Raw genomic sequence first — 144,179 nt, forward strand, 5'->3', positions numbered from 1 at the left:
CGGTTTCCTCCCACGTTCCAAAGACGTACGGGTTAGGAAGTTGTGGGCATGCTATGTTGGCGCCAGAAGCATGACGACACTTGTGGGCTGCCCGCAGAACACCCTACGCAAAAGATGCATTTCACTGTGTGTTTCGATGTACATGTGACTAATAAAGAAATCTCATCTCATCTCATCTCATCTCATCTCATGTTGGACTTTGCGTGTCCAGGGTCCCTAGTTCAATGGTGCTCCAGCCACCTGGAGGACTCAGCATGAAAACTGCAGAGTTTGTGAAGCTCACACAAGGTCGCCAGTCTCTAAGGACATCTCACTTTTCATTCCAGTTGGATCACGTAGCACGACAATTCATGGCACTGCGCGGGCCAATGTCTGGGCAGGAATTTTTCGTTAGAAGTAGTTTTGAGATTTTAATCCATACATTGCCAAAGGGAATCTGCTCCGCATGTGTTAACAATCAAACTCTGCAGTGAGGCAGCTTGAACTTGTAATCCATCATCAAAGCAGTCCCCAGGGATTACACTGTACTGAGTTTAAAAGTGGTACATTAGACCAAGAGCCAAAATAATGCTTAATTACAAGCCCTGATTTTTTTTGGTAGTTAGCAATGGGTTGTAGCTATGTTAACCACGTAAATCGCTCTGCCTGATGCATGTTAGTGGTGCTCTCTGGTGGTAGTTTTACCCCAATTGATATAGTTTTAAAGATCATCACAAAAACGTACTTAGTGAATGATGTTGAATTCCTCTCTGACCAATAGTTATATTACAGTGACCTTACTGCCAATGCACTCTTGATGGTTGCCTAGTTCATTTCACAGTGAGGTTAATAGTTGAACCTGTGTTTAAGAACTGTCTCAGTGACTGTTTCACCTTCTGCTTTTGGCCTTTGCTGGTGAGCATTCACTAACTCAGGTGTAACTGAGCCTTTTATATCATTGATATAGTTCCCCTTTTTCCCGTTACACGGTGTTTAATTTACAGTTGAGATTACAGTGGTTTTAAATATCAACAACTTGAAATTACCTCACAGATTTTCCAGCCTGTAACAACATATGGAGACAAAAGAGACCGCAGATGCTGGAAATCTGTAGCAACAAGCAAAATGCTGGAGGAACTCAGCAGGTCAGGCAGCATCTATGGAGAGAAATGGACAGTAATGGACAGTCGACATTTCGGGTTGAGACCCTTCAGCAGGACTGGAAGGAAACAAGGAAGATAGCCAATATACAGGGGTGGGGGGTGGAGCAAGAGCTGGCAGGTGATAGGTGGGTCCAGGTAAGGGTGTCCCTCACTCGCCTATCACCCCTCCTTACCTGAATCCACCTATCACTTGCCAGCTCTTACTTCACCCCTTCCCCTTCCCTCCCCCCGCCCTTTATACTGGCTATATTCCCTCTTTCTTTCCAGTCCAGATGAAGGGTCTCGACCTGAAACGTCGACTGTCCATTTCCCTCCATAGATGCTGCCTGGCCCGCTGAGTTCCTCCACTCCTCTGTGCATTGGTCTGTAAATCTTCACTTTCCTGCTGTTTCAGAACCACCTTAAAAGTGCTGGTAACAAGGAGGAAAGTAAAGTGGAGCAGTTTAAACTGGGAGTGAATACTTTCTTGAAGTAAATTCTTTGATGTTCTCCTTCAGGTGAAATTCAAATCAAATCAATCTCATTCAACATTGTTATTTACGTAGCATGTCCACTAATGACATGGAACAATCACTGTTAAGTAATCATACTAATCTATAGGTGATATGCAGTTAATTTATAGGTGATGTGCAATGTATCCATGGCAGTCAAAACATTATTTTTAATTGCAAGCATTCTTTGAACTAATTGCTACTTGATTAAAATTATTCCTTCAAGTATGTCAATAATAGTTATTGCAGATTATGGAACAGTTGTCTGATGGTGATGGTTTTATGAATGCAGAACATCATCCAGTCATAGACTTGATTGGGCAGGCACGGTAATGTAGCGGTTAGCGTAACGCTATTACAGCACCAGAGACCTGGGTTCAATTCCCCTGCTGTCTGTAAGGAGTTTGTACATTCTCCCCGTGTCTGCGTGGGTTTCCTCCGGGTGCTCCGGTTTCCTCCCACATTCCAAAGATGTACGGGTTAGGAAGTTGTGGGCATGTTTTGTTGGCGCCGGAAGCGTGGCGACACTTGTGGGCTGCCCCCAGAACACTCTACGCAAAAGATGTATTTCACTGTGTGTTTTGATGTACATGTGACTAATAAAGATATCTTATCTTATCTTCTTAACCAACTGCTTGCAAACTACTGGGTTCTACAGGTGTCAATACAGGGGGGCAGAGATCTAATCCCAGCAATTTATATACACAATTCCTGATCTCAATCATTTACAAGTCACAAATAGTCCTTCAGTTATGCTGAGCTTTTAAAGATGCAGAACTGTAAATGGTTGACTTTTCTCCCCCTGTTGAAATGGCACAAAAGATGTGTCTCTGATTTTACCTGGGATTTATGACTCTAGTATTAAGGCCATCCTGCTGTTGAATGGACCTCTCATACGCTAATAGATGAACACTTTTCAACTCTTGATCTCCCCATCTACCTTGTCATGGCTCTTGCACTTTATTTGTCTGCCTGCACTGCACTTTCTCTGTAACTGTAACAATATATTCTGCATTCTGTTTTTGTTTTTACTACCTTGATGTACCTACATATGGCATAATCTATCTGGATGGCACGCAAAACAAAAGCTTTTCACTGCATCTCAATACATTTGACAATAATAGACTAATACCAATACCAAGGCCTCTCTAAAGTTGGAAAAGATGATTGTGAATCTCTGGAATTCCCTCTCCAGAGGCTGTGAATGCTTGTTTGTTGAGGACGTTCAAAGTTGAGATAAATAAATAATTGGTCTTCAATGAAGGTAGAGTTGAAAACTCAAGTTTGTTTTATACTTCTGTTGGATCCGGTTATTTTCGAATCCGCGGGTTCTTTCAGGAATCCAAGAATGAGTTGAAAACAATTTGGTGCTTCACAAAGTTTTATTGGGAAAGTTTAAAGCAAAGAAACAGTCACAGATCACATGGCACTGGCTTTACTACTGGGAGATGAGCCAAGACAAAAGGAATTTAAGAGAGTAAGAGATAGATTAACAAAAAACGACACCTTTTCTGCCCAAGATAAGAGATACTCCTTAACTAACAATAGTCCAATCAGAAAATCTATTAGATTCCTGTGGCAAAACCAACCAATGAGAAAACACATATTCCCTGATGGATGAACCAATAAGCTAGGAAGCGGCCATTCCTTGTACAGCCACTTGAGGTGTATTAAACACTATACATGTTTAAAAAAAAACTACTTAAAACAGTTGAATCCAGCACATCCTTTATTCCTATGACCTCCTTAAAATGTTGGACCCCTGCACAACTCTGAGTTCCATGGCTTTACAATAATGGACATTCCTTCAGCAGTCTTGGCCTTGTGGTCTTGTACTTCCGTCCTAGATGTCTCAGCGACTTTAGATTGTTCCTTGAACATCACACCCTTGTCAAAGATTCATCTCACCTTATTATCTCCATTTCTGGCCCAGTGTTGAAAAGGCTTCCATGAAGGTACTCGAGATGCCTTAAAATGTTTTAGTGAACAAAACTTGACAATAAATCACATGATATATTAGTGCAGAAAGAGTTAAATGTTAAACAGTATGTTGAAGGAGGAGAGGACTGTAGAAACGCCAGAGGTCGATGACATAATATTGCTCTGTTTCTACCGAGAAATTTTAGCCCAGTTTTTTTTCTTTTTTTTTGTTGTTTGTTTTTCTTTTAAAAAAGTTTTTTTTGTTTAGTTTATATTGTTTATAATTTTTTTTATTGATTTGGGTTTCCTTTTAAATTTATATAATAAATCTTTTTCTTTCCTTTCTTTTATACTATATTCATTTACTAAGAGATCGTTGGATCTACAGATTTTTTAAATATTTTATTGTTCTTTATGATTATATGCTATGATTGTTATCCTGATCTCTTTGTATTACATGTATAAATATTGATGCTATATATCAATCTGTATTAATTTGAAAACTAATAAAAAGATTGAAAAGAAGAAACACCAGAGATTTAGTGACGAACTTCCAGGGTTGGGTCTCCAGCAGCTACTGAAATTGGAAGTGTGTATGATGTGAATGGAAGGGGTGCAGATGTCTTGGAGATTTGCAAACCTGGAGCACATTACAGAGATAGTGAATGTGAGGGCTCTGGAAGGATTTGAAAACCGTGTGCAGTGAGGCAACTGCTTTGCCGAGCACCTGCGCTCCATCCACCATGGTTCCCTGGAGCTTCCAGTTGCTAGCCGTTTTAATTCCCCATTCCCACACCGATCCGTCTGTCCTCAGACACTTCTACTGCCAAGGTGAGGCTAAATGAAAATTAGAGGAACAGCACCTCATATTCCGCCTGGGTAGTCTGCAACCCGACGGTATGAACATTGCCTGAAGACCCACACTCGACAATTCAGGAACAGCTTCTTCCCCTCCGCCATCAGATTTCTGAACGGTCCATGAATCCCTGAACACTACCTCGTCATTCCTTTTTCTGCACTATTTATTGATTTTTGTAATTTATAGTTTTTAATGCCTTTGCACTGTACTGCTGCCGCAAAACAACGAATTTCACGTCATATGTCAGTGATAATAGATCTGATTCTGATTCTGAATCTGCTCCCCCTCAGTCCCTTTTCTCCCTCCTCCTGGTCCACCCAGTTCCTCCTACACCCACCCCAACCCCTCCATCACCCTGTTTCTTTCCCCTCCTCCACCCACTCTATCTGCCCATCACCCACAAACCCCTCCCACTGGGTCACCTCCCCCCACCCCCCACTGTTCCCATCTCCCTTTCCCACCTCCATCACTTGGTTCCTTGCTCCCCCTTCCTCCCCTCTCAGATTCCATCATCAGCAGCCCTCTGTCACCTCCACCTATCACCTCCCAGCCTCTGTCGCTATTCCCACTCTCCCATCCTTCCTCTGCCCATCGCCCGGATCCACCTATCACTCACCAGCTCTTGCTCCACCCCTTCCCCTCACCTCTTTCTACTGACTATCTTCCCTCTATCTTTCAGTCCAGATGAAGGGTCTCGACCCAAAACGTCGACTGTCCATTTCCCTCCACGGATGCTGCCTGACCCGCTCTTAAACCAGGATTTGGGTTGTTGCTTTATGAACAGCCAATGTAGGCTGGTAAGCATGGGGGGGGATTGGGTGAGGGGGGCTTGGCAATGAACAGCAGAGAAGCTGAGGCAGGAAACGATGCGTGGCTCAATAAATGGACATCTAGTGAAGGTACAGCTAGGTTCAACCATGTACTCAAGGTGAAATACAACAACAAGGTTGTGAACAGGCTATTCTTTTCAAACATCGTCTACTCTTTTTCTTGTAGATGACCATTGTGTGATTGTTGAATCAGCTGAGCATGTGATGGACGTCACTCAGTGTCTTACACCACCTGGGAGATTTGCTGATGTTGTGACATGGAAACAACTCCTGGATAAGGTAGGAATTAAAATTTGAGCTTTGAGGCACTGATTGGACAACCCAGGAAGCAACCTACCCCAAACGTAGTTTCAGGATTTTGATGATAAAGTGGAGGTGAAATGTGTCAGACTTCAGAGAGGAGCTGACATCTTCCCAAGCATCTGCTTATTTTGTCTTTAAGTTCCTTGACAACTTCAATCTATCCTTTGGGGTTATCCTGCAATGACAGAGGGTCCTGTTATGCAGGCATATTCTCCTAGAATTCTGGACTCACTGTGATTAGCATGGTGTGGAATCTCTGATCACTATAAGCACCAGTGTATGCAGGATGTGTGTCCATGGTAGCATTGTTGTCACACATTTGACAAGGAGTCATGCTGCCTATTATGTGAAGTTGCTACTATTTCTCATCTAGTGAGACACCAACACTATACCTGACAATCGCTTAATGGTCAACTAGTGATTGTCCTTATTGGAAGTGAAGCAGCCTGGATCTCTCGAAAGTTTCTTCCAAGTTATGCCACTTGTGATGGAGGCTTAGAATCAAAGTTGTCAAAGTTGTCCTCAGTGACTGAGTGGGTCTCGGACAATGCTTCGGTCAGTGCTGGAAGTAAAGGAGTATATCTGTCACTGGGGACCTGCTGGATCCTCGACTTCCTTATCGGGAGACCACAGTCAGTACAGATTGGTAGTAACATCTCCTCCTCACTGACAATCAACACAGGCGCACCTCAAGGATGCGTGCTTAGTCCACTGCTCTACTCTCTCTACACTCATGACTGTGTGGTTAGGCACAGCTCAAATGCCATCTATAAATTCGCCGATGACAGCACTGTTGTTGGCAGAATCTCAGACAGTGATGAGCAGGCGTACAGGAGTGAGGTAGATTGGCTGGTTGAGTGGTGTCACAACAACAACCTCGCACTCAATGTCAGCAAGATCAAGGAATTGATTGTGGACTTCAGGAAGGGGAAGTCGGGAGAACACACACCAGTCCTCATTGAGGGGTCAGCAGTGGAAAGGGTGAGCAGCTTCAAGTTCCTGAGCGTCAACATCTCAAAGGATCTCTCTTGGGCCCAACATATTGATGCAATCACAAAAAAGGCAGACCAGTGGCTACACTTCATTAGGAGTTTGAGGAGATTCGGTATGTCTCCAAAAACTCTGCAAATTTCTACAGATGTACGGTGGAGAGCATTCTGACTGGTTGCATCACCACCTGGTATGGAGGCTCCAATGTGCTGGATCAAAAGTGGCTTCAGAGGGTTGTAGACTCAGCCAGTTCCATCATGGGCACAACCCTCCCCGCCATCGAAGACATCTTCAAGTGGTGGTGCCTCCAGAAAGTGTCATCCATCACTAAGGACCCTCACCATCTGGGACATGCCCTCTTCACATTACTACCATCGGGGAGGAGGTACAGGAGCCTGAAGACCCACACTCAACGTTTCAGGAACAGCTTCTTCCCCTCCACCATCAGATTGCTGGACGGTCCATGAACCCAAGAACACTACCTCATTATTCCTCTTTTGCACTATTTATTTATTTCTGTAACTTATCGTAATTTTTATGTCTTTACTGCTGCCACAAAACAACAAATTTCATGACATATGTCTGTGATAATAAACCTGATTCTGATTCATTGTTCACATTTATAGGATTCTAAGTATGGATACCAGATCGGTCCTGATGCAGGGTTCCGATCTGAAACGTTGACTGTTTATTTCCCTCCATTGATGCTGCCTGACCTGCTGAGATCCTCCAGTACTTTTTGTGTAAATTAAGAGAACACCCCTTCTCCCTGAATGGTTCCATGGGTTGTTTTGTCTACAAGTGAGCAAGTGGGATGAGTATATCCTAAATTGCCAAGGAATTAGATGGTTTGATTATCTGTTCAAACCTAGAGCCAACCTTTAACTCATTCATAACATGCCTGCATGAATCTTCCAAAGTGACAGGAGATGTTGTGAGAGAGGGCTTTAAGTGTATGGAATTGTGGGATTCACAAATAGAGTACGGAGGGAGGGAAGATGTATTGAACCAGCACAAACCACCAATTAGGTCACAACTGGAGTCTTGCATCTAATTCTGGTCACACTTTGGGAAGGAAATGAAGATTCTGTGATGGATGTAGGAAAGATTTATAGAATGGTCCTGGGGACAAGACTCAACTGGAGAAATTGTATTTGTTCTCCTTGTAAATTGAGAGGAGATTTAACAGAGGCAGACAAGATTACGGCGGGTCTTAGATGGGGTAAATAGAATTCAGCTGTTGCCATTGGTAGATGGTTCAAGGATCAGGGAGTACACATTTAAAAGTTGGGGCAACAGATGTTGGAGCAAGGGAGATGTCTTTTATGCAGAGACTGGTTATGATCTGAAACTCACTGCCCGTGGAAGGAGAATCTATCAGGGCTTTCAAAAGAGAATTGGATGAGCACATAATAGGGAATAATGGCCCCCTTGACGCTCACCAATTTTTATCGATACGCCATAGAAAGCATCCAGATAGGACGCATCATGACTTGGTGTGACAACTGCTCTACCTGTGACCACAAGAAACTGCAGACAGTCGTGGACACAGTTCAGTACATCACGGAAACCAGCCTCCCCTCCATGGACTCTGTCTACACTTCCTGCTGCCTCGGTAAAGCAGCCAACGTAGTCAAAGACCCCACCCACACCGGACATACTCTCTTTCCCATCGGGCAGAGGATACAAAAGCCTGAAAGCACGTACCACCAGACTCAAGGACAGTTTCTATCCCGCTGTTATAAGACTATTGAACAGTTCCCTACTACTATAAGATGGACTCTTGACCTCACAATCTACCTCGTTATGACTTGCACCTTATTGTCTGCCTGCACTGCACTTTCTCTGTAACTGTAACACTTTATTCTGCATTCTGTTATTGTTTTACCTTGTACTACTTCAATGCACTGTGTAATGAATTGACCTGTATGAACAGTATGTAAGACAAGTTTTTGACTGTACCTTGGTACATGTGACAATAATAAGCCAATTCCAATTTACACAGCTGTGGGAAAAAGCAGGAAAATGGGACTGTTGGGATTGCTCCTCTATTTACTCGATGGATCACATTGCTTCCTTCTGCGTTGTAACGATTTTATGACTATTCTGTGAATCAAACACTTCAAGGTTTAGGCTCCAAGACGGCCTATCCTAGTGACCAGAGACTGGAGTGCTATCACGGAATTCCAAGTTGATTATCCATGGCGATACACACACTAGGATGTGTGGGGGCCCAGGAAACATTCCTGCTGCTTAGCACTGTGCTGTCCATGAACTAGAATAATGAATGTCACGTGTTCACTGCAATCCTGCATATTCACCTACAGCTTCATACTGAGGAAGAGTGTGAAGATATAAGTAAGCATTTCACACCATGGGTATTCTACCTGATCCTGATCTGAACTTGGATTAGGTTGCTGGAACACATAGCGCGCAAGCAGGAACATGTTCATCTTTGCATCAAGCACAGATTTCAGACAGGTTTCTCTTTGATGAAGAAAAGTAGAGATTCCCTCCAGATCTCACCTTTTATTTTGCGTATTTTATCTCAAAAGAGCCACAGAATTAATTCTGAGAGGGTGCTCCGGTTTCCTCCCACATTCCAAAGACGTACGGGTTAGGAAATTGTGGGCATGCTATGTTGGCGCCGGAAGTGTGGCAACACTTGCGGGCTGCCCCCAGAACACTCTACGCAAAAGATACATTTCACTGTGTGTTTCGATGTACATGTGACGAATAAAGATATCTTATCAGTGGGAAAATAAAGCTTCCAATTCTCTGGCCAAGAGATATGTTACGTCTAGGACATGCCAGAGGAAATGACTTTGCGGGAAACAAATGCCTCCAGTATTAATCTTTCCCTTTTCCCAACACACAGGGGGTCATTATGAGAGAACTTCAGAGGGCACAGTGTGTGTGGTTTTGCTGAAGGTTTATTTGCCATGGTGTTGAACCGGGAAAGAGGTCCCATTTCTTCAGACTGTTGAGATTATCCAATGGATAATCCAATGGATAATCTCAGTAAAGAAAAACAAAATGAGGGGCATCACCAATTTGACTCCACCCTTGGCAATATCAACGTACGCTTGTCAAAAGATTACTGAACAGTTGCAGGAGTACATGTTTCTCCAGAAACAAGGATTCAAAACCAGGTTCCCTCGACTGAGAACACTTGTTCCAATTTTGGTCGAAGGACGGCAGATATAATTCGCGTTCGTGTTTATTTCTCCATTTCTAGACTTTGCATCACTGTTGAATTGTGAATGTTTTATAGGTAGTGCCCCATACACTGAAACCTCATAAGTGGTTGAAACAGTAATAAATAATGCACAAAATGATCATGTCCAATTCCTACTTTGAGGATCAGAGGGAAGTTGTGTATTTTTTATCTTGAGTGTAGCATGCCCATTGGGGCATGTATCCTTCTGACTTTCTTTCAGGAAGTGTGTAATAGGTTATGGAAGTGCAGGTCCAACACACATTAGTAAGGATGGGTGTGTCTGTGCATGTAAAAGACAACAAACTTGAACTCCTGAACACTTAACTGCATCTGAATTGGCTGAAGCACCGCAAAGATGGTGAAGGCAGGAATCCTAGGCAGTTTTAAAGACGACTCAATGTGCTGAAACTCACAAGACTTCAGGCCAAGAACTGAGTTGTGGGATTAGGCGCCATGAACCCAATAGGATGACTTCACTCTCTGTGCTTTAAGTTTCTACAATTGGGTGTTGGCACCAACTTGCTTGAGTTGTCAATGCAGGGTAGAATTTCCTAACTACTAAAACACCACTGCCCTCTTCACGTTACTACCATCAGGGAGGAGGTACAGGAGCCTGAAGACTCACACTCAGGAACAGCTTCTTCCCCTCCGCCATCTGAACGGTCCATGAACCCGTGAACACTACCTCGTTATTCCTCTTTTGCACTATTTATTTATTTTTGTAGTTATAGTAATTTTTATGCCTTGCACTGTCCTGCTGCCACAACACAACACATTTCACGACATATGTCAGTGATAATAAACCTGATTCTGATTCTGTCAGAGAGAATAAAGTTGCTATAAGTTGCCTTAAAGAATGTAAAAGGTGGATTGAGAAAAGACCACTTAGCAGTGATCCCACTTCCGTCTAAATGTGTATTGTTCCATCATCTGTTTCCCTCAGTCACTTCAAACCTTCGAGCTGTGCTCTTGGTATCCCTGTCTTCAGTGATTTCCCTTTCTCAAACAGATGCAAGTCCATCTTTTTATGGGATTCTATTGACTGAATGCATCTCTGAATTTTACCCCTAGCCTGCAAAGAAAAATCTTGTAGGCATGGTGAATTTGTGACCTAGTCCTAACTTCATCCAAGTTAGGTACATTCATGGGAAAGGCTGGGAAGAGGCGAGTGTGGATCACAAACATCGTTGGGTTAAAGACCCTGTACCTATATGTAAATTCTATGTGGACAGGTAGCTTGCTTCAATCTCATCTATTCCTTTGATGCTTGTAAAGATCTGTTTAAAGTCCCCTCTTGAACTTCTTCTGTGAACTATAGCTCCTTGAGGCTTCTTTCATAATGTAGCTTGAGTTTCCTCTGCCTCAAATTAATCAATTGAGACAGAATTTGAAGGGAAAATTCTTTCTTTTGTCTCTATAAAAGTCTGGTTAGGCTGCATTTAGAGTATTGCGTGCTATTCTGGTCACCTCGCTACAGGAAGGATGTCAAGGCTTTAGAGAGGGTAGAGAGGAGGTTTACTAGGATGCTGCCTGGATTAGAGGGCATGTGCTATCAGGAGAGGCTGGACAAACTAGGGCTCTTTTCTCTGGAGCGGCGGAGGCTGAAGGGTGATCTGTTGGAAGTGTATAAAATTATGAGGGGCATAGATAGGGTGGACAAGCAATATCTTTTTCCCATTATTGAGCGATCCAATACCAGAGGGCATGCATTTAAGGTGAGAGGGGGTAGGTTCAGAAGAGATGTGAGGGGTAAGTTTTTTACGCAGAGAGTAGTAGATGCTTGGAATGCGTTGCCTGATAGGGTGGTGGAGGCAAATTCACTGGGAGCTTTTAAGAGGGGCTTGGATGGGCACGTGAATGAGAAGAAAGTGGAGGGAGATGGGCATTCTGTAGGTAGGAGGGATTAGCTCTGTCGGCACAACATTGTGGGCCGAAGGGCCTGTTCTGTGCTGTTCTCTGTTCTATGGAAATCATGTTGCAATGCAGATTCCTACAGCCCTGTCAGTATCTCATCCTCTCTCGCTGTCCTTCTGTTACTGGGGACAGATGGAGAGAGAAGGTAAAATGACCTTGCCATTGGCAGGAAGCTTAATGTCGTCCTTGGTGGTTGGAGGTGTTGTTTAATCCAAGACTTGTGCCAGCAGAAGTGGCTTTGGATCAATCGCCCCTTAAGAGGTACCAGAGTAAAATTTTAACTATTCTACCCCTCCGTGACAAGTGGGAGAGGGTCATGTGAAGAATTGTAAGAGTACGAATCTAAAACCTGATCGCAACACGTCTTAAACTTACCTGCTGTAACCATGGGTTTGTAGTTAGCTGCGTAACTCTCCCCAAAGTGGGTTAAAGTGGATCTCCCTCTTGTAATATATAAAGTGGGTCAGCCTTTCAGATACCGGGAGGCTGTTGTATTTAACAGCAGGAAGCACAACAGCTAAAGTGAAGAGAGAGTGTGCAGGTCCCACAGGTGAGTGTTCCTCCAGCTCTACCTAGGGGCTGGGATCTCTGACTCGATCTTAGCCTTAACCTGCTATATACCCCACCAACACCCTCCCCACTACCCAACAACTATGCCCCAGGATCTCTCTCCTGCTTCACAATCTCTTCGGCCATCACCTCTTCTCAAGCAGCAAACAAGATGCTGGAGGAACTCAGCAGGTCAGGCAGCAGCTGTTGGGGGGAAAATGGGCAATCAGCATTTCAGGTTGAGACCCTTCATCTGGACCTGTGCGGGACTCAACTTCGTTACCAACTTCCACCCTGCCTTCAAATTCACTGGGACCATTTCAGACAACTCCCTCCCCTTTCTTAAATCTCTCTGTCTCTGTCTCAGGAGACAGACTGAAAGAAAAAGTGATGAAGGGTCTCAACCCGAAACGTGGACTGTCCATTTCCCTCCTCAGATGCTGCCTGACCTGCTGAGTTCCTCTAGCATTTTGTTTGCTGCTCCAGATTCCAGCATCTGCAGTCTCTTGTGACCTCATCTCTCATCGATCTCCCTTTCCACTGCAATCTCTCTCCTTTTCATCCTCTCCACAGACTTACCCCTGGATAGAACAGTACTGACCTCACAATTTAACTCATTGTGACCGTGCACCTTACTGTCTACCTGCACTGCACTTTCTCTGTACTGTAACACTTTATTCCGCATTCTGTTGTTTTACCTTGTACTACTACCTCAATGCACTGTTGTAATGAATTGATCTGTATGAACAGTATGCAAGAGAAGTTTTTCACTGTACCTCGGTAGAGGAACAGGCCACAATGTCTGCACTGAACATGATGCCAAGTTAAACTAAATCTATTCTGCCTGTACATGATCCATATCCCTCCCTTCCCGGCAGATTCATGTATTTATCTAACTCCCTCTTAAAAACCACTATCATATCTGCTTCCATCACTACCCCTGGCAGCTTGATTCAGGCACCCACCATCCTCTGTGCAAAAAAACTTGCCCCGCATATCTCCTTTAAACTTTTCCCCTCTCACCTTAAATGCATGTCCTCTAATATTTGACATTTCTACCCTGGGAAAAAGATTCTGTCTGTCTACCCTACCTACGCCTCTCATAATTCCATCAGATCTCCCCTCAGCCTCTGACACTCCAGAGAAAACAACCTTAGCTTGTCCAAACTCTCCTTATAGCTTATACCCTCTAATCCAGGCAGTATCCTGGTGAACTTCTTCTGCACCCTTTCCAAAGCCTCCACATCCTTTCTGTAATGCGGTGACCTACTACAGCCTCTCCTTCACCGTCACCAGTGTCTCCCTTCCTTCTCCTCACCATGCCCCAAGGTTATCTGAGCCCTCATCTCCCCATGATCTTTTCCAGTTGGTGAAAGTCATCTGCAACCATCTCTGCCGGAGGCTTTTCCAGCTATGACCTCTCCAGCCTCTCACCGTGACCCAAACCAAGTGTGAATTTGAATGAAAACAATTTCTGAGGAGGTCCTGTGGTTTAATGAATCTTCGACGCTGTTGGTTTTTCCAGTGTTCTTGGCCGCAGATACACTCACCCCAAATTGTAAATACCAAGGCCAACATTTTGTTATAGTGGTTGCAAATGTTACGTACTTGGCTGTGATTTGATATATTTATTTGTGATTTTAAAACTCTACTGTGACAAAATGTTTGGGAAGGTGCATTCTGGATGCTCACTGTAAGACTATAAGATATAGGAGCAGAATTAGGCCATTTGGCCTATTGAGTCTGCTCTGCCAGTCAATCATGGCTGAGATTTTTTTTTCAACCCCATTTTCCTTGGAGGATTCTGAAGAGTTTTGGTATGTCACCAAAGACCCTTACAAATTTCTACAGTGGTAGGGTGGAGAGCATTCTGACTGGTTGCATCACCGCCTGGTGTGGAGGCTCCAGTGCGCAGGATCGCAAGAGGCTACAGAGGGTTGTAGACTCAGCCAGCTCCATCATGGGCACAACCCTCCCCACCATCAAGGACATCTTCATGAGGTGGTGCCTCAAGAAGGCAGCATCCATCATCAAGGATCCTCACCATCCAGGACATGCCGTCTTCTCATTACTACCATCGGAGGAGGTACAGGAGCCTGAAGACCCACACTCAGTGATTCAGGAACAGTTTCTTCCCCTCTGCCGTCAGATTTCTGAACGGTCCATGAACACAACCTCATTATTCCTTTCTCTTTGCACTATTTATTTATTTTTTGTAATTTTATATCCTTGCACTGTACTGCTGACGCAAAACAACAAATTTCACATCATATCTATGTCAGTTTTAATAAATCTGATCCTGATTCTGCAACCCTATCCCTCTTGCCAATCAAGAACCTATCAATCTCTGCCTTAAAGGCACCCAATGACTTGGCCTCCACTGCCTTCTGTGGCAATGAATCCCACAGATTCGCCACCCTGAAGAAATTCCTCTTCACCTCAGTTTTAAAGGGACTGAGGCTCACTCTCGCACTGCTCTGTTCTGAGGATCACTCTCACACTTGTCTGCAACTCCTGCAAATACACAGGTGGAAAATGAGTTTACGAGGGGTTAAAGCAAGACCACGTTCCTTGTCGTTAAGGCAACGGGGCACTGCACCTGTCTGCACAATGTGAAAGGAATTAAAAACGAGCTGCCGATTAAGAATCCATCTTAAAAATAAATGAACAAAACAGCTTGGAGCTTACAATATATTTAGTCTTGGTATCACTTTGGATGCACAAGCACCAACATGCTGTTTATGATACATAGAGTTTACAAAAAAATTGACAGTCAAAACCCTTGCTCCCCTCCCCATTCCAGCACATGCAAAGGCTTTCACTGTGAAACAAGGACAAAAGGACTTCTAAAGGGTTCTGTTACAAATTTGCTGCTCTTGCTGCTTCAAAGGGTGATGAAATCTGACAACAAATGGTTCACTGCCTTGGGACGGCAAAGAGGAACTGTGAGGTACAGAGTGTGGCTGTCAGACCATCACAACAGTGGACAATAAATTATCAGCTGGTGGCGGGCTGCAGTCGGACTGCATGACAGACATGTGCCTGTCCACGGGAGAGTACACTGACAGGTAAGAGTGCGAGGCGCAAGGGTATGCAAGTTTCTATACCTATCTGGGAATAATGGAGGTATTTTAGTAGCGTCTGTCTTTTGGAATTAAGCCATGGCTGAACCTAGTGATAGTTCTTGGGACTTTAGTTTTCAAAGGAGATACTCAGCACTTCCTACGACATTTCCTTCTCGGGGTGACGGGGTTGGGGGGGGGGGGGGGGGGGGTGGGGTGGGGAGGTTTTACTTGAAGTTGCCAAGCTGGATGGCTGCTCGATTCATGGCACAGCGGAACGTAATTGGCTGGATCTCCCAATAGGGGACGGGGTTGTTAAAGAGGCTTATCCCCGAGTACAGGTTCTTCTTGGCGTAGTAATCCTGGCCGCAGAAGTCGTTAACGCTCACAGTCGTAATTAAGTTGTTGTGGAGGTAAACTACCTGTGGGTAAAAGTGGAAGGAGAACGTAATCAGTGAAAGGCTGTACATTGATATCAGGCAATACACTACCTCTGAATGTCCTAAACATATTCTTACAGCCAGTGAGGTACTTTTGAAGTAGGAAATATGGCAGCCAATTTGCATGGAGCAAGCTCCCACAGAAAGCAATGCAGAAAATATTTAGTGATGTTGATGAGGGAGAACTATTGGCCAGGGTAGCAGCTATTCTTTGCAATAATGCCAAGTTCATGTCCCCAAGTCAGTAGATGGGGCCTCAGTTTAATAACTCATTAAAAAGACAGCACCTTTGTGAACTCTGCCTTGTTTACTGCACTGGCAGAGTCAACCCGTGCTTAAGTCATTGGACTGAGATTTGAGTATGAAACCTACTCAAAACTAGTCAGGGCTGACACCTTGTATGTGGAAAATTATCAATTGGAACGTCACGGGTGAACATTTTTTCAAGAGGGGGTGCAGAGGAGGTTTACTAGGATGCTTGCCTGGATTAGAGGGCATGAGCTATCAGGAGAGGCTGGATAAACTTGGGCTCTTTCCTCTGGAGCGGCGGAGGCTGAGGGGTGATCTATTGGAAGTGTATAAAATTATGAGGGGCATAGACAGGGTGGACAAGCAATATCTTTTTCCCATTATTGAGTGATCCAATACCAGAGGGCATGCATTTAAGGTGAGAGGGGGTAGGTTCAGAAGAGATGTGAGGGGTAAGCTTTTCACTCAAGAGTGGTGGATGCCTGGAATGCGTTGCCTGATAAGGTGGTGGAGGCAAATTCATTGGGGGCTTTTAAGAGGGGCTTGGATGGGCACATGAATGAGAGGAAAATAGAGGGATATGGGCATTCTGTAGGTAGGAGGGAATAGCTATGTCGGCACAACATTGTGCGCTGAAGGCCCTGTTCTGTGCTGTACTGTTCTATGCTCTATGTTCTATGTTCATGTGAAGTCCCAACACGACATTTTGAGAATCTGAATTCATTCAAGACAGAGCTTGGTAAAGCGGATGGATATAAAAGTGAGGGCAAAAGTGCCATGTTATGAAGAACCCAACTGGTTCACTAACATCCTGCTGGGAAGGAAACTCTTGGTCTGGCCCCAGCATAGCTGGCTCTGGCCTGCCACCTGAAGTGGTCAATCTATGTGATCTGTTGTATCAGAGGACTAGCATGGAACAGGCAATAAAGACCAATAATTTCTCGCAGAGCCCACCCTCACTCAAGAAGGGGTCCAAGGAAGAATTTGTTTAACCCTGAGTGTAGTTGGATTCTGGAACTCAACTGCCTGAATGAGTGGTGGAGGCAGGCATTTAAGGTGAGAGGGGGTAAGAGACTCTCACAACATTTACAAAACATCTGAATGAACATTTGGATAGCCAAAGCGACAGACCAAGTGCTGATAAATAGGGTTAGGATAAACATAGAACATAGAACAGTACAGCACAGGAACAGGCCCTTTGAACCACAATGTTGTGCCCAACTAATTAAACTAGTAATTAAATGCCTAACTAAACTAATCCCTTCTGCCTACACAATGTCCACATCCCTCCATTCCCTGCACATCCGCATGCCTATTTAAGAGTCTCTTAAACGTCTCTATCGTATCTACCTCTACCATCAGCCCTCGCAGTGCATTCCAGGCACCCACCACTCTCTGTGCAAAAAGTTGCCCCACAAATCTTCTTTGAAATTACCCCCTCTCATCTTAAATGCATGCCCTCTAGTTTTAGACATTTCGACCCTGGGAAAAAGCTACCGGCTGTCTACTCTAACTATGCCTCTCATAATCTTATAAACTTCCATCAGGTCTCCCCTCAACCTCCGATGCTCCCGACAAAACAACCCCAGTTTGTTCAACTTCTCCTTATAGCTCATACCCTCTAATCCAGGCAGCATCCTGGTGAACCTCTTCTGCAACTTCTCCAAAGCCTCAACATCTTTCCTATAATGGGGCAACCAGAACTGGATGCAGTACTCCAGATGCGGCCTAACTAGAGTTTTATAAAGATGCAACATAACTTCCTGACTCTTGGGTGCCAACTCCCGATCCATTTATAGATGGGTTCTTAATGTTTAGCATTAACACGGTGGAGCAAAGGGCCTGTTTCTGTGCTGTGTGACTCTGAAGATGTATAATTTAAAACAAATCTTAAAATAATCAGTGCATAATGTTGTACAAGACATTGGTGAGACCATACTTGAAGTATTGTGTACAGATTTGTTTGCCCTGTTATAGGAAAGACATCATTAAACTAGAAAGAGCGTAGAGAACATTTACAAGGATGCGCCAGGACTCGAGGGCCTGAGCTACAGGAAGATGCTGGCCAGGCTAGGTCTTTAATCCTTGGAACATAGGAGAATGAGGGGTGACCTTATAGAGGTCTATAAAATCCTGAGGGGTATAGATAAGGTGAACACACACAGTTTTTTTTCCCCAGGGAGAGGAAATCAAAAACTAGAGGGCATATGTTTAAGATGAGAGGTGAAAGATTTGAAAGGACCTGAGGGGCAATTTCTTCACACAGAGGGTGGTCAGTATATGGAACGAGCTGCCAGAGGAAGTGGTTGAGGCAAGTATATTAAAAACATTTAAAACAAACTTGGACAGGTAAATGGATAGGAAAGGTGGAGGGGGATATGGGCCTAACACGGAGAAATGGGACAAGCTTGGTGGGCACCACGGTCGGCATGGATGAGTTGGGCCGAAGGACCTGTTTCCGTGCTGTATTGTTCTGTGACTCTATGAGATAGCAAGATCCAACATGTATGACAATTAACTTAATTATCTCTCCAATTGAGAGGTGCCTCGTCCGTGTACCTGTATGTATCGATGGTCAGCCAGGCCGGCAGGCACCTTGATGAGGGCATTGTTGTCCATGTGGAGTTCTCGCAGGTACGGCGCATTATCGAGGGACCCGTTGTCCACAGTGACAATCTCATTGAAACTCAGGCCCAGTCTGCAGTGGTGGGAGTAAATTAGATCAATGCTGTACACACCACAAAAGGCTTACAGGTTGATAACTGAGAGGTAATGTTTCTGCATCGGTAAAGCAGCCAACATAATCAAGGACCCCATCCACCCCAGATGTTCCCTCTTCTCCCCCCTCCCATCGGGCAGAAGATACAAAAGCCTGAAAGCACGAACCACCAGGCTCAAGGACAGCTTCTAACCCACTGTTATGAGATGATTGAACGGTCCCCTAGTACGATAAGATGGACTCTTGACCTCACACTCTACCTTGTTATGACCTTGCACCTTATTGTCTGCCTGCACTGCACTTTCTCTGCAACTGTAACGCTTTATTCTCCAGTCTGTTGCTACTTTTCCCTTGTTCTACCTCGATGTACCGATGTTGTGAAATGATCTGTCTGGTTGCCATACACCACTGCATCTGGGTACATGTGACAATAATAAACCAATTACCAATTTTCATTGCAGCAGTTCAAGAAGGCAGCTCACCACCACCTTCTCAAGGGGAACTAGATATTCCTGATATATATACTTAGTAAATAGATTTTCCCCTTCGGGAGGATGAATTGGCATAGTGGACCCTGGGCACACATTGTGGGGTTTCTGGCGTAAACTGCTCCTCATGTATTACAGTAGTGATTCCTCAACAGTTGTTTGGAAATGTACTTATTATTTTCCTTAGACCGGCTATCCATTAAAATCAAGTCCCAGCTCAAGCTAACTGATCACACTTTATTGAATCAATGGCCCAATAAGATAACAAACTTCCACGTACGGACATGTCAAAGTGGTGACATAATCAGAGGGCATTAGGATTCGTAAATGGCGGTAGAACTAACAGGTGAAATCCATCCTGGCCATAATATCGGAGACTAGATTGCCAAGCAGGTTGATAGGGTTGTTAAGAAGGCGTATGGTGTGTTGGCCTTCATTAGTTGGGGTATTGAGTTCAAGAGCCGCGAGGTAACGTTGCAGCTCTATAGAACTCTGGTTAGACCACACTTGGAGTATTGTGTTCAGTTCTGGTCACTTCATTATAGGAAGGATGTGGAAGCTTTAGAGAGGGTGCAGAGGAGATTTACCAGGATGCTGTCTGGATTGGAGAGCATGTCTTATGAGGATAGGTTGAGTGATCTAGGGCTTTTCTCTTTGGAGAGAAGGAGGATGAGAGGTGATTTGATAGAAGTGTACAAGATGATAAGAGGCATAGATCGAGTGGACAGTCAGAGACTTTTTCCCAGGGTGACAATGGTTAACATGAGGGGGCATAATTTTAAGGTGATTGGAGGAAGATATAAGGGGGAATGTCAGGGGTAAGTTTTTTTTTACACAGAGAGTGGTGGGTGCGTGGAACACACTGCTGGCAGAGGTTGTGGGGGCAGATACATTAGGGACATTTAAGAGACTCTTAGATAGACACATGAATGATAGCGAAATGGGGGCTATGTGGGAGGGAAGGGTTAGATAGATCTTAGAGCAGGATAAAATGTTGGAACAACATTTTGGGCCGAAGGGCCTGTACTGTGCTGTAATGTTCTATGTTCTAGATCTACAGTGATATGGTTGGCTCCTAACTGCCCTGTGAAATGACCCAACAAGCCTACCTGTTCAAGAGGACCTTGCAAGGGATACCAGATACAGTGAATGAACAACATAAAAACGGTCAAAGAAAGGTCAAGAACCTTCAAGCCATCAACAGAGTTGACGTTTCTCTTGGGACTAGGGGACACATGAAGTAGTGGGGCTTGGTGGATTGGAAGGGGTAATGGAAGCAAATTCCACGAAGCATTATTGACTATATTAGGTTCTGGAGAGGATTGAGGCTCAGCGATGGAGAAATCTCAAACTGGAAGATCTCAGCCCCTCACCAACTTCACCACCAAACCTCCAGTGTTCAGTGGGTAGGGGAGGAGTAACCATGCGTGGGTTTTCCGTTAGTTGGGTTTGCATCAGCGGCGAGTGATATGTGGTAGTGCAGTGCTGCTGGAAGGCTGGTGGGAGTTCAAACTACAACAACTTTTGACTTTATGCAGCACCTTCATCATGGTAAAATGTCCAAAGCATAATCAAACCAAATAACACATATACTTGGACAGGTGCCCAAAGCCTTGGTCAGATATGTCAGCTTCAGGGAGTAAGGAAGAAAGCACAGTTGTAGGAGATCCCAGAGCAGTGAGAGACCTAGATGTGCGTGGGTTTCCTCTGGGTGCTCCGGTTTCCTCCCACATCCCGAAGGCATGCAGGTTGGTAGGTTGATTGGCTGCTATAAAGTGACCTGAGGGGTAGAATTTTGGGGGGAGGGGGTGGGTGTGGGTCGATGGGAGCACTGCATAGGATTAGTTCAGATGGGTGCTTGAAGGTTGGCAGAGACTTGGTGGGCCGAAGGGCCTGTTTCTGTGCTGTACGACTCTATAAGTTCCAAGATGCTCCAATTCAACTTTGTTTGCCTTTTGCATTTGGAATTGAATGGCAATAAACATTCAGATTTGTTCTAACGCTTCCCAGGGCTATAATAGTGCTTCTATTCTCTCTGTTCTATGCACGAAGGAATCGATCAACAGGTAATCGTGATGAAAAGGAACAGGCTGTCTTAATAAGGTGAAACTTTACACCAGGATGGACCAGCTCTCCAGGCACACGCCAATGAAATTGAGTGTGTCCCGAGAGGCCAGGAGTGGAGGATCTCTCTGTGATCTAAGGGTTCAGGAGTAGGATGTTACAGAGGTAGGGAGGGTTGAGGCTGTGGAGGGCTTTGAAGGCACCTGAGTGCAGATCCCCTTTCCTTGCCTTTTGGCATTCCTGATCATCCCATGTGTCTTATACAGTGGTAACTACAGGATGTGGTAACCATGGTGATTATGTTACTGGACCAATGACACACCGGATACACATCAGTTCCAATTCCATCTTGGCATTTAGGCTTAGTTACTTCAATAAAATCTGTAATAAAAAAAGTATCTGTAATAGTAACCATGAACCTACCGATTATAAAAACTCATCTGCTTCATAAATGTCTTCCAGGGAGATACAAAGCTTTGCCTTACCCAGTCTGACTCTCAAGATGAACTGTTACCTGCTCGCTAAAGTGGCTGGAGAAGACACTCAGCTCAAGGGAGAAAATGAGGATGGACGATAAACGTTGACCTTGACAGCAATGTTCATAACCCATGAACAAATTGAAAAATTAAGCAAAGACCCCAGGGACAGCCACCTCTTTGGTTTCCTGAGTAGTGAATGATATCGAGGATGAGCCCTCAATTATTCCGAAACACATCCACTCCTTTTCTTTATACTTTCATAAACATTGCTAACTGGGTGGAGACACGCTACAGGGGAAAATAGACTTGAAACAAAGAAGCCATGCCAACATGAATGGAGTTTGGAAGAACACGCTTTGTACAGTACATCAGCAAATGCACATAGACAACGTGCTTGAGTTCCAGTTTACCTGACCAAGTTGTGGAGACCCTTCAGCGAATCAGCTTTCACCCGAGTGATTTTATTACCATCGAGATGAATTTCAGACAGAGAGCTTGGGAGATCTAGTAGGGTGGTTGGGGAAAGAAATCAGCCAAAATGAATGAAGTGTGACTATAAAACTGGAAGCACAAAATATTCAGCCATAAATTTTGTCTCCGAAAATATTCCAGGGATGGGTGATTCCACACTCGTGCACTCCCTCAGTTAGGAGTGTTGCAATCTCACCTGGTGGAGTCATAGGGCAAAAACCTCCAGTTCCCCTTAACGTGCTCCCTCCCTTCTTCCCCGAAAACATTGGGATTGTCTAATCACCCGTCATACATTTAAGGAGTGTTGTTAACAACCCGATCATTTGTGAGCTGCCCAACAGGAGTTTGGATGTCATGTTGCAACTGTACAAGTCGTTGGTGAGACCTGGTCACCCAGCTGCAGGAAAGATGTCATTAAGCTGGAAAGGTTGCAGGAAAGATTCCCAAGGATATTACTGGGATTGGAGGGCTTGAACTATAAGGAGAGATGAGTCAGGTTGGGACTATTTTCCCTGGAGCAAAGGAGGCTGAGGGGTGATCTTATAAAGGAATACAAAATCAGAAGGGGTGTAGATAAGGTGGATGATCACAGTCTTTTTCCCAGGGTAGGGGAGCCTAAAACTGGAGGACACAGGTTTAAGGTAAGAGGGGAAAGATTTAAAAGGGACTTGAAGGAAACTCTTTCACACAGAGAGTGGTGGGTATATGGAACGAGCTGCCGGAGGAAGTGGTAGAGGCAGGTACAATTACAATGTTTAAAAGACATTTGGACAGGTACATGGATGGAAGAGGTTTAGTGGGATATGGTCCAAACACAGATGGGACTAGCTTGAATCGAAATCTTGGGTCGGCATAGACAAGTTGGGTGGAAGGGCCTGCTACCATGCTGTATAACCCTATGACAAATTACGGACCCATTTGTTCGACAGTCAATATACACACCAGATCAATCTGAAAGAAAAAAGATCTCAATGATTTTGCGTCTCCAGTGAATCGTAATTAAAGAGGAAACATTCAAAACATAATCCCTGTTGAAATGCAGCATTCAATTTTCACACAGCAAGCTTGGCCAAACAATTTAACAATGACCACATCTTCTGTATCTTGGTAGTATTGAACCAGGAATAAATATTGGACCAGAAATCCAAGGCAAACTCACCGACCCATCTTTACACTAACAGTGAAGGATGAATTATATTCACTGATTGGGCAGGAAGAGGATTGAGATTCATGCACAGCCACCAATGGTGGGGCAATGAATAAGAGGCCAGAAGAGGAGGAACACATCAATTTGTGCTGGAGGCAGAGAGGTGGGTGGGGATGAGGCTACAGAGGGATTTGAAAGCAAGGATGATGATTTTAAAAATTGGTTGCTGGACCCTGAGCTGGTGAAAATAAGCGAGGACAAGTATGGTGGGTGAACAGGTCTCAGTACAAGATGGAGTTGACTGTGTGTTGGAATAGTCAAATCTGGAGGAGGCAAAGGCATTGATGAAGGGTTTAACAACAGAGGATCAGTGATGGGATGGAATTGTTACAGAGTGGAAATGGCCAATCTCAGTGAAGATGGTGTCATGGACTTTAAAGCTCAATCCACACTCAGACAGGGCATCAAGTTACCATAAACTAGATGGCGCCAATCAAATGCCAAACCCACGACATGTTCCATCTTACATGTATGTCAGACATGGATGGTTTGAAGACTTATGCTCAGTAAGATTTTCAACCTGTCTTGTACTGCTGACAGGAAAATTCATTCAACTAAACACACAAAACAGAGTGGCTTCCATTTAGGATAAATTCCTTTAAAATGCTCGAAAACTGCAAAGGGCCAGTAAAGTAACTTCCATTCCTGTCTCATCTGGAAATCCGACCTGTGGTGAATGATCACTCTTCCTGAAGAAATGCTATTAGAAGGTTCCCAAGTGAAGTTTCGACCGTGTAAAAGATCAAGAAGCCCAAGTGGAATCGGCTTCCTGTTAAATCTGCTTCCAGCACCCGTCCAGGCAACACGGTCCAGATCCCTTTCTCCGGTTCTTTTGCCAATTACCCTAAACCAGTGACCTCTGGTTGACTGGTCCAACATCAATGAAGCACTCCTTGCACATGCCCTCTCAAAAAGCCCTGATGATTTTGAATTTGGCTATGAATTGTTCTTAACCTTCCCAATTGTTCCCAACAATTGTTCTTGTTGCTGTGGTGAGTTGATAGGCCTGTTGATTTGCTAATTGGATAATTAGGCAGCAGCTGCCAATAAGAAGAAGTTAGGGCCAAGCAGAGCACTCATTGTTAGAGTGGTGAGGGGAGGCTGTGGGGGTGAAGAGGACTTCTGGTAGGCTCTCTTTCTTTCTCTGTTATTTGTAATTTTCTCTGTACAGAACAGTGGGAATGGCAGTCAGGGCAGAAGTCTGCTCCTCCTGTAGGATGTGGGAAATCAGGGAGTCCTCCAGTCTTCCTGATAACTACACCTACATGAAGTGTGTCCAGCTGTAGCTCCTTACAGATTGTGTTAGGGAGCTGGATGAGCTCTGGATCATTTGGGGAGCTGAAGAGATGATAGATAAGAGGTGGTTACATCTAGGGTGTGGGATGTGGGTAGTTGGGTGACTGTTAGTGGAGGGAAAAGGAATAGACAGTCAGTACAGGATAACCAGGTGACCATTTTCCTTGATAACGTATATTGTTTTGTATGCTGTTTGGTGGGGGGTGGTGGTGAATCATATGTGGAGACCCACAGCAGCTGGGTCTCTGGTGTGGAGTCTGGTTCTGTGGCTTGGGAAGGAGAGAAGTGTGATAGGGGATTTATTGATTAGGGGGATAAACAGGAGATTTTATGGACAAGTATGTGACTCCTGGATGGTATGTTGCCTCCCATGTGCCAAGGTCAGGGATGTCTCAGATTGAGTGCTCAGCATTCTTAAAGGGGAGGGTGAGGAGCCAGAAGTTGTGGTGCACATCAGCACCAATGACATGGGTAAGATAAAGGATGAGGTCCTGGAGAGTGAGCATTGGGAGTCAGGAAAGAAGTTAAAAATCAGGACCTCAAGGGTAGTAATCTCTGGATTGCTGCCTGTGCCATGCACTGGGGAGGGAAAGAATAGGAAGATATGGCAAACTAATGAGTAGCTGAAGAGTTGGGGCAGGGGTTGGGATCTCTTTTGGGGTAGGTATGACCTGTATAAAAGGGATGGGTTACACCTGAACTGGAGAGGGATCAACATCCTTGTGGGTGGGTTTGCTAGGGCTGTTGGGGAGGGTTTAAATGAGGGAGTTAGGGGAATAGGAACTAAAGTGTTAGATTAAAAGGTGGATCAGTCGGTGTAGAAATAGATGCAATCTTTACAGAGAAGGTGAGGAAGGATAGGTGGGGGGTGGGGGCATAAATGCAACATTAGATGGGTTGAACTGTTTACCTTTAATGTGAGGAGTGTTATGAATAAGGGTGATGAATTTAGAGCATGGTTCAGTACGTGGAATTATGGGGTTGTGGCCATTAGAGACTTGGCTGTCACAAGGGTGGGAGTGGCTGTTTGAGGTTCTGGCGTTTAGATGTTTTGAAAGGGATGGGGAAGGGGGTGGGGGTGGCATTACTAATCAGGGATAATATCACAGCTGTCGGAAGGAGGACATCATAAAAGGATCATCTATTGAGTCAATGTGGGTGGAAGACAAACAAGAAGGAGCACTTGGGAGTACTCTATAGGCCCCCAAATAGCTATTGGGACACTGAGGAGCAGATAAGTCGGCAGGATTTGGAAAGGAGCAAAAATAACAGTTGTCTTGGGTGACTTCAACTTCCCTAATATTGATTGGTACCTCCTTAGAGCATAGGGTTTAGATGGGGCAGAATTTGTTAGGTGTGCACAGGAAGGATTCTTGACACAGTATGTAGAGAGGCTGACTAGAGGTGAGGCCATGCTGGATCTGGTATTAGGCAATGAACCTGGTCAGGTGAAACAGCTCTCAGTGGGTGAGCATTTCAGGGATAGTGACCACAACTCTGACCTTTAGCATAGGCAAAGATAGAAGACATTATGGGAAAGTATTTAAATGGGGCATGGCAAATTACAATATTAGGCAAGAACTTGGGAGCATAAACTGGGAACACTGTTCTCTAACAAAGGCACTGCAGAAATGTGGAGGTTCAGGGAAAACTTGCATGGGATTTTAGATGGGGTTGTCCCACTGAGACAAGGAAAGGATGGTAGGGTAAAGAAACAATCCTTAAGAAGGAAGCATATTTAAGGTTTAAGAAGCAAAAATCAGATAGGGCTCTTGAGAGTTAAAAGGTAGCCAGGAAGGAGCTCAAGAAGGAGAAGTAAGTGCCAGATGATTGGAGGGTAGCAAATGTTCTTCCTTTTAAGAAAGGGAGTAGGGATAACCCTGGGAATTACAGACCAGTGTGTCTTCAGTGGTGGGCAAATTGCTGAAGATTCTTAGACAGGATTTATGGGCATTTGGAGAAGCATAGGCTGATTAGGGACAGTCAGCATAGCTTTGAGGGGCAGGTTGTGCCTCATGAGCCTGATTGAATTCTTTGAGGATGTGACAAAGCAGATTGAAGGTAGAGCAGTGGATGTGGTGTACATGGATTTTAGTAAGGTGTTTAAGGTTCCTCATAAAGGCTCATTCAAAAAGTCAGGAGGCATGGGATCCAGGGAAACTTGACTGTGTGGATTCAGAATTGGCTCGCTCAGAAGACACAGGGTGGTAGTAGATGGAGTGTATTCTGCCTGGAGGTCAGTGACCAATAGTGTTCTGTAGGGATCTGTTCTGGGACCCCTACTCTGTGATTTTTATAAATGGCTTGGATGTAGAAGGGTGGGTTAGTAGGTTTGCTGATGATAAAATGTTGGTTGTGTTGTGGATAGTGTAGAAAGTTGCAGTAGATTACAACAGGATATTAATAGAATGCAGACCTAGGCTGAAAAGTGGCAGATGGAGTTCAACCTAGGAAAGTGAAGTGATACACTTCGGGAGATCAAATTTGAAGGCAGAATACAAGGCTAATGGCAGCACTCCTGGCAGTGTGGAGGAGCAGAGGGATCTTGGGGTCCATGTCCATAGATCCCTCAAAGTTGCCATGCAGGTCAATAGGGTTAAGAAGGTGTATGAAATGTTGGCCTTCATTATTGAGTTCAAGAGCTGAGGTAATGTTGCAGCTATGTAGAACTCTGGTTAGACCACACTGGGTCTTGTTCAGTTGTTCAGTATTGTTCAGTTTTGGTCACATTATAGGAAGGATGTGGAAGCTTTAGAGGATGCAGAGATTTACCAGGATGCTACCTGGATTGGAGAGCATGTCTTATGAGGATGGGTTGAGTGAGCTAGAGCTTTTCTCTTTGGAGAGGAGGATGAGAGGTGACTTGATAGAGGTGAACAAGATAAGAGGCATAGATCAAGTGGACAGTCAAACTTTTTCCCAGGGTGAAAATGGCTAACATGAGTGGGCATAATTTTAAGGTGATTGGAGGTATATTTTAGGGGGATGTCAGGGGTAACCTTTTAGTAGTGGATGCATGGAATACACTGACAGCAGAGGTTATGGGGGCAGATACATTTAAGACTCTTGGATAGCCCTCTATCGTTCATGTGGCTATGTGGGAGGGAAGGGTTATAGATTTTAGAGCAGGATAAAATGTCAGCACAACATTGTGGGCTGAAGGGCATGTACTGTAATGTTCTGTTGAAGGGGACATGAGAAACCCTAAGGTGTAGAACATGTATGTGAATAACATGAGGATGACTAGCATGTGGGTAGGATTGCTCAGGGATAAGGGGGAAAATGTGTCTGGAGGTAGGGGAGGTCCTAAATGAATACTTTGCTTCAGTGCTCATCAGTGAGTGGGACTATGACAAATGTGAGGTTAGTGTAGAACAGGTGAATGTGTTGGAGCAAGTTGAGGTTAGTGTTGGAGCTACTAAAAGCATTAGGATAAGTCCCTGGGGCTGGACAAGATATGCCCCAGGTTACTATGGGAAGCAAGAAGAGATTGCTGGAGTGTTAACAATGTTCTTTGAGTCCTTCCTGGCCACTGGAGTGTTATTGGAGGATGGCAAACATTGTGCCATTGTTCAAGAAAGGTAAAATGGATAATCCCAGGAATTATAGAGCAGTGAGTCTTGCATCAGTGGTGGGCAAACTATTGGAGAGGACTCTGAGGGACAGGATTTATGAGCATTTGGAGAAGCATAGTCTTATTAGGGATAGTCAACATGGCTTTGAAGGGCAGGTTGTGCCTTATGAGCCTAAGTTTTCTTTGAGGAAGTGACAAGAGAAATTGATGAAGGTAGTGTGGTGGATATGGTATATGAATTTTAGCAAGGTGTTTGATAAGGTTCCCCATGGTAGGCTCATTTAGAATGTTATGAGGTATGGGATCCATGGAAAATTGGCTGTGTGGATTTGAAATTGGCTTGCCCATAGAAGGCAGAGGGTGGTTGTAGAAGGGAAGTATCTGACCTGGAGGTCAGTGACCAGTGGTGTTCTGCAGGGATCTGTTCTGGAACCCCTGCTCTTTGTGATTTTTATAAATGACTTGGATGAGGAAGTGGAAAGATGGGTTGGTAAATTTGCAGATAACAAAGGTTAATGGTGTAGTGCAGAAGGTTGTTGTAAGTTACAACAGGATGCAGAGAAGTGGCAGATGGAGTTCAATCTGGAGAAGTGTGAAGTGATCACTTTACAAGAACTAATTTGAAGGTGGAGTATGTGGTTAATGGCAGGATTCTTAGCAGTGTGGAGGAACAGATCTTGGGGTCCAAGTACATAGATTCCTCAAAGTTGCTGCACAAGTAGATAGGGTGGTTAAGGTGTATGGTGTGCTGGCCTTCATTAGCCAGACGATTGAATTCAAGAGCTGGGAGGTAATGTTGCTGCTCTGTAAGACTCTGGTTAGACCACACTCGGAATATTGTATTCAGTTCTGGTCACCACATTATAGGAAGGATGTGGAAGCTTTGGAGAGGGTGCAGAGGAGACTTAAAAGGATGTTACCTGGGTTGGAGAGCATATCTTGTGAGGAGAGGTCGAGCAAGTTGGGGCTTTCCTCCTTGGACTGATGGAGGATGAGAGGAGACTTGACAGGTATATAAGATTGAGAGAGACAGACAGAATGGACCTTTCCCCAGGGTGCAATGGCCATTACTAGAGATCACCTGATTAAGGTGTGTGGGGGAAAGTTCAGGGGAGATGTCAGAGGTAGGTTTTTAAAGTGGTGGGTGCCTGGAATGCACTGCTGGGGGTAGGGGCTGATATGATAGGGTCATTTAAGAGACTTGGATAGGCACATAGATGAGAAAAATAGAGGATTGAGAGGTGAAGTAAAGAGGGAGATAGATTGAATGGGATAAGATTTATATAGATCAGCACAACATTGTGGGCTGAGGGGCCCATACTGTACTGTTCTGTCCCCCATTCCAAATCCTTAATCTTCCCTGTTCCAACTCTGTAGGTAGATCAGCAAACTATTTAGCAGCCAATGAACAGATGAAGAACACATGAGTAAGAACATGCTGTGGTTCTGACAGGATGCACAGATTCCATTGAGCTAACTTGCTGGTTCACCCGTTACCTTTGGGGATAGCTGTGAGGGCTGCATCTGAAAGTCGAATAAAGGAGAGCTTCTTCAGACCTTGAAAAGCCCTGCTGTCAATACCAGAGTTCTTCAGGGGGTTGCTGCCCATTTCTGTGCAGTGAGGGGAAAAAAATTGAAAAGAAACATTATTAGAATTATGGAACATCACAGAACCAGGCAGTTTGGCCCATCATACCCCTGCCTGCTCTGACTACCCATTTACTCCCACACTTCTGCTTTTTCCCCATTGACCTATAAACTTCTTCCTCTAATTCCATTTCAAGCAGCATGTTCCAGTTGCACACTTTGTTCAAATATCTAAAGATATTGGTTTTTAATGGAGGATTAATAACTAAATGTATTTTTTCCTATAATTATCAAATGACAAAGACATCACAAATGGTGAAATGGGAGGGTAAATCACTGATCTAGGAAAATTGGAGTGAGATTAGGCCATTCAGCCCCTCAATCCCACCCTACCAGTTGATTAGATCATGGAGGGTGTGGTGGGAGATCTCCACTGCCCTTTATGTCCAGATATATCCCTGAATGACACTTTTAATATTCTTCCACCAGAGGAAGCCATCTACAGGGAGAGAATCCAACTTGTTCAGCTGCTACTTTCATTTTTAATACTCTAGAAAATTTTATACTTGAAATATTACTCGAGTGTGCAGTGGGCTTCCTGACCTGTGCCACACAGAGAGGATGAGTGGTTGGTTGGTTGGGGGGGGGGGGGGCAGAGGAGAAGGTGGTGGTGAGGAATGGGGGTTATGAGTGGTGGGGAGGAAAGGAATGGGAGGGGTGGTACAGAAGGAAACAAGATGGAAAGAATACTCCCAACCGTCATGAGTAGGGAGGAATATGAGAGAGTGAAAGAGTTGGGGGGAGGGGAAGAGAGAGACAAGATGCTTGGGGGGGGGGGGAAGAGGGGTGAGAGAAAGAAAAATGAGGGGAGAAGAGAGAAAACAAGAGAGAAATGTGATATGGTAGCAAACCTCATACATCTGAATACACAACAGCTCTTCAAAATCTATTCAACTACTAGAAGTACCTTAAGTGCCAGTGTGCCACAGAAGATCTGGTTCCTTTGTAATGTGTAATTCATACTTATAGTTTGATTCTGCTTTTCCCACAGCACAAAACTTATTAGGTAGGTAGGTGGGTGGGTGAGGGCCCTCTGAGTAAAACTCCTACCCCACCTAGTTTCTAGTACCCAGACTTCTTGCTGAGGAAAACTCGAGAACCTGACACCAACAGCTATAACTGTCCTCCCCACAAACTCTCATGAACAGCTGCATGGCCGTTTTCAGTACCTGCAATGGTTCCTAGATCTGAGAAGCACGGGGCCTCACCAGCATGTTTAAACACTGGACTGAAATTTAAGAACAAGTCACTTTATGACGGCAGTTTGAAGCTGCAAACTCAGACTTTAGTGGGCTCAGTCAATCAATTTTCATCACCAGTGCAGAGCCTCAAATCCCTAGAAGGGTCCATTTTGCAAATGCAACACTGCTTCTTCCATGATTTTCAATCTGCAGGTGCACAGGGGAGCAATGTTTGCCGGGGCTAGTGCAGCTCGAAGAACTGCTACCCCACAGCTCCTGCAACGCCAGTTCAATCCTGAGCTTGGGTGTTACATGGGATGTGTGTGTTCTCCCTGTACCATGTGGGATTCCTCCAACAACCCCCCCCCCCCTCACCGGCACTCTGCTTACCAAAGACTTGTGGGTTAATTGGCCACTGTAATTTGCCCCTGGAGTGTAGGTGAGGGGTAGAATCTGGGGGAGTTGATGGGAATGTGGGAGGAATGTAAATGGGTTCTGGATGGCCATCTTGGACTAGGTGGACTGAAGGACCTGTTTCCATTGCTGTATGATGATGAATTCCTGATTAGCAGTCCCAGGAGGGTGGCAATTTGAGGCAGAAACTCTGGGATCACTTCCTTCCCCCATTTAAACAACATCCCAGGAAGTATCATGAGTTAAGAGCAGTGCCAATCATTGGTGCGAAGTTCCAAGAGCTTGCCAGCATCAGGAGAGCTTGGTGCCTGACTGCAGCGAGTGTGAAAGCTGTGTGGCATACCCAAGGCATACACCTGCGACAGGTTGTCAAAAGCATTCTTCTTCACTTTGGTGATCTCGTTCTCGTGGATCCGCAGCTCTTGGAGTGAGGGAGGCATGTTGGCTGGGATTTCTTTCAGTAGGTTTTTGGACAGGTAAAGTCTCTGTAACTTCAGCAGAGGGGCAAAGGCTTTGGGATGAACGGTGCTGATCTTGTTGTTAACCAGGATCAAGGCCTAGGAGAGAAGGAGAGCCACCAAAATAACTCTTAGCATACCAACCTATCATTTTACATGGCTTGTGTACAACTTGTTCCACAAAAGTAATATTACCACCTTAGTGGTCAGACTTGAGCGTCAAGTAAATTATAGCCATACCTTCACATTCACTTTTCTTTTCTATGTTGGGCTCGTACCTCAAACCCAACCCCTAATCATCAACTTCTAAACTTGTATCAAAGCTTGGTTAGACCACACATGGATAACTGCACACAGTTCTGGTATCCATCCTCTGAAGAGGATACGTAGGCAATGGAGAAGGTACAATTGAGACCTACAAGAACAGTGACAGAACTGGGAGGTTAGGATTGTCAGAAAAGACAGTACAAGATGGGTCTCTTTTCTACAGAATAGAGTGCAGCCTGGATAGGGTGGACGTGGAGAGGATGTTTCCATTAGTAGGAGAGTCTAGGGTCTGAGGGCACAGCCTCGGAATAAAGGGACGACCCTTTAAAACTGAGTCGAGAAGGAATTTCTTCAGCCAGAGGGTGGTGAATCTGTGGAGGACAAGTCTTTGGGTGTACCACACATTGATGGGTTCTTGATTGGTAAGGGGGTTAAGGATTACAGGGAGAAAACAGGAGAATGGGGTTGAAGAAAAAAATCAACCGTGATTGAATGGTGGAACAAACTCGATGGGCTGAATGGCCTAATTCTGCTCCTGTACCCTATGGTCTGGATAGGTCCCTTCATGATTAAAGGCTTTGACAGCGTGGCTATCAATGATATTACCATGGCTGGCAGACACCAGAAGACAATTATTAATCCAATAGATTATTTAACTAGAGAGCATTTGCATGTGTTTTGGAACTCTGTATCAGGTGATTTAATGGAGGAAGATTTGGCTGCATCTCAGGAAAAGCAAGAGGGGGGAAAATGATAGGAAGGTTAAACTAATGGAGTTATCCGAGGAAGGTGGGAGATGGTTGACCATTTGGCCTGTTTCCAGATTGTACATTTCCATGAAAATCCATTTTCCCTGCCTTTCAATTGAGTAGTGGAGATGGTCCACAAGCAATGCATCCTGCTCCCCCCCCCACAAGGAGGTGTCTTGCCTATAATATCTTGCTTTATATCTGACTCCCCAAAACATTTCCACCAGTCAGTTCTGTGATGGGTGAATGCCCCAAATCCAATAATACTCAACACTCTCCAGAAAAATGTAGTCCACTTAATTGACAGTCCATCCGCCATCCTAAATGTTCGCTCCCTTCACCGCCAGTGCATCGTGGCTGCAGCATGGACTGTCTACAAAATGCACTCGTGTAACTTCTTCCACAAGACTACCCAAGCTCTCAGTCTCTACCATAAAGGACAAAGGCAGCAGGTGATCAGGAACACCACCACTGGCAAGTTTTTCACTAAGCCACCTATCATCCTGACATGGAGATGTATCAGTAATTGGTTTATTATTGTCACATGTACTGAGATGCAGTGGAAAAACTTGTTTGCGTGCCACCAAGACATCATTCCAAGCATAAGTACATCGAGGTAGTACAAACGGAAAACAGAATGCAGAATAAAGTGTTACAGTTATTGAGAAAGGACAGTGCAGGTAAATAAATAAGGTGCAAGGGTCACTAATGAGGTAGATTGAGAGATCAAGAGTTCAGCTTTATTTTATGAGCAGTCCTTTCAAGAGTCTTATAACAGTGGGATAGAAGCAGTTTTTGATCTTGGTGGTATGTGTTCTCAAGCTTTTGTACCCCATGGAAGGGGGGAGAAGAGAGAATGTCCAGGGTGGGTAGGGTCCTTGATTATGTTGGTTCCTTTCCTGAGGCAGCGGGAAGTATAGACAGAGTCAACAGAGGGGAGGCTGGTTTGTGTGATGGACTGGGATGTGTTCACAACTCTGCAATTTCTTGCAGTCTTGGGCAGAGCAGTTGCCATACCAAGCTGTAACATGTCTGGATAGGATGCTTTCTATGGTGCATCTGTAAAAATTGGTGAGGGTCATCAGGGACATGCTGAATCTCCTCAGCCTTCTGAGGAAGTAGAGGTGCTGGTGTGCATTCTTGGCCTTGGTGTCTACATGGCTGGACCAGGACAAGTTGTTGGTGATATTTACCCCTTGGAATATAAGGCTGTCAACCATCTCCACCTCTGCACCATTAATGCAGATGAACATACACTCTGCCCCATATCCTGAAGTCAATTACCATTCCTTCTTCATTGCTGGGTCTAGATCCTGGAACTCATTACCTAACACTCTGGGAGCAATTTCAAAGAACTGCTTTGATTCAAAGCAGTGACTCACCACCACCCTCCAAGGACAATTCAGGATGGGAATAAATTCTGGCCTTGTCAGTGATGCCTATATCCTAAGAGGGCGTTGAACCATAAAGTAACTGGTTGCTTTTCTGCAGCCCTAACCATGGGATGGAGAATCTCCAATTGGATTGCAATCTCTACCAACCCACTTTCCTTAAATTACTCAAGACTAATAGCAACAGAAAAAGACTTTGAAATGGTGCAATTTGACAAAATAGTTTTTTGTTCCACAAACACTAGCATCACAATTGAATTGCTCTTGGAAAGAGCTGCACTGCTCGTCAAGTGTTTATCATGGTAGGACTCCAGATAAATCAGAGGGATGTGGTTTAAGTAAGATCCAAGCATGTAACCTAGGTTAACCTGTCAGCTGAATACTTCTCGGCTTCTCGGTTGAGCTGTTAAAATGAGTCCATGTCTATTCTCTCACCAAAGGCTCTTGCAAATTTCTATGGATATACGGTGGAGAGCATCCTGACTGGTTGGATCACAGCTTGGTACGGAGGCTCCAATGCACAGGATCGCAAGAGGCTGCAGAGGGTTGTAGACTCAGCCAGCTCCATCACGGGCACAACCCTCCCCACCATCGAGGGCATCTTCAAGAAGCATTGCCTCAAGAAGGTGGCATCCATCATTAAGGACCTTCACCATCCAGGACATGCCCTCTTCTCGTTACTGCCATCGAAGAGGATGTACAGGAGCCTGAAGACTCAAACTCAATGATTTATGAACAGCTTCTGCCGTCGGATTTCTGAACAATCCATGAAAACTACCTCTTCCGTTTTTGTACTATTAAACTTTGTAATTTATAGATTTTGTCTTTGCACTGTACTGCTGCTGTAAAACAACAAATTTCACAACATATGTCAGTGGTAATAAGTGGGATTCTGATTCAGATGGAACTAGAGAGAAAATTTACCGGAATGTTGCCAGGATTTGGAGGCCTGAGTTATAGGGAGAGGCTGGGCAGGCTCAGTCTTCATTCCTTGGAATGTACAAGAATGAGGGGCAACCTTATAGAGGTGTACAAAATCATGAGAGGCATAGATAGGGTGAATGCACACAGTCTGTTTCCCAGGGAAAGGGAATCAAAAACTAGAGGGCATAGGTTTACGGTGAGAGGGGAAAAATTTAAAAGAAACCTGAGGAGCAACTTCACAAAGAGAGTGGTGTGTATGTGGAATGAGCTGCTGGAGAAAGTAGTTGAGGAAGGTACAATATCAATGCACCATAGAAAGCATCCTATCTGGATGCATCACTGCTTGGTATGGCAACTGCTCTGTCCAGGACTGCAAGAAACTGCAGAGAGTTGTAGACACAGCCCAGCACATCACGGAAACCAACCTCCACTCCTTGGACTCTGTCTATACCTCTCGCTGCCTTGGTGAAGCAGCCAACATAATCAAAGACCCCACCCACCTGGGTCATTCTCTCTCCTCTTCCATCAGGCAGAGGATACAGGAGCCTGAGAGCATGTACCACTAGGCTCAAGGACAGTTCTATCTCACTGTAATAAGACTATTGAACATTTCCCTTATATGATGAGATGGACTCTGACCTCACGATCTACCTTGTTGTGACCTTGCACCTTATTGTCCACCTGCACTGCACTTTCTCTGTAGCTGTGACACTTTGCTCTGTACTGTTATTGTTTTTACCTGCACTACCTCAATGCGCTCTGTACTAACTCAATGTAACGAATTGACCTGTACAATCAGTATGCAAGACAAGTTTTTCACTGTACCTCAGTACAAGTGACAATAATAAACCAATACATGCATTTAAGGTGAGGGGGGAGTTTAAATGAGATGTGCAGGGCAAGTTTTTTTTACACAGAGAGTGGTGGGTGCCTGGAACAGGCTGCCAGGTGTAGGGGTGGAAGCAGATATGATAGTGGTTTTTAAGAGGCTGTTAGATAGACACAGGGACTGGAGGGATATGGATAATGTACAGGCAGAAGAGATTTAGTTAAATTTGGCATTGTGTTCAGGACAGACATCATCGGCCACAGGGTCTTTTCCCTGTGCTGTACTGTTTCATGTTCTGTTATCGGCTTCACCAAAGTGCAAGCATTCAGACACTGTACTCGTACAATACTACTCCTTGGAGAATTCCTCAGTAACCTCCTATCAGGCATTGCCAGACTGTAACCTTTGAAGGTTTCTGAAGCCTCTTGCACAAAGTACATGCTACCTCTGGAAGCTGTTCCTCACCAGCCTGTCCAGGATTCCCCCCACAGCCCTTCCATCATTACTGCATACAGTGCTCATGCAGCAACACTCCCCAGTAGCTAGAAGAGTGCTACAATGTATGCATGTCTAATTAAGGGCTGGCTAGGGTTTGCTGCTGTGAGATTAATGCTAAAACCTTGCATTAGATCAGGACAGTAGCACTCACCAAAACTGGCATGCGTGTGTTATACAGGGAACCTGGTGACCTTGTAAATTAAGACCATGATGTGTACAGGACTTCTAAAAACAGCCTTTGGGGGCTTCAATGCTCTTTTAACACTATCAAAGTATGGTAAAGTAGTTTTTAGGGAATAGGGTTAACTCATTGTCTAAATCTTCTTCCCTCCCCATCCCTCTCTTTCTCAGGGGCCATTCTCATATCTGCTAAATCTGCCCCAACACAAGCTGAGAAACACAAGCTACGTAAAGTTATGAGGGGCAGAGATAGGGTGAATGCATTCAGTCTTTTTCCCAGGGTTGGTGAATCGAGGACTAGAGGGAGGTGAGAGGGGAGAGACTTAATAGGAAGTTGAGGGGCAATTTTTTTTTACACAAAGGGTGCGTATGTGTGTGTGGAATGAGCTGACAGAGGGAGTGGTTGAGGCAGGTACAATAACTTTTAAAAGACAGTTGGACAGGTACATGGATAGGAAAGGTTTAGAAGGTTATGGGCTCAATGCTGGCATATGGGACTAGCTTGAATGGGACACCTTGGTTGACATAGACCAGTGGGGCTGAAGGTCCTGTTTCTGTCCTGTAAATCACCACATCTGTAACCAGAAATGAGCATAGGACCAAGATCTGTCTTATTTACTATTTGTCCTTCAGAGATACATTCTGGGGTCTAATAAGGGCAGGATATACACCATGAATGGTCAGGCCCTAGAGAGTATTGAGGGGTAAAGGGGCTTCGATGCACAAGTCCATAAATCCCTAGTAGTGGCAGATAAGGTGGTGAAAAGGGCATGTGGGACGCTGGCCTTCATTAGCCCAGATATAGAATACAAGAGCGTGGAGTTTGTGGTACAACTATAACATTTTGGAGATGCAAGTTTTTAACCCTATCAGAGATATCCCCTCCTCTACCACCATCCCTGCAGCTTAACGAGCTTCCTTAGTCTCCTTCCCGGTTCTGACGGAGGGTCTTCGAACTGAAACATTAGCTCTTGTTGTCTTCCCACGGATGCCACCTTACTTGCTGAGTGTTTCCAGCATTTTCTGATTTTATTTTAGATTTCCAGCATCTGCAGTTTTTGTTTGATTTTCAAATATTTTAATGGGTTTGTCAAACATGATTTTGCTTTCATAAATCATGTCTGATACTGCCCAATTCTATTATTTATTTTCAAATGCTCTGTTATTATCTTCTTGGTAATAGCTTCCAGCATTTTGTCTACCATTGATGTTAGGCTGAGTGGTCTGTAGTTCTAGAGAAACAAAGGACTGCAGATGCTGGAATCTAGATGAAAAACACGATGATGCTGAAGGAACTCAGCAGGCCAGGCAGCATCCGTGGAGAAAAGCAGGCGGTCAACGTTTCGGGTCAGGACCCTTCTTCAGGACTGAAGATAGGAAAAGGGGAAGCCACAAGGGGACACACAAGAGACTGCAGGTGCTGGAATATGGAGCAAAAAACAAAGTTCCGACACAGGGTTTTGACCAGAAACGTTGACAATTCCTTTCCCCCCCACAGATGCTGCTCGACCCGCTGAGTTCCTCCAGCAGATTGTTTGTTGCAAAAAAATAAATTCCTGAAAGAACTCAGCAGGTCAGGCAGCATCTGTGGAGGCAAAGGGATGGTCGATGTTTCAGGTTGAGATCCTGCATCAAAATATCCTGTATCAAAATATCCTGTTACAGGGTCTTGAGCCGAAATATTGACCATCCCTTTGCCTTTGCAGATGCTGCCTGACTCGCTGAGTCCCTCCAGCAACTCATAAGGCTTTGGTGTTGTATTTTGTGTCATTGTGGTCGCCACACTATAGGATGTGACTGCACTGGAGTGGGTGCAAGAGGAGATTCACCAAGATGTTGCCTGGGATGGAGCAGATGAGGAGAGACAGAGGTTGGGTTTGTTTTCCTTGGAGCAAGGAGGCTGAGGGGGAATGTGATAGAGGTTTACAAAATTATGAAGGGCACAGATAGAGTGAGAAACTTTTTCCCAGTAATGGAAATGACTAAAACCACAGGGCATAGGTGTAAGGTGAGGAGCAAAAGGGTTGGATAATATAAGATACCTTTATTAGTCACATGTACATCGAAACACACAGTGAAATGCACCTTTTGCATAGAGTGTTCTGGGGGCAGTCTGTAAGTGTCGCCACGCTTCCAGCGCTGACATAGCATGCCCGCAACTTCCTAACCCATACGTCTTTTGGAATGTGGGAAGAAACCGGAGCACCCGGAGGAAACCCACGCAGACATGGGGAGAACGTACAAGCTCCTTACAGACAGTGGCTGGATTTGAACCTGGGTCGCTGGCACTGTAATAGCGTTACGCTAACCGCTACACTACCATGCCTAGAGGGGATACGAGGAGAAAGTTTTTCAGCCAGAAGTAATCTGGAACGAACAGCCTTAGAAGGTGGAGAGAGGCACTCTCACCACATTTAAGTAGTATCTGGATGAGCATAAGTTAAGAGGCTGTAGAGCAAGTTCCTGTAAATAAGATTAATATGGATAGATAATTGATAGTCATCATTGCCATGATGGGCTGAAGGGCCTGTTTCTGTGCTGAATGGTTCTATGGCTATGATTCTATCATTCGATGAATGATTCTATTCATAAAATCATGAGGCATGTACCTAAGGTGGATGTCACAGTCTTTTCCCCAGGGTAGGGGAGTCTAAAACTGAAGGAGAGGGTATAGATTTAAGGTGAAAGGGGAAAGATTTAAAAGGGACCTGAAGGGAAATTTGTTCACACAGAGGGTGGTGTGTGTACAGAAGGAGCTGCCAGAGGAAGCTGTAGAGGTGGGTACAATTACAAGGTTTAAAAGACATTTAGTCAGGTACATGGACTTATGTATGTTGTAATTGTTTGACACTAGCAAAGGTTTAGAGGGTTATGGACCAAATGCAGGCAAAGGGGACTAGCTCAGATAGACATCTTGGTCAGCATGGACGAGTTGGGCCAAACGGCCTGCTTCTGTGATGTATAACTCGATGGCTATAACCAATAGAAAAGTGAACACAGTGAAAATCAGTCTGTGCTCCCTCAAATTTCATGGGATTTTTAAAAACAAGGTAAATAAATCACAAAGCTAATGGAATCGTTCAATTTTTTCCATTCTGCAGTGTTATGGTTTCTTTCTCATTGCAAACTAAATCTTTGGTTCATCGTGGACGCTGCGATAGGGAAGCTTCCACATCAGAGATTACCTGCCAGCTAAAAGTTCTGAACTTTGCACACCAGCTGTTGCTACGGTCTTTATAACGAAACCACAGAGAGAACTAGTTAGCCTGGCCTCACCTGAATTTTATTGGTGCTGAGACTAAGTTAGAAAAATTAAAGGCACAAAGTTAGTGGTTTATGACCGTCCTGGTTAGTGGTTTTGATCAGGTGTGTTCTGTAATCTCCTTGGGTTCCCTTAGGACTCATAGCAGTTAAATGTTATGCAGGTCTGAATTTCACTCGAATGACATTGAAGAGGATTTACGAAGGTTGATTCATGAGAAGATCAATTTTATTTTTAAGCAAATGTGAATGACTTTTGAGGAATGGCTAAAATGGTCATTATAAATGTCTTCTGGCACAATTCTTTTAATGTTCTCACTACTCGTTTCATAGAACAGTACAGCACAGGAACAGGCCCTTCGGCCCACGATGTCTGCACTGATCCTGATGCCAATTTAAACTAGTCCAGTCCACCCGCACAAGGTCCATGCCCCTCAGTCCCCTGCCTGTTCATATGTCTATCCAACTGCCTCTGAAACATTACCATCGTATCTGCTTCCACCACTTCTCTTTGCAATGTTCTCCAGGCACCTACCACTCTGTGTAAAAAACCATGCCCCACACATATCCTTTCAACTTTCCCCCTCTCACCTTAAATGCTTGCCTTCTATGATTTGACATTTCCACCCTGGAAACAAGACTTTGACTATCTACCCTATCCATGCTTCAAAATTTTATATACTCCTATCAGGTCGTCCCTCAGTCAAATAAAACAATCCAGGTTTATTCAAACTCTCCTTGCAGCTAATAATAAATTAATTAGAACCAACTGGGTATCAAGTAGGTTTTGAAATGGGGGCAGTGACTATTGAAAGCATGAAGCTATTATTCAAGAACTTGCCTTACTAAATGAAGCTCTTGCATCTGGCATCTCACGTAACCTCACAACTGAAGAAACAACTGAACTACAGACCTCCCGCACACCTGCCTACCACTATCTCTTACCTGCATCTACCTATCACCACCTTGTGCCCACCCCGCCTCCCCTCTTTTGTCCGCCTATCACTGCTCTGCTTTTCCCTCCAATATATTGGGCTTCCCCTTTTCCTATCTTCAGTCCTGAAGAAGGGTCCTGACCCAAAACGTTGACAGCCTACTTTTCTCCGCGGATGCTGCCTGGCCTGCTGAGTTCCTCCAGCATCATCTAGATTCCAGCATCTGCAGTCCTTTGTTTCTCTAGAACTACAGACCACTTAGCCTAACATCAATGGTAGACAAAATGCTGGAAGCTATTACCAAGAAGATAATAACAGAGCATTTGAAAATAAATAATAGAATTGGGCAGTATCAGACATGATTTATGAAAGCAAAATCGCGTTTGACAAACCCGTTAAAATATTTGAAAATCAAACAAAAACTGCAGATGCTGGAAATCTAAAATAAAATCAGAAAATGCTGGAAACACTCAGCAGGTCAGGTGGCATCTGTGCGAAGAGAACCAGAGCTAATGTTTCAGTTCGAAGACCATCCGTCAGAACTGGGAAAGAGACTAAAGAAGCTCCTTAAGCTGCAGGGAGGGTGGTAGAGGAGGGGATGTCTCTGATAGGGTAAAACCAGGGTGACCATGGTGATAAGCTGTACACAAGGTCATCTGGTCAGTGAGTGAATGGCAGCAGTTAGAGGGTGAGAACATAGACAAAAGAACCAAGAAAAAAAGTACGTGGGAGTCATGAAATGCAGAGCAGGTCAACATACCTGGCAGGTAAGGTGGACATGTCCTCCACTCCCAGAGAGATAAAAAGAAAAATAATTGGCAAAACAAAAAGCTAAGCAACAAAATCAAGCTGAACCAGTATCACGGATGGACAACTGATACAGACATAGAAATCAAGTTAATTTTGAATTCCACAACTTCAAGTAAGTCCAGAAGGCTGCAATGTGCCCAGACAGGAGAGGTGCTTTTCCTCAAGCTTACGTTGGTTCTTAATGGATCAGTGGAGGAGGCCGCAGACCAATAGGTCAGAGCGGGAATGGGAGAAAGAATTGAAGTGAGAGGGAGAATTGAAGTGTTCAAATATTTTGAGGCTGTAACAAGCAGAAGAGAGAAAGCCAACCAGTTGACATGCTGCATTTGGACCTTCAGAAGGCCTTAAGTGGAGAAACAAGAGACTGAAGATGCTGTACTCTGGAGCAAAAACCAAACTGCCGGAGTAACTCAGTGGGTCGTAGAGGCACAAGGATGGTCTACACTTTGGGTCTAGGACCTGCTTAAAAAAGGTACAGCATATGAAACAAAATTAGAGCGCACTGTTTTGGAGGTAATATACTGGCATGGATTGATGATTAGTTAATGGAGAGAAATCAAAGAGTTGGAATAAACCAGTTATTTTCAAGTTTGTATGTTATGACCTGTGGGTGTTATAGAATTTGGTGCTGGGGCCCGAGCTACATCAATGATTAGGATGAGATGATCAACTGTAATGTATCCAGGTTTGCTAAGGCTATAAAGTTAGGTAGTGATGTGGGCAGGGAGAAGGATGCAGAGAGGCTTCAGTGAATGGGCACAGACATGGCAGATGGATAAATGTGTGTCGTCACTTTAGTTGAAAAAATAGGTGGGTAAATGTTTAAAAGGTGAAGAGTTGAAGGGTGTTTGTGTTTAGAGGAACTTGAGTGTCTTTGCTCACAAGTTATGGAACATTATCAGCAAGCAGTGAGGAAGGAAAATGGTATCTTGGTCTTAAATAAAACCCAATGCTAGAAATACTCAGCAGGTTGGGCTGTATCTGTGGGAAGAGAAACAGAGTTGACGTCTCAGGCCTAAGACCCTTCTTCATCAGACCGGGGAAGGAGACAAAGGAAGTTTGTTAAGCTGCAGGGAGGGTGGGGAAAGGGGATGTGTCTGATAGGGTAAAACCAGGGTGACCATGGGGATAAGTTGCAAACAAGGTTATCTGGTTGCTGAGTAAATGGGAGCAGTTGGAGAGTAAGAACATAGACAAAAGACTGTGGAAGTTGTGAAATGCAGGGCATTTTTGAGCAAGATCTAGCAATATTGGTCTTTATTGCCGGATGATTTGAGTATAAGAGTAGAGAAGCCTTGCTCCCATTGTAAAGAACCCTACTGAGACAGCATCTGGAATATATTGTGCAGGTCTTATCTCCTTACCCAAGGAAAGGTAGATTTGCGATAGAGAGAGTGCACCCAATGGATGGATTCTGGGATGGTGGGACTGTTTTATGAGGAAATTAAGCAGACTAGACCTACACTCATGGGCTTTGAAGAATGAAAGGTGATCTCGTTGAAACTGAAAATTCTCAAGGGGCTTGGCAGGTGGATATGGAATTGATCTTTCCTTTGATAGGGCCTTCCAGAACTTGGGGTCGTCATCGCAGACTAAGGGGTCAGCCATTCAGGACAGAGATGAGAAAAGATTTCTTCAGCTAAAGGGTGGTGAATCTTTGGAAGTTCTCCTCCCTGGGATTATGGAGACTCAGCCACACATATTCAAGACAGATTTTCTTTGATATTAGAGAGATACAGGGTTAGTGCAGGAAGGTATAACGTGAGCTCAGCACCAGTCTTGTCAGAAGGGACCAAAATGGTCTAATCCCACTTCTATTTCTTATGGCTTTAGGACTTCAGGGTTACTAGTTCTCCAAAACCACCTGAATTTTTCAGGAATTAAAGATTAATCCTGTGGCCATAGGTGTAGGCAACAACTGGGGGAAAGACCATAGGTGTAAGCAACATCTGGGAGAATGGCCATGGACTTAAGCAGCATCTGGAAAAAAAGGCCACTAAAAAAGGGTTAGAAATTCATCCTGTGTTAGTGGAATATAACCCACAACATATCCACTTCCAACATTCAATTTTCAGAACCAGAATTAAACACAAATCCAATCCTACATCACAATACACTAGAGGGCATATCCTAGCCCAGAGTGCTTTTATATTTCCTTTCAATACTTTGGTTTAATACCAATAAAAGCATTGGAGATAAGGGAAGGGCCTGTTTGACTAGGCACAGTAGTTGGAGGCAAGGAACCATGTGATTAAACCTCTCCAAATGCATCCAGACTTGGCAGCCTAATGTAATTCTGCACTTGGAGACAGTTACCTCACTCATGGTTTGGTACCTGTAGCTGAAAGAATGGAGACAGACTTCTCCTTTTGGAAATCATGTGTATTTTGGCTTCAGTAACCTTTGACTAGGAGACAGATAATTAAAAAATAAGTTGAAGCTATTTAACTCCATAGGAGGAGTTGGCCATATGGTTTCTACAGCCTGCTCCACCACTGAGTAAGATATTGGCTGACCTTCAGCTCTAGTCCACTTTCTCATTTAATCTCCACGTCCTTTAATTTTCCTCAGATCCAAAAATCTCTGTTTTAGCTTTAACTCCCCAGCCATCTGGATTTCAGAATTTCAAAGATTTACTGCTCCCTGTGTAGAAACATTCCTCCTCCTCCTTTCTCTGCAACCACAGTCCCCAGATCTACACCATCCAGACACCGTCAACATCGACCCTGTGAATCCCTCGAAGGATTCTGTGAGTTTCAATGGAAGAGGCAGTAACCCTCATCAAACCCTCCTTAAAAAATGATTGGATGTCCACTTCAAAGTGCTGGAACTTACAAGCTACAATAAAATGGAGAGCCAAGAGACTGCAGATGCTGGAATCTGGAGCAAAAACCAAGCTGCTGGAGGAACTCAGTGGGTCAGGCAACATCTATGGAGGGAAATGCACAATCCAGATGAAGGGTCTTGGCCCAAAACATCGACTGTCCATTTCCCTCCACAGATACTGCCTGACCTGCTGAGTTCCTCCAGCACATGTTTTTTGTTGCTACAGACTAAAAGCTGATAAATGGGACTAAAGCTTATTAGCTTTCAATGGCTGGCAAGCACATGAAGGGCCAAGTGGCCTCCTCCAATTCTGTGCTACCGTTCTTTTGAACCCCCTGCATTTTTCTAAGCCCAAGGGAATACAGATTCCAACCTACACGTTCAGGTAAAGACTGAGTGGAAACGACATTCCCCGAATTTTTCCAAGTGAACCAGAACAAGAAAACACTTCCAGAATCGCTTTTCCAGATCACAGTATTTTGTTCCAAACTCCTTTTTGAAGCCAAATTAAAATTCTTATGCTACCACTGCGGGTTTTCAAATCGCTGTTCCATGTGACTGTTACCCAGGCCTTCTCACTGTCAGTTTGTTGACTGAACTCCTGCCCACTTCTTGGTAACAAGGATGAGAATGCCCCATTTCCATCAGAGACTCAACTATTTGATTCATTTGTTTAGGACATTAAAAATGTTGAACAGGAAGACCACACATCTTCTTTTCTCAGGAGTGGCTCAGGCATAACTGCCCAATTCTGAAAGAATTAAAATAAAAAAGATGCAAAAAATGTTAGTCTCCCTGTCCACCAAACAATCTGGCTCCCCTGGTCTCAGAAAGCCTTAGGAATATCAGTGGAACACTTGAATCACCAAGGCATAACCTGAATCATCAAGGCATAATAGTTTAGCTCAGTGAAGTGGCGGAGCAGACTCGATGGGCCGAATGGCCTACCTCTGCTCCTTTGTCTTGTGATAATATCTGGTGCATCACAGCTCGGTATTGTAATTGCTCTGAACAAGACTGCAAGCAATTGCAGAGAGTTGCGGACACAGCCCAGTCCGTCACACAAACCAGCCTCCCCTCTATTGACTCTGTCTACACTTCCCGCTGCCTTGAGAAAACAGCCGGCATAATCAAAGACCCCTCACATTCTCTCTTCTCCCCTCTTCCATCAGGCAGAAAATACAAAAGCTTGAGAACACGTACCACCAGGCTCAAGGACAGCTTCTATCCCACTGTTATAAGACTTTTGAATGGATCTCTTATACAATAAAGATGAATTCTTGATCTCTTAATCTACCTCGTCATGGTCCTTGTACCTTATTTGTCTGCCTGCACTGCACTTTCTCTGTAACTGTAACACTATATTCTGCATTGTTATTGTTTTCCTTTTGTAATACCTCGATGTACTGATGTATGGAATGACCTGTCTGGATGGCACGCAAACAAAGATCTTCAATGTATTTCAGTACATGTGACAATAATAAACCATTTACCAATTAATTGACTGTGGACAAGGTGCTGGTGAATGGGATTAGTGTGGATTGGTACTCGATGGTGAGCACGTTTCTATGCTGGACCACTATATGACCACATAATCCTTTTCCAGGGATCCCAAGGCACTAGCGTCACCAGAGAAGTGAGACAAGCAACTGGAATGGACACACCCCCTAAGTCCTCTCTGCCCGTACACAGCAATGGCCGCAATGGACCCTTGGATCCATCTGCTCCCCTCCCCACAGGCTGAAGCATCACCAGAAATCAAGGAAAGGCCAAAACGAGGCAGGTTCAAGGTGAAAGCTGAGACCTCAACACTGCTGCTCTCGTTTGGGGTCAACCTACCCTCCGTGATCACCTCAGGAACGAAAGCTGCAAGTCACCGTTGCAGGCCCACTTACATGAAGGTTCTTCAGGTTCTTGAAGTCGTTTTCTTTTATCTCCGTGAGCTTGTTGTTCTGGAGGTCAAGCAGTGTGGTATCCTTGGGAATGTTCTCTGGCACAGTGGAGAGACCTGTTTCAGGAGCAAGATTAAAAAGACATCATTTTAAAGGACTTGCAATGTCACTTTATAGAATGTCAGCTGTTACTCTGGTGGTAGACATCTGAAGACTGTAGGTTTAAGCGCCTATCACAGGCAGACTTTGAATGGAAGTCTGCTGTAGGAAGGAAGTTATTAAACTGGAAAGAGTTCAGAAAAGATTTACAAGGATGTTGCCAGGACTCGAGGGACTGAGTTATAGGAAGAGGTCTGACAGGCTGGGACTTTTTTCCTTGGAATGTAGGAGACTGAGAGGTGATCTTATAGCGGTGTATAAAATCATGCGGGGCATAAATAGTCTGTTTCCCAGGGGAAGAACTAGAGGGCAGAGGTTTAAGGTGAGAGGGGAGTGATTTAATAGGAACCTGAAGGGCAATGTTTTTTTTACACACACAAAGGGTGGTATGTATGTGGAATGAGCTGTCAGAGGAAGTGGTTGGGGCAACTACAATAACAACTTTTAAAAGACAGTTGGACAGGTACATGGATAGGAAAGGTTTAGAGGGAAATGGGTCAAAGGTAGGCAAATGAAACTAGCTTGGATAGGCACCTTGGTCGGCACGGACCAGTTGGGTCAAAGGGCCTGTTTCCGTGCTGTATGACTCTGTGTCTCTAAGTACAATGTCAGCCAATCTGAGCACAGAAAGCTCCTGCAAACAGACCCATGAGTTAGACCTGAGATTTAGCTTCGTTAATGTTGATTGAGGGGTCATCGTTGACCAGGGCCATGGAGAGAGCTCACCGGCGGTTCTTCAAAATGGGCACAAAGGATATCTTGCATCAAGCCCAATGGGTAACCAGGCCATTGAGTTAACGTAAAACAAGATGAGAGAAAAATTTATGTTCTAGAAAGAAACAGAGAACCCCAAGGCCTTCCTGATGGGGGATGGAAGTGTATAGGGACTGGACGTCCCTGGCGTTGTATGGGGACTGGACGTCCCTGACGTTGTATGGGGACTGGACGTCCATGGTGTTGTATGGGGACTGGACGTCCCTGGCGTTGTATGGGGACTGGATGTCCCTGGCGTTGTATGGGGACTGGACGTCCATGGCGTTGTATGGGGACTGGACGTCCCTGGCGTTGTATGGGGACTGGACGTCCATGGTGTTGTATGGGGACTGGACGTCCATGGCGTTGTATGGGGACTGGACGTCTATTTAGTGTCTTCACTGAAAGACAGCACTACTAAAGCACATTAACATAAAGAAAAGAAACTACAGGCAGTCCCCAGATTACAACAGGGCTCTGTTCCTGAGAACAGTCTGTAACCTGAACTGTTCGTAAGTTGGAAAGAAACAACAGTGTGTGGGAGGGGGTCACAGGAACAGCAGTGATGGGAGGGCGAGCAGGTGGGGGAAAGGCGGCCGCCAGCCGGCCTCACTGACTTAGTGAGTGAGCGCGCGAGTCTGCTCAGCTCCACCCGGCCCCCGATTGTTGCGGCTCGGGAGGGGGATGAGGTTCGGGAGAGACGGCCCCATTCCCACCCGGCAGAAGATCCCTGCAGTCCCGCAGCAGGTGGCAAATCCACCCCCATCCATCCCGCTGGTCTCCCAAAGGATGTTTGGGGTTGTCCACAGGTCGGGGATTCAAGCAGAGGCTTCCAATGGTGTCGATGTAGGAGAAAACTGGCAGACATCAATGAACATGTGCACATTTTTTGGTGATGAGTCAAATTAAAAACACTGCTTTTACACCTTAATTCTGCTGGACTATCAGAGGAAACTCCAGGCCACGGGTTGAGGGAAGGACAACAAAACTCATTCAAGGATGTGAAAGGTGAAAAAACAATGAAGGAAAGAATTACTGCCTGGAGTGCTGTCAATTTTCTCCACATCAGATTTCAGAATGCACACCTATGGAGTCATTTGATTTATTTTGGCTGCAGGCAGGCAGATGTCGTCAATGCTGCTTGCTATCTGCCTTGTAATCTGCTGTCTTCACAGAGCTGGGGTTGAACGCAAGTTTGACTGGTGCCACGGAGGGCGTGTGGCTTCTTTCAATGTGATACTTTCGGGTAAAACATTTATCGGTTGCAGAACAAAAGAAACACCCGCTTTCTCTCGCAAAGAAGGAAAAATATGTGTCTTGAAGCAGTCTGTTCCATTTCTGACGATGTGTAATTTGCTTAATTCAATGCAGATGCAACAACAGCCCCGGGGATGAATGTCAACTAGATTAAAGACGAACAATTTAAATTACACCCACAAACCATTGATAAAATAAGGGTTTGATAAAACTTTTAAAGGAACGGGCCATTCAGCTTCTTCCAAATGCCCTCCCCAATCTATTAAAGCCTTGCTTACATTCATGGGCTGAGAGATCGATTGCACGCCATTGGTAGTCAGTCGCACAGTGTACATGAAGACCTATTTTTTCTTCAGCACAACGTGACTATGATTATTTCCAGGTCAAATCACAATCACCGGACATATCATGTTCCAAATCTTACTTGTGCCACTGTTGTGTTTCTCACATCAGGTGTGCACATAACAGCTTCATTTGCCGTGCAATGCTCATTTGGAGCTCCGTGTCTTGGAGAGATACGGCACAGAAACAGGCCTTTCAGCCCATCGAGTCCATGCCAACCATCAACCACCCATTTATGCTTTTTTTAAATAATCCTTTTTTTAAAATTCTCCCCATGTTCTCATCAACTCCCTCTAGATTCTACCTCTTGCCTATGTACTGGGGGCCATTTACAGCAGCCAATTAATCTCCCCACCCGCACATTTTCAGCAGGTGGGAGGGAACCAGAGCACTCAGGCGAAACCCACACAGTCACAGGGACAACGTGCAAACTCCACTCACTCAGCACCTGCAATCAGGATCGAACCTGGGTTTATGGCACAGTTGAGGCAGCAACACTACCAATTGCGCCACTGTGTCGGAGAGAAACTGTTCACCCCATCTAGGCCTCTCATAACTCCAGACGTCTCAGTTAAACTTCTCTTCAATCTCCTCAAGGCCAACAGAAAAAACAATCCCAGCCTAGACAGTCTCTCCTCATAACTACATCTCTACAGCCTGGAGATATCCTCAGCACTCTTTCCCACTCCCACTCTAACACCATCACATCCTTCCCATGAGTGTTTTAATCCATTTTACCACATCAGGGAGGCCTTGTGAAATGCAAGTTGTTGCTACCATGGTAGAATACAGATTGAAGAAATGAAAACCTGCCCTCACCCTCCCTTCCCACATAGAACAAACTATGAAGCTCATGATAGAACACTGAACATAGAACAGTACAGCACAGGAACAGACCCTTCAGCCATGATGGCTGTGCTGAACACGATGCCAAATCTACACTACCAGGCAGGCATGGAAGTGTAGCAGTTAGCGTAACGCTCTTACAGTGCCAGCAACCCAGGTTCAATTCCGGCCGTTGTCTGTAAGGAGTTTGTGTGTTCTCCCCGTGTCTGTGTGGGTTTCCTCCAGGTGCTCCGGTTTCCTCCTACATTCCAAAGACATACGGGTTAGGAAGTTGTGGGCATGCTATGTTGGCGCCGGAAGCGTGGCGACACTTGCAGGTCACTGTGTGTTTTGATGTACATGTGACTAATAAAGATATCTTTCTTTCTTTCTTTTATACAGAGACAAGTGCCTAGAAAGTTTATCCTGAGGTGTCAAATGCATGTTACAGTAAAAATATGTTGTACTCTGGTACTACTGAACACTTTCAGCTCAAAAATCAAAGATTAATTTTGGTCTACCCAGCACACAAGATTCAGCCAAAATTTAAGATTTAAAAAACGGTCTTGTTTCAATAATGTTAAATTTGTTAGACCTCCACAAGCAACACAGGGCTCTGGGCCAAATGTGGGCTGATGGGACTAGCTCACTGGGCAACACAGTAAGTATGGACCTGTTGGGCTGAAGGGCCTCTTTCCATTCTTTATGACTCAATGACACAAATGTTGGAGGAACTCAGCAGGTCAGGCAGCATCTGTGGAGGGAAATTGACTGCCTGACCTGCTGAGTTCCTCCAGCGTTTTGTGTGTTGCTCCAGATTCCAGCATCTTCAATCTCATTTGTCAGCAACATCCACAAATTACATTTTGTTTATGTTGCGTTTTAGGGTTATTGACAGACCGATCAAAGCTAGACAGCGATGTGACTTGTTGCTGCAAGACTTGAAGCTTTGTTACTGGACCTGACCTCAGAGATCACCGTTACACTTCCCTCTGTGTGGAAATGGATGGTAGTTGGAGATGACAATCTGAAGAAGCACCTCATCAGGAATTAGCATTCAGAAAGACACCTTGACGGAAATGTAGTACCATCCAGTGTTTGGGAAGATCTTGCGTTTCCCAGACCTGGTGAGGGTCTGAATAGAATTAAAGTGGACAGCACTTCACTCAGACTGCAGCCTGCAGCTACAAATCTGGCCTTGCCAATTAAGATTGGCTGTATCAGTGGAGGGAACCTGGCATCAGAAAGGCTGTTGGGCAACTCCACTGGAATTCTTCATATGACGTGCCAGGGAGATAGCTGTTTAAGTGCAGTGTTAGCGCTGGGCAAGAGCCAACAGGTAGGAAGGGGCTAATCTGACCAAGACTCATCTGAAATGAGACTCCATCTTACAAAGAGAAGCTCAAAGGTTCTGTAACCGAGGTGATTTCAGTGATTTGTACAGCAGCAAAGGTTGTTCGGCCCATTAATATTGCCACGGTTATTTGCAAGAGCTACCCCGTTAACTCAGTGCATTTCCCACAATTTGGATTCCATGTTCCTTACAGGAATGACCAGCATTCAAGAGTTCATCACTGGCTGTAGCGCACGTTGAGGCATGCTGACGTGCAAGGCACTATAGAAATGCTTCATCCTCATACTCCTGCAACTATTTATTCAACTCCCTTTTGAGAGTCACTGTCGACTCTGCAGAACTCTGGGGCACGCAAACTCACCGCGTGAAATAATTTCTCCTCCTCACTTCCTGACCCTCCTGTTTCCCTGATTCTTTTGTCAATTGTTTTAGATCTGTGTGCATCTATTACCGGCAACCCTGTCAGTGGAAAATAGTCACGCCTATTGTCATCAGAATCAGTGAGAGATACAGCACAGAAACAGGCCATATAGTCCATCGAGCCTATATATCAACCACCTATAGCGCCATAGAGCAATACAGCACAGATACAGGCCCTTTGGCCCAACCAGTCCATGCCAACCACTGTGCCCACCCAGCCAATCCCAATTACCTGCGTTCAGCCCATATCCCTCCAAGTCCCGCCCCTCCATGTACCTATCCAAGTGCTTCTTAAATTATATTATTGTACCTGCCTCACCCACTTCCTCTGATAAGATATCTTTATTAGTCACACGTACATCGAAACACACAGTGAAATGCATCTTTTTGCGTAGTGTGTTCTGGGGGCAGCCTGCAAGTGTCGCCACGCTTCCGGCACCAACGTAGCATGCCCACAACTTCCTAACCCGTATGTCTTTGGAACGTGGGAGGAAACCGGAGCACCCAGAGGAAACCCACGCAGGCACGTGGAGAACGAACAAACTCCTTATAGACAGTGGCCAGAATTGAACACGGGTCGCTGGTGCTGTAAAGCATTACGCTAACAGCTACACTACCGTGCCTGCCTCTGGCAGCTCATTCCATATACTCACCACCCTCAGCATGGAAAAGTTGCCCTTCAGGTCTCTTTTAAATCTTTCCCCCCTCATCCTAAACCTATGCCCTCTAGTTTTGGGCTCCCCTACCCCGGGGAAAGCCCATTTACACCAATCCTACATTTTTTATTCCCCTCAACTCCCTCCAGATTCTACTGCTCACCTACACACTGGAGGTAACTTACCTACCAACCTGCACATCCTTAGAGTGTGGGAGGAAACCGGAGCACTCTGGGGAAACCCACACATTCACAGGGAGAACGTGTAAACTCCACACAGACAGCGCCCGAGGTCGGGACATGAGCTGTGCCACCATGCCGCCATGTTGCACTGAATTTTGCATCCGTGCTATGATCCGAACTCCTTCATTGTGATGAGGAAGCAGGAATTTGGTGAAACCCCAGACTGATCAATGGACCATTGTGGGACAAACAGTCAGAGACAAGCATCAGAATGTAGAATTCATTGTGGACGAGGTGAACCTCGTCTGAAAAAAGGACAGAATCTACTGCTGTGTCCCACCCTCAACCTCCCCCTACCCCCTCCACATTGTTACAGCTGGGCTAACACTTTCTATTCATTCAGCTGTCAGTACAAGTCTCTGTCCCCAGAGGCTTGTCGTAACATATGTTGGAATTGGAATTGGTTTATTATTGTCACTTGTACCGAGGTACAGTGAAAAACCGTTCATACAGATCAATTCATTACACAGTGCATTGAGGTAGTACAAGGTAAAACAATACAGAATGCAGAGTAAAATGTTACAGCTACAGAGAAAGTGTAGTGCAGGTAATAAATAAGGTGCAAGGTCATAAGGTAAACTGTGAGGTCAAGAGTCCATCTTATCGTACTAGGGAACTGTTCAATAGTTTTATAACAGCGGGATAGAAGCTGTCCTTGAGCCTGGTGGTACGTGCTTTCAGGCTTTTGTTTCTGTGTGTCCACAACTGTCTGCAGTTTCTTGCAGTCCCGGGCAGAGCAGTCACCATACATTCCTGAGGTGGCACCTCCCATTCCTTGCTTACCATTTTCTAACTTAATTCTGTTTTATTCAAGATTGATCCCATACAGAACCATAAGCAATAATATGTACCTGTAATGCAGCAAAGCACACAAGATGTTTCACGGGAGCACCCCATAGTTGGCGATTTGGGTAGTCACTTGGAGGGTGACAGAGTTCTCGGTCTCAGAGAAAGGCTTCAAGAAGGGAGAACGAGGTGGAGGGAGGGAGGGAGGGAGCGTCCAGGCAGTTGCAGGCACTGCTACCACTGGAAGAGCAATAAAATGCTCAAGAAATTAGAATTGGAAGCTTGTAGACCTGGTGTGTGTGTGTGTGAAGGTAGGGAGATGGTGGGAGATAGGGGCAGGGAGGTGGCGGCAATGTGAACAAGAGCCACACGGTGGCACAGCTAATAGAGCCACTGCCTCACAGCTCCAGCGATTCGGGTTCAATCCCGACCTCGGGTGCTGTCTGTGTGGAGTTTGCACGTTCTCCCTGTGACCACGTGGGTTTCCCCCGGGTGCTCTGATTTCCTCCCATATTCCAAATGCGAGCTGGTAGATTAATTGCCCCCAGTGTGTAGGTGAGGGGCAGAATCTGGGGGCAGTTGAAGAGAACGTGGGAAGAATAAAAAAATGGGATTAATTTAGGATTAGTGTAAATGGGTGGTTGATGGTCAGCACAGACTTGTTGGGCCGAACAGCCTGTTTCTGCAGTATTTCTCTCCATGACTAGAGGGCAGAGATTTAAGATGAGATTCAATTGGAACTTTTTTTTTACACAAAGAGTTGTATCTATGTGGAACAAGCTGCCAGAGGAAGTGGTTGAGGCAGGTACAACGACAACTTTTAAAAGGCAGTTGGACGGGTATATGGATAGGAAAGGTTTAGAAGGTTATGGGCCAAATACTGGCAAATGGGACTAGCTTAAATGGGAGCATCTTGGTCGGCATGGACCAGTTGGTCCGAGGGGCCTGTTTCCGTGCTGTATGACTCTACGATGATACTTTTAAAATTAAGTTTTAAAACTACAAACCAGCGAATGCAAGGGTGGCAAGATCTTTAGTCAGGTGTTGTTGACTGAGGGTCAGTGTAACTCAGTGAGCACTGGGTGAGGGATGGAGATTAAAATATGGTTACTGCTGCTGATTCAATATCATGTTCCCAGTGCTCCAGTCTGAACACTCACAGGTACATGGTCCCTTGTACCTCAGTAAAAGACCCCTACAGGGGTTGTATACTGCTGTGCCAGGAACCCAACACAAGTTCCTGTTGTAATGGGCCATTGCTAAGGACTAGTAACACCTTCTCCGGGTGTAGCAGACTTCCTGGATCCGACTGTCTCGCTCATGGCCTCCTGTTAGATGGAGCAGATGCCGCCAGTCGCCAAGAATGACTCTCCCTCGGCATGCTGGCCAGAGGGCGGCCCTGAACCCCCATGTCTCAGATCAGAGCAGCCTCGCCCCCTCGCCCCAGTCCACCCTACACCCACCCTCCCGGGCGGCCTCTCCACAACAAGCCACAGTGGAAGTCAACACTGCTGCCAGTGACACATGGTATTGCTACCTCTTCTTGCACGGATTCCTGGGAACATATCCTGAGGGTTAAGTAAGGTACCGGAGTACATTCCGGGTGGTTCAGGTTTGGGGGAAGGTCCCAGAAGGGCAGTCGGATAGTTGAGTCTAGAGGTGATGGAGGTCAGGATGGAGAGGCTGAGGTAGGATGGAAATGGTGATTACACAGAATTAGAACCTAGAACAGTACAGCACAGGCCCTTCAGCCCACAATGTTGTGCCTAACTAATTAAACTTTTAACTAAACTAATCCCTTCTCCCGGCACAAAATCCATATCATAAGAACACAAGAACATAAGAAATAGGAGCAGGATTTGGCCATCTAGCCCATCGGGCCTGCTCCGCCGTTAAATAAGGTCATGGCTGATCTGGCCGTGGACTCAGATCCACCTACGTGCCTTTTCCCCGTAACCCTTAATTCCCCTGCTCTGTAAAAATCTATCTGTGTCTTAAATATATTTACTGAGGTGGCCTCTACTGCTTCCCCGGGCAGAGAATTCCATAGATTCACTACTCTCTGGGAAAAGCAATTCCTCCTCATCTCCATCCTAAATCTACTCCCCTGAATCGTGATGCTATGCCCCTATACCTCTCCATTCCCTGCACATCCATGCGCCTATCTAAGAGCCTCTGAAACTCCTCTATCGTATTTGCCTACACCACCACCCCTGGCAGCGCAATTATGGTACAGAGCTGTAACATCAAGAGGGCAACAAATATTGGGAAGGGGGGGGGGATGGGTGGAGGGCAAACATTGAAGGCACGTCAGTGTGGGTCAACAATGACTAAGTATAACTTGATGCATGTTAGGATATAGGCAACAGAACTGTGGACGTGCCTAAGTTTATAGATAAGATACCTTTATTAGTCACACGTACATCAAAACACACAGTGAAATGCATCTTTTGCGTAGAGTGTTCTTGGGGCAGCCCGCAAGTGTCGCCACACTTCTGGCGCCAACATAACATGCCCACAACTTCCTAACCCGTACGTCTTTGGAACATGGGAGGAAACCGGAGCACCTGGACGCAGACACGGGGAGAACATACAAACTCCTTACAGACAGCGGCTGGAGTTGAACCCGGGTCGCTGGCGCTGTAATAGCGTTATGCTAACCGCTACACTACCATGCCAGTGGTTAGTAAACGGAAAGCAAGAACAGCTTTGGACTTGTTGAGACTGGAATTGACAAAGACTAAACAAATAATGTTATAGCTAATCCAAACCATTCACTCCACACTGCAATGGCATACAACACACTACATCATTGGACCAATGAAAAGTACTTTTACAAATTATTTGTCAGTCATTTCCCACTGGGAAGTTACATTGGGTATACACGGTTAGGAGGGGCACTCATGTGAGATCTCAATTGTAGACAGATGTTCAAACCCCTGTACTGAAGGCTTGCACCACAAGTAATCTAAAAGAGATAACTGGAGATGATTTTTGGAGAGTGGCTCTTTCTTTAAAAGAAAGAAAGAGCTCTTTAAAATTACACTACATGTTTTTTTGTCCTCTTCAATTTAAAAGTTTTCACGAGAATTCTCTCACTTTTAACACAGTTAAATTCTGGGTCCAAGAAGGGCAACACTAGAGTTTTAAGGAGAAGTTTTAACCAAACTCTGCTGGCAGGATATCCTGAGATTGATTACATGGATGTGCGCTTCATCGTGTGTTAAATCCTCATTGAGTTTATCCGCCATTGCTCAATAAGGTTAAACAAGGACTGGGTTAGAATTGTTCCATTCATTGTTAGTTTGCATAGCATTGTGCCCACAGTAGATGACTCTGCAGGCACGAAACACTATTTGACCAGCCTCTGAGGTAGAAATTCCTCCTCATTAGCTACTGCCTGTTGTACTGCTCGTTGTACTGCTCCAATAAAGCCAATCAAACAGTCAAGATTCCTGCACCCACTAGGACACTAGCACCCACTGTAGATGCTGGAATCTGGAGCAACACACAGCCTACTGAAGGGACTTTTATCTAAGGAGGTGCCTTTAGTTAAGAAGGGCTGCAAAGAATAGAACAATAGACCAGCAAGCCTATACGTGGTTGATTAGTGATGGTCAGCACAAGATCATGTCTCATGAATGGGCACAGGTTTAAGGTGAGAGGGGAGAGATTTAATAGGAACCTAAGGGGCAACCTTTTCACCTAGGGGGTGGTCAATATATGGAATGAGGCAGGTACATCAAGAACATTTAAAAAGGTACTTGGACAGGTACATGGATAGGAAAGATTTAGAGGGATATGGGCCAAACGCGGGCAAATGGGACTAGTTTAGATGGGCATCTTGGTCGGCATGGACCAGTTGGGCCGAAGGGCCTGTTTCCGTGCTGTATGACTATGACTCTCTGATTCAGTGGGTCAAGCAGCATCTATGGGGGTGAGAGGAATTGTCGACGTTTTGCGTCGAAACCCTGCAACAGGACTGAGAGTGGAGAGGGGAGATGGCTGTTTTAAAGAAGAGAGGGGGAGTAGTGAAACCGGATCCCGAGGTGATTGGTGGACCCACTAGGATAAAATTATTAATGCTGAAACAAGTTAAGCAGAAAGCATCTATTCTCCTAGGCAGAGGCAGCCATAACTAGGAGGGGCATAGACTTAACTTAAGATAAGATATCTTTACTAGTCACATGTACATCAAAACACACAGTGAAATACATCTTTTGCATAGAGTGTTCTGGGGGCAGCCTGCAAAAGTTGCCGCGCTTCTGGCACCAACATAGCATGCCCACAACTTCCTAACCCGTACGTATTTATTGAAGGATTAAAGGGGAATTCAGAAGAATTATTATACTGAACAAATGGCAAGGGTTTGGAACTCACAACCTAAAATGGGGACGGAGGCAGCAACCTTCACTGCATTTAGTAAGGAGCCAGGTGTGAACTTCAAGAGCATAACCTGCAGGGCTGTGGAATATCAGCTGGGAGCTGGGAATTAGCCAAAGCCCACCTTTGGTCAGTCTGGACATGACAGGCCATAACTTCTGTGATTACCACCAATAACAGAAGGGGAATTTCTTCTCCGCTGTCTCAATTCATACCAAAAGAGTCACACAATAGGCTTAGTTACCAAGTTACTTAGTTACTGCACTGTGTAATGAATTGACCTGTACGATCGGTATGCAAGACAAGTTTTTCACTGTACCTCGGTACAAGTGAAAATAATAAACTGATACCAAGACACAGGAGGCTTCTCACCCTGTCAGCTCCCAGCAGAAAGATCCATCAGTCCAAATCCTATTGTGCTGCAGCCCAGCTACTTATTACCCCTCTCGTACCCACTGGTTGACTGTGTGATTAACCTGCACAAGGGATAATTTACAGTAGCCATTGAACTCACCAACCTGCACGTCTTTAGGACATGGGAGGAAACTGGAGCACCCAGGGGAAACCCACACAATCACAGTCAGGATATTGTAAACTCCACACAGAGAGCACTGCAGGTCAGGATTGAACCTGGATCACTGGAGATGTGAGGCAGCAGCACTAACTGCTGCACCAGTGTTCCACTCTCTCTTGGTAGCTAACACAAGGTCTGGCCTCAACCTTACCTGCTCCTAGTGGGCAGGGAATTGGCGTCATTGCTATAACCCTCATCCCTTCTGTAACTCACCAGACTTTCTCTTTAAGTGTGTAAAAATAATTTTTAATTCCTCTCTATTCCATTTCTGACAAAGGTCACCAACCTGAAATGTTAACTCTGTTTCTCTCTCCACAGATGCTGCCTGACTTGCTAAGAGTTTACAGCATTTTTCAATTTAGTTTCAGATTTCCAGCATCTGCTGTTTATTTTTTGACATTTTTGTAAAAGAAGAAAGCCCAAAATTCACAATTGCCCATATCCCCGCCAGGAGCCAGGATGAGAAATGTTAAAAACCAGTTAAACTCCCTTCCGTGTGTCGATGTAAAAATTGGCCAAAAAGTGAGGCAAAAGTTGTCTTACCGCTGCTGGTGAAAGGACTTTGAGACTTTTCAGGGTAGGGTGTATGAGACAGGAGGGTGTAGATGTGAGGTGAGAGGTTCAAAGTTTAGAGGAGATCTGAGGGGAAAGTTTTTCAACAGAATGTGATTATAATTTGGAATGTGCTGCCAGAGGTGGTGGTGGAGGCAGAAACAGGTGGGTAAAGAATGGTTTCCATAAGTTGATTTTGTCCGCAAGTCAGATAATATGAAAAAAACACTCGATATGGTAACTACACCTCCATGGTATTGTAATGAATGGCAGCAAAAGACCACAAGACTGATAAGAAAGAACAATCACTGGAGTGGGGGGGGAAGAGGTGGGGGGAGAGGTGGGGGGATGAGTTCTGCCATTCATAGGAACAAACATACATACATACACACGTCGGACTCCTGAATTGAATAATATTATGGCAGCTTGTTTGTCTGTATGGGTGTCCATATGTTGGGCATTCATAACCTGGGGCGCCCTGTACTCTCATAACATTTAAGAAGCATCTAAACTAATACTTGTTTGCCAAGGTTTAGTAGTCTACAGACCAAATGCTACCATTGAGATTAGCATCGATGGGTGCAATGGTCAGTCCGGATGTGGTGGGTTGAAGGCCCCATTTCTGTTCTCTATGACTCTGTGACGTTCAATTCAGCAAGGCCCATGATCGCAAAAACTGTTCCTAATTAGCTCCTATCCAAATCTCAGGTGAGAGAGAACCTGGAGTTGGTAAACCTTGGTGACCAAGTCATCCAACATTGAGTCAGAGACAATCGTTAGGACATCTTATGCTCTGAAAAATCAAAAAATTACAGATGCTGGAATTCTGCAATTAAAACAGAAAATGCTGTAAACATCAGGTGGCATCTATGGAGAGAGAAACAGTTAATGTTTCAGGTTCAGGATCTTCCATCAGAACTGGGAAGGAGAGAGAGCAAGGTCACCAGTTTTTATAGATGCACCATAAAAAGCATCCCATCTGGATGCATCACAGTTTGGTATGGCAACTGCTCTGCCCAAGACCGCAAGAAATTGCAGAGAGTTGTGGACACAGCCCAATCCACCACAGAAACCAGCCTCCCGTCCATTGACTCTGTCTACACTTCCTGCTGTCTTGGGAAAGCAGCCAACGTAATCAAAGACCCCACCCACCCCAGATATTCTCTCTTCTCCCACCTTCCATTGGGTAGAAGATACAAAAGCTTGAAAATATACACTACCAGAATCAAGTACAGCTTCTATTCCACTGTTATAAGACTATTGAATAGACCTCTTGTACAATAAAGATAAACTTCTGATCTCTCAATGTACCTCGTCATGGCCCTAGCACCTTATTGTCTGCCTGCACTGCACTTTCTCTGTAACTGTAACACTATATTCTGCATTCTCTTATTGCTTTTCCCTTTGTACTCGATGTACTTATGTGTGGAATGATCTGTATGGACAGCATGCAAAACAAAGCTTTTCACTGTACCTCGGCACATGTGACAATAATAAACCGATTAAAGACAGTTTTCAGTAGCAGAGAGGGAGAATTGCATGGAACCATTTAGGATCAGATTAAACTTCTTTGTGTAAAATATTGCTAATAGTAAGACTTTGGGACAGACTTTTAATCTGTCTGGACATACTACTGTCAACAAGCCTACTGTTTTCACTGGGTAACTAAAATGACCGTATTTTCCACCCCTACCCGTCTTTCACTGCAACAAGCACAAGAAAATATATCTTGGAAAGAAATTACTTTGCAAAAAGGGTGAATGGCTGGTCCAAGAGTTCTGGTGGAAACATTCACAGCAGAAGTGATGTGCCAAGAGAACATCAAAAAGCAATGAAATAAGAGCTTGAAGCAAAGCAATTTCCTGCACATCTGATATTTTAGCTAAAATGAAGTCATGGAACTAAAGCAGAAAGACCTTGTTTGAATTAATTATTTGACTATTTGTGAATTTGTCACTGGTTCTCTTACACTAACACTTCAATGCTGCTTCAGACTGAACAGGAGTCTCCTCTTTGGTTTCTTCTTTCTACTCAGATTTACATGTCAACAGCTTTGTTTAATAAAATTTAAAAACTTTATTTACAGCTCGGTAAATAAAGGCCCTTCTGGCCCAAAGAGTCCACGCCGCCCAATTATGCCCATGTTAACCTACCCATACGTCTTTGGATCCTCTTATTTGACTGAGGAGGGAGGTACATTGAGGGGAGTCATAGAACAGTACAGCAAAAAAAAACAGGCCCTTTGGCCCACAAAATCAGTACTGAACATGATGCCAAATTAAACCAAATCTCTTCTGCCTGCACATGATCTATATCCCTCCATTCCCTGCACGTTCATGTGTCTACACCACTATCGTACCCGCTTCCACCACCACCCATGGAAGCACATTCCAGGCACCCACTACTCTCTGTGTAAAAAAACTTGTCCCGTACATCTCCTTTAAACATTTCCCCTCTCACCCTAAATGCATATTCTCTAATATTTGACATTTCTACCCTGGAAAAAAGGTTCTGGCTGTTTACCCTATCTATGCCTCTCATAAATGTATGAACTTCTATCAGATCTCCCCTCAGCCTCTGACACTCCAGAGAAAACAACCTAAATTTGTCCAACATCTCCTTATAGTTCATACCCTCTAATCCAGGCAGCATCCTAGTGAACCTCTTCTGTACCCTTTCCAAAGCCTCCACACCATTCCTGTAATGGGTCAATCAGACCTGCACACAACAAAGGAGGCAATACTCCTGTGATGGAAGATAAGTTTCCACCAATAATTTGTACTAAAACTCAAATGGGTACTCATCTCTGCATTTAATTATATGTAACATTGGTGTGTGTGTGTGTGGGTGTGTGGGTATGTGCGCACGCGCGCAAGTGTGAGAGTGTGTAGTGTGGCAGAGAGAACAAGTCTACCACACACACACACACACACACACACACACACACACACACACCAGATTTGAACAGGTCAGCCGGTGGCAACACTGGAAGTGGAGAGCACACCTGCAAGCAGATGTACGAGATGTTCGGGAGACTTTCACAGTTTGAAGAGCTTCCACATCCAGGTGGAAAGACCAAGGAGTGACAGCAGAGTATTGCAGAGGATCCAGGAAGAGGGTCCTGGAGAGTAAATTAGCTCAGGTGTGGCCTTGTTGCCAAAGCAAGTCTATGGTGAACAAGGCTGGCTTGCTCCTGGCACCGAAGGAATCTTTTGGGAGAATAAAGTTGTCACTCAGTCTGTTCTGGATACTTTCCCCATTTCTCTTTAACTGTCCCAGGTTCTGGAAACAATCAGTAATTTAAACTAAGATACTTTATTGATGAAGCAGCTGAGAGCCAGTTGCCATCACTACATTTGGGAGGCTCCACACTAAACACAGTATGCATGCATCTTTATTTGCATTCACTGCAAGCTCTCAGGACAAGACTAACAGCAATGTTCTCAAGTGGCTTGTGACCACTGTCCACATACACAGTTCTCCCGTGTGTTGGTGAAGCATGTTCACTCCACAGATCACAGGAAGCAGTTCCTTCTCAAGGTGGGTACAACTCACCTGGTGTGTCTGTCAGAGCTCTCTCTGTGTACACTATCCCTGACCATCCTGAAGACCCTTTTCTGAAACATCTGCTTGTATTGTTAGCAACTTCTCAAAGTATCGAAACACAAGTTCTGCTGTGACTGTCTCAACGCAAGTGTCCACTTGTTGGGGACCGTCCACTCAACATCATTCTCAGTCAGCAGTCTGAGTGGATCACACGTCGCACTCAGATAAGGCTCAGATGTGTGACTCACCCAATATTGCCTCGTACTCCTGCAACATCTGTTGGGTTTAACATTTCCTTCACTACCCTGGCTTCTGTTCGATCTGGCTTCAGACCATTTCCATGATCCTTTACAAAGCAGACTTCGTCCATTCTCAACTTCAAGATTGCTTGTTCAACCTCAGTGCATCTACTCATCAGGGTTGTCAGTTTGCAGTCACGGCTTCCCTGTGCCTCCTTTCTTGTTGCCTCTTCTCCAAGCTAATCTACTCATCTGCCATTGTCTTTAACCCCCAGAGAGACCGCCAAGTGCAATGTCACCTCCTCTGAAATTCCTCTGCCTTTGTTGCAAAACGACATCCTTCTCCAAAAGGGTTAGTTTCCAAATGATGCGTTGGAACTAACAGTTTGCATCTAACACTTCGATTCTTTATTTGCTTTGCTCAGGTCTGGTAAAATGTCCACAATCACCTTCAGAGTTTCATCTGGGGTATAATGAGCCTGGGGAAATTCTTAACTTGCTTCTTGGTTTCTCAAAACATACACATCAAAGTGGATGCGTGTACCGGAGCTCCTAGCTCTGTATTTGGCAGTCTCTCCAACTCATCTCCTCAAGAGCCACTGGAACAGGTCTTAATGGGTGTGCTACTGACTGCTTCCTCTCACTCAAGACTAGATGGTATTTGCCTGCTAGTTCCATGGAAGACATCTGTATTTTCATCTGAGGGTAATACAACTAAAGTGTCTCTTGCATTAAATCAATCTTCATGCATGAAGGCATGAACATTGAATTCTCCCACTTTAGGTAATCCCCACCCCCCTTCCCCACAACTGTCTCTCCCGCCCAACCATGTTTCTTCTCTTCTTCCCCTTCCTAGCCTCTTTTTTACTTTCTCTCCTTACCTTTGACCCATCCCCCGGCGGATCTGCTCTCCCCTCCTCCCTCGCGCCTGCCTATCACTATCTCTTACCTGCATCTACCTATCACCACCCTGTGCCCACCCCGCCTCCCCTCTTTTGTCCACCTATCACTGCTCTGCTTTCCCCTCCTATACATTTGGCTTCCCCTTTTCCTATCTTTAGTCCTGAGGAAGGGTCCTGACCCAAAACGTTGACCGCCTGCTTTTCTCCACGGATGCTGCCTGGCCTGCTGAGTTCCTCCAGCATCGTGTTTTTCATCTAGATTCCAGCAGCTGCAGTCCTTTGATTCTCAACCTTCATGGTCCAGTCACAGGTGTATTTTTATTTGTCCCGTCTCTGATACAGCACTATTCCAAATATAGGTGTGCTCCATTACGATGAAATACACATCAGGTCTCCCTCAACTCTCTGGGTTCATCACCTTCTGAGAGCATCTCCCAGTAGTTTTCAGTGTGGTGGTGTTATACGTCACAGCATTTTCATCACCGGTTTCAAATGCACTACCTCAAGATTGTCGGCTCAAGTCAGGAGAACTGACTTGTTGCTCCAGAGTCCAGTTAGAATACCTTTTGTAGTTCTTGTTACATTATCTTGGTGCAAGTTCGTCTACTGGGTATTTCTTTTACAAAATATTTGGCACCAGGAAGATTGTGTTTAACTAGTACTCAATGTTACTCTGCCTGTCTCTGCATGGCTAATCTTATCCATTTCATGGACTAGCAATCTCTCTCTATGGTGCACCATTTCCAAACCATATCACGCCCAATTTTCCCCCATACTTGGGACATTTCTTTCCTCATTTTGCTGTTAACAATAACGATTGCATCAAAGACAGCTCAAGTGTGCTTTCTTTCATACCTCACCACTTCTGCTTCCTTCTGTTGTCCATCCAACATTTCTAACCCCCAGCTTTGCAGACCTGTGAACACTTTTCTAGAGGCAACAGTGTCTCACTTAAGCAGTGTTTCTTGCTGGTTCGATTCCACTAATAATCCATACGTTCCTTTTTTAATTTATTAATACCTCAGTTTATAGGCACTGCAAGCAAGTGTAGCGTTTATAGTCCCTGGTTGCCCTTGAGAAGGTGGTGGTGAGCTACTTCTTGGGATGTTGCAGTCCTCCTGGTGAAGGTGCTCCCACAGTGCTGTAGGCAGGGAGTTCCAGGATTTAGACCCAGTGAAGCAAAGGCCACACAATATCAAGTCAGGATAGAGTGCAAATTGGGGAGGAACATGCCTGATGTCTGTCTCCTTTTTGGCACCACCCCGTGTCCTTCCCATCCAGCTCCACACCATCTCTCCTAGACCCTAACTCACCCAACCAACCTCCACACTCCCCCCAACAGCCATCCCCTCATCTCCTCTCTCCCCACCCAGCTGTAACCTGTGACTGTTAAACCCTTATATCAGATTACATAGATTCATCACTGATCACAGAGCAAAACCAGGGCTGCTTTATTTACTGCCAGGTTCAAAATATTTAGTGTGATCAAAATTATACATTTCATTGTTCTTGGAAAGGAAATTTAGAAACTTAACACTTAATTTAGAAACTTCACCCTCTTCCCCTGTCCTACTCATCTCCCTTCTCTACCAACCTCGTACCACCTTGCACACCCTCTCCTCAATCACAGTAACCCGTACGTCTTTGGAAGTCTAACCCGTACGTCTTTGGAATGTGAGAGGAAACTGGAGCACCCGGAGGAAACCCACGCAGACCCGGGGAGAACGTACAAACTCCTTAGAGACAGCAGCGGGAATTGAACCCCGATCGCTGGCGCTGTAATAGTGTTATGTTAACCGCTACGCTACTGTGCCACCCTTGATCGTTGAAACATGAAGGGCAGCAGTGGGCCTCAGGACTGTTCCCCCACTCACTAAGATTATGACTGATCTCACCTTGGTTCCAACTCGAGAGTTGTGGACACTGTCAGAAAATCATGGAAACCAGCCTCCCCTCCATGAACTCTGTCTACACTTCTCGCTGCCTCGGTAAAGCAGCCAACATAATCAAAGACCCCATCCACCCCAGACATTCTCTCTTCTCCCCTCTCCCATCAAGCAGATACAAAAGCCTGAAAGCACATACCACCAGGCTCAAGGACAGCTTCTATCCCACTGTTATAAGACTATTGAACGGTTCCCTAGTACAATGAGATGGACTCTTGACTTCACAATCTACCTCGTCGTGGCCCTTGCACCTTATTGTCTACCTGCACTGCACTTTCTTTGAAACTGTAACATTTTATTCTGTTATTGGTTTTCCCTTATACTACCTCAATACACTTATGTTTTGAAATGATCTGTATGGATGGCTTGCAAAACAACATTTTTCACTGTATCTCAATACATGTGACAATAATGAACCAATTCCAATTACATAGCTTTTCTTAAAAACCAGAAGTCTCTCAGCTTTGACTGTACTTGGACTCAACCTCTGCAGTTCTCTGGAGGATTCATAAGTCAGGAGAAATTTCCCCTCATCCGTCCTAAATGGGTGATCCCTTATCTGGATACCATGTGCTTTACTAAACTCCCCCAACAGCAGAAACACCCTCCCAGCATGGTTTACTATTGCCTGTCAGGGAAATGGTCTCTGAAACTGCCTCAGAATCCTGCTTCAGGTCAATCACCTTTCTATTCTTTTAAACTACAGGGAGTAGGAAAGAACATTCAGACTTGGTTTCCAAGGCATCGTCATCGTACCTAGAATCAATCTATCAAATCTTCTCTGCATTCCCACCAAGGCAAGTCTATCCTTTCTTAAGGAAGGTGAATAGGTACCCTAATGTTAGAGCAAGGAATTGTTCACAAGATCACAAGACAAAGGAGCAGAAGTAGGCCACTCGGCCCATCGAGTCTGCTCCATGAGCTAAACTAAAACTATTCCTATCTAGCCCCAATTTCTGGCCTTATCCCCATATCCCTTGACTAATTAGATACCTATCAATCTCCTCCTTAAACGCCCCCAGTGATGGGGCCTCCACAGCTGTATGTGGCAAAGAATTCCATAATTTCACTACCCTCTGGCTAAAGAAATTTCTCCTCATTTCTAGTTTTAAACCGGTACCCTCTAATTCTAAGACTGTGCCCTCTAGCCCTGGACTCACCCACCAAGGGAAACAGCTTAACCACATCTACTCTGTCCAGTCCTTTCAATATTCTAAATTGTTTATCTTGCCTTCAGTCATTCTCCAGTAGTAGTTAACTTTCAGGCATATCGATCATTCTCAATATGTGATGGTATTTAATAGCGACCCAGACACAGTAAACCTCTGCAGCACCACACTAAATGCTGGAGGAACTCAGCAGGTCGGGCAGCATCTACGGAGGGAAATGGACAGTCGACGTTTCGGGTCGAGATCCCACGTCAGGACTGGAAAGAAAGAGGGGAGAGAGCCGGTATAAAAGGTGTGGGGAAGGGGTGGAGCATCAGCTGGCAGGTGATAGGTGCATCCAGGTGAGGTGGGGGCTGATAGGCAGGTGGGGGAAGAGTGGGAATGAAGTAAGAAGTTGAGAGGAGATACGTGGAAGTAACAAAGGGCTGAAGAAGATGGAATCTGACAGGACAGCAGGGTGGAGCATGGAATAAGGGGAGGGAGGCGAGGAGGGGAAAACAGTAAACTTCTCTCACCCTGTCTCCCTGTTCCTTTCGTCCTCATGAATTTATTTAGCCTCCACTTAATCTTTTCTTCTGAATAGCAAAGAATTTATTTTAAGTCCAAGCAGGGTGGAAACATAAACACTGCAAGGCCAGCTGTATCAAATAGCCCATTTGTGTTCTGGACTATTCAGTGTAGCTCTTTGAAAAAATGTCAGTCACTTCAGTGCACTCAAGAGGATTATTCCACAGAATAATCACCAGTAAAATTAGTTCACAGGACTGAGAGAAATCGGGCTGGATTCCGAATTGCATTCATGAAGCAGAAAAAGCCTCAAATAGTCATCCTTTAAACATTCACCTTGAAGATAAAGCACCATATATTAAGTAAGGAGCTTTTTCTTTTAAATGGTTGGGTCCTGTTCATCGTTAAGTCTAGATAAGGCAAGGTTAATTTCTCAGAGAAAATGCTGCTGCTGGTAATGGTTCCCCAATCCTCAGGAAAGCTTTATCACCACTAGGAAGAGTAGAGTCTGTCCAAGTACTTTTCCTGGCAGATTACCCCCCTCTTCAGCTGTGCAATGTGATGTTTAGCAAAGTGCTTCGGAGACTGCAAAACAGATTAAGTGAGGGGAGCAGTATGTGTAGAATGGAGTCTAATTAGGTTTGGACCAGACACAATCGCCCAGAATCTACAGATGAATTACACAGCTGCATAACTGTGGAATATGTACCCAGAAGCAGGCAGGTTGTCTCAAAAAGGTTCTATCTATTTTATTTTTGTCATAAACTCTCCACAATAATTGAATGTGTTTATTCAGGTGTTGTGGAATCATTTATCATCCACCCCTAATTGCACCCCCCCCCCCCCCAGTCGAATAGAACAACTTGCTGGGCTATTTGACAAGGTGTAGGATCAGAACAGACATGAGGGGTACATTTTTTACTGAGAGAGTGGTGGGTGCCTGGAATGCATTGCCTGATAGGGTGGTGGAGGCAAATTCATTGGGGGCTTTTAAGAGGGGCTTGGGTAGGCACATGAATGAGAGGAAAATAGAGGGATATGGGCATTCTGTAGGTAGGAGGGATTAGCTATGTCGGCACAACATTGTGGGCCGAAGGGCCTGTTCTGTGCTGTACTGTTCTATGTTCTATTTCAGAGGAAGTTAAGGGTCAAACACTTTAAAAGGTCAGGAATCACTGGGTAAGGACAGCATATTCCATTCTTTGAGGGCAGCAGTGAGCGAGTGAAGTGTTTGACAAAAATCCAGCAGTTTCATGGCTAGTGACTTTTTTTTTAAAATTACAGAATCTTTACAATTTATCATTTAGAGCAATAAAGCATTTTTGGTATCACATCTTTCTGGTAACTAAAATACCCAATGTACATCACGGGTGAGTAAATGGAAAACAGAAGCCAAATCAAGGCCAAGGAAACTGAGGATCAGAAAAGATTCCAAATTGGATTAGGTGAGGGATGAGAAGGGTGGACAAAGGTGGACAGAGGTTGGTGAGTATATGGAACGAGCTGCCAGAGGAAGTGGTTGAGGCAGGTACAATAGTGTCATTTTAGAAGCACTTGGATAGGTACACGGAGGGGCGGGGCTTGGAGGGATATGGGCCGAACACAGGAAATTGGGACTAGCTGGGTGGGCACTGTGGTTGGCATGGACTGGTTGGGCTGAAGGGCCTGTATCCATGCTGTATTGCTCTATGAATCTACAGTATAGGTCCTACTTATTCCTACATCCCTCCCACACACACACACACACACACAATAATTATTAAATACTTTAAGGCCCTGTGAATATGGGTGTATGTATATAATTTGATCTATTTAAAGAGTCCCTCCAAAAGAGGTCAAATCAAATTGAAATGCCTGCACAGCTTCCTAAAGTCAAATCCCAGATTTACTATTCCATGGCATTCTCCTGGGAATTTTCTGCCACAGTGCAAAAGGAGGCTACTTTTTCCCATTATACCGCATCAATTCTTAGAAATTAATCCCACACCTGGGATATCCCCGCAAACCTGTCGCTTTCTCTATCTTCAACCATTTATCCAGTTCCTGATCAAAAGTTACAATTGGGTCATTATTCAAGATCATTATTCACTGTAAAACAAAATATTATTCCTCTCTCTTCCCATGGCCCATTATTTAAATAGGTGTCCTTTGATTACTGATCCAACTCTCAACGCAAACAGCTTCCCTTGGGTTCCTTAACAGCTGGGAGATGTTAAGCTTAATTAAAAATAAAAATTAAAAGACGTAAATCTGGAAGAACAACTCTCATTTGTAAAACGTGTGAAAACATTGATGTTCTTCAAAGGTTTATCATCAGTAAAATTTGACTCTGTGCCATGTAAGCAGATAAATAAGCAGGTGACCAAGCGGTTAACCAGGTATGTTTCAACAGCTGTCTTAAAAGAGAAGGAGGTGGAGATTTACACAGGGAAGGGAATTTCAGAGCTCAAGGCCTTGGCACATGGAGTTACAACTACGAAGGGTTGCATCTCAGCCTGGTATGACAACCGCTCTGCTCTGGACCGACGGAAGCTGCAGAGAGCGGTAACCACTGCCCAGTCCGTCACAGGCTCCTCACTTCCTTCCATCCTGTCCATCTTCACCGTGCGTTGCTTCAGGAAGGCGAACAGTATCGTCAAGGATTCCTGCCACCCTGACCATTCCCTTTTCTCTCTTCTACTTTCTGGGAGCAGATACAGGAGCTTCAAGACGACCAGACTCAGGAACAGCTTCTTCCCCACTGCTCTCAGACTTCTGAACCGGCAGCTTTTTCATATCCCCTTCCCGTGTTCTCAAACCTTTAATTCCACTACTGTTGTCACTTCAGCGTGTCTTTCTGCACTACCTCAGTTTGCACTGCTATATTTTTCACCATTCCTTTTTGTTTTTGCACTTGTTGCTGCATTTATTGCCGTATTTATTATTATCATGTGTACTGTTTACTCTGTGAGCTTCACATGAGCAAGAAATTTCATTGCACCCTGGTGTATGTGACAATAAACTACTCTGAATCTGAAGTGCCAGCAGTGGGACATTTAGAATCAACCACAGTGGTTTGCATAGCTATGGGGTGTTACAGAAACAGCTTGGACAAAGTAGATGGAAACAAGGGTAAGAATTTTACATATTTATTCAATGGAAGGCAAAATACATTCCAATAGGAATAAGGAACTCCATGTGCAAAGCAGTTTGCGATAGCATAGCTTACCCAGGTCAGAACACTGTACCACGCGCAGATGGCACTGACAGCCAAACGGACACATGGGCATATCGTCTTCAGGAAGAAAAGCAGAGCCTTCGTCCTCCAGCATGAACTCAAGGAAGTCCAACTGTTGAAATGGCTTGGCCCAGCAGGCAGTCAGGAGGAACGCCAAGGATACGATCACACGCATGGTTGATCCTAGGTAGCACAGCAACCTAACCTGGAGGGAGAAAAAGGGGATAGGGGTGAGATGCAGAGTTTACAGCAGGGAAATGGGCCACTTGGCTCACATGAACATCCTCCCACCTCAACATGTCCTTCCATTCCCTTGCCCCCCAATCACCATTCGCTCCTCCTTATGTGCACATTAACAACACTTAAAAGGTACTTGCACAGGTACATGGATCGGAAAGGTTTAGAGGGATATGGGCCAAATGCAGGCAAATGGAACGAGCTTAGATGGGAATCTTGGTCAGCGTGGACCACTTTGGGCCAAAGGGCCTGTTCCTGTGCTGTATGACTCCATGTAGTCATGTTTTGTACACATATACCACACTGCCCACATTGTTGCTCAGATTCTGAAAAATGAATCAAATTGAAGAAAAAATGCTCAACTTGCACCCAATTCCCAGTCTGGACAATGTATTGCCTTCAGCACTGCTGCCCTCTGCACTCATAGGACACCAATGACGAGCTGCATTGCAACAACTCCTCAAGTTTCCTTCAACAGCACCTACAATGTTATAACCCAGTGGGACTAACATCTGGGAACCTCCGGTCCAAGTCACTACATCTTTTCATCAGATCAGAGTCAAAATTTTGGAAATCCCTAACTAACAGTAAAGTCCCTTCACACCGGACTGAGAAGTTCTCACCAACTACAAGGGATGATCATTAAATGGTGTCCCTGCCAGGAGATGCCACATTCTTGCAATTCACTAAAAAAAATTATCCCCTGAAAGCAATAGATGTGTACAGGATGGAAATGGGATCCTTGGCCAACTGGTCCATGCCGACCAAGATGCCCATCTAAGCTAGTCCCATTTGACCACATTTGTCCCATATCCAGGCACGGTAGTGTAGCAGTTAGTGTAACGTTATTACAATGCCAGCGACCCGGGTTCAATTCCGGCCACTGTCTGCTTGTATGTTCTCCCCATGCTTGCGTGGGTTTCCTCCAGGTGCTCCGGTTTCCTCCCACATTCTAAAAGACATAAGGGTTAGGAAGTTGTAGACATGCTATGTTGGCGCCGGAAGCGTGATGACACTTGCGGGCTGCCCCCAGAACACTCTACGCAAAAAGATGCATTTCACTGTGTGTTTTGATGTACATGTGACTAATAAAGATATCTTATCTTAAACCTTTCCTATCCATATACCTGTACAAATGACTTACAAATGTTTTTAATTGTACCTGCTTCAACCACTTCCTCTGGCAGCTTGTTCCATATACACACCACCCTCTGCGTGAAGTTGCTACCCCTCAAATCTTTCCTTTCTCACCTTAAACCAATGTCCCCTAGTTTTTGACTCCCTCTCCATGGGGAAAAGTCTGTGTGCATTCCTCCTATCTATGCCCCTCATGATTTTATACATATCTCCTATGCTCCAATTAATAGAGTCCTAGGTTGTCCAACCCCTCCCTATATCTCAGGCCCTCAAGACCTGGCAACATTCCTGTTAAGCTGGAGAGTGCAAGGAAGATCAATGATATCTTTCTTATAACAGGGTAACCAAAACAGTACATAATACTCCAAGGGCAGTCTCACCAACATCTTGTACAAATGCAACATAACATCCCAACTCCTATGCTCTGTGCCCTGACTGATGAAAGCCAGCGTGCCAAACACCTTCTTCACCACCCTCTCTACCTGTGAAGCCACTTTCAGGGAACGTTGTACTTGTACTCCTAGATCCCCTTGTTCCACAATAGTCCCTAGGTCTCTGATGTTCACTGGTGAAAGTCCTATCCTAATTTGAGTTCCCAAAACACAATACCTCGTATATATCTGGATTGAACACCATTTGTCATTCCTTGGCCTACTCACCTAGCTGATCGAGATCCCCTTGTAATTTTTGATTATCTTGTTCACTATCTACAATACTACCTACTTTTGTGCTATTTGCAAACTTACTAACCATGCCTTGTACATTCTCATCCAAATCATTTATACAAATGCCCAGCACCAATCCCTGTGGCACACCAGTAGTCACAGGCCTCCAGTCTGAATAGGGATGAAAAAAGTTAATCGAGGAATTAATCATAAGGCGTGTCACATGAGGTTTACTGCCTGCAATAACATAATCCCTCCAGAAATCTCCGGTGTCCTGTTTACAGCAGGAATATTTTCCATTAATGGAAATAACAATATGGTTCCAAACACAATAATGGTCACAATATCTAGTTACCGTCTCGAATGAAACGGCACATTCTTTCAAGCTGCAGAAGGAAATGTTATTTTGAACAAGATTTTTGTAGAATGGGTCGCATAATTAGGAGGTAAATCTACCACGTGGAAACATCACTGGGTCAGGGATCATCCTTCTCAGCCCCTTCAGTGAGACCTCCTTATCGTAATGAGGAGTCTTCACATAGTTGTTAGTCTGCAATATTGTTCTAAAACTGGAATAAGTCTGGGTTCCTCCCTGCTAACAACCAAGTCTCCCTTGCACTCGAGTAGATGTTGGTTTGGAAGCAAAGGAATTTGGTTACAGCCACGCTCTTCCCAGGGTCAGTGACTGGCCATCTCCTTTGTACCTGTCATATTAGAACAGACATTGTTGACACCAAGTCTGCTGCTTATTTTAAGATGTGGTAGTGAGTGAAAGTATTCAGGAGATCAAACAACCAACTTGGAAGAAAATTTGATAACTGAGTCTGTTGCACAAGTTTAGAAGTAAGAAATTAGAGTGATACAGTACAGAAACAGGCCCTTCAGCCCATCAAGTCCAAACCAACCACCAAAGATCCACTTGCACCAATCACATTTTATTCTCCTGTATTCCCGTCAATTCCTCCTGGATTCTATACCCATAAGGGGCAATTTACAGTGGCTAATTAACCCATCAACACAGATTTTTGGGATGTGGGAGGAAACCGGAGCATCCAGAGGAAACCCATGTGGTCACAGGGAGAACGTGCAAACTCCACACAGACAGCGCCAGAGGTTGGGATTGAACACGATTCACTGGAACCATCACTCTGCACCTCAACTAGCTGCATCACTGGACTACTCCAATAGCTAAATATACAAAGTTTCAGTTCCAAAAACTCCTCCGTTTGCACCATAAATTATTTCAGTCAGAAAGGAATACTTGCATTAAAATTCAGTTTTCATTTATACTGTGACTTTCATCACTTCAAGATGTCCCAAGGCATTCTACAGGTAATTAGAGTCAGAGAGCAATACAGCACGGATACAGGCCCTTCAGCCCAACCAGTCCATGCCGACCACGGTGCCCACCCAGCCAGTCCCAATTCCCTGCATTCGGCCCATATCCCTCCAAGCCCCGCCCCTCCATGTACCTATCCAAGTGCTTCTTAAAATGATCCTGTCGTACCTGCCTCACCCACTTCCTCTGGCAGCTCGTTCCATATACTCACCACCCTCTGCGTGAAAAAGTTGCCCCTCAGGTCCCTTTTAAATCTTTCCCCACTCACCCTAAACCCATGTCCCCTAGTTTTGGACTCCCCCACCCTGGAGAAAAGACTGTTACCGTCCACCTTATCTGTGCCTCTCATAATTTTGAACACTTCTGTAAGGCCTCCCCTGATTCTCCTACGTTCCAAGGAATAAATACCTCGCCTGGCCAACCTGTCCCTAAAACTCAGGCCCTCTAGTCCTGGCAACATCCTTGTAAATCTTCTCTGCACTCTTTCCAGTTTAACCACGTCTTTCCTATAACACAGTGACCAAAACCGTTCATAGTACTCCGAGTGCGGCCTCACCAACAACTTATAGAACTGCAACTCCTATACTCAGTGCCTTGAATGATGAAGGCCAGCGTGCTAAATGCCTTGTTCACTACCCTGTCTACCTGTGACGCCGCTTCCAATGAATTGTGCACTTGTACTCCTCGGTCCCTCTGTTCCATTACACTCCCTAGTGCCCTACCATTCACAGTATGAGCCCTGCGCTGTTCTTTGAGTTTCAATCACCTGTTAGAAAGTGGCAAGCAATTAAAACATACTGAAGTGAACAATTTATATACTATTTTACATGGACTCATCATGTCTCAAGGTGCTTCTTACCGAACACTGAGACACATTAGGACGTATGATATTGATAACCAAAAGTTTGGTCAATTGGTTGGTTTTAGACAGCATTTTAAAGAAAGCAGGTCAGCTGTTGACTAGGAAGAGAAAAAGTTCTTTGACCAGAGGATAGTGAATCTTTGGAACTCCCAAACTAAATGGAGGCTCACCGAGTATATTCAAGGCAGATGAATAGATTTTTAAGGGAATCAAGGGGAGACCTGATAGAGGTTTATAAAATTATAAAGAGGCATAGATAGAGTAGATAGTCAGGGTCTTTTCCCCCCAGGGTAGAAATGTCAAATACTAGAGGGTGTGGGTTTAAGGCGAGAGGGGGAAAAGTTTAAAAGTGACGTGCGGGGCAAGTTCTTTTCCCCCCCTCGCAGAGAGTGGTGGGTGCCTGGAATGGGCTGCCCAGGTTGGTGGTGGAAACAGACACAATAATGGTGCTTAAGAGGCATTTAGACAAGCACATGAACATGCAGGGAATGGAGGGATGTGGATCACATGCAGGCAGATAGGTTTGAAGTTTATTGTCACGTAGGAGTACATCTGCAGGGTAATAATGCCATGAAAATTTGCTTTTTGAAGCAGCAGCACAGTATGTCACAAACATAAGTTAACATAAACAACATAAATTATACAGTTTAATTTTAATAATTTAATTTGGCATCGTAGTCGGCACAGACATCGTGGGCCGAAGGTCCTGTTCCGGTGCTGTACTGTTCTGTGTTCTCTTTTCTATGGGGTTAGTGCAGGAAAGGCACGGAGGTAAAAAACAAATCTTAGTGAATGGCAGAACGGGCACAAGTGACCAAATAGTCTTCTCCTGCTATCGTTCAATAGGTTTGTAGGCAAGCTTTCTGGAGAGAGTGGATTCCAGAGCCTAGAGTTTGGCCAGCTGAAGGCATAATGGTGGAACAATGGAATTCTGCCACTTTAAATAATCCCCACCCCCCTTCCCCACAACACCCCATCCCCTACCACGCTTCTTCTCTTCTTCCCTTTCCTAGCCTCTCTCTCTTTTTCCCAACCTCTTTTTTTCCTTGTTCTTACCTTTGACCCATCCCCGGTGGATCTGCTCTCCCCTCCTCCCCCACACCTGCCTATCACTATTGCTTACCTGCATCTACCTATCACCACCCTGTGCCCACCCTGCCTCCCCTCCTTTGTCCACCTATCACTGCTCTGCTTTTCCCTCCTATATATTGGGCTTCCCCTTTTCCCATCTTCAGGACTGAAGAAGGGTCCTGACGCGAAACGTTGACCACCTGCTTTTCTCCACGGACGCTGCCTGGCCTGCTGAGTTCCTCCAGCATCGTCGTGTTTTTCATCAATGAAATTCAGCAATGAACCAGGAGATGGAATGGAGCGCAGGATTCTAGGGATCTTTGCAGAGATTGAGTGAGGCAGAGTCAAGGAGAGATCCGAGAACAAAAGGTGAAAATTCCCAAAAAAAGGAAAGGACCTGTGTAGATCAGAGGGGTGAATAGGTTCTGGTGTGGATTAGGACAGCAGAGTTTTGTCTAGCTTTGAGTTAATGAGTGTTTACCATCCAAAGATGCAACTGAATGATGAACGAAAGAGATATCAAAGACCTCTTGGGAACTTCAGCAGATAAGCCAGAGAGGCTGGCAGTGGGAGAAGGCAGACAGAACACTCTCGTTTGTAACGTAACAATTCCATGCACACAGGACTTCCTCAGTACCACACGGAGAGCTTCAAGCCTAGGTGTTACACTCCATTCCTGGGGTGGGAAAACTTACAACATTCGGACTCAAAGCCCAGAGTCCTCCCTCCCAGTGTGGAAGCAAATTCTGCTCACCGAATATTTCAGCTACAAATATTTGTAAAAGGAACGTACCTAAGGCAAACAGCTCTTACAGAATGAAAACAAGAAAAGGCTGAAAATGCTCAACAGATCTGTGCAGAGAGGAATGGCGAACATTTTAGGTCAATGGCCTATCACCAGCACATGTTCCACTATTTGCTGTTTTTATTTCAAATTTAAACTCATTTAATATTTGATTTTTCCACTTCTGAAAAGTGTGTATTGTATATATTGAAATAATGTTGGAAGAAGAACCAACGATGTGTAAAAGGTCAACAACTAATGATCATCTTCCTTATAACCAAGGATAACAAGGATAGACACAGTGGGAGAGTGGGAACATCTCAGCACTGGAGGTGAAGAACTGTTCCTTATCCTTTTGTGAATCAAATCAGATAAAGGAGACCATTCCTTGGAGCGTGACTGCTCTTTCAACAAACTTGGCACATTGAAAAGCCAAACCAAGGAAGGGCAAGCCAACAACTGCAACATGTAGAGAGAAAGATGAGATCTCTTTATTAGTCACATGTACATCAAAACACACAGTGAAATGCATCTTTGCGTAGAGTGTTCTGGGGGCAGCCCGCAAGTGTCGCCACGCTTCCGGCGCCAACACAGCATGCCCACAACTTCCTAACCCGGGCGTCTTTTGGAATGTGGGAGAAAACCGGAGCACCCGGAGGAAACCCACGCAGACACGGGGAGAACGTACAAACTCCTTACAGACAGTGGCCAGAATTGAACCTGGGTCGCTGGCACCATAATAGCATTATGTTAACCGCTACACCACTGTGCCTGCCCCAAGCAAGTTGTTTGAGGAAATCAGTGGGTCAGACAGCATCTGTGTGAGCAAAGGGATAGTTGACAATCAGGTTGAGACCCTGCTTCAGGACTGAGAGTGTAAAATAAGATCTCTTTATTAGTCACATGTACATCGAAACACACAGTGAAATGCATCTTTTGCGCAGAGTGTTCTGGGGGCAGCCCGCAAGTGTCGCCACGCTTCCGGCGCCAACATAGCATGCCCACAACTTCCTAACCCATGCATCTTCGGAATGTGGGAGGAAACCGGAGCACCCGGAGGAAACCCACGCAGACACGGGGAGAACGTACAAACTCCTTACAGACAGCGGCCGGAATTGAACCCGGGTCGCTGGCGCTGTAATAGTGTTACGCCAACCGCTGCACTACCATAAATGGGAGATAGCCAGTATAAAGAGGTGAGGGGGTGGGTGATGGAGGAACTGTCAAGTTGTAGGTGGATCCAGGTAATGGGGGGGGGGGGGGTGGAATATGGAGCCAGGTGGGGGAGGGAGGGGTGGAGATAGGGACAGAGGCTGGGAGGTGATGGGTGGAGGCAACAAAAGGGCTGCAGATGGTGGAATCTGATAGGAGAGGAAGGCGAACAGTGGAACCGGATAAAGGGAGAGATGGTGGTCAGATGGGAACTGTAGGGGGAGGGGACCCAGTGGGTAGAATATGTCAGTCAACGGTCCATTTCCCTGCACAGATGCTGCTCGACCCTCTGAGTCCCTCCAGCATTTTGTCTGTTGCTCCATTTTCCAGTGTCTGCAGTATTATGGGCCCTTAATATATGGCTCACAATATGCTAATAGGCTTCTTTTGATCACTTCCATCATTGTATCTTTTTTGTTCACGGATTTCATGGAACCGATAATCCTACAGTGCGGAATAAGGCCATTCCACCCATTGAGCCAATGCTAGCTCTCTATCTAGTCTCTCTTCCCATTGCCCTATCAATTCATGATTTCAGCAATAAATCAGGTTCCAAAATCACATCACTTTGCTGTAAAATAATCAGAATCAGTTTATTATCACTGACAAATGTCATGAAGTTTGTTGTTCTCCCAATTCCTGCATTAAATTGTATAATTCAATATTCACGATAATGCTCACACCGAGTTAAATAATGTGTTCTGCATTACAATTGCAGCTGCACTTCAAAAGTTCTTCACTGGCTGTGAGGCCTTTGGGATGATCTGAATTTGTAAAAGGTGCCAGATAAATGCAGGGGTTTACTTTGCTGCTTTTTCTGTTACACAGCAGCTCCAAGACACCCTTAGCCTCGGAGGCAGGTATCCCAGGACAGGAACATGATCTCCCCTCATGGACTGGGTAACTTTTGCCGGCAAGGTGGCGCAGCGGGTAGAGCAGCTGCCTCACGGCGCCAGAGACCGGGGTTCAATCCTGACCTCGGCTGCTGCCTGTGTGGAGTTGGTACATTCTCCCTGTGACTACGTGGGTTTCATCCCATGGACATATGGGTTGGTGTGTTAATTGGTCACTGTAAATTGCCCCTAGTGTGTAGGTGAGAGGTAGATTCTGGAGTGGACTTGACAATAATGGAGGGAGGGAGAATAAAATGGAATTAACGTAACTGGGTGAGTCGATGGCTGGTGTGTGCTCAGTGGGTTCTCTTCCATGCTCTATGATTCTGAATGCTCAAACTCAAGGTTATTGGCTGGAGCTACACTGGTGCTTGGTGAGCAACCCCAAAGCCTCACTAACTGCACACTGACCCATGGGGAGAACTGGAGAGAGATCAGGGAGCTGAGATTCCTTATAGACTGCAGACAGCCATGTTATCTGACTATCCCGACCATTCAAAAATTCCCAGTTGAAGCAGTGGTAGATAAGTGCAGTCAGATAAATGTTAGATTTCACTCTCTGGTGCTTTATGTAACTCTGCACTCTGTTTTTCAATTCAGTTCTTAAATTATGACAAATTACTTGTCAGATCCCAACTCCTGCATACCAAGACTCCACCTCATCCTTTAGTAACATTCTGCCAGGGCTCTCCTTTCCTGGTGTTCTTGGCTCTAAACATGTGTTTAAAATCCAGCTGTGCTTTCTAGCACCTCCTGTTCCCCAGGAGCGGTTAGCGTAACGCTTTACAGCGCTAGCGACCCGGGTTCAGTTCCTGCCACTGTCTGTAAGGAGTTTGTACGTTCTCCCCGTGTCTGCGTGGGTTTCCTCCGGGTGCTCCGGTTTCCTCCCACATTCCAAAGACGTACGGGTTAGGAAGTTGTGGGCATGCTATGTTGGTGCCGGAAGCGTGGCGACACTTGCGGGCTGCCCCCAGAACACTCTACACAAAAAGATGCATTTCACTGTGTGTTTCAATGTACATGTGACTAATAAAGATATCTTATCTTATCTCTATCCAAGCCTTTCAGTATTTGGTAGATTTCAATGACATTCCCCCCTCGTCCTTCTGAGCTCCCATCAAGTACAGGCCCAGAGACATCAAATGATCCTCATACATTAACCTTTTCATTTCTGGGATTATTCTTGAGAACCTCCTCTGGACCCTCTCCAGGGCCAGCATGTCCTTCCTTAGAGACCCAAAATTGCTTACAATATTCCAAATGCGGTCTGACCAACGCCTTATAAAGCCTCAGCAGTACATCCTTGTTTCATATTCTAGTCCTCTCGAAATGAATGCTAACATTGCATTTGCCTTCTTTACTACCGACTCAGAAACATCCCTGTTTGATTATGTGGGAGTTACAACCTGCTTGGGTAATCAGTTAATCTCACAGTGCTAGTGATCTGAAGTGGTTATGATCAGCTGAGGGACACAAAGAGAAATGATCCTGATTTTCCAGCCTCATTTCCCCCCATGTTTTGGTTTCCATAAGAGAGAGCATTGGCACAGGAAACGTAAGGTGGGAAATGTGGAATAGGGATGGAGAATAGAAGTGGTGGGTGGGGTGGGGGGGGTGGAAGAGCTGGGGGGGGGGGGCGCGGGGGAGCAGGCTCAAGATGTGTCTGGTCAGAAACCTTCAGCCATCACGGATGTAGTACATGTTGGGTGGGTCAGTAGGTCTTTTACTGCTTCATCATTTCCAGATGTACTTTGGGTTATTCTCTTTGCAAACTTATTGCAAAGATATTGGACTCCCAGTGACAGTCCCAATGGATTTTTGCCACAAGCTCCCACTGGCCTCCAATAGTACTAACACCCCCTCCCCACCAATGGTCCCATCCCCACCTGCCTGATTTGCCACATTTAAGTGCAGGTAGTTTATTCAACATGGGTCTAATGATTTGACTGACACTTCTCTCTAAAGATATAACTCAACAATGATGTCTGATACAAAATATGAGGTGTTGCGCCTTGGTGGAACTAATGTCAAGAGGCAGTACACTCTTGAAGGCAAGACCCTTAACAGTGTTGAAGAGCAGAGAGACCTTGGGGTGCAAGTCTGTGGCTCATTGAAAGTAGCTGCACAGGTAGATAGGGTGGTTAAGGCGGCTTATGGAAAGCTTGCTTTCATTAATCGTGGTATTAAGTATAGGAGTTGAGAAGTTATGATGTATCTCTATAGAACTCCGGTTAGGCCGCATTTAGAGTATTGCGTGCAATTCTGGTCACCTCACTACAGGAAGGATGTCGAGGCTTTAGAGATTGTGTAGAGGAGGTTTACTAGGCTGCTGCCTGGATTAGGGGGCATGTGCTTTCAAGGGAGGCTGGACAAACTTGGACTTTTTTCTCTGGAGCAGCAAAGGCTGAGGAAATGTATAAAATTATGACTTTATACTTCTGTTGGAAGTGTATAAAATTATGAGGGGCATAGATAAGGTGGATAAGCAATTTTTTTCCCGTTATTGAGTGATCCAATACCAGAGGGCATACATTTGAAGTGAGATGGGGTAGGTTCAGAAAAGACATGAGGGGCAAGTTTTTTACTGAGAGAATGTTGGATGCCTGGAAATGCATTGCCTGATAGGGTGGTGGAGGCAAATTCATTGGGGGCTTTTAAGAGGGGCTTGGATGGACACACGAATGAGAGGAAAATGGAGGGATATGGACATTCTGTAGGTAGGAGGGATTAGCTATGTCAGCACAACATTGTGGGCTGAAGGGCCTGTTCTGTGCTGTACTGTTCTATGTTCTATATTATGAATGTCTGAATATATAGAAACCCCCAAAATACTTGAATCTTTCATAGGAGATTCAACTGCTGAATAAGTGAAGTTACAGTAGACATAGGAGGGTGAGGGGGTGACCTTATAAAATCGTGAGGGGCATAGATAAGGTGAATGGTCGCAGTCCTTTTCTTAGGTAGAGGAGTCTAAATCTGGAGGGCAGGGGTTTAAGGTGAGAAGGGAAAGATTTAAAAGGGACCTGAGGGGCAACTTTTTCCACAGAGAAGGGCTGGGTGTATGGAATAAGGCAGGTACAATTAAAATGCTTAAAAGACAGGTACATGGATAGGAAAGGTTTAGAGGAATATGGGCAAAACATGGGCAAATGGGACTAGCTCAGGTAGACAGCTTAGTCAGCATGGACGAGTAAGGCCACAGGGTCTGTTTCCGTGCTGTATAACTCTGCCTCTAGATAGGGGTGAAAGTTGTATCAAGTGCATGAAGTGGTGTCAAAGTGACATTTAAGGTGGCACACCTATCTACTGGAGTTCTCCTTTCTGCAATATCCACGGACTTCATAGGTTGAATTGAGACGTTTTTATATTCAGAAAAAACAAGAATGTCGTACAATTTCCAGAAGACATGTGGTGAATTCATCACATCTAGTCACTGTGTTGACTGGTAGAAGGAGAAGTATTCTCACTTGATAAGCATTTGATTTTGGCTGGTTTTGTCTCTTAGATTCCACCCTTTAAAAAACCCACTTAAGAAAATACTAACGAAGTGGATATCATCCCATGAATACACTTTTATAGATTAGAGGGATGACAAGGCCAGATTCTGAAATAACCAAGAGGTCCAAGCTTCACGCCTGTGTTTTTGCTTTGTTTGATATGAAAGTTGCCAGAGTTAATTGTTCAAAGTTGGAATACATTGGTCATTTTTTGATTCCTTTGATTTTGAATAGTCCTTCTTGAAATGCAGTTTGTTGGTAAATAACTTGAATTGAACCAGAAATTCATCAGCATTAAAAGGTCTCAGGAGACCATCATTAAACCCCTTGAGCCTGTTTCCACCACTCAGATCTGTATATCTTAACTTCATAGTCCTGCCTCAGTTCTGTAACCCTTGGCTAACAGAAAAAAAAATCATTAATCTGACATTCAACTGCATGACAATCATCGACATCCTGGAGATTCCCACTGACAAAAAAACTCAACTGGACCAGTCATGTTAATACTGTGGCTACAAGAACAGAGCAGAATCTGGGGATCCTGACACCCCAAAGTCTTTCTGCCATCTACAAAGCACAAGTCAGGAGTGTGACAGAACACTCTTTACTTGTCTGGATGGTGGCTGCTCCAACAGCACTCAAGAAGCTTCATACCCTCAAGAGAAAAGCAGCTCATGCCTTGTCATCACATCCACCACCCTAAACATTAATTCTCTACAGCAACGGTGAACTGTTGCTACAGTATTTGCCATCTATAAAGTCCAGTCGCTCACCCAGACTACCCCAGCACTTCCAAACCTGGGAACTCCACCGCCAAGGAGGATAAGGGAAGCAGGCATTTGGGTACACCCCCACCTGCAGGTTCCTGCATACCATCCGGACTTGGAAATATATCGTCCATCCTTCTTTCTTTGTTGACGAGTCCAAATCCTGGGACACCCTCCCCAACAGCACTGTGGGAACACCCATGGTTTTTCATGAGGATCATCCCACTATCTCAAGGACAATCAGGGATGGGTGTAAAATGCTGGTCTTGCAAATGATTCCAAGCACCCAAAATGCGAATAATAAAATCAATGCTCCAGCCTTTTGGAGGAAGACAACCCAGATTTCCAACACCAAGTGAAGAGACACTTCCTGCCAATGACCCCTGGCTCTCATTTTACAGCGATGCTCCATTATTCTGGACTTCTCTCACTGGAGAAAATATTTCACCCACTATCTATGCTATCATATCCTCTGAATCATCTTTAAGAAGGAACAAGCATCATCCCCCCCATTCTTTATATCCAAAGGAAAATGAGCCTTGTCTATGCAAACTGTAATCAGATTAGCCTTGATCTCAATAAAAAGCAGAACAGGCCTCCTTCTCAATCCTGTGACCCAGGTGTTATCCTGCACTTTTACCACCCCCTCCACCCAGCAGACCACCCTCCTCCAAATCGAGCCCACACGGATCTACTTGTATCTGTGACACAACCTCCACCTTCTTGCATCCCAGCCGTTCAGTGATGACATTACATTAACCTTTTAGTTAATTCTGAACTTGAACATGGAAATCCCTCTGCATTTCTGTTAAACATTAGTTCAATGGCTTATCTCCTGTCATTAGCACTAACATGCTATATAGCATGTACTAGTCAAGACAAATTTCTTGGCAGTCGACTCAACAAAGTCATTATTCTCTATTCATTAATATTTTCAAACCAATATGTCCTCAAGTTTGGCTTCTGTTGAAGAATGGAATTGTAGCAGCACCGTAGACTATTGAACAAACACCTTGTATGATAAGATGGACTCTTGACCTCACAATCAACCTGGTCTTGGTCTTTGCACCTTATTGTCTGCCTGCACTGTACTTTCTCTGCACCTGTAACACAACATATTTTGCATTCTGTTACTGCTTTTCCCTTGTACTACCTTGACGTTTCTCCCCGTGTCTGCGTGGGTTTCCTCCAAATGCTCCGGTTTCCTCCCACATTCCAAAAACGTACAGGTTAGGAAGTTGCGGGCACGCTATGTTGGCACCGGAAGCGTGACGACACTTGCGGGCTGCCCCCAGAACACTCTATGCAAAGGATGCATTTCACTGCGTGTTTCAATGTACATGTGATTAATAAAGATATCTTATCTTATGTCATAAAGAGGTCTGTATGGATGGCATGCAAAACAAAGTTTTTCACTGTACCTCAGTGCATTAAGGTTAAAGATTAAGATCTTTATTAGTCACATGTACATCGAAACACACAATTAAATGCATCTTTTGTGTAGAGTGTTCTAGGGGCAGCCCGCAAGTGTCGCCACGCTTCCAGCACCAACATAGCACGCCCACAACTTCCTAACCCGTACGTCTTTGGAATGTGGGAGGAAACCGGAGCACCCGGAGGAAACCCACGCAGACACAGAGAGAACATACAAACTCCTTGCAGACAGCAGCCAGAATTGAACCCTGGTCGCTGGCGCTGTAATAGCATTACGCTAACCGCTACACTACAATAATGACCCAATTACCATCATTACTTATATCCACTCACAGCAGACAAACTATTTTAACAAACTCGAGTAAACTACAGTTTCCAATGACTAGATTTCACTTCCACCAATCTAAAGTCATGTTGCCAATTTTTCATTTGGAATTGTGTTAAGTGGGGGTATGAACACCATGTCCTACCCAGGCACGGAGTGGTTTCAGGTTTGTATCAATGTGAAGCTTGTGTAGATAGGAGTTGGTTTATGTCCCAATCCTAAATGCAGTTGAACAAGACACCCTCCTCCACGTCACTCTGGATTTGGACTCCAAGCCACAACTACAACACTGGTCCAAAGTGAAACCACCTCGGGTTGTGTGATCTGGATATTTTCCCACATCGTCGGACATGCTAAAATATTGGTATGTCGACTGGAGTTCTATGATGACAAGTGAAAGGCATAGCTATTAAAATTGGTGAAAGGCCAAACGTCAAGGCGACATCATTAACGCGTTACCTTGTTGCTTACTTGAGCAATTTTAATCCTTTGGTGGCATCGCCCTCCCTTCCTTTGTAAACTCGTCCAGCACTAAAGCTCTCCAATTCATTGCTCATCCATTCAAGTCTCTCATATTTCACTACTTTATGCTCCACCAATGACAGTCTTTGCTTTTGGCTGCCTGGACTCCAAGTTTTGGAATTCCTTCCATAATCCACAACCACCTCTCTCTCTCTGCTCCATAAAACCACGTTGAGGCCAGAAATATCTATCCACGGCCTCCTCTACTGCCACGTTGAGGCCAGACGCAGGTTGGAGGAACAACACCTCATATTCCGCCTTGGGAGTCTCCAACCTGATGACCATTGATTTCTCCAACTGCTGATCACCCCTCCCCTTCTTTTCCTTCCCCACCCCCCCCCCACTCCTTTGTCTTCCCTTATTCCTGTGGCTCCTTTCCCCTGCCTTGATGACCTGCCCATCTCCTCTCCTCCCCTCCCCCATCCTCTATTCCATGGTCCGCTGCCCTCTCCTACCGGATTCCTTCTTCTTCAGCACTTTGCCTCTTCTACCTATCACCTCCCAGCTTATTACATCTCCCCCCTCCCCCACCCTCCTACCTTCCCTCCTCACCTGGACTCACCTATCACCTGCCTGCGTGTGCTCCTCCCCGTCCCCCCCCCCACCTTCTTATTCTGGCTTCTGCCCTCTTCCTTTCCAGTCCTGATGAAGGGTCTCGGCCCGAAACGTCGACTGTTCATTTCCCTCCATAGATGCTGCCTCACCTGCAGAGTTCCTCCAGCACATTTTGTGTATTGCTCCAGATTCCAGCATCTGCAGAATCTCTTGCGTCTCTGTGATTCCTGACCAGTATCCTCTTTGGTCTGTCCTAATGTCACGCTTCGAGGCTCAGTGTCAAACTTCATCCAAAAGCACTCTTGCAAAGTGCCTTGAGATGTCTTAATGTGTTGAGGGCACTAAATGCAAGTTGTTATTGTTTTCAAATTACTTTAAAAGGAACAAAGTCTGCAATTATTTTTGAAGAATTTATTTTTACATGCAAAGTGAGGAAGGCTTAAACCAACTAGCCAAGAATCAGGTAAGGGAGCAACCACTCTTTGACAGGCCTGTCTATTCAATGTGGATTTTGCTTCAGTTCTTGTCTTACTGACCGCTTCAACATTAGTGGAGTGGGTTGTGTGGAAAGCACAGGTATGGCTGCAAACTCTGCAGGACTTCCCAGAATCTCCTGGAATTAAGCATTCATTTCCAGGATGCTGCCAAGAATATTAGAACATAGAACATTACAGCACAGTACAGGCCCTTCGGATAAAATGTTGTGCCGACATTTTATCCTGCTCTAAGATCTATCTAACCCTTCCCCCCCACATAGCACTCCATTTCTCTATCGTTCATGTGGCTATCTAAGAGTCTCTTTAATGTCCCTAATGTATCTGCCCCCACAACCTCTGCTGGCAGTGCGTTCCATGCACTCACCACTCTCTGTGTAAAAAACTTACCCCTGACATCCCCCTTATATCTTCCTCTAATCACCTTAAAATTATGCCCTTAAATATTTGAGGGAAAAAAAATCAGGGAGGCATTAAAAGTCTTTGCACACTTTTGTTTTCCTGTCACAAAAACACTGGAGAGTGCAGGGGGAAGATACCAGACTGACTGGATAATGTTTGACTGTCAATCAAGGAGGGAAGAGGATGTTGGCTTCCAACTGGCAGACAGAAGACAGTTCATCACAATGTGCTGGCAGCCTCATGAATGCAAGTAAGCTGGCTTATCTTCTTATAGCGTTGCGCACAATGTCCTTGCTCAGTACTTGTTCAGTTAAGAGGATGTGCAAAAATTATTGTTACCAATGAGTGGCCATTACTTGAGCTCTATGCATCAGGGCCAACAAAATCCTACAGGGCAAAGAACCCAGCAACAGTTTGCAGTTCTGTCACCCTCACAGTAAAATAAAAACGTTGTGAGGATTTTAGAAATTGGTCTCTCCCATCTTAAATTTATGGATACTCAACAGACAGATCTCCTGCCAAGTTAGCGAGGCCATCATGTCTGGTGTTTGACACGGCATCATCACTGGCTACATTGCAAGATCAAATGGAAAAGGTTGCCCAAGAGGAATGGAAACAGCTGGAACAATGAGAGGGAATTTATTTTCCTCCCGGATGCGGAATACAACCACCAATCAAAACGCAGGTACTTAAGTCAGATTGCCGGGGTTTTGTGGGAGGGATGGTCTTCCCTGTAAACTGGCTCATTTTATAGCAGGAACTGGTCAGTTTTCTAGGTCAACGAGCTCCATTACAAATGACTTACCTTTTGGTAGCCCCTCTCACAGTCTCAGGGCATTCCATAGCTTTGCATCTGATGAGGTGCAGTCACTGTTGCAATGTAGGGAACTATGGTAGCCTGTTGATGCATGGTTATAAGGAGTACTGTGGTGCAGAGGTTATGCAACTGGACAAGGATCAAGAGATCTTCACTGTCAATCTCAAGAAGGGAGTCAGAATCCCTTTATAGATGCTGTGGAACTTGGACTGAAATAACTAATTAAATCTGCAATAATGTGTTAATGTAGGAAACATAAAACTACCAGATTGTTGTAAAAACTCCCACCCAGTTCACTAACAACTGCCACCTTCCCTGCTCTGGCCCATATGTGACCTACAACCCATGTCTCAGCGGGCTGTGATGGGATTTGAACTCATGACTCCAGATCAACAGTCCAGATTTTGGGATTGTAACCAATTGTGTTAGGTGCTGACAAATGGTGCAGCTGGTAGAGCTGCTGCTTCACAGTTCCAGCGACCCGGGTTCAATCCTGACCTCCAGTGCTGTCTATGAGGAGATTGCATGTTCTCCCTGTGACTGCATGAGTTGCCTCCGGGTGATCAGGTTTCCTCCCACATCCCAGGAATAGTCCCGATGCAGGGTTTCAACCTGAAATGCCAACAATTCCTTGTTGCTCGACCTGATGAGATCCTCCAGCAGATTGTTCCCCAAGAATGCATGGGTTGGCTGGTTGATTGGCCTCTAAATTGCCTCAATGTGCAGATGAATGGTGGAATCTGGGGGGAATAGATGGGAATTTAGGGAGAATAAAATGGATTAGGGTGGGATTAGTGTATGTTTAGATGTTCGATGTCCAGTGCCGATGTGGAGGAGTAAAAGGACCCGTTTCTGTATGTATCTCTCTGTGATTTTATGACCATCCCAAGTTGGACGGGACTAACTGGAAGCGCAGAGCCCAGTCCTGGGATGGTATTTATTCCATGTGCCCCAAGCCCAGAGGTGATACTCAGCCTGCCCTGCCGATCAGGAAGATACAGATGCCTGAGGGCTCATACCACCAGGCTTAAGGACAGCTTCTACCCCACTGTGATAAGACTATTGAACGGTTCCCTTATACGATGAGATGGACTATGACCTCACGATCTACCTCGTTGTGACCTTGCACCTTATTGCACTGCACTTTCTCTGTAGCTGTGATACTTTACTCTGTACTGTTATTGTTGTTACCTGTACTACATCAATGCACTCTGTACTAACTCAATGTAACTGCACTGTGTAATGAATTGACCTGTACAATCGGTATGCAAGACAGGTTTTTCACTGTATCTCGGTACAAGTGACAATAATAAACCAATACCAATACCAATCCAGTCAGCGGCTGAAGGCAGCACCACATTAGGTCCCCGGTGGCAGAGGTATGGCTTTGAAATTGGAACAGGATCCCGACTCATCGAGCACTGCAGCTGTCAAGTATGTTGCATTTGCAGAGGGCTCCACTTCACCCAACACTACCCCCCACTGCCCACCAATTCGGAGCCAAGACCAAAGGTCAGTGGCAGGAATGGGGGAAGCACACGGTGAGGACGGCAGTAACGATGGACCCTGCCTGCCTCAGCCCACGCTCAGGGTAGGTACGGTAATGTAGCGGTTAGTGTAACGCTATTACAGCGCCAGCGACCCAGGTTCAATTCTGGCTACCATCTGTAAGGAGTTTGTATGTTCTCCCCGTGTCTGTGTGGGTTTCCTCCAGGTGCTCCGGTTTCCTCCCACATTCCAAAGACGTACAGGTTAGGAAGTTGTGGGCGTGCTATGTTGGCGCCGAAAACGTGGCAACACCTGCGGGCTGCCCCCAGAACACTCTACGCAAAAGATGCAGTTCACTGTGTGTTTCGATGTACATGTGACTAATAAAGATATCTTACCTTGAGCAGGCAATCTGCTGCTGCCCATTGTCAGTGGGACGAGTGCCAGCAGAAACGATCCAACTGCCCAGGCGCCAGTGCTTCTCTCCGCCCAGAGTCAGCGACCTCTTCACAGAGAAGGGGACTCTTCCAGACCAGCAGAGTCAAGGTCAGAGAGATACAGCACGTTCTGCCTAAGTCCACACTGACCATCAACTTACACCAACCCTACATTAATCCCCATTTTTTGGGGGGATTAATTCTTCCCACATTCTCATCAACTCCCACCAGATTCCACCACTCACATACAAGCCAGGGGTAATTTATGGCGGCCAATTAACCTGCACGTTTTTAGGATGAGGGAGGAAACCGGAGCACCCGGGGAAACCCACACAGTCACAGGGAGAACATGCAAACTCCACACAGACCGGACCCGAGGTCAGAATCGAACCATGGCCTCTGGTGCTGTGAGGCAGCGGCTCTACCCGCTGTGCCCCCTTGAGTCCATAGAGGAAAGATAAGGGTACTTAAACCAGCAGTATGGAGTTCATAGAAAAGCTTGTGATGCATTGCCAGGGCAACAGAACCGGTTGGGCAAAACAAGACCCCACTAACCTCAGCTGCACTGTCTCTAATCCTCTCTCATTTGCCAGTGTTAAACAATCTTTACTCATGTTTAATCCTGTTTAATCGTGGCCATGGTAATCTTGGCTCCTGATGGAATATTTTGTTCTATTCTGAGCACACTCTAGGAAGAACCTCAAAGGCTTGGATAGGATGGGGACACTTACTGGAAATAGTAACATTGAGGAACCTCAACTACATGAAGCGACTGGAGAAACTGGAGTACTGCTTCTCAGAACAGAGATGTTAAAGCAAGATTTGAAAGATGCTCAACATCTTGAAGAGCTTTGACAATAAATGAGGAAAAATGGTTTTCATTGTCAGGGCAGTTGGATCATGAAAGGATACTGATTCAGCAGCTGGCAAAAGAACAAGAGGTAACATGGGGATAGAAATGTTCTACAGCAACTCATTCTGACTTTGAAAGCATCACTTGAAAGAGTGAATGGAAGTAGATGCAAAAGAGGTGTTGAATTATTCCCTGAAAGGGAATTAATTGGGAGGTTCTGTGAACAACTTCAGGATTGAAGGGCGCCCATTCAGAACAGAGATGAGGAGAAATTTCTTTAGCCAGAGAGTGGTGAATCTGTGGAATTTGTTGCCATGGGTGGCTGTGGAGGCAAAGTCATTGGGTGTATTTAAGGCAGAGATTGATAGGTATCTGAGTAGCCAGGGCATCAAAGGTTATGGTGAGGAGGCGGAGGAGTGGGGCCAAATGGGAGAATGGATCAGCTCATGATAGAATGGCGGAGCAGACTCGATGGGTCGAATGGCCTTCTGCTCCTTTGTCTTATAGTTTAAAAAGGGGAAAGACCTGAATAGAGAGAGTTAGCAGAGACATATGGACCAAATAGCCTTCTATAGCGCCATTCTACAGCTGCGACTGTGCCAAAAACTCTCCTGATCTTCTTCAAGAGACATCTTATACCTACCAAAATTGACGGAAGTTTAATTTGGCAACGCAGGTAGACAGGGTGGTGAAGAAGGCATTTGGTGGACGTGACTTCATTGGGCAGGGCATTGAGTACAAGAGTTGGAGCTCCATGTTACAACTGTACAAGACGTTGGTGAGACCGCACTTGGAGTGTTGTGCGCAGTTCTGGTCACCCAGGTACAGGAAGGACGTCACGAAGTTGGAAAGGATGTAATGAACATTCACAAGGATGCTACCAGGACTGGAGGGCTTGAGTTCTAAGGAGAAGCTGAACAGGCTGGTGCTTTTTTCTCTGGAGCGTAAAAGACTGAGGAGTGATCTCGCAGAGGTTTATAAAATCATGAGTGGCATAGGTAAGATAGATTGTGACAGTCTTTTTCCAAGGGTAGGGAATTATAAAAATAGAGAGCATAGATTTACAGGGAGGGGGAAAGATTTAAAGGGGACGAGGGGCAGAGGGTGGCAGGTCTGTGGAAGTGCTACTGGAGGAAGCAGTAGAGATGGCTACAATTACAACGCTTACGAGACATTTGGACCGGTACATGGATAAGAAAGGTTTAGAGGGATATGGGGCAAATGGGACTAGCTCAGGTAGGCAACTTGATTGACATGGAAGAGATGGGCCGAAGGGGCTGTTTCTGTGCTTTTAATTCCAGTAGTGTGGCACTCCCTCGGTATTAGACTCGACCGTGTACTGAAACTAGGTCTCAAACCATCACTTTTCACCTCAGGCCTATCTTTGACCCACGCATCAGTAACCAATGCTAATTGATGAAGCATAGGAAGAGGCCATTAAGCCCATCAGTCTCTGCCAGCACAACCCATGCAGTCCCCTTTCCCAGATGGAGTCACACGCCGCCCCTTCCACCATAATTCCCACTCCACTGAGTGCCCAGTTAGAACCGTGTTCCTGGTCTTGATCATTGTCCATAGTCTAGACATTTCCCAGTGTACATCTGGACTATTGGACCACATCAAAGGAAGTGAATTAAAAGCAGAATTAATTCATCGACCTCTGTAGAGGGTACAACAAGTGGAATGCAGAGTGCTGCAGGTCGTAGAGCTGTGCCTCGCAGCACCAGAAACCCGGGTTCAACCCTGACCTTGGGTGAGGAGTTTGCACGCTCTCCCTGTGACTGGGTGGGTTTCCTCCCAGTGCTCCAGTTCCCTCCCACACCCCAAAGACATGCAGGTTGGTAGGTTAATCGGGCACTGTAAGTTGCCCCTGGTGTGTAGGTGATCAGTAGATTCTGAGAGGAGTTGATGGGAATGTGGGGAGAATTAAATTGGTAAATTGGGCAGCCCGGTAGTGTAGCGGTTAGCATCACGCTATTACAGCGCCAGTGATCCAGGTTCAATTCCGGCCGCTGTCTGTGAGGAGTTTGTACATTCTCCCCGTGACTGTGTGGGTTTCCTCCGGGTGTTCCGGTTTCCTCCCACATTCCAAAGATGTACAGGTTAGGAAGTTGTGGGAACGCTATGTTGGCGCCGGAAGCGTGGCTACACTTGCGGGCTGCATCTAGCACACTCTATGCAAAAGATGCATTTCACTGTGTGTTTTGATGTACATGTGACTAATAAAGATATCTCTTATCACCACAGTACAGTGAAAAGCTTTGTCTAGCATGCCACCCATACAGATCATTTCATTACAACAGCGCATTGACGTAATAATGAAAAGTGAGATTGGTGTAAATAGATGATTGATGGTTAGTACAGACCCAATGGGCAGAAGGGCCTGTTTCTGTGCTGTATCTATGACCCCATAACCTGTTCTTCCACAGTGTCATTCACCAGCTCTCTTGGGAATCTGATCACCAGTTTCCATTCACAAGAAAACTAAAATGAAAGGAAGGGTTTTTGCATTGAACTATCCCCCCTCCCCTCCCAGTCCACAGTCCCCCGCTTTGGTACAGTGTAGAAGCACAATTTCAGCATGACATCACCAGAGGCTGCCACGTTATAAGCTTTTTGTCTCGACTTTATGAATGGAATGCACTCCCAACACATTTGCATTTTAATCGCCATCTCCCCCATCCCCATGCACAGCCCTCTTGAAATAGGCATTTCAGAAAAACAGTCAAAAGAAACCTCAGGAGAGATAATGACAGTGATTTAAAAGTACAGTACTCCTAGAAGCAGTAATTTATCCCACGTGATTGCTGAACCCTTCAGTGCATGTCCAGCAATTCAAATTAGTGTGGTCAGTGACCCCAGTTCTAACACAGACTAATCAGTTATAGTTTTATTCAACCACTTAAAACCCTGGGGATACTGCAGCAGAGTTGCAAGGTCAGTTTTGCTACATGCACCGTTACAGTTAGGACTTTTTTTTAAAGACACAGTTTCAACAATATCTCCAGAAACAACGCCATTCAAACCAAAATGTGGATAAAAATCGTCTGCACAATGAACACATGTAAACTTAGAACCAAGCCGCGCAGGGAAGGGTTAATAATAAACATTTTAACTCGCAAATTATTGTTGCAATAAAACACATCTTGTCAATTCATTTCTCTGGGGAATGTGGAGACTCAACAAAGTTTGTCGAGTTAAGGACTGCGAACAAACCAGTCAAAAAATCAGAGACAAAGGTTCTATCCCACACACAAAACAACAATCCCAATCAAATGAAGCTTTGAATTAATCAGCCCTGGACGCCAGCCATACCTTTGAGTTGCTCGGATCGGTCCCAGTCTATTCTGAGATGTTCTGATGGTGAATTCTCACAGGTGTGCAATAGGAAGGAACGAATTCGCCTGAGAGACAGCTGATTTGGAGAGAGAGAAGTGGTAGGAAAAAAGAGGGTCGCTTGCCTCCGCGCCTGAACAAGTCTCCTAAACTAGGTCCATTAAATGAAGCAAACTTCAGCGCGCACTCACACCGGCAACTCCTGATCATATGGTAATCATATACCCCTTGTAATGGAGCCAAAAACACTTTATCAGCCTTTGTTAGTATACTCCCTCTGTTTGGCTAGTGTTCCCGGGTTATTGAAGGATATACATGGCTTGTTTCAACACACCCACCACCTCCGAACCTGTAATTTATCAAAGCTGTCATTGGTAATGGTTGAGAAAATGAACCGCAATAATAAATTTTCCACGATTATGAAAATACACGAGTGTTTGATTTAAGAGAATAATTGGCTTATTAGAAATAATTTGGTGGATTGTTGCTTTGAGGGTGTCCCGAAGTTGAAACGTTGCCTAAGAGAATCTCTCTGTAAAATATGCACACTTTATAAAAAGAAATCTCCTCGGGAAACCTGCCATTAAGTTAACACAAAAAGCCCTGCCATTTTTAGAATTATAATGAACCAGTCCCAGTGTGGACTTCAAAGAACTTAGTGCACCAAAATAAGCTTCTTACAACCAGTGTACTTTCACCCAGCTGAATGGACAGGACTTTTCAATCGCCTTCATAAAGTAAAATACATAGTAAATGCTCAGCAGGTCATTATTCTCCTTGGTATTTTCTTCTTCCATTGGGTAGAAGAGGGCACGTACCACCAGACTTAAGGAAAGCTTCTACCCCACTGTGATAAGACTATTGAACGGTTCCCTTATACGATGAGATGGACTATGACTTCACGATCTTTCTTGTTGTGACCTTGCACCTTATTGCACTGCACTTTCTCTGTAGCTGTGACACTTTACTCTGTACTGTTATTGTTTTTACCCGTACTACATCAATGTACTTCGTACTAACTCAATGTAACTGCACTGTGTAATGAATTGACCTGTACGATCAGTATGCAAGACAAGTTTTTCACTGTACCTCAGTACAAGTGACAATAATAAACCAATGCCAATACCAATACCAATAACAGCCCCCATAGCGTGATATTGCAATTAATATGTAAGTCTGACTGAACTATTTATCATTGCTAGGATACTGTTGAAAGATGGTCCTATTATTGCTGGAGTGGGATATCTCATTGATGAGTGTAGTGAATTGGGGCAGGCATGGTAGTGTAGTGGTTAGCGTAATGCTTTACAGCCCCAGCGACCTGGGTTCAATTCCGGCCACTGTCTGTAAGGAGTTTGTACATTCGTGTCTGCGTGGGTCTCCTCCATGTGCTCCGGTTTCCTCCCACATTCCAAAGACTTACGGGTTAGGAAGTTGTGGGCATGCTATGTTGGCACCGGAAGCGTGGCGACACTTGCGGGCTGCCCCCTGAGCAGTCTACGCAAAAGATGCATTTCACTGTGTGTTTCGATGTACATGCGACTAATAAAGAGATCTTATCTTTACTGCTCCATTCATTTATAACTGTATTAGTTATAAACTCCTGAAATGGATGTTAATAACAGCGCCCCTTTATATCACCAAAACATTTAAAGGTTCATCTTGTAAGCCAATGACATTTAAGATGCTGGGCAGGAGATTTACAGGGAAGGAAATTAGATGAATTAGACTCAGATCAGGAACAGAAAGAGAAATGCAGTGAGGGAAAAAAGGAATAGTAGTGGTAGGGGACCCTATAGTCAGATTCAGATTCAGACTAGTGCATCACTAATGCCTGCTATGGAGGCTCCAGTGCATAGGGTTGCAAGAGGCTACAGAGGGTTGTAGACTCAGCCAGCTCCATCACGGGCACACCCCTCCCCACCATTGAGGATATCATCAAGAGGAGGTGCCTCAAGCAGGTGGCATCCATCACTAAGGATCCTCACCATCCAGGACATGCCCTTCTCTCGGTACTACCATCGGGGAGGAGGTACAGGAGCCTGAAAACCCACACTCAATGATTCAGGAACAGCTTCTTCGCCTCTGCCATCAGATTTCTGAACGGTCCATGAACCTATGAACACTACCTCTTTTTTTGCACTGTTTATTTACTTTTGCAATTTATAGTAATTTTTGTGTCTTGAACTGTACTGCTGCCACAAAACAACAAATTTCACGACATATGTACATCAGTGATAATAAACCTGATTCTGACCCTGATTGTCATGTACACAAGGGTGCAATGAAATTCTTTGCTCACATGAAGCTCACAGATTAAACAGTGTACATGGCATAATAAATACAGCAAGAAATGCAGTAATGAGTGCAAAACAACTGTCTTAAATATACTAAATGAGGTAGCCTCTACTGCTTCCCTGGGCAGAGAATTCCACAGATTCACTACTCTCTGGGAAAAGCAATTTCTCCTCATCTCCATCCTAAATCCATTTCTCCGAATATTGAGGCTATGTCCCCTAGTTCTATCGTTAAAAAGCAGGACCTCTAGGGTTATAATCTTGGGACTACTCCCTGTGCCACATACAAGTTAGGAAGGAGGTACTGTATAGTTGGCAATAGAGCTGGTTTAGGAGGGAGCATTTGGATAACTGGATCATTGGGGTCTCTTCCAGGGCAGGTGGGAACTCGTACAAGAAGGACAGGTTGCGCCTAAACTGGAGGGGCAATAATCTCCTTGTTGAGAGGTTCACTGCTGCTACTCAGGAGGGTTAAACTAGTGTGGCAGAGAGGGATGTAAAAGGAGTGGGGGGAGAAGAGTTGCATTTGTAATTAGGAAGAATGTCATTTGGAGGGCTCACCCAGCAAATCTATGTGGGTTCAACTCAGGAATAAGAAGGGTGCAATCACTATGATGGGGTTATACTACAGACCTCCCAATTGCCAATGAAAGCAAGAGCAACTGATATGCAGGTAGATCATGGAAAGATGTGAAAACAACATCTATTGTAGTGGGTGATTTTAACTTCCCCAACATTGACTGGGATTCTATTAGTACCAGAGGCTTAGGTGGCACAGAATTTGTTATGTGAATCCAGGAAGGTTTCTTGAAAGAATATGTAGACAGTTCAACTGGGGAAGGGGTTCAACTGGATCTTATATGGGGGAATAAGCCTGATCAGATGATCAAAGTTTCAATGGGGGAGCACTTTGGGAATAGTGACCATAACTCAATAAGTTTTAACATAGTTATGGATCAGGATAAAACTGGTCCTCAGGTGAAAGTGCTAAATTAAGGGAAGGCTAATTACAAAAGTATTAGGTAGGACCTGGAGAAAGTAAATTGGGAACAGTTGTTCAAGGATAAATCCACAGCTGACATTTGGGAGTGTTTTAAAGAGCAGCTGGCTGGAGTTCAGGACCAGCATGTTCCCATGAGCTTGAAAGATAAGGATGGAAAGGTTTGGGAGCTTTGGATGACAAGCAATATTGTAAGATTAATCAAAAAGAAAAAGGAAGTATTTGTAAGGTATAGGAAGCTGAAATTAGACAAGGCCTTAGAGGAATAATAAGGAAGAAGGAAAGAACTTAAGAAATTAGGAAGGTGAAAAGGGGTAGATGGTCAGAGTCACTTTCCCAGGGTATAAATGTAAAATATTAGAGGCATAGGTTTAAAGTGAGAGGGGGAAAGTTTAAAGGAGATTTGCAAGACAAGTTTTTTTACACAGAGAGTGATAGGTGCCTAGAACGGTGTCAGTGATAGAATCAAATATGACAGCAAAGTTTAAGAGGCATTTAGATATTAGACAAATGAACAGGCAGGGAATAGAGGGATATGGACCATGTGCAGGCAGATGAGATTAGTTTAGGTTGGTATCATGGTTGGCACAGACATTGTGGGCTGGAGGGCCTGTTCCTTGCTGTACTGTTCTATGTTTGGATTAATGTTGGAATAATTAATATCAGAACAATTTTTCATTTACCAGTGTGAAACGTTATAGTTTCTGTTCTCTTTTTAGACCAGAAAAGTTAAGTTTCACATTCAGACTGTTACTATTATCATTAACAGAGTTGTTTGCCCAATGTTCCACTGCCCCTTTCACTCATTGCCCCTGTACTCACCAAACTACCATGGTTCCCATTTATTCATTGCCTCAGTTTTAAACTTCTCACTCTTGATTCCAGACTCCTCCATGATCTCAACCCTCCCTGTCTCTATAACTTCCTCCAGTCTTCCAACCTTCTGAGATTTCTGCAGTCCTTTAATTCTGGCTTTTTGATCATCCCTGCTTTGCTCCACAATTGGCAACTGTGCCAAGACCCAAATCTCTGGAACTCTTTCCCTAACTTTCTACCTTACCATGTTGCATGTGCCATATTTAAAGGAAAACTGGCGGATGTACTACTTAAATTTTCAGTGGATATTTGATAAGGTTCTACATCAAAGGTTATTGTGGAAAAGTGTGAGGTGTTGCACTTTGGAAGGTCAAATGTGAGAGGAAAGCATACAGTAAATGGCAGGACCCTTAGGTGTATTGATGTACAGGGGGATCTTGGGGTGCAAGTCCACAGCTCCCTGAAAGTGGCAACACAAATAGATAGGGTGGTAAAGAAGGCATATGGCATGCTTGCCTTCATTGGTCGGGGTATTAAGTATAAGAGTCAGGAAGTCATGTTGCAGCTGTATAAAACTTTGGTTAGGCCACAAAGGAAATATTGTGTGCAGTTCTGGTCGCCCCATTACAGAAAGGATGTGGAGGCTTTGGAGAGGGTGTAGGAGAGGTTTATCAGGATGATGCCTGGATTAGAGTATGAGTTATAAGGAAAGGATGGACAAACTTCGATTGTTTTCTCTGGAGTGTTGGAAGCTGAGGGACAACCAGATAGAGTTGCATAAAATTATGAGAGGTATAGATTGAGGAGGTGGTCACACTCTTTTTCTCAGGGTAGAAAATTGTCAAATCCTAGAAGACGTGTATTTAAGGTGAGAGGGCGAAAGTTTAAAGGAGATGTGTGGGGCAAGTTTTTTTACACAGTTTGTGGTGGGTGCCTGGAATGGGCTGCCAGGGGTGGTGGTGGAACCAGATGTGATAGTGGCATTTGAGAGACATTAGACAGTCACATGAACATGCAGGGAATGGAGGGATATGGATCACGTGCAGGCAGACAGGTTTAGTTTAATTTGGAATCGTGTTCAGCACAGACATGGTGGGCTGAAGGGCCTATTCCTGTGCTATACTGTTCTGTGTTCTATGTAACAGCTGATGATGTGGTATTGGCCTGGCTAACAGGAAACAAAATTGATATAAATGAAGGCAACAAAGATATGCTTGCTAAATTTGGATTTGGTTTATTTGTCACATGCACTAAGGTACAGTGAAAAACTTGTCTTGCATACTATTCATTACACAGTGCATTGAGGTAGTACAAGGTAAAACAATAACAGAATGCCGAATAAAGTGTCACAGCTACAGAGAAAGTGCAGTGCAGGTAGACGATAAGCTGCAAGGTCATAACGAGATACATTGTAAGGTCAAGAGTCCATCTCATTGTACTAGGGAACCGTTCAATAGTCTTATAGCAATGGGAAGAAGCTGTCCTTGAGCCTGGTGGTACGTGCTTTCAGGCTTTTGTATCTTCTGCCTGATGGGAGGGGGGAGAAGAGAGAATGTCCAGGGTGGGTAGGGTCTTTGATTTTAAATTTTCCGATGACATGAAAATAAGTAGGAGAATAAATTGTGAAGAGGATAAAAGAGGAAACAGATAGGGTAATATAGGGTAAGTAAGTGAAACATAATGTGAGAAAACATTTGTCCATTTTCTCAGGAAAAATGAATAAAGTGTCTTATCAAAGTAGAGAGAGATTGAAGAGCTCTGAGATATTGTGTAATCTGGGTGTCCTGGTGCATATTCTGCAAGGAATGAAGAAAGTTAGCGGAACATTATCATTTATTTCTAGGGGAATTGAATACAACAGTAGATAGATTATTCTTTGGGGACATCAGTAAGACATTCTTATCACAAGTTACAGTCAGAGAAAGGCTTTGTATACTCTGTGTATTTTCCAGCAATTTCTGGCCCATTAATAAACAAATGAAATAAATTATGACAGAATTAATGATAATGGGATGATAAGGAATATAGTTTCTTTATTTTGAATGTAGAACATATTTAGAGAGTGCCTCCAGTTTTACGAGGATTTGCACTCACAAGCCTGAGGATGGTCAATGTGATATTTGTACCAAAATGGAGTGGTTTATGGTACTGAGGATCAAACTGGAGGGAATTTTGAACAGACTCTACTATAGCCAGACTGGATCCAGGGGTCCTCCATTTTGATGCCTGAATTCACAGCATGGAAGGAGTTCATTCATTCTATCTTGTCTGTCCAACTTGTTTGACTGATGTCATGTGTTCAGATTACCACAAAGTGTAAATTAGTACCTTATGAAAGTTAGTTACTATAATACTGAAGGCAATTTGTTCACACAAGAATTTCACAAAGAGCTATTGAGATAAGTGAGCAAATAATCAGCTTTAGGTTGGGCTGGCAGAGAGATCAATGTTGGTCTGGACAAGAGAGAATTCCCCACATTCACCCAATCACCCCACCTCCATTTTCACTTTGGAATTGAATCCAGGATGGCAGACAAGCTCCCAAACCATTTTTTCCTTTGAAAGACAGACGTGCTTCCCCCACTCCCTCCAGGACTGCACTGAAGATGCAGTCAATCAAATCTTGTTCTTGAGTCACTGGAGAAGGGTTTGAACCTACGATTTTTGGAGTGGTCTAGCTTTCTCACTGCCCTTAGCTTTACAAGGACAGCTTCTATACCACTGTTATAAGAACATAGAACATAGAACACTACAGCACAGTACAGGCCCTTTGGCCCACAATGTTGTGCTGACATTTTATCCTGCTCTAAGATCTATCTAACCCTTCCCTCCCACATAGCCCCCTATTTTTCTATCATTCGTGTGTCTATCCAGGAGTCTCTTAAATGTCCCTAATGTATCTGCCCCCAAACCTCTGCCGGCAGTGCGTTCCACACACCCACCACTCTCTGTGTAAAAAAACTTACCCCTGACATTCTCCTTATATCTTCCTCCAATCACCTTAAAATTATGTCCCCTTGTGTTAGCCATTGTCGCCCTGGGAAAAAGTCTCTGACTGTCCACTCGATCTATACCTCTTATCATCTTGTACACCTTATAAGGCTATTGGATGGTCCCCTAGCACAATAAGATGGACTCTTGAGCTCACAATCTACCACATTATGACCTTGCACCTTATTGTCTGCCTTCACTGCATTTTCTCTGTAGCTGTAACGCTATATTCTGCATTCTGTTATTGTTTTCCCCTGTACTACCTCAATGCGCTGTTGTGATGAAGTGATCTGTATGGATGGCATACAAAACAAAGTTTTTCACTTTACCTCAGTACATGTGACAATAATAAACTAGTTTACCAATTTATCTAATCAACAGCGCTTGAGCTTCAGAAGTAATTAATTCTACTAAACGCATACTGGGATATGTTGAGGAAATGCTAGGATACTTTTGTAGGTTCTTTTCACCAGAATGTCTCCATCTTTTGTGAAACTTCTTGGAATTATTTCCAGAATTACAGATTTTGGAAACGTACCATTTGCCATTTCAGCTTCAGTCTCTGTGACTCACAGTGAACGGTACCATAAGTTACTGGAAGAAGGCATCATCTCTGGAGAACACAGACTTTGGATAAATGACAAAATGAGCCAGAGGGGAGATGAGGATATTTATTTGGTATGTGGATAGCAAAGGTTTAGAGGGAGGATGCATCACGGCCTGGTATGGTAACTACTCTGCCCAAGACCACAAGAAATTACAGAGAGTTGTGGACACAGCCCAGTCCACCACGAAAACCATCCTCCCTTGCACACTTCCCGCTGCCTTGGGAAAGCAGCCAACATAACCAAGGAACCCCTTCCACCCCGGACATTCTCTCTTCTCCCCACTTCCATCAGGCAGAAGATACAAAAGCTTGAGAACAGGTATCACCAGGCTCAAGGACAGTTTCTATCCCACTTAAGACTCTTGAACGGACCTCTTGCACGAGAAAGGTGAACTTTTGATCTCCCGACCTACCTGGTCATGGCCCTTACACCTTACTTTCTGCCTGCATTGCACTTTCTCTGTAACTGTAACACGTCATTCTGCATTCTGTTAGTGTTTTTCCTTTTCTACTACATCAAAGTACTTATGTATGGAATGATCTGTCTGGATGGCATGCAAACAAAAGCTTTTCACTGTATCTTGGAGCATGTGACAATAATAAACCAATTACCAATATGGGCCAAATGCAGGCAAATAGGACTAGCTCAGGTAGGCATCTTGGTCAGCATGGACGAGTTGGGCCGAAGGGCCTGTTTCAGTGCCCTATGACTCTGTTTCTTTATGTAGCATCATGTTATGGAAAGTGCAGAATGAAAGGCAGTGGAGTGAGATTCATTAGTGTCTTTCAAGAGAGATTGGATAGATGCCTCAGGGAGAGAAGATTGGGGAAAGAGTGGTTCTATCAGAGCCAGAAGGACAAATGATGGGCTGAATTACCCCTCTCCACAGAGTTGATGAGAAAAAAAGACCAGCAAGATAACTTGCCTGAATCTCAGGTACAAACACATTTTGTGCTCTGGGAACCATAAAATCAATAAGGGGCACAGATAAGGTGGATGGTCACAGTCTTTTTTCCAGGGTAGGGGAGTCTAAAACTAGAGGACATAGTTTTAAGGTGAGAGAGCGAAGATTTAAAAGGGAAGTATGGCTTTAAGACAAAAGCCAGAGTAGCATAAAAGGGAACAGTCAGTGAGAGGAAGAATCAACATTGAGACCTCTGTGGTCCATAATTTACATGAAAGTCTGATTTTGAAACCAAAAACACTGCCTGAAAAATCACCCCCAACAAAAGCAGTAAAATTGCCATGTATCAGCATCAGTGCACAATTCTCTGCCTCTGAAATTCGTTCCGTTTAAATCAGTGCAATGGATTTCAGAGACAAAGTACAATTTTGTTCTCACCACTCATAGAGTCATAGAGTTCTACAGCACAGAAACAGGCCCTTCGGCCCAACTCGTCTATGCTGACCAAGAGCTAGTCCCTGTTTTTGGCCCATATCCCTCTAAACCTTTCCATTCACCTGTCTAAATGTCTTTTATATGTTGTAATTCTCTACCACTTCCTCCGGCAGCTCATTCCATATACCTACTGCCCTCTGTGAAAAAGTTGCCTCTCAGACCCCTTTTAAATCTTTCCCCTCTCACCTTAAGCCGATGCGCTCCAGTTTAAGACACCACCCTGAGAAAAAGACTGTGTGCATTCACCTTATCTCTGCCCCTCATGAGTTTAATAAACCTTCACTGGGACACAGTACAAACAAGGACTATATTGAGCTACCAACCAGGAATAAGTTTCTTGATAACGATTTCTAAATTTGGGGTGTGAGGGGGTTTTGGGGACACAGTGGTCAATACTTAAGAGGATTGCAACACATTTCACCAATAAACTTGCAGAAAAATGATGTGGCTGGTAAATGAATTTCAACATGGTTAAGTGTGAGTTATTGCACTCTGGTAGGAAAAGTAATGAGAACATGTATTACTTCAGAAATAGAATTCAATGGGGCAGAGGTGCAAAGGAATCCAGGAGTACAAATATACAAATCACTAGAAGTTGGTTAATGAGGGCATAAAGAAAGCAAACCAAGCACTGGGATTTATTTCTAAAGGGACAGATGTGAAACATAGAGAAGTTATGCTGAACCTGTGTTGAATTTTGGTCAGACCACACTTAGAGTACAGAGTACAATTATGGCTGTCATACTATAGAGAAGTTGTAGAGGCACTGAAAAATAGATTTACCAAGAAATGCGTGACTACAACCTACCAGGAGGGTATAAACAAACCTATCATTTGATGATTTGTTAATGCGTAGGATATGGGCGTTGATATCAAGGCCTGTATTTATTACCTATTTCTGCTTAACATAGAACATAGAACAGTACAGCACTGGAATAGGCCCTTTGGTCCACAATATCTGCGCTGAACACAATGCCAAATTAAACTAGACCTCTTCTGCCTGCACGTGATCCGTATCCCTCCACTCCCTGCATGTTCATGTGCCTGATCAAAGGCCTCTTAAATGCCACTATCGTATCTGCTCCCACCACCACACCTGGCAGCCCGTTGCAGGCACCCACCGCTCTCTGTGTAAAAAAAACCCCCCCGCACATCTCCTTTAAACTTTCCCCCCTCACTTTATATGCATGTCCTCTAGTTTCATAGAACAGTATAACACAGAACAGGCCCTTCGACCCACAATGTTGTGTCGATATAACTAATCCTTCCTACCTACAGAATGCCCATATCCCTCTATTTTCCTCTCATTCATGTGCCCATCCAAGCCCCTCTTAAAAGCCCCCAATGAATTTGCCTCCACCACCCTATCAGGCAACGCATTCCAGGCATCCACCACTCTCTCAGTAAAAAACGTACCCCTCATGTCTCTTCTGAACCTACCCCCTCTCACCTTAAATGCATGCCCTCTGGTATTGGATCGCTCAATAATGGGAAAAAGATATTACTTGTCTACCCTATCTATGCCCCTCATAACTTTATACACTTCCAACAGATCACCTCTCAGCCTCCGCTGCTCCAGAGAAAAGAGCCCAAGTTTGTCCAGCCTCTTCTGATAGCACATGCCCTCTAATCCAGGCAGGCATCCTAGTAAACCTCCTCTGCACCCTCTCTAAAGCCTCGACATCCTTCCTATAGTGAGGTGACCAGAATTGCATGAAATACTCTAAACGCGGCCTAACCAGAGTTCTATAGAGATGCATCATAACTTCTCGACTCCTCTGCTCAATACCTCGATTAATGAAAGCAAGCATTCCATAAGCCTTCTTAACCACTTTACCTACCTGTGTAGTCACTTTCAATGAGTCATGGACTTGCACCCCAAGGTCTCTCTGCTCTTCAACACTGTTAAGGGTCTTGCCCTTAACAGTGTACTGCCATTTGTATTTGACATTTGTACCCTGGGAAGAAGATCCTGATTGTCTACCCTATCAATGCCTCTCATAATTTTATAAACTATCAGGACGCTCCAGAGTAAACAACACAAGTTTGTCCAACCTCTCTTTATAGCTCATACCCTCTAGTCTAAACAGTGCCCTTGCTCTTGAACTGAATGACTTGCCACATCATTTCAAGAGGACATTTAAGTCACTTGTAGACCTTACGTTGAGGACAGATTTCTTCTTCCAAAGGACATCTGTGAACTGGATGATATTTCACAAGAATGATAAGAGGCTTAGATCGAGTGGACAGTCAGAGACTTTTTCCTAGTGCAACAATGGCTAACACGAAGGGACATAATTTTAAGGTGATTGGAGGAAGGTATAAGGGGGACGTTTTTCACACAGAGAGTGGTGGGTGCGTGGAATGCACTGCCTGCAGAGGTTGTGGGGGCAGATACATCAGGGACATTTAAGAGACTCTTAGATAGACACATGAATGATAGAAAAATACAGGGCTATGTGGGAGGGAAGGGTTAGATAGATCTTAGAGCAGGATAAAATGTTGGCACAACATTGTGGGCCGAAGGGCCTATACTGTGCTGTGTTCTATGTTCTATGTTCTAATCCAGCAGTGTCATGGTCACCATCATTCTTGTTTGATTTTTGTTCCACATTTATTTAACGAGGGGAATTTAATTTTACCAACTACTGTTGTGGGATTTGAACTTTGCCTCCAGCTCAAAAAAGTCAGGGGAGACACAGGAGACTGCAGATGCTGGAATCTAGAGAAAAACAAACAAACTGCTGGAGGATCTCAGTGGGTCAGGCAGCATCTGTGGAGACAGAGGGATGGTCAACGTTTTGGATTGAGACCTTGCATCAGGACTGAGAGTGTAAAGGGGAGATAGCCACCACAAAGAGTTGAGGGAGAGGGGTGAGGCAGGAGCTGGCAGGTGATAGGTGGATCCAGTTGAGGAGGGGTTAATTGGCAGATGGAGCCAGGTAGGGGAGGGAGGGGTGGAGATAGGGACAGAGGCTGGGAGGTGATGGGTGGAGGCAATAAAAGGGCTGCAGATGGTGGAATCTGATAAGGGAGGGGTGGTGGCAGATGGGAACAGAGGGAGGGAGGAGATAGGGGGACCCAGTGAGTTGAATGGGTTGATGTGGGGGGTGGGGGGGGGTGTGTCAGGGGATTTGGAAAGAAGGCAGGGGGTGTGCTGAGAGGATTACCTGAAACTGGAGAATTCAGTGCTTATACCATTGGGTTGTAGACTTCCCAGGTAGAATATGATGTGCTGTTCCTTTAGCTTGCTTTTGGTTTCACCCCGGCAGTGGAGAAGGCTGTGGTCAGTGGGAACGGGGAAGGGAGTTGAAATGGCATGTAATCGGGAGCTCAAGGTGGCCATTGCGACAGTGTAGGTGCTCGGCAAAGCGATCACCAATCACTGAGTCTGTGCTTGGTCTTGCCGATGGAGAGGAGGCCACACTGCGAGCACCGAATGCAGTCGATGAGGTTAGACAAGATGCAGGTGGATCTCTGTCTCACCTGGAAGGGCTGTTTAAGTCCCTGGATGGTGGTGAGGGAGGAGGTGTAGGGGCAGGGGTTTCACCTCCTACGGTTACAGGGGAAAGTGCCTAGGGATGGGGAGGGATGGGTGAGGAGGGATGAGTGAACCAGGGGGCCAAGGAGAGGGTGGTCCCTGCGGAAAGCAGGTAGGGGTGGGGAGGGGAAGGTGTGACTATTGGTGTGATCGCGTGGCAACTGGCGGAAATGACCAAGGATGATGTGCTGGATGCAGAGGCCAGTGAGGTGAAAGGTGAGGACCAGGGGAATTCTACCTCTGTTCTGTTTGGGGGGAGGTGAGCTGAGAGCTGTCCTCCAGTCATTTGGCACCACTTCTGTGGCCAGAGAAGATTTGAAAGCATAAGATTTTTAAACACCCCATTAACCTCATTGAGGATGAAGCACCCATCATTGATCAAGAACACCATGTGACCTTGTTGTGACCTCGCACCTTATTGCACTGCACTTTCTCTGTAGCTGTGACACTTTGTACTGTTATTGTTTTTACCTGCACTACATCAATGCACTCGATGTAACCCCACTGTGTATTGAATTGACCTGTATGATCGGTATGCAAGACAAGTTTTTCACTGTACTTTGGTACAATTGACAATAATAAACCAATACCAATACCAATGTTAAGACTGGGTAAATCATCTTGACCTGAATTAACTGTGGAGCTGAAATGGTTTAGAGTCACAGAGTTGTACAGCACAGAAACAGACCCTTCAGCCCACCTTGTCCATGCTGACCTTTTTGCCCATCTACGCCAATCCGATTTGCCCGCATGAGAACTGTATCTTTCTATGTTTGCCTTTACAAGTGTCAAAATTCCTCTTAAGTGTAGTAATTGCATCCAATTACACCACCTCCCCTCCTCTGGCAGCACATTCTAGATATCAATCACTCTGTGTAAACACACTTACCCCTCAGATCCCCTTTAAGACACCTTCCTCTCACCTTAAACCTATGCCTTACCATGGCACCCCTACCATGGGAAAGAGATTTTGATCATCTACCCTATCCTTGCCTCTCAATTTTATACACCTCTATCAGGTCACCCCTCAACCTCCTTCGCTCCAGGGGAGATAAGCCCAGCCTGTCCAATCTCTCCCCATGACTAAAGGCCTCCCATCCAGGCAACATCCTGGTGAATCTCCTCTGCACTCTCTCCAGTGCAACCACACCCTTCCTATAGTGTGGCAACCAGAACTGCACACAGTACTCCAAGATCTGACACAAATCTTTGATCAGAATATGTACTGACCCGAACCCTGCACATACAGTTTAATCCCAATTGGGTTGATTAGTCAGAATCGAAGAGGAATCTGTAGGTGAAGCCTCCATTGTCCTTATCTGTGATAGAGATCCTGGGCTTGTGTGGCACTGTTGAAGGTGCCTTGGTGGTTGCTGCAGTGTATGTTGTGGATGTAGGAAGAAACTGGAGAAGCTTGGATTGGTCCCTTCAGAGCAGAGAAGATTAGGGGAAAATTAATAATGTTCAAAATTATGAAACTTTTTGCTAAACTGGAATAGAGGAGAGACTGTTTTAATTGCCAGTGCAGTCAACAGTCAAGGGACATGGATTGAAAGTACTTGGCAAATGGACCAAAGTAGGAGACAAGGAAAATTGTTCATGTACTTGGTTGTTGTGATCTGTCCTGAGAGGATGGTGGAGGAGACATTTTAAAGGATAAAGGATAAATACTTGGAAAAGGAGAAAGTCATGGAGAATGAACAGGTAGATGGGGACTAACAAGAGAACGCTTTCCAAAGCTGATAGACGCACAATAGGCAAAGGACCTTCCATCTCAGAGAGATTAGAGGGTATGAGCTATAAGGAGAGGTTGGACAAACTAAGGTTGTTTTATCTGGAGCGGCAGAGGCTGAGGGGAGAGCTGATGGAAGTCTATAAAACTATAGAGCCACAGATAGAGTAGATGGCTAGTATCTTTATCCCAGGGTAGAAATGTCTAATACTGGAAAGCATGCATTTAAGGTGAAAGGGGGTAAGTTCAAAGGAGACGTGCGGGGCAAGTTTTTTACGCAGAGCGTGGTGGGTGCCTGGAATGTGCCGCCAGGGGTGGTGGTGGAAACAGATACCATAGAGGGGTTTACCAGACTCTTAAATAGGCACACAGATATGCAGAGGATGGAGGGATATGGACCATGTGCAGGCAGAAGGGATTAGTTTAAATAGCTATCTGTAGCTTAATTAGTTCGGCACAACATCGTGGGCCAAAGGGTCTGTTCCTGTGCTGTACCATTCTGTGTTCTGAGCCACATCTTTCTATCACTGCTAAGTTGCAATAAAGTAGTCAAGAGTTTGAATTCCTGTCTTTGAGTAGAACAGGGCAGTGTGATGAATGTACTGAAAGTGTCAGGAGGCCACAACAGAAAGAGCTGGAAAAAGTCAGCAGGTCAGGTTGATGCTGCCTAACCTGCCGAGCTTCCTTCAAACACTTTCTGTTTTTGTTTCGGGGATTACCAGTATCCGTAGTGTTTCTGCTTTTCATTTACAGGAGATTCTCTATGCCATTTGTGTGGGGAAAAGAAACAGCTTACTGATGCTCACTGAATCCAGAGTTTTCTTGAAATTCTTTACTTTTCCATATGTATACAGCTACAGTTTAAAAGACAAATGGAGGTATAATGCACAAAGCAAACCTCTAACAAATTCAGTTTTTAAGAGGCGTTTATTAAAATGTGTCATGTTGTTGGCAATTCATCAGTTAGCAGCTTCTCCCAGTTTATGCAAAATAATACATGGGGTTTGGAGTAATACATTGACATTGACGGAAAATTGGTTTAGCTGACAGAAAACAGTGTCAGGCTACATGGGATGGCAGGTGGTGACGAGTGGGATTAGAGCTTGGGGGCCTATATTCACGGCAAACACCAATGACTTAGACGAGAGATAATATTTCTAAGTTCACCTACATGAAACTTGGGGTTGTAAAGAAGCTTCAAATTGTTGCCTTAAGTATATTGTTAATTTTCCAGCACTGTCAGCAAAATTTGTGAGATAATTTCAGTTATACTGTTAGCTATGCTGCTAATTCTGGGATGGGTGTGGTGGGTGTGTGGGTGGGGATGGGTGTGGGTGGGTGTACAGATGAGATGGGACAGGTGTGGTGGGTGTGTGGGTGGGGATGGGTGTGGGTGGGTGTACAGGTGAGATGGGACACGTATGGTTGGATATGTGGGTAGACCCAGGAACCAGGAACTAATTTCGGAGCTCCTGAGCCACTTGTTGTGCCAAAGTTAAGCAGGATTGTTCCCAGATCCGATAGAAATAAGCCTTGCACATGCCATGTTGCACGCAACACCCTGTATTGCTAAGTTACAACAAGTGGTACTTATCTCGGGAGCATGCCTGAGCCCATTTAACTGCAGTGCCCCATTGCAATCGGTCCACGATCTAACCTGCGATGAGCCCAAATCCAAGAGACCTCACCACCGGTGCGCTCACTCTTTTATACCCTGCTCACTTCTCTCCGCCCCTACCTGGGTCGACCCTTTGTCCAGGTCGACCCATCACGTGACCATTGCCTCGGGCACTGCAGAGACAATACCTTGGATACCGAGCATCTAGGTCACCCTTCCCCTGCGCACACACACATTTGATCCCAGCAATCGTTCCTTGCGCTCTCTGGCCGACATTTCAGGATTCTTACTGCACCACTGGCCAGAGCACAGCCAGGATCGTGGCAAGAAGCAGGATGGCAAGTGTACCTGTGTACCTGTACCTGAGTGCACTAAGCCTAAGTGTACTTATAGCTGTGCCTGAGCCCACGTGTGACAAGAGAGGGAGTGTGCACATGCTGGGTGGCACCTCTGCATGTGCCCACTGATGAGTGAGATCAATACCATGCAGCAGAGACTGATCTTCAGTTATCTTGGGCAGCAACTTGTAATGAGGAAGGAATGTCCCAGTATTTGCCCATCTGTACAAGCTGCCGGGCAATTTACAACACAGTCATTACCCCTGCAAGAACAGCACCTCCCATTCTGTCTCCCTGTGTGTTTCACAAAGTTGCTCCATTTACACATTAAGTGCCCCTTAAAACTCGCCTAAGTCACGTAGGTGATGGTGTAAAAATGCCTTTAATTATATGCCAATTAGTTACTGCTAATCATAGAACATAGAACACTGCAGCACAGTACAGGCCCTTCGGTCTACAATGTTGTACCGACATTTTATCCTGCTCTAAGATCTATCTAACCCTTCCCTCCCACAGAGCCCTCCCATTTCTCTATCATTCATGTGTCTGAGAGACTCTTAAATGTCCCTAATGTATCTGCCTCACAACCTCTGCAGGCAGTGCGTTCCATGCACCCACCACTCTCTGTGTCAAAAACTTACCCCTGACATCCCCCTTGTATCTTCCTCTAATCACCTTAAAATTATGCCCTCTCGTGTTAGCCATTATCGCACTGGAAAAACGTCTCTGAGTGTCCACTCGATCTATGCCCCTTATCATCTTGTACACCCCTATCAAGTCCCCTCTCATCCTCCTTCTCTCCAAACAGAAAAGCCCGAGCTCACTCAACCTATCCTCAGAAGACATGCTCTCCAATCCGGGCAGCATCCTGGTAAATCTCCTCTGCACCCTCTCTAAAGCTTCCACATCCTTTCTACAATGAGGCAACCAGAACTGAACACAATACTCCAAGTGTGGTCTGACCAGAGTTCTATAGAGCTGCAACATCACCTCGTGGCTCTTGAACTCAATACCCCGACTAATGAAGGCCAACACACCATACGCCTTCTGAACAACCCTATCAACCTGTGTGGCAACCTTGAGGGATCTATGGACATGGACCCCAAGGTCCCTCTGTTCAATGTCTTTGATTTCAAAAACAGACAATTAAAAGTATAAAATCTTACTGCTTCAGGTTGTGAACTGTTGGGGTATTTTAAAAGCTTCAGCTTTAACATATTTATTTGCTTGAGTTTTCTTTTTCTTTCTTTCATTCATCTTTTAATTTAATCCCCCTTTCCCTCTTAATATTTCCTCTTTCTGTGCCTAATTTAACATTAGTTAGTTAGTTTAGTTTATGGTCATATATACCAGGGTGTAATGAAATTTCTTGCTTGCGAGAAGGTTACAGAGTAAACAGGAAACATGGTAATAATAAATACAGCAATAAATACAGCGACAAGCGCAAAATAACAGAATGATGCAGAGATCGGAGTGCAGTCTGAAGTAGTGCAAAAAGAAATGTGAAAGTAATAAGAGAGGTTATCTCTGGACAACAGGAACACATACATTAGGCTGTTGTTCATCGACTACAGCTCGGCGTTCAACACAGTCATCCCATCCAAACTCATCATCAAACTTCAAGACCTGGGCCTCTGTACTTCCCTCTGCAACTGGATCCTTGACTTCCTGATCAGCAGACCTCAATCGGTGAGGATTGGTAACAACATCTCCTCCTCACTGACCATCAACACAGGTGCACCTCAAGGCTGCGTGCTTAGCCCCCACAACTACATGTACTTGTGCATCTGACAATAAACTTGACTTTGACTTTGAGGTAGAATTAAGAATCCAACAGCATGGCAACAGGAGTAGGCCACCAGGCCTTCAAGCCTGCCCCGCCATTCAATATGTCTGTGCTTGGTATTTGCTGCCTCTTCTGTTTCAGTTCTTCATAGTTCTCAAATTCCCGGACTTTCAGAAATGTATCTACCTCCACCTAAAACACTTCTCACCACCACAACCCTCTGGGGCAGTGAATTCAAATGTCTTTGGTTTAACATCTTATCTGAAAGACAACACAGTGCAGCCCTGCCTTAGTGTTTCACTGATGCATTAGAATAGATTATGTACTTCAGTTTCTGCAGTGAATGCAAACCCATAAACCTCTGACTTATGCATCGGAGTTTTATGAGTTCTAAAGGATGAGAGAGCTAGGAACCAAAACACAGCTGGCATAAGTGACCCCCATACTTCTGACTCAGAGGTAACTAACTAATGTTGTGTAAATAATGAGTTAGCTTGCTGTGTTCTAGCCTCTGAGTCAGGAGGATGTGGTTCAGAGTTCCATTCCATTGATTTGAGGACATATTCCATGCTGGAACTCATTTAAGACTGAGGGAGTGCTGAACTGGCAGAGGTGCCTTCAGATTATACATTAAACAGAAACTTCATCTGCTTTCTGGTGAAAGATCCCATAGTGCTGGTTTGAAAATGAGTAGGGAATTTCTTGCCGATCTCCTGGCCAACATTACGGCCAGCTATATAAACGTTAGGGTGTACTTGAAGTATTGTGTGCAATTCAGGTCACCCCATTACAGGAAGGATGTGGAGACTTTGGAAAGGGTGCAGAAGAGATTTACCAGGATATTGCCTGGATCAAAGGGTATGAGCTATAAGGAGAGGTTGGACAGACTTAGGTTGATTTTGGAATTGGAATTGGAATTGCTTTATTATTGTAACATGTACTGAGGTACAGCGAAAAGCTTGTCTTGCATACCGTTCATACAGATCAATTCATTACACAGTGCACTGAGGTAGTACAAGGTAAAACAACAACAGAATGCAGAATAAAGTGTAACAGAGACAGAGAAAGTGCAGTGCAGGCAGGCAGCAAGGTGCAAGGACCATGATGAGGTTGATTGTGAGGTTAAGAGTCCATTTTATTATACTAGGGAACCATTCAATAGTCTTATAACAGGAGGATAGAAAGTGTCCTTGAGCCTGGTGGTATGTGCTTTCTGGCTTTTGTATCTCCTGTCTGATGGGAGAGAAGTTTTCTCTGGAGCGCCAGAGGCTGAGGGAGGACATGACAGAAGTTCATAGAATTATGAGCGACGTAGATAGGGTATACAGTCAGAATCCTTTTCCCAGGGTAGAAAGATCAAGTACTGGAGGACACGCATTTAAGGTGAGAGGGGGAAAGTTTATAGGAGATGTACGGGGCAAGTTTTTTTACACAGAGAGTGGTGTGTGCCTGGAACAGGCTGCCAGGGGTGGTGGTGGAAGCAGATACAATAGACATAGACATAGAACACTACAGCACAGTACAGGCCCTTCGGCCCACAATGTTGTGCTGACATTTTATCCTGCTCTAAGATCTATCTAACCCTTCCCTCCCACATGGCCCCCTATTTTTCTATCAAAAGTGGCGTATAAGACACCATGAGGCAGATACCTGAATATGCAGGGAATGGAGGGATACAGATCATGTGCAGGCAGAGAGATTTAGTTTAATTCAGCATCATATTCAGCACAGAAATGGTGGGCCGAAGGGCCTGTTCCAGCACTGTACTGTTCTATGTTCTATTTGCTACTGTGAAGAATTGACCCTGTCGTTATTAACTTGCACCTCGTGGGGGCTTGCTCTGTTCAGATTAACCACTTATGTCCCTCTCATTATTAACAGTACTTACTCTTCAGAAGTATTTCCTCGGCTGTAGTTTGGGATGTTCTGAGATTGTGTAAGGTGATGCAAGTCTTTCTCTCTTTCAAGCAGTGGTCCGGATTGACCCTTAAATGTAGGCACAAGAGACTGCAGATGCTGGACTCTGGAGAAAGTCTGGATGTTTTGGGTGGAGTCGCTTCATCTGGACTGAAAGATAGAGGGGAGATAGCCAGTGTAAAAGAGGTGAGGCGTAGCAGTGGAGTAAGAGTTGGCAGGTGATAGGTGGAATCTGGTGAGCGGGGGTGAGAGGTGACTGACCCTTTTTGTCCCTTTCTCTCTCCTTCTTGTCTACCCAGGTCCTCCTACACACACCCAATCCCCTGCCCCCAGTACCCTGTTACCCAGTTTCTTTCCCCTCTCCCATCCACTCTATTTGCACATCACCCTCCCCAGACATTCTTTCTCCTCTGCTCTTCCGTCGGGCAGAAGATACAAAAGCCTGGAAGCTCGTTCCACCAGGCTCCAGGGCAGCTTCCATCCCACTATCATCAGATTCTTGAATGGACCTCTCATACGCTAAAAGATAAACTCTTGATATCCCATTCTACTTCATCGTGGCCCTTGCACTTTATCTGTCTCCCTGCACTGCACTTTCTCTGTAACTGGAACACTATATTCTGCATTCTTCTTTCTTTTTACTCATGTATGGCAAGTTGTAACAGTAGGTAACTCATACTATAGCTCGGTGATTGAGGTTGGAGTGACTTTGGTTCTGGAGTGGAAGGTTGAAGAATTTTCCCTTTGTCCGATAGATTAACCCCACTCCTGCAGGGAGCTGTTTGAAGGTATAATATGAGGAATCAAAATAGTTGGGAAATCAAGAGCTAGGTTTAAGATGAGAGGGGAGAGATTTGATAGGAACCTGAGAGACAACTTTTTCACCCAGAGGGTGGTCAGTATATGGAACGAGCTGCCAGAGGAAGTGGTTGAGGCAGGTACATTAACAACATTTAAAAGGCACTTGGACAGGTACAGAGATAAAGAAGGTTTAGAGGGATATGGGCCAAATGTGAGCAAATGGGACTAGCTTAGATGGGAATCTTGGTCAGCATGGACTAGTTGGGCCGAAGGGCCTGTTTGTGCTGTATGCCTCTATAACTCTGAAACGGTACTGTAGCGAGGAAGGTTGACAAGACAATCTTGCTTGTTCCTGTTCTGCACTAGGATTGGGTCTGTAGTCAACCTACTGGATGGTTTCAAACTCATATACCACCATGTTGCAGCCATAAAAAGGTAATGAGTTTCTGAGGACACCCGTACTTGAGATGCCTTCTCTACAATCCCTCTCGGTTAGTGGAATTAAAGGTGTTAGGAAGGTCAAAGAAAGCTTTGTACAAAGGTCGGTGCTGCTCTCTGTGTTTCTCTTGAACTTATTGCACATTACATTCTTGATCAGTTAAATCCACATCACCTCCTTGGGAGAGCTCTTTGGCTATTGGGAGAAGATGGTTAAGGAGGACCCTTCTAACGACTTTCCCTCTGGCTAAGGGAGGGAGATTTCTTAAGGAATTACTGCAGTCAGACATTGCCTCCTTCTTGTTGAAGGTAGCCATGGTAACAGCGTCCTTCCTGTCCCCTGAAATACTCTCTTCTTTACAGATAAGAGAGATGACATCATGAATTCAGTCATATTTTCCTATGACATAGGAGGAGGCCATTTGGCCCATCAAGTTCATGCTGGGTGTTAGAGGATTCTCATCTGTCCCGACTTACTTAGGGCAGGCACGGCAGTGTAGCGGTTAGCGTAACGCTATTACAGCACCAGCGACCCGGGTTCTGTAAGGAGTTTGTACGTTCTCCCCGTGTCTGCGTGGGTTTCCTCCGGGTGCTCCGGTTTCTTCCCACATTCCAAAGACGTACGGGTTAGGAAGGTGTGGGTACGCTATGTTGGCGCCGGAAGCGTGGCGACACTTGCGGGCTGCCCCAGCATATTCTACGCAAAGATGCATTTCACTGTGTGTTTCGATGTACGTGTGACTAATAAAGAGATCTTATGTTATCTTATCTTACTTTTCCCTGTAACCTACTCTCTCACATGAACTCTACCTAATTCTGCTCCAACTGACCCACACTAGGGGTAACTTACAGTGACCAGTTAACCTACCAGCATGTCATTGGGATGTGGAAGGAAACCAGAGTCCAAGCGGAAACCTAAGCAGTCACAATGAAAGCATGCAAGCTCCACATAGACAGCACCTTAGTTCAGGATCGAATTCAAGTCGCTGGACATTACTTCACCACCATGCCGCCCATTTCCTCGCCATGTCTGAGCTCTTCATTAGGGACTTCTTCGCCTTCAGAAGCTACGTTGTTTTTCAGATGTTGGATGGACTGGTCCAGCCAATATGTGCCTCTGGATCCATCAGTGTGGTTGACTGTTAACTGAGAAGGTCCAGCAAGTGACCTGGTTCCAGAGTAATTAGGGGAAGGATACTAGGGAAGGATATTATCACAGTTCAGATGAAGGTCTTGACCCAAAACATTGACTGTCCTTTCCCCCCCACAGAAGCTGCTCAGCCCACTGAGTTCCTCCAGCTTCTTGTGTGTTGCTCCAGATTCCAGCATCTGCAGTCTCTTGCGTCTCCAAGGATATGAACCGCTGGTCTTTCCACATCCTGTGAATGAACAAAAGAGGAAAATCAATCACCTGCAAACAATGGATAAAATTAATGAATACCAATGAGAAGGAATTGGATCAAACTTCAAAAGTATGAAGAAGACGTGGCTGAGTTTCACAACAACACCTTTCCACTGGTTCATTCATGTGTAGAAATAACCATTCATTGTGAGGAAGCTGTTAAAGTCTCTATTATTTTTATTACCATTGAGTAGCCATCCACACACTAGATGCAGTAGCATATTCGGTTTCAGAGAATCATGGAGAGAGACAGCATGAAAGCAGGCTCTTCAGCCCACCGTGTCCACACTGACCATCAAACAGCCACTTTTATACCAAACCTACCTTCACCCATTTTGTTTTTCCCACATTCCCATCAACTGTCCCCCCCCCCCTCGATTCTACCACTCATCTACACACTAGGGGCAATTTACAGCAGCCAGTTAACCTGCCAACCCATTAGCCCATTCATTTTGGAATGTGGGAGGAAACCGGAGCACCCGGAGGAAATTCACGCAGACACGGGGAGAACGTACAAACTCCTTACAGACAGCGGCAGGAATTGAACCCGGGTCACTGGTGCTGTAATGGCGTTATGCTAACCTCTACACTACCGTGCCTGCCCTATGTAAGTGTAGAATATGCTGAACTATGGGAAGTAGAAGGTTTGCCTGCTATTGAACAGGACATCCAGATTCTGTGTGCACTGAGAAACAAGCGATGGCATTCCATTCATGGAGAGTGTGAAGCAACCCACTTAACCAGACACATCAGTGGTTTATCAAACATTAATGTGTGACTTTAATGAGCCTGCAGCAACAAACAATCTGCTGGAGGAACTGGGTTGAACTGCATCTGTTGGGGGAAAGGAATTGTCGACGTTTCGGGTCGAAGCCCTGCAACTTGATTAATTCCCTTCCCACCACAGATGCTGCTCGACCCACTGAGTCCCTCCAGAAACTTATTGCTTCAGATTCCAGAATCTGTGGATTCTTGTGTCTCCTGTTCAATGAACCTGCACCTCTCCAGCTGTTGCTCACCCATTTCTTACTGAAGGAGAGAAAGGATATTAAAGTCAGGGCAACAGAGATCAATTCCTGTTATTACCACTCTTGAGCTGGCTTAGACTCAGTGAACATAGAACATCGAACATCAAACACTACAGCAGAGTACAGGCCCTTCGGCCCACCATATTGTGCCGACATTTTATCCTGCTCTAAGATCTATCTAACCCTTCCCTTCACATAGCCCCCTATTTTTCTATCATTCATGTGTCTATCTAAGAGTCTCTTAAATGTCCCTAATGTATCTGCCCCCACAACCTCTGCAGGCAGTGCGTTCCACGCATCTACCACTCCCTGTGTAAAAAACTTACCCCTGACATCCCCCTTATATCTTCCTCCAATCACCTTAAAATTACGTCCCCTCATGTTAGCCAATGTCGCACTGGGAAAAAGTCTCTCACAGTCCACTCGATCTATGCCTCTTATCATCTTGTACACCTCTATCAAGTCACCTCTCATCCTCCTTCTCTCCAAAGAGAAAAGCCCTAGCTCACTCAACCTATCCTCATAAGACATGTTCTCCAATCCAGGCAGCATCCTGCTAAATCTCCTCTGCACCCTCTCTAAAGTTTCCACATCCTTTCTATAATGAGGCGACCAGAACTGAACACAATGAACTCAATGAACTGAATGGCCATAACAATTTTAAAAGCAGGAGCTTTTCATTGATGTATCCCTGCTGCAACACATAAGCCAACCACATCTCTATTCTACATGGTTGACATTGGGGAAAGTTACAAAGAAGCAGACAATTTCCATTTTTTAAAATTCATTCAAGGGATGTGAGCTTTGAAGGCTGAGCCAGCATTTAATTGCCCATCCCTCATTGCTCTTAAGAAGTTGGTGGTGATCTGCCTTCTTGAACCGCTGCAGTCCTTGAGGTATGGTAAACCCACAATGGTGTTAGGGAGGGAGTTCCAGGATTTTGACCCAGTGACAGTGAAGGAACAGCGATGTATTTCCAAGTCAGGATGGTGTGTGGCTTGGAGGGCAACTCCCAGGGGGTGGGGTTCCCCGTGCTTTTGTTGCCTTTGTCCTTCTGGTGGTAAGGTCATGGGTTTGGAAGGTGCTGTCTCAGTATTCTTGGTGAGTTGCTGCAGTGTGTCCTGTAGATGGTACACACTACTGCTACCGTGTATCAGTGGTGGAGTGAGTGAATGGGTGTGGATGGGGCACCTATCGAGCGGGTTGCTGTGTCCTGTGTGGTGTCGAGCTTCTTGAGTGATGTTGAAGCTGCATGTTGAAGCACCCAGGCAAGTGGAGAGTGTCATATGATGTGTCCTTGAGCATATTGTACACTCAATATCATAACGTTGGCTAACGAGGGGTACACAGGCAGTAGCAAAATACTTTGGTTTCTCAAACACCCAATGCTTTCTCTTTGTTGATTGTATAATGTGTAGAAAAAGAGTCTGCTGACAGGCAGAAGCCACTGGGAATGTTCTTCTGCAAGACGCAAGGATTTCAGAACACTTTTTCAACAGGATCAAGCAGCTGCTGGAATATTAATTCATTTCTTTTATAAACAGTTCCTTGGAGTTTAGGATTAAAAAAAAGACATCTGGCTTAGCTTTATTGGGACAATTTGTTTGAAAAACATCAGTTGGGGAAAGTCAATCCGAATATTTTCCAGCATGACATCAGTAGACAAAAGGAGATGCAGAGACTGAAAAATACTCATAGTGATTTTTATAGAATTAATCTTCAACATGGACTAATAGAACTTTTCCATTTATTTTACCAAAGGCATACCCTTTCCATTCCCTCATTCCTTGTCAACTTCTCCTATGAAGTATTCCCACTTTATCTAGACCTTGTCCTAGTCCCTTTCCATTTAAAATATTCTTCTTCTGAAAGTGAATGCACGTACTCAATACTGACCCTAATGATAAGTCCATGGGTTCCTTTAGTAAATAACCCTGCGTTGACTTCCTGTGAAACCCTGACCCTATTTTCAAAATCATGTGTGGGCTTGTGCATGTAAATTGGTAAATTGGTTTATTATTGTCACATGTACCGAGGTACAGTGAAAAGCTTTGTTTTGCACGCCATCCATACAGATCATACAGTGCATTGAGGTAGTACAAGGGCAAATAACAGAATGCAGAATAAAGTGTTACAGTTACAGAGAAAGTGCGGTGCAGGCAGACAATAAGATGCAAGGTCATAACGAGGTAGATTGTGGGGTCAAGAGTCCATTTTATCGTACTAGGGGACCATTCAATAGCCTTTTAACAGTGGGATAGAAGCTGTCCTATGTACATGTAAATGCCATCATGCAAGCAGGACAGGATGAACCCCACCTGCAAAACAGCTGATGCTTTCACAGCTGGCTTGGGCATCCCCCAGCCTCTTGTGTGCTCTTGATTCATGGCCTCGAGGTCCCCAATACCATCCTGAATGCTCCTCTTGCACATTGAGTGCTCATGGGCCAGAGGTTCCCAGGACTTAATGGGGATGTTGCGTTTCTTCACGTAAGTTTAGAGCACATCCTTGAATCTTTTGCTGGAGGAACTCAACAGGTCAAAGAACATCTGTGTGGGGGGGGGGGGGGGGGGGGAAGGAATTTTTGATGTTTCTGGTCAAAGGCCTGCATCAGGATTCTGGCATCTGCAGTCCTTGTGTCTCCTTGAATCTCTTTTTTCTCTCCATGTTAATCTCCTTCCATGACAGAGCTCAGAGTTATTTTGCACTTTTCATGACCTCATGATATTCCAAAATGTTTTCCAGAGCTTTGAAGTGTAGTCGTCATTGAAGTATAGCTGCCAATTAGCACACTGAAAGCTCTCTCAAAAACAGAAATGTAATATATGGCCAGCTCGAGATTTGAAGTGTCAAACGAGATGCTGGAGGAACTCAGTGAGTCAGCCATCATCTGTGGAAGGAAATGGGCAGTTGATGTTCTGGGTGGTTACACTTCATCTGAAAGAGGGAGGGGAGATAGTGAGGATAAAAAGGTGGGAGGGGGAAGTGGTAGAGCAAGAGCTGGCAGGCGATAAGTGGATCCAGGTGAGGAGGGGTGATAGGCAGAGGGAGGAGGGGAGAGTGGGAATGGCGACAGAGGTTGGGGGGTGAGAGGTCACAAAGGGCCGCAGTTGGTGGAATCCGATCGGAGCGGAAGGTGGAGCATGGAACCCAATAAGGGAGGTGGGGAGGGAAGATGGGAACTGTGGTGGGAGGAAGGGACCCCGTGGGAGGGGTGTGCGGGTGATGGACAGATGGAATGGTTGGAGGAGGGGAAAGAAACAGGGTGATGGGGGCTGGGGTGGATGTAGGAAGGACTTGGTATATCAGCAGGGGAGAGAAAAGGGACAGAGGGGGAGCAGGTTCCATGAAATGGGAGAAACCAATGTTCATGGCCAATTGGGTTCCTCCAGCATTTTGTTCTTTGCTCCAGATTCCAGCATCTGTAGTCTCTCGTGTCTCCATGGATTTAATGTGTTCTGGTTCAGTTTATACCTGATTATATTTTTAAAAGCTATTATCATTGACGGTGACTTGCAAAGAGTTGTGAACATAGCCCAGTCCATCACGCAAACCAACCTCCCCTCCATTGACTCCGTCAACACCTCCCGTTGCCTCGGGAAAGCAGTCAGCATAATCAAGGACCCCTCCCACCCCAGTCATTCTCTCGTCTCCCCTCTCTCACTGGGCAGAGGGTACAAAATTCTGAGAGCACAAACCACCAGGCTCAAGGACAGCTTCTTGTTATCAGACTCTTGAATGGACCTCTCATACCATAAGACCATAAGACAAAGGAGCAGAAGTCGGCCATTCAGCTCATCGAGTCTGCTCCGCCATTCTATCATGAGCTGATCCATTCTCCCATTTGGCCCCACTCCCCCGCCTTCTCACCATAACCTTTGATGCCCTGGCTACTCAGATACCTATCAATCTCTGCCTTAAATACACCCAGTGACTTTGCCTCCACAGCCACCCGTGGCAACAAATTCCACAGATTCACCACTCTCTGGCTAAAGAAATTTCTCCGCATCTCTGTTCTGAATGGGCGCCCTTCAAACCTGAAGTCGTGCCCTCTTGTACTAGACTCCCCTACCATGGGAAACAACTTTGCCACATCCACTCTGTCCAGGCCTTTTAACATTCAAAATGTTTCTATGCGGTCCCCCCTCATTCTTCTGAGCTCCGAGGAGTACAGCCCAAGAACCGTCAAATGTTCCTCATACGCTAAAAGATGAACTCTTCAACTCTTGATCTCCCAATCTACCTCGTCGTGGTCCTTGCATTTAATTTGTCTACCTGCACTGCACTTTCTCTGCGACTGTAATGCTATATTCTGCATTCTGTTTCCTTTTTACTACCTCAATGTACTTATGTAATTATAAAATTATGAGATGCATTGATAGGGTAGATAGCCAGAATCTTTTTTCCAGGGTAGGAACGTTAAATACTAGAAGACTTAGCTTTAAGGTGAGAGGTGGAAGGTTTAAAGGAGATGTTGCGGAGGGGGGCAAGTTTTTTACACAGAGAGTGGTAGGTGCCTGGAATGCGCTGCCAGGGGTGATAGCGGAACAAGATACAACAGCAGCGTTCAAGTGAGAGGCACATGAATACGCAGGGATGGAGGAACATGGATCATGTGCAGGCAGAAGGGATCAGATAATTTGGCACAGGCATCATTGACTGAAGGATATGTCCTGTTTTATGTTCTATGTTCTATGTATGGAATGATCTGTCTGGATGGCATGCAAAACAAAAGCTTTTCACTGTATCTCGATACATGTGACAACAATAAACCAATTACCAACACCAGTTAGCGATGGGCGATAGAGTCCTGGCCAACACACTAAAACTTGGAATGAATATAAAAAGAACAATCTATCTTCTGTTATTATGCTAGTTAGGGTTTGATATTGAAATGAACGTCAGTTTGCCAAGTGTTAATCACTTACACTAAGTGTCTGATCCAAGTTACCACAGACCGGCAGCAGTAATAGTTGCCAGGGTCAAGCATTTCCGAGCCTGATTGGCTCCTTGCAGCAATCACTTCAACCCTCAGAATTATCAAGATGATTCAGAATGAAAGAGACTGACTGCATAAAATTCAAGTTGTCAAATCCAGACATAATTTAATGCAGTGGGCTTGTTGGCAAACTTTAACAGGTCAGTTCCACATGGGCATTGCGTTCATTGTGCTCTTTAATGAAGAAAGGCTTTTGTTTTGGTGAGGTATTTAAATGACTTGGAGAAATGACAGGGAAATTGTGTACTGGCCTTGAACGCGATTTCATGATTCAAAGATTTGGTATAAAGACATTTAAATAATTGGATCCAGAAGGGGGACAAATTCAGCTGTGCAGTGCAAGCTGTTATATCCCACTATCCACAAATGTCTTACACACTGGCAAGACCATCGAGAGCCCTTGAAGCTACAAAGAGCTGCTCAACTCCACCTGCACCACTAACTCTCCCGCTGCAAGACGCTACCCCGCAGCAGAAGAAAGTTCGACTCTGAACTTCTGCTTCAAACATCATGTCAGCAGCTTACTGTCGTTTAAGGTCTTCTTACCGCAATTCCTATTGTAAGTTGCCTTAACTGACAATTACAGCAGCTCTCTTGTACCAGAAACAAGAGACGTTTTCCAACAACGGAGGATTACATTCACCACAAGATTCTGTTTACAGCAGGCTCCTTTTCCATTACAAATGTTAACTAATTGAAAATTTGTGTGTGAAGTAACTAACGCTGAGGTCAAAAGGAGTTTGGAGATGTACATTCTTTCCTGTATCATGAATCCCTGGGACATCCTCCCATTTTCTTTTACCCACACCTACCAAAGTTAGGTTCTGCTCTTGGATTTGGCTCTTCACTGGGTGAGAGTTCACTAGGTGTAAAGCATTCTAGAGCATCAAAGGCAGATGACATGTGACCGTAACTGCTGGCTGGTTATATGGGCTCCTCATGATGGGTTTGATGAGATCCTCAATGAAGCCCCTCAGGACCAAAGCATCCAACCAGAGCCAGTTGACCTCTCCCCCACTCAAGGCTAACTGTGGCACCCTCAATAATAATTCCTTGCTAATATAAGCTAACAAATAGTTTGCATGTTCTCCCTGTGACAGTGTGCGTTTCTCCACATGCTCCGGTTTCTTCCCACATCCCAAAGATGTGTGCATTGGTAGGTTAATTGACCATAGTAAATTACCCCCAGTGTGTAGGTGAGTGGTAGAATTTGGGGGGAATGCAGGGAGAAGAGGATGGCTTGGATTAAGATTGGTATAAAGTTGGGTGTTTGATGGTCAGAAATAACTCGGTGGGCCGAGGGGCCTGTTTATGCCCTGTATCTCTCTATGACTCCTTTGACACTGTACCTGTCACCTTGCTCTCGCAAAGATGGTATTAAATTGGAAAGAGTGCGGAAAGGATTTACAAAGTGTTGCCAGGACTCGAGGGACTGAGTTATAGGGAGAGATTGGACAGGCTAGGACTTTTTTCCTTGGAGCATGGGAGACTGAGGGGTGACCTCATAGAGATGTATAAAATCATGAGGGGCAGAGATAGGGTGAATGCACTCAGTCTTTTTCCCAGAGGCGGGGAAGCAAGAACTAAAGGGCATAGGTTTAAGGTGAAAGGGGAAAGATTTAATAGGAACTTGAGGGGCAACTTTTTTACACATAGGGTAGTACGTATATGGAACGAGCTGCCAGAGGAAGTGGTTGAGGCAGGTACAACAACAACTTCTAAAAGACAGTTGGACAGGTACATGGATAAGAGAGGTTTAGAAGGATAAGGGCCCTCTAGCTTAGATGGGCATCTTGGTTGGTATGGACCAGTTGGGCCAAAAGGCCTGTATGACTCTATGACTCTAAGTTTTGGGTTTTTCCCACATTACTTAAGAGAATCAATGGAAATGGAAACACAAGAGGCCACAGATGACGAAGGGTTGGATGTGGAGGCTGATGGGGTGGAAGGTAAGGACCAAGGGACTCTTCTTCTGTCCTGTCTAAGGGGAGGTAGGGTGAGAGCAGATGTGTGGGAGATGGAGGAGATGCGGGCGAGGGCTCCATCAGCAACAGTAGGGGGAAATCCACCTTTTCTCTACCACCATTCAGATGTCCTGGAACAGAAAGACTCAAATCGAGGACATGGAGACACTGAGAGAAAGGAATGACAAGAGACAGGGTGGGAGGAGGGGATAGCTGTGGGAGGCAGTGGGTTTGTAGTAAATGTCAGTGGATTATTTGTCTCCTCAAATGGAGACAGAGCAGGAAAGGGGAGAGCGGTGTCAGAAATTGTAAGGCAGGAGGTACAGGAGGCTGAAGACCCACACCTCAAGGTTCGACAACAGCTTCTTCCCCACTGCCGTCAGATTCTTGAACCCACCTGAAAAACCCTAATTCAACCTCGGACTATATTTTCCTCAGCTTGTACTAATGTCGTTATGTTTATTTTGTCTTGTATGTTGTGGATAATTTATGTTAATTTAAGTTTATGCAATTTATGTTTGTCATGTACTGTGCTGCTGCTTCAAAAAGCTAATTTTCACGGCATTTATACCCTGGGTATGCATGCCCACGACAATAAAGTTGAACTTGAACAATAGTCCAAGGGAATTTGGGGGCAGGGGGGATGTTGATCAAACTGACGAGTTCCGCACGGGTGCGGGAGGTGGATGTGGGTTTAGTTCAGGAAAGTGGGCCTGAGGTAAAAGATCCACCATGGTATTAGTGAATGGTGGGGTAAGACCGATGGGCCAAATGGCCTCCTCCTGATTCTGCTGAGTTCCTCCAGCGTTTTGTGTGTGTTGCTCCTGCTTCTGTTTCTCATATTCGTGACTGTTTACGTTGTGCAGTCATAGCCTTAGACAGCGAGCTCTGTGCCAGTGAGGGAGGGGACCGGCTCACTATCAGACCCCACCCCCTCCCCAAGAGTGAGAGAATGAGGCGGGGAGAGAAGAGGTAGGGTAGGGGACGGAGAGGTCGGGAAGGGGAGAGAGAGGTGGGCAGAGGGAAGGAAGTAGGATGGAGGACAGAGAGAGGAGAGGGGATGGGGAGGAAGAGGTGGAGAAGGGGAAGAGAGAGGTTGGGAGGAGATGAGAGAGATGGGGGGAGAGAGAAAGAGAGAGATGTTGGAAAGGGGAGAGAGAGGTGGAATGGGGAACAGGGAGAGGGATGAGGTAGAGGAGAGAGAGAGGGGTTAGGGGAGAGGAAGGGAGGGGAACAGAGAGGTAGGGTAGGGGCAGAGAGAGGTGGGGAAGGGGAGAGAGAGGTAAGGTAGGGGAGATAAGGAGACGGGATAGAGGCAGAGGGAGAGAGTTGGGAGAGACAGTGATTGGGTGGGCGACAGAGAGACGGATGGGATGGTGGAGAAAGGGAAGGGGAGGTGAGGGAGAGACTGCCCACCTCCCCAACCCTACAGCACCAGTTCACTGACTGAACCACCCCTCCCTATCCACAACTACAAAGGACAGGACAAACTGCCAATGTCTTGTAAGGCTATTCCATCTGTGAGAGAGCAAGGGAGGGTGGCAGTGAGTGTGTGAGAGAGAGAGAGGGAGGAGGTGAGTTGGGGGTGGTGTGAGAAGGAGAGGTGGAATGCAGACAGTGAAAGCTAACAGATAGCTTGCATGTTCTCTCTGTGACTGGGGGATGGGAGGAGAGGCCATCAGTGGTAGTGGGAAAGTGATAGGAGTGGGAAGGCTCTTTGCACTATGTGGTGGTGTTAACAGACAGAAACTGATGAAAGCCTTTCTCCACATTGCATTTAATCAACTTCATTAGGTTCTGTAATTGTTGAGCTTTTTATGCAATGTTTTTGCATCACTGATCGGTTTTAAGATTTGCTTTTTTGAAGGGTTGGAAGCAATCCTTGAGGATTTTAAAGGTCAATGGGTGTTAGCAGGCATGTGGAGGGATTTCTGATTAGCACTGGGCAATGAATTGACCCAGTATTCCATGGGGAACACAATCCAGGGATTCAGTCCGTGCTAAATTGATTGCAGTTAGTGTTGTATTTGCCAAAATTAACAAGGCACCAATGACCTTAAAATGTAGTCAATGGACATAGTTTTTTAATACAAGCACACAAGGTCAGAATAGCTGACAAAAGCAACATTTATTGATATCCATAATTGCCGCTGAACAGAGCGCTGGTGTTTTCAAAGAACAATGAAGAGTTAGCCACATTTTTGGGTGTTTAGGGTCATGGACAAGAAGGGTCTAATTCTCCCATGAAAGACATAACTGAACCAGGTGGGGATTTGTTTCACAACTAAGCAATGTTGCAAGGTGGCTTTTAATAATGCGAGATTTTTATTTACAGATTTAATGAATTAATTCATTCTTAATCTGAACTCATGTGTCTAGATTACTGTCTATTAACATAACCACTGTGTTACCAAGATTGGCGGCATTGAATCCAAGAGCCAGGAAGTTATGTTACAGCTTTATAAATCTCTGGTTAGGCCATTTAGAGTACCGCATTCAATTCTGCTTGCCTCATTATAGGAAGAATATGGAGGCTTTGGAGAGGGTGCTGAGGAGGTTTACTAGGATGCTGCCTGGTTTGGAGGACATATGCTATAAGGAGAGGTTGGACAATCTGGGACTGTTTTCTCGAGAGCAGTGGAGGCTGAGGGGAGATTTGAGAGAAGTTTATAAAATTATGCGAGGCATAAATAGAGTAGACAGATAGTATCTTTTTCCCAGGATTGAACTGTCTAGTACTAGAGGGTAGGTATTGTAGTTATTGAGGGGAAAAGTACAAATGAGATGTGTGAGGCCAGGTTTCTACACAAAGAGTGGTGGGTGCCTGGAATGTGCTGCCAGGGGTGGTGGCGGATGCAGATAGCAGAAGAGGGTGGAGGAGGCTCTTAGATAGGAACGTGAATACACAGAGAAGGGAGGGATATGGTCAATGTGTAGGGAAGAGGGGTTAGATTAACTAGGGAGTTAAAAGAGGGGTTCAATTAATTAATTAGTTTAATTAGTTCAGCACAACATCATGGGCTGAAGGGCCTGTCCTGTGCTGTACTGTTCTATGTTACCAGCTACTACTTAACATCCTGTAAGACTAAGCCAAGTCTGCTGCCATTTTGAAAGAGGCCCACTGCTAGGTGGCCAAAGTGATTGCCTGTTTGAGGAGAATGGAGACACAAGAGACTGCGGATGCTGCAATCTGGAACAACACAAAAGGCGCTGGAGGAACTCAGTGGGCCAGGCAGCATCTATGGAGGGAAATAGACAGATGACATTTCGGGTCGAGACCCTTCATCTGGACCGGAGGAGATTGGTCTCTTTTAATATGCAATTTTATGTTTTATGTTCTACAGAGGTTGACACTCACAAATTTTAGAACAAGCTTGATCTGAGTGTGTTCCACACTCCCCAAATTGTTCAGCTGATGATATTTCAGAGATTAAGCTGCAGGTTTCTGGGGCTTGGAATGGGAGGAGTTCTCTGGCACCGAGCACCTGGGGATGGACCAGGACGAACTCAGCCATCTGCTTGCAGCATCCAGCATTGCCGTCTTCTCACCAGGTGTCCGCCAATAAAATGGTCCATACCTCCTATGGACATTGTCCTGATGTTAAGATTCCTGCTAAAGTCCAAAGCTGTAAAATGTGATCAAAAGTCAAGTGCTTCCATAACTCATAATCTCCATTGTTTCAGACATCTCCTTTACAGTAACCTTTCTCTAGGCAATCCTTTTTCTCTTTCTTGGAGGCTACATGTAATTCTAGTTCTTGAAGCTTTTGTAAGCATCAAAAACCAAAAAGAGTCCGAATTGGATTTTTTTCCCCAATTGCTCTCCTCGTTTAATTGAACATCCTCCCTGTGCAGATTCCTCTTCTTTCTTTGCCATGTCTCGGGTTTTTGAGGTTTGTGACCTTGACCTCCACAGAGCATAGGATCCCTTGTTTGTCATTACCCTTCAAAGCAAGTTCCATCTATTAAAACATGTGTCCATTCACCTGTCCCTCATTAAGATTTTGACAGAACCCTAATTCAGCTTTCCAACCTTCTGAGCCTGTTTATTTACAGAGACCATCTTTTCTGAGACCCTGCAAACCAGATGTTTGTTAGTCCAGCTGGACCTTAGCATCCTGTGTGGCTAAATAACTTTGGACCTTGAGTTCACCATCTCACACATGAAGGTTTATATGCTCTGAGTTCAAGTTGTTCACACTCATTCTTACTTAAACGTGACTGGTTTTAAAAATGGCTTTAATGACCCGTTGCAAAGTCTTAGATAATACTTTTTTGCATTGGATTTGGTTCGGGGATCTATCTGAGGTGTTTAATATTGGAACTGCTTGGAGGTGTGCAAGATGAAAAGAGGCATAGATCGAGTGGACAGTCAGAGACTTTTTCCCAGGGCGACAATGGCTAACACGAGGGGACATAATTTTAAGGTGACTGGAGGAAGGTATAAGGCGGATGTCATGGGTAAGTTTTTTACACAGAGAGTGGTGGGTGTGTGGAACGCACTGCCTGCAGAGGTTGTGGGGGCAGATATATTAGGGACATTTAAGAGACTCTTAGATAGACACATGAATGATCGAAAAATTGGTATTGGTTTATTATTGTCACTTGTACCGAGGTACAGTGAAAAGCTTGTCTTAAAAACCAATCGTACAGGTCAATTCATTACACAGTACAGTTACATTGAGTTAGTACAGAGTGCATTGAAGTAGTACAGGTAAAAACAATAACAGCACAGAGTAAAGTGTCACAGCTACAGAGAAAGTGCAGTGCAATAAGGTGCAAGGTCACAACAAGATAGATCGTGAGGTCATATTTCACCGCATTGTATAAGAGAACCGTTCAATAATCTTATCACAGTGGGGTAGAAGCAGTCCTTAAGTCTGGTGGTACGTACCATCAGGCTTCTGTATCTTCTACCCGATGGAAGAGGAGAGAAGAGTGGATGTCCCAGGTAGGTGGGGTCTTTGATTATGCTGGCTGCTACACCAAGACAACGAGAGGTAAAGACAGAGTCTAAGGAGGGGAAGCTGGTGTCCGTGATGCGTTGGGCTGTGTCCACAAACAGGGGGCTATGTGAGAGGGAAGGGTTAAATAGATCTTAGAGCAGGATAAAATGTCGGCACAACATTGTGGGCCAAAGGGCCTGTACTGTGCTGTAGTGTTCTATGTTCTATGTTTTAACCCAGAAAAACAATAGGGTAAAAACACTTCTTCACAAAATGAGGAGTGTGAATGTCAAGCTTAATCTATTGAAGCTCAGGTGGATGGAATATTTTAAAGATCTGTTAATGTTCAGCATGCTGGGCAGCATCTGTGCAGTGCGAAGCAGAGTTAAAGCTTCAGGTCCATAACTTCTCAGAGCCATAGAACAATACAGCACTGAAACAGGGCCTTCAGCCCAACTGGTCCATGCCGACCAAGATGCCCATCCACGTCCCATTTGCCCGAATTTGGCACGTATGCCTCTTAACTTTTCCTATCCAAGTACCTGACTAGATGTCTCTTAAATGTGGGTATTGTACCTACCTCAACCACTTCCTCTGGCAGCTCATTCCACATAATCACCACCCTCTGGGTGAAAAAGCTGCTCCTCAGGGCCCTTTTTGACTGGAGAAATGACAATCCCTTTCCCCGCACAGTTGAAAATCAAAAGCCGAGTTTATTGCCATATGTACATGAATGCACAGGTGCAAGGAAAACTTACTTGCAGCAACACAGGCACTAAATATCACATACACAACATTCACAAAAAACATAAATTAAAAATAAACTATACAAAATTATATAAGAAAGAACAAAATCAGAACAAAAAAGAAGTCCATTGCAGTGCAAAGTGGTCAAAGTGGTCACGGTGTTGCTATACTGAGGTAGTGATTAGGGTTTGTGCAGGTCGGTTCAAGAACTGAATGGTTGAAGGGAAGTAGCTGTTCCTGAACCTGGTGGTGTGGGACTGCAGGCTTCTGTACCTCCTGCCTGATGGTAGCTGTGAGAAGATGGCATGGCCCGGATGTGGGGATCTTTGATGATAGATGTTGCCTTCTTGAGGCAGCACCTCCTGTAGATACCACCAATGGTGGGGAGGGATGTGCCAGTGATGTATTGGGCTGAGTCCACGACTCTCTGCAGATGCTTACATTCCTGCGCATTCGAATTGCCGTACCAGACCATGATGCATATTTGCTGCTCAACCTGCTGAGTCCCTCTTGCAGATTGTTTGTTGCTGTGCATTTATACGGGAGCTTTTAATTATTAAATATGGTAAATGCTTCTTAAGTGGAGTCATTCTTGAAGTGTACACAAAGATAGTAGTCAATAAACTTCCATAAGCATTAATGTGGTAAGTGAAGAGCAAATGGTAAATTGGTAAATTGGTAAGTTGGTTTATAAGTGTCACAGGTACCAAGGTACAGTGAAAATCTTTGTTTTGCATGCTGTCCATACAGATCATTTCATCACATCAGTGCATTGAGGTAGTACAAGGGAAAAGCAATAACAGAATGCAGAGTAAAGTGTTACAGTTACAGAGAAAGTGCAGTGCAGGCAGACAATAACATGCAAGGCCATAACAAAGCAGATTGTCAGGTCAAGACTCCATCTTATTGTACTAGGTGACCATTCAATAGTCTTATAACAGCAGGATAGAAGCTGTCCTTGAGCCTGGTGGAATGTGCATTCAGGCTTTTTTATCTTCCACCCGATGGGAGGGGGGAGAAGAGAGAATGTCTGGGGTGGGTGGGGACTTTGATTATGCCGAGGCAGCGAGGTGTCAACAGAGTCCATGGAGGGGAGGCTGGTTTCCATGATGCGCTGAGCTGTGTCCACAACTCTCTGCAGTGGTGTTTCTATAGCAGTTGTGGTTGAAACAACTATGCTGTCGAAACACATTCCCTGCCCCTCTGAATAAGGTTATTAGGGTAGAGACTGCCTTTGGTGTTATGGGTAGAAAATAGGAGCAGAAAAAATTGGTATTTGGTATTGATTTATAAGATAAGATATCTTTTATTAGTCACATGTACATCGAAACACACAGTGAAACGCATCTTTTGTGTGGAGTGTTCTGGGGGCAGCCCGCTAGTGTCGCCACGCTTCCGGCACCGACGTAGCCTTTGTCTAGCAGCTGTTTCATTTGCACCCCCTCCAACATCCCAGACATTCACTCCCCCCAGCACCAGCTAACTGTGGCTGGGGTGTGCACCATTTACAAAGTGCGCTGCAGTTGCGCACCAAGCCGATTCCAACAGCACCTCTTAAACCCACGACTCTGCCACCCGGAAGGAGAAGGACAGTAAGCACATGGGAACACCTCCACCTGCAGGTTCTCCCCTCAGTTACATCACCATTCCGACCCAAAATAAAATCACAACTGTTCATTCATTGTTCCCAAGTCTAAATCCTGGAACTTCCTAACCGGCTGTTATGTTTACAAATGGGGTTTTCCACTAGCTTCTCAGGGGAAACTATGGGTAAGCAATAAATGGTGGCCTTGCCAATAATAACGACATTGTGAAAACTGAAGCAGTACAAATAAATAGCTGAAGACCCAGCACTGATGTAATGGCACTACGCTACTGACAATCTGAAAATGACCCATTTATTCCCTGTCGTAGTTTGCTGCCCTTTTAATATCTGTCCATGATCTTGTAGTAACCTATGAAATTTGTAAATTGGTTTATTATTGTCACATGTACCGAGGTACAGTGAAAAACCTTGTTTTGCATGCCTTCCATACAGATCATCAGAGGATTGAGGTAGTACAAGGGAAAACCATGACAGAATGCAGAATAGAGTGTTACAGCTACAGATATGCAACATCAACTGGACTGCCCTGGTCTACCTTGATGATTGCAACAATAACTTAGGAGGTTTGTAAGAAACACCACTAAAGAAAATGAAAATCTTTCATCTTACACAAGTGTAGAGCCAAGATTTACATTAGGTAATGGGACCACGACTTTAGACTGTATCTTCAATGTCAAATAATATATGAATATTTTCAGAACCTCTGTATCTCTTTTCACTCTCCCTCTAACCCGAGCACAACTGGAATCTTTTATAATCAGAAACCCAGGTACAAGACTTGAAATGTGCTGAATTTAGCTCCCATTTAGAATGATCTCTTCCGTTCTATGAGTGGAGGGAGACTCATTCAGCGCCCTTCCTTGTGCTCTCAACATTAAATAAAGGGAGTTACTAATTGTAGCTCTCTGCTGCCTGAGCCAGATGGAGTTTTGGATACAGTGACAATGAGGGTTGAGGGGAACCAAGAAGAAAAATGGAATAAGGTTAAAAGTTCAGATCAACAATCCACTAGAAATACAAATGGACCAAATTCAGGTAATCAAATAAATCAGTAAGGGTGTCAGGGCTGGATTGTTGTAAAACACATGGTGTTCACTGATGCCTCCTCTCTGTTTCCTGTTAGCCAACCAATCTTCTATCCATGCCAAAACGTGGCCTCCATCATTTTCCACAATAACCTTTGATGTGGCACCTTATCAGACCTCTCTGGAAATCTTAGTACATCCACTAGTTTTCCTTATATTCCCAGCACTTTATTTCTTCAAAAAACTTCAATAAATTGGTCAAACATGATTTCTCTTTCACAAAACCATGCTGACTTTGCCTGATTACTTTGAATTTTTCTAAGTTGCTTCCAAAACACCTTTAACAATCGTTTCTAACATTTTCCAAATGACAGATATTCATCTGTAGTTTTGCACTTCTTATTTGAATAAAGGAGTTACGTTAGCTGTTTTCCACTTGAATAGAATCTTCCCCAAATCTAGAGAATTTGGGGAATTTTAAACAATCACATCAGTTATCCCTTTTAAGGGCCTAGGATGAAGTCCATTGAGACTTGAGGTCTATCAGACTACAGCTCTAACAATATGGGTTAGTTTAGGTTGGTTTACTACCAGCACTGCAATTTCTCTGTAACTGTAACACTATTCTGCATTCTGTTTTCCTTTTTTACTATCTTGATGTACTTATGTCTGGATAACACACAAAAGCTTTTCACTGTTTCTCAGTGCATGTGCCAATAACAAAAAAAAAGCAAACCAAACCAAATTTGCCCAGTTCCACTCTGCTGGTGATTATAATTTCCCTGTGTTCCTCCCTTTCATCCAACTCCCAATTCACAGCTATTTCTGGGATGTTTCTTGTATCCTCTGCAGTCATGAAGCTGTACAGCTCAGAAACAGGATCTTCAGCCCACCAATTCCATGAATTATTTAGAGGGATATGGGCCAAATACAAGCAAATTGGACTAGCTCAGGTAGACGACGTGGTCAGCATGGACAAGTTGGGCTGAAGGGCCTGCTTCTATGTTGAATAACTCTGTGACTCCACTCATCTATGCTACTCCCTATTACATGCATTTGGCCCATGGCCTTCTATGTGTCGGCGATTCACGTGCGTGTCTGGAGGCTTGTTGTGAGAGAACTTACTTCCGCCAATACCTCAGGCAGTGCACTCCAGATCTGGACTGAAGACTGAGGCAACGCACATTCTTAATTCATCTTTCTGTCGGACCAAAGCTAACTTCATTAACTTTTTCCTTTTTATAAATATCTATAGAAACACTTACTATCTGTTTTTATATTTCTGGCCAGCTTTATCTTCCACTTTTTCTTGTACTCTAATTGCGTTAACAAGACACCATTGGTCAATGAGATGGAAGTGGCAAGTTGGTAAATTGGTTTATTATTGTCACAGGTGCAGTGAAAAACTTGTTGTGCATGCCATCCATACAGATCATTTCATTACATCAGTACATAGAGGTAGTACAAGGGGAAACAATAACAGAATGCAGAATAAAGTGTTATAGTTACAGAAAAAGTGCAGTGCAGGCAGACAATAAAGTGCAAGGCCATGACGAGGTAGATTGTGAGGTCAAGAGTACATCTTATCATACTAGGGAACTGTTCGATAGTTTTATAGCAGTGGGAAAGAACCTGTCCTTGAGCCTGGTGGTACATGCTTTCAGGCTTTTGTATCTTCTACTGCTGGGAGTGTGATAAACGAATCACAACAGGTCATACAGCCTTTAGCTAATTTAAGCCTCCTTAAACAAAAGGGGAAACCTCAGCAATTCTACCAATGAAAGCAAGGAAACCCCACCAGAAATTGAAGGATAGTTACATATAAATTTGGTGCATCACATCAATCTCAGTTGTTTACAGCAGTATAGTCACCAAGCCTGATTGACAGTGGAATTACCCAGTCGCACGCACTCTGGCTGGCGAGAGCGCTACTCCATCCCACCCACCCCTCCAGCAACCCCAACCATCCCTTCACCAACACACACCCCTCCCCAAGTCCACAGATAGTGGTGCCTGATCGCGACGGTGAGTGAAAGGCACTGCTCAACAAACCTGCCTCCCTCTTCAAAGCCCTATCAGCTCAGAGCTGAGGAACATCTCAGCCCAGGGAAGTGGAAGCCTTGCTGAAGGAACTCCACCCCACCCTGATAAATGGATGAGGCAGATTCCTGTTGCCAGCAAATGATACAAAGCTGGGTCATGTTACTAAACAGAGTAGCAGTGTGAGTCTCAAGGAGGAGGCAGAGAGACTTCAGGAGTTATAGACTGGCTAAGCAAATGAGTAAGAATGTGGCAAGTGGAAACAAAGTGAGTCATGGAGTCATACAGCACGGAGACAGGCCCTTCAGCCCAACTGGTCCATGCCGACCAAGACTCCCATCTAAACTAATCCCAATAGCCCGCATTTGGCCCATATCCCTCTAAACCTTTCCTATCTCTGTACCTGCCCAAGGACCCTTTAAATGTTGTTAATATACCTGCCTCAACCACTTCCTCTGGCAGCTCATTCCGTACACTGACCACCCTCTGGGTGAAAAAAATGCCCCTCAGGTTCCTAATAAATCTCTCACCTTCAACCTATGCCCTCTAGTTCTTGATTGCCTGACCCTGGGAAAAAGACTGAGAGCTATCTATACCCCCCCCATGATTTTATACACCTCTATAAGATCACCCCTCATTCTCCTACACTCCAGTGTAAAAAGACCCAACCTGCCCAACTTCTCCCCATAACTCAGTCCTTCAAGACCCAGCATCGTTGTAAATCTCCTCTGCAGTCTTTCCAGCTTAATGGCATCTTTCCTATAGCAGGGCGACCAAAACCGAACACAGTATTGCAAATGCGGCCTCACCAATGTCTTGTCCAACTGCAACGTAGCATCCCAACTTCTATACTGAATGCCCTGACTGATGAAGGTCAGCATGAGGTCATTCACTTTAATTGAAAGAAATGGAAAAGCAGAGCAAATAGCAAGGTATTGAAGGATGTCGGTGTTCGCAAGGACCTGGGTGTCCTTGGACGTGAATCACTCAAAGTTAAAGCGGTAAGTAGTTAGTGCAGGAAAGTGGCACAAAAAGATGAAGCAATTGGGAAGTTAAGTGATGTGTTGGGCTTTATTACAATAAAGATTTCTTACTGCAATTATATAGGGCCCTGGCGAGTCTGCGTGCAGGTCTTGTCTCCCTACCTCAGCAAGGGTACTCTTGTGGCAGATTGAGAGCACGGGAAGTTCAGCAGATTGATTCTTGTAATGGTGTATGAGAGGATAAGAGGCCTAGACCGAGTGGACAGTCAGAGACTTTTTCCCAGGGTGAAAATGGCTAACAGGAGGGGACACAAGTTTAAGATTATTGGAGGAAGATATAAGGGGGATGTCAGGGGTACGTTTTTTACACAGAGAGTGGTGGGTGCGTGGAACGCGCTACCGTCAGAGGTTGTGGGGGCAGATACATTAGGGACATTTAAGAGGCTCTTGGATAGACACATGAATGATAGAGAAATGGGGGGCTATGTGGGAGGGAAGGGTTAGACAGATCTTAGAGCAGGATAAAATGTCGGTACAACTTTGTGGGCCGAAGGGCCTGTACTGTGCTGTAGCGTTCCATGATTCTACGATGAAGGGTTTATCCTATGAAGAAAGACCAAGTAGACTAGGTCTATCATTCTATAGAGATGAGGATAATGAGAAGCACAAGAGGCTGCTGATGCTGGGATCCAGAGAATAAATCAAACTGCTGGAGGAACTCAGCGGGTCAGGCAGCATCTGTGGAGACAAAGGGATGGTCAACATTTTGAATCCCCCTGTGGCTCCAACTGCCTATTTTTTTCCTTATCTGTTTCCACTTAACATCCACCAGCCTCCAACCCTAAACTACCCGCTCCCCCATCCCCCTACCCGACCCTGCCCATCATTTCCCACCTCACTCGGTTCAATCTATTAGCTCCCAGCCCCTGTCTCACCCTTCCCTCTCACCTCTTCAGACTGACGTATCTCCCCTCTACACTCTCAGCCCCGATGCAGGGTCTCAACCTGAAATGTCAACCGTCCCTCTGCCTCCACAGATGCTGCCTGACCCGCTGAGTTCCTCCAGCAGTTTGTGTTTTGTTGAGGATGAGAGATGATCTATTTGAAATGAACAGAATTCCCCTGGGGCTTGGGAGGGAGGATAAGAGTTTCCCTTGACAAGGATCAGGGGTCACAGTCTCAAAGTGAAGATAAAGGTGAGAAAGTATTGGTATTGGTTTATTGTTGTCACTTGTACCGAGGTACAGTGAAAAACTTGTCTTGCAAACTGATCATACAGGTCAATTCATTACACAGTGCAGTTACATTGAGTTAGTACAGAGTGCATTGAGGTAGTACAGGTAAAAACAATAACAGTACAGAGTAAAGTGTCAGAGCTACAGAGAAAGTGCAGTGCAATAAGGTGCAAGGTCACAACAAGGTAGATCGTGAGGTCAGAGTCCATCTCATCATATAAGAGAACCATTCAATGGTCTTATCGCAGTGGGATAGAAGCTGTCCTTAAGCCTGGTGGTACGTGCCCTCAGGCTCCTGTATCTTCTACCTGATGGAAGAGGAGAGAAGAGAGAATGACCCTGGTGGGTGGGGTCTTTGATTATGCTGGCTGCTTTGCCAAGGCAGCAAGAGGTAAAGACAGAGGCCATGGATGGGAGGCTGGTTTCCGTGATGTGCTGGCCTGTGTCCACAGCTCTCTGCAGTTTCTTGCAGTCCTGGGCAGAGCAGTTGCAGTTGCCGTAAATCTTAGGAATTCTCTGCCCAAGAGGGCTGTGGATGCTCAGGCACTGCGTATAGTTAACACAGAAATCAATAGATTTTTGGACGGTAATCAAGGGATATGTGGTTAATACAGGGAAATGGCACTGAGGTGAGAAATCAGCCATGAACGGTGGAGTAGTCATGGGTGGGCCAAATGGCCTACTCCTGCTCCTCTTATGTCCTTATCCATACCACTGGGCCCAGGCACAGGCAGGATAGGAATATGGAGACACAAGAGGCTGCCGATGCTGGAATCTGAAGCAAAAAGTAAAATGCAAGAGGAACTCAACGGGTCAGGCAGCATCTGTGGAGGGAAACAGACAGTCAACGTTTTGGGTCGAGACCCTTCATCTGAACTGAAAGAGTAGAGGGGACATAGCCAGTATAAAGAGGTGAGGGGGAGGGGTGGGGGTGGTCAAATGGCAGATGGAGTCAGGTGAGGGAGGGAAGGACAGAGAGCAGAACAGATGTAGTGATGTTAACAGCTGTGTGATTCTATAAAGTGGCGTTATGTTTTAACCAAAGTGCCATTACAGATAAAAGCTAAATAATAGAACTCTTAACCTTTGTCTTGATCTCTCAGTCTACCTCCTCATGGCCCTTGCACCTTATTTGTCTACCTGCACTGCACCTTCTCTGTAACTGTAACACTATATTTTGTACTCTGTTGTCATTTTCCCTTTTGTACTACCTCGATGTACTTACGTACAGAATGATCTGCCTGGATAGCATGCAAACAAAGCTTTTAGAACATGGAACATAGAACAGTACAGCACAGAACAGGCCCTTCGGACCACAATGTTGTGCCGACATACAGTAGCTATTCCCTCCTGTCTGCAGAATTCCCATATCCCTCTATTTTCCTCTCATTCATGTGCCCATCCAAGCCCTTCTTGAAAGCCCACAGTGAGTTTGCCTCCACCACCCTATCAGGCAACGCATTCCAGGCATCCACCACTCTCTCAGTAAAAAACGTACCTCTCACATCTGTTCTGAACCTAACCCTTCTCACCTTAAATGCATGCCCTCTGGTATTGGGTCGCTCAATAATGGGAAAAAGATATTTCTTGTCCACCCTATCTATGCCCCTGACTTTCTCTGTATCTTGGTACATGTGACAATAATAAACTAACTGCCAATTAGTATTGGCTGTCTTGGGGTTGATATTGGAAAGCCGTTGGCAGTTCATTCCTTTATTGTGCTGCCTTCAATGATCAATCATCCCAGTGGGGAAGGACCTTACCATCGAAAGTGGGAAGGCGCAGCGTTAGAATAAAGGGATCTCCCTTTAGAACTGAGATGAGGAGGAATTTCTTCAGCCAGGGGGTGGTGAATCTGTGGAAATTCATTGCCACAGAGGGCTGTGGAGGCCAAGTCATTGGGCATATTTAAGGCAGAGATTGATCGGTTCTTTATTGGTAAGGGGGTCAAGGGTTATGGGCAGAAGGCAGGAGAATGGGGTTTGAAAAAAATCAGCCACAATTGAATGGCGGAGCAGACCTGATGGGCCAAATGGCCTAATTCTGCTCCTATATCTTATGGTCTTATGGAAAGTGGCTCAGGTCCCCAAATGGGGGAAAGTCCTCGAAAAGATGAGCAACTAAAATATTCCTTTCATGAGCTTCAACCAATCATTGCTTGTTAGGTTGTTCACACCAAGCAGACTTGAACACCAGTCTAGAGTAGTTAAGTCAAAATTGGTACAGTCACCATGGAGAGCCGCTGCAGAGCCTCGATCGATGGCCCCCAGTGTGTGTTCCGACCTTCACCTGGTGGGTGGACCTGCAGTGAATCGAGAGCAACACACAAAATGCTGGAGGAACCCAACAGGTCAGGCAGCATCTATGGAGGGAAATGGACAGTCGACATTTCAGATCAAGACCCTTCAACTGGACTGAAAGATAGAGAGGAGATAGCTGGTATAAAGAGGTGGAGGGGGGGGGGCAAGAGCTAGCAGGTGATAGGTGGATCCAGGTGCGGAGGGGGAAGAGTGGGATTGATGTCAGAAGCAAAACGGAGAGAGGTGGAAGTAACAAAGGGCTGAAGATGATGGAATCTGATAGGTGAGGGCGGTGGGGAAGGAGGTGGGGAGGGGAATCAGTGGAGGGAATCTGTGGGTGATGGGCAGTTGGAGAGGATGGGGGTGAGGGTGGTGAGGGGGGAGGTGGAGGAGGTGGGCCGGGTGGAGCAGCCTCTTGTGTGTCTGTTGGGAATTGAGCCCTTTTCCCACAGCACTGCCTTGATTCAGGGGACAGGAATCAGCTTGGCAACCACAACACCCCCCCCCCCCCCCCAACCACCAAGAGACCCAAAATTGGGCCCTGCACACAGGAACGCATAGCCAGTACCTGTTGTGCATCCACAGGTGCCTCATTCGACAGTGACCATTGGTGCTAAAGCACCCTGCAACACCCAGAGGCTATCAAAGGGCCTGTATAAAGGTAAAAATCTTTTCACCAATCAGTGCTAGCTGGACAAAGTGCCTCTGGAATCATTAAGATACTCAGAATTAGTTCAGGAAGTCCCCGGGTTACGAAAGCTCGACTTACGAACGCCCATACTTACGAACGGCGGGAAGATGGCGTGGAATCGGGCGCAGAACGGTTTGCCTGTCAGCGTTGACTTTTTCCAGGTGATGGAAGTGGCGAACGGCTGGATTGTGGATTTCATGTGTTACAGTCTGTACCGCTATTTCAGGGCAGGGATGTTTGAGGAGTTCGGAATGATGATGGATGCCATGAATGGTCACCAGCCCCCTCTCCTGATGCCCCCACCCACCATATCTATCTATCTCTATCTATCTCTATTTCCATCTCTCTCTATCTATCCAGCACTTGCTTTCCCCCGACAGGTCGTCCCCGAGTAATGACCGAGGTCCGTTTCTACAAATGTCCTTAAGTTGATTTTGTCCGTCAGTCGAAAAATACACAAAATTCATTCAATGTGGTAACTGTACCTCCACAGAATGACACCAAACGCACATAAGACTGATGACGGTCTTCACATGTCCCGGCGATAACAAGTTATGCTGTATTTTAGATTGCTTCACATTATGTGTGGAATTATAATGAGACTGGAATCAAAATTCCATTTGTATCTTAATATATAGTAATAAATAACTGAAGCTTGTAGTGATTTAGGACTAATTGACGCTAGATGTGAACTGTATGTAACTGTTCCGACACATACAAATTCACCCTACGAACAGACTCAAAAACAGAACTCGTTCGTAATCCGGGGACTTCCTGTATACAGGAGTCAGATTTGGAATAGTTAATCAGGGAGCTGGGCACAACTTTGCTGTCACCTAGGAAACGGACACACTGTGTGTGAGCTAAGGACTTAAAGCATTGTGTACAGTTTTGGTCAGCCTGTTAACTGAGAGTATCGGGTACAGTTTTGGTCAGCCTGTTAGAGGAGAAATGCCACTAAGCTGAAAAGAGTGCAAAGAAGATTTATGAGAGGGTTGCTAGGACTTGAGGGCCTGAGTTATCGGGAGAGGTTGGGCAAGCTAGGACTTTATTCCTTAGAATGTAAGAGACTGAGGGGTGACCTTGTAGAGGTGTATAAAATCATAAGGGGCATAGACAGGGTGAATGCACACAGTCTTTTTTCCAGGGAAAGGGAACCAAAAACTAGAGGGTATAGGTTTAATGTGAGTGGGGAAAGATTTAAAAGGGACCTGAGGGGCAACTTCTTCATGCAGAGGGAGGTGGGTGTATGGAACGAGCTGCCAGACAAAGTAGTTGATGTGGGTACAATAACATTTAAAAAACATTTGGGTAAGTACAGGGATAGGAAAGGCTTAGAGAGATTTGGGACAAACATGGGGAAGTTGACTAGCTCAGTGGGTACCTTGGTCAGCATGGACCAGTTGGGCTGAAGGGCCTGATTCTGTGCTGTATGACTCTATGACTCTATTGAGTAAAGATATATTAAGGGTGAGTGTAATGGTCACAGACGTCAGTGTGTCAGACAGGCAGAATTTAGTATCAGCTCCGATTCCTGTTTGTTTTGTCTTTTGAATCCGTACAGGCCTGAGTATAGGTCCTCCTGGCTCCCAGGGCACAGATCTTTCACTAAACAGGCAGCCACAGGCACCTTTCGCAAAGGAAGCTGTTGTTTGGTATTCATTTCACGTTTCACATGAAACACCAAGAGAGTGGAGGGACGGAGAGCTGGAGGGGAGGGGGGGGTTAGTGGGGGTGGGGGAAAGAAAAAAAATATAATCTGTTCGGCCAATCTAGCCTTTCATTGCCTCTGAGGCAAAATCAAGGCTACTGAACGAGAAGCAACTCCATATGAAGTAAAAAGCTGCATGCAATAAAAAATTCTACTGCCAAAGTGCTTTTTATTAATTAATTAAAAGCAGACATTTTCATTTAAGAGTTGCAATAGACTTCATATTTTGTTTGCCGCTTTCTCCCTAATTGTTGAACTGCCTTGACCCCTTCCTCCCACTGCAGGTTGCAATCAGTAGAGAGGAAGGGGTTAATCGGAAGGTCCTTTTGGAAATGCATCGGGAATATCCAAGTCTGCAGCAGCAGATAACTCCTGCCCTGTCTTGTTCAGTCTGCAAGTTCTTTCTCTGCATTACTCAGTTGGTTCCAAATTATCAAAATGCAGAGACAGATGTGAAACTAATGTGCAACGCAAGGAGAGGGCTTGAATATTATTAAGGAATTACTGACAGTTGGTTGATCAGTTTCCTGTACTCTTAAGAGGAATATGTGAACCATCTGCTGAGAGAGTGTTTAGGCATAAGGCCACAAGGATTTGCCTAGACTTGAATTTTTCATTGCCCTGCACTTGGCTAAGCATTCCCAGTTATTTAATATACACTTCCTGCTTTGCGGTAGCCCTTGGTATCTTATTGTTAACTTTCCAAAGACTTTCAGTAAGAACTGACCCACCGGATATTTTGCTCAAAACGAATTAGATTCTTTTCCTCTCTGAGGTTTTACTTTTGAAATTCTTATCAAGCTGAACACTAAACAGCTGAGTCCCAGGCTCACCATCCCGCTCAGGATTTAACTGCATTAACCAGACTATATGTTCTGTGAATGCTGTACAGTGTTGGGCTGCCTCTCATGGTTCATTGCTTGCTTTCTTAGTGCCTTGCTCACAACTTAAATCAGACACCTGTGTGGTTGGAATACCTTCTGTCTATTCCACCAACAGCGGTAAAGCCCTCAGTCAAAGTGGCAGTCAATCTCACATCATGCCACAGGCATTTCAGAAGAATATCTGCAGGTATAAAGCGTTGGGAGGAGGAGCTGTGGTCCATTTGGAGCAAACGGCTCTCTTGGTGGCTTTGCTTACATTTTTAAAGCTGTGCCTCTGGCTCTCGTTACCTCTGGCCTCTTTTAGCCCAGCTGGGGAGAAAAAAAACATGTTAACTAGCTGTTTGGTCTTTTCTTTCCAAAATTCATCAACAGCTACGCATGTGTGGTCGAGATCCGCACTGACTGCCCTGCCGTGTGATTGTTGTAAAACTGCAAGGAATCCTGCAAGAGACTGTAGCCCAGTGAATCGGGCTATGGGTCAGATGTCATGCCTTCTAACATCACTCCATGGATTAGACCCAGCCTGATACTTATGGTGCAGTACTGAGGGAACGCTGCACTGTTGGCAGTACTGTCCATCTGATGAGTCTCTAAACGAAGGTCCTGCCTGACCCCTTTGCCCCTCAGGTGGACGTTAAAGATCCTTTGGCGTAATTCGTGAAGAATACAGGAGAATTATTCCCCAGATCACTTGCCAATGTTTATTCCTGAATTATATTCCCAAAAAGAACAGATTATCTGGTAGTTATTGGAAATTAGTTTATTATTGTCACATAGAGTCATAGAGCACTACAGCACAGGAACAGGCCTTTCAGCCCATCTAGTCCATGCTGACCTGATTTTCTGCCTTGTGCCATCTACCTGCACCCGGACCATATCCCTCCAAACCCCTCCCATCCATGTATCTATCCAAACTTCTCTTAAATGTTACAATTGAACCCGTATCCACCACTTCTGCTGGCAGCTCGTTCCACACTCGCACCACCCTCTGAGTGAAGAAGTTCCCCCTCAGATTCCCCTCATATATTTCACCTTTCACCCTAAACCTATGTCCTCTAGTTCTAGTCTCACCCAACCTCAGGGGAAAAAGCCTGCATGCATTCACCCTATCTATACCCCTCATGATTTTGTATGCCTCTCCCCTCATTCTCCTGCACTCCAGGGAATAAAGTCCTAACCTATTCAACCTTTCCCTATAACTCAGGTCCTCAAGTCCCAGCAACATCCTTGTAAATTTTCTCTGCACTCTTTGAAGCTTATTGATATCTTTCCAGTAGGTAGGTGACCAGAACTGCACACAATACTCTAAATTCAGCCTCACCAACATCTTATACAACTTCAGCATAACATCCCAGCTCCTGCACACAATGCCCTGATTTATGTAGGCCAAAGTGATGTCACTTTCAAGGAACTATGGACCTGTATTCCCAGGTCCCTCTGTTCTACCACACACCTCAGAGCCCTGCCATTCACTGTGTAAGTCCTACCCTGGTTTGTCCTCCCAAGTGCATCACCTCACACTTGTCTGCATTAAGTTCAATCTGCCATTTTCCAGCCCATTTTCCTAGCTGGTCAAGATCACACTGCAAGCTTTGATAGCCTTCCTCACTGTCCACTATGCCCCCAATCTTGGTGTCATCCTCAAATTTACCGCACGTGTACCAAGATACAGTGAAAAACTTAGTTTTGCAATCCATCTGTACAGATCATTTCAAAACAAAAGTACATTGAAGTAGTACAAGGGAAAAGCAGTAACAGAATGCAGAATAAAGTGTTACAGAATACAGTGATGAGTCGGAGTACAGGAAGGAGATAGAGAGCTTAGTGGAATGGTGTCATGACAACAACCTT

At 44.9% G+C, this 144,179-nt stretch overlaps 1 protein-coding gene across 1 annotated transcript; it reads right to left on the minus strand.

The window, feature by feature from the left end:
- Positions 1-14,895: 14,895 nt before the first annotated feature.
- On the minus strand, positions 14,896-93,693 carry dcn (decorin). The gene is made up of 8 exons (XM_052030277.1): positions 93,465-93,693; positions 70,350-70,563; positions 46,533-46,645; positions 31,853-32,066; positions 29,765-29,878; positions 22,130-22,223; positions 18,529-18,667; positions 14,896-15,702 (listed from the first exon to the last, which is right to left on the minus strand). Exons 2-8 carry the CDS (start codon positions 70,531-70,533, stop codon positions 15,508-15,510), a joined length of 1,053 nt encoding a protein of 350 aa, XP_051886237.1. The 5' UTR covers positions 70,534-70,563; positions 93,465-93,693; the 3' UTR covers positions 14,896-15,507.
- Between the last annotated feature and the right edge of the window lie 50,486 nt (positions 93,694-144,179).

This window comes from Pristis pectinata, chromosome 15 (genome assembly GCF_009764475.1).
Source record: "Pristis pectinata isolate sPriPec2 chromosome 15, sPriPec2.1.pri, whole genome shotgun sequence".
In the NCBI taxonomy this organism is placed as follows: Eukaryota; Metazoa; Chordata; class Chondrichthyes; order Rhinopristiformes; family Pristidae; genus Pristis; species Pristis pectinata.

Bases quoted from the DNA above. Each gene is read 5' to 3' on its own strand.
- dcn (XM_052030277.1), bottom strand. From the start codon at position 70,533: ATGCGTGTGATCGTATCCTTGGCGTTCCTCCTGACTGCCTGCTGGGCC. The intron at 46,646-70,349 runs GTAAGCTATGCT...CTCCTGAAACAG, and splicing joins GGTACAGTGTTCTGACCTGG to GTCTCTCCACTGTGCCAGAG. The intron at 22,224-29,764 runs GTAACGGGTGAA...CCACCCTACTAG, and splicing joins CCTCACAGCTATCCCCAAAG to ATCTCCCAAGCTCTCTGTCT.